General features: G+C 31.9%; 6 protein-coding genes, 1 long non-coding RNA gene and 1 pseudogene across 13 annotated transcripts; 7 read left to right on the plus strand and 1 right to left on the minus strand.

Annotated features, from left to right (window-relative positions):
* The first annotated feature begins 22,763 nt into the window (after nucleotides 1-22,763).
* LOC18096713 (ethylene-responsive transcription factor WIN1) lies at nucleotides 22,764-23,925 on the plus strand. The gene is made up of 2 exons (XM_006385256.3): nucleotides 22,764-23,048; nucleotides 23,294-23,925. The coding sequence occupies exons 1-2, from the start codon at nucleotides 22,969-22,971 to the stop codon at nucleotides 23,751-23,753; spliced, it is 540 nt and encodes a 179-aa protein (XP_006385318.1). The 5' UTR covers nucleotides 22,764-22,968; the 3' UTR covers nucleotides 23,754-23,925.
* A 25,888-nt stretch (nucleotides 23,926-49,813) lies between these two features.
* Nucleotides 49,814-58,048, plus strand: LOC18096714 (uncharacterized). Its single transcript, XM_024597578.2, has 12 exons — nucleotides 49,814-50,291; nucleotides 50,425-50,651; nucleotides 51,398-51,465; nucleotides 51,708-51,779; nucleotides 51,955-52,310; nucleotides 52,528-52,596; nucleotides 52,676-52,764; nucleotides 53,495-55,726; nucleotides 55,859-55,936; nucleotides 56,063-56,174; nucleotides 57,570-57,620; nucleotides 57,712-58,048. Exons 1-12 carry the CDS (start codon nucleotides 49,926-49,928, stop codon nucleotides 57,760-57,762), a joined length of 3,771 nt encoding a protein of 1,256 aa, XP_024453346.2. The 5' UTR covers nucleotides 49,814-49,925; the 3' UTR covers nucleotides 57,763-58,048.
* Nucleotides 58,049-83,821: 25,773 nt separating this feature from the next.
* On the plus strand, nucleotides 83,822-85,709 carry LOC18096715 (threonine synthase, chloroplastic). The gene has a single exon (XM_006385258.3). It carries the CDS (start codon nucleotides 83,923-83,925, stop codon nucleotides 85,480-85,482), a length of 1,560 nt encoding a protein of 519 aa, XP_006385320.1. The 5' UTR covers nucleotides 83,822-83,922; the 3' UTR covers nucleotides 85,483-85,709.
* A 6,435-nt stretch (nucleotides 85,710-92,144) lies between these two features.
* On the plus strand, nucleotides 92,145-97,652 carry LOC18096716 (uncharacterized). Of its 4 annotated transcripts, XM_024596621.2 has the most exons (10): nucleotides 92,146-92,727; nucleotides 92,968-93,106; nucleotides 93,278-93,355; nucleotides 93,623-93,986; nucleotides 94,170-94,282; nucleotides 94,471-94,635; nucleotides 94,809-94,948; nucleotides 96,922-96,984; nucleotides 97,178-97,270; nucleotides 97,356-97,652. In XM_024596621.2, exons 1-10 carry the CDS (start codon nucleotides 92,639-92,641, stop codon nucleotides 97,513-97,515), a joined length of 1,404 nt encoding a protein of 467 aa, XP_024452389.1. In that variant the 5' UTR covers nucleotides 92,146-92,638; the 3' UTR covers nucleotides 97,516-97,652. The 4 variants fall into 4 exon arrangements, with proteins under 4 accessions (XP_052307762.1, XP_024452389.1, XP_024452390.1 ...); XM_052451802.1 differs by lacking the exon at nucleotides 96,922-96,984 and having other exon boundaries at nucleotides 92,145-92,727; nucleotides 94,809-94,904; nucleotides 97,356-97,373; XM_024596622.2 differs by lacking the exon at nucleotides 96,922-96,984 and having other exon boundaries at nucleotides 97,166-97,270.
* A 7,171-nt stretch (nucleotides 97,653-104,823) lies between these two features.
* Nucleotides 104,824-107,221, plus strand: LOC18096718 (uncharacterized). Its single transcript, XR_008058763.1, has 3 exons — nucleotides 104,824-105,643; nucleotides 105,721-105,807; nucleotides 106,936-107,221. It is a non-coding gene; the product is annotated as an uncharacterized LOC18096718 (long non-coding RNA).
* Nucleotides 107,222-108,896: 1,675 nt separating this feature from the next.
* LOC18096720 (protein root UVB sensitive 1, chloroplastic-like) lies at nucleotides 108,897-113,901 on the plus strand (annotated as a pseudogene).
* Nucleotides 113,902-113,913: 12 nt separating this feature from the next.
* Nucleotides 113,914-115,129, minus strand: LOC18096721 (uncharacterized). 2 transcript variants are annotated; one of them, XM_024597701.2, is made up of 2 exons: nucleotides 114,853-115,129; nucleotides 113,914-114,763 (listed from the first exon to the last, which is right to left on the minus strand). In XM_024597701.2, the coding sequence occupies exon 2, from the start codon at nucleotides 114,759-114,761 to the stop codon at nucleotides 114,036-114,038; it is 726 nt and encodes a 241-aa protein (XP_024453469.2). In that variant the 5' UTR covers nucleotides 114,762-114,763; nucleotides 114,853-115,129; the 3' UTR covers nucleotides 113,914-114,035. The 2 variants fall into 2 exon arrangements, with proteins under 2 accessions (XP_024453469.2, XP_024453468.2); XM_024597700.2 differs by having other exon boundaries at nucleotides 113,914-114,766; nucleotides 114,853-115,127.
* Nucleotides 115,130-134,114: 18,985 nt separating this feature from the next.
* Nucleotides 134,115-142,892, plus strand: LOC18096722 (ubiquitin carboxyl-terminal hydrolase 7). Of its 3 annotated transcripts, none has more exons than XM_006385265.3 (18): nucleotides 134,115-134,282; nucleotides 134,968-135,113; nucleotides 135,338-135,373; nucleotides 135,468-135,575; nucleotides 137,073-137,173; nucleotides 137,281-137,404; nucleotides 138,284-138,343; nucleotides 138,431-138,498; nucleotides 138,762-138,812; nucleotides 139,011-139,119; nucleotides 140,606-140,694; nucleotides 140,977-141,046; nucleotides 141,241-141,321; nucleotides 141,421-141,516; nucleotides 141,610-141,658; nucleotides 142,129-142,248; nucleotides 142,340-142,414; nucleotides 142,584-142,892. In XM_006385265.3, exons 1-18 carry the CDS (start codon nucleotides 134,273-134,275, stop codon nucleotides 142,637-142,639), a joined length of 1,449 nt encoding a protein of 482 aa, XP_006385327.1. In that variant the 5' UTR covers nucleotides 134,115-134,272; the 3' UTR covers nucleotides 142,640-142,892. The 3 variants fall into 3 exon arrangements, with proteins under 3 accessions (XP_006385327.1, XP_024453701.1, XP_052307466.1); XM_024597933.2 differs by having other exon boundaries at nucleotides 142,141-142,248; XM_052451506.1 differs by lacking the exon at nucleotides 134,968-135,113 and having other exon boundaries at nucleotides 134,127-134,282.
* The last annotated feature ends 1,287 nt before the right edge of the window (nucleotides 142,893-144,179 follow it).

A 144,179-nucleotide genomic window follows, 5' to 3' on the forward strand; every position in this document is an offset into this window, starting at 1 on the left:
TGCTTTAAAAGCTCATTTTCCCCTTAGTTTTTCAAGAGTTTGCGACTCGTAAATCGCAAGGAGGAGGGATAAAAATTTAGAAATCTGGGGTGCTTTAAAAACCTATTTTTTTTGTCTTAGTGTTTTATACTCTCACGGCTCGTAAACCGTGGAGTAAAAAATTGAAATGTCCTCGATTATAATCAAGGCTTCTTTCAAGGATTTGTGCGGATTTATTACTCCCAATAATATTTTGGATATTCGTCCTTTAAGGATTTCTTTATCCAAACATTAACGGTGAATAATAGATGAATTCCCCCCAAAATAAGATTTTTGTACTTTTTGGAATATTGGCAATACCCTTTGGAGTTTTACAAACATGGTGTAAAATCCAGAAATGCAAGAAAACAATTTTTTGGTGTTTAAGAAATCCATGCGAAAACACATTTTTAAAACTTCCAATATTTTTGTACATAAAAAACGTTCTAAAACATGTAAGGGTATTGGCCGTATGCAACACACAAGAAAACTTGTAAATTTTTTTATCGAAAACACCTAGCATCACAATTAAACACAAAAGAAAATCGCAATAAAAGCTAAAACAGCCGTCAGATATAGATTCTAAGATTTATAATAAGCTTTAAGTAAAAAAATAAAAATCAAAGCCAACTCAATGCGCAGACAGCAAGAACAAAAATAAAACTGGGAGCAATCACTAAAAAAAAAAAAAAGGCCGGCTGATTTCTTCTCCAGCGGGTGTAAGGAAAACAAAAGGAAAATCCCTATATGTAGAAATTTCTAAACATGAAAGACACACCCTTTTTACATGGACAGCAGCTGAACTCAACATCATGAAATCAATAATGGGCAAGCGTTGGCTTTACTAAACAGAAACCAATTATTCAGAGGGAAGAAAACAAATTTACAACCGAATGTCTCGTATAAAAATAACAAAGGAGTAGAGATTGGGACTTATACCTGCAGCTCCTTGTATATTGGTAACTGACGGACGAAAATAGAGATACTGAAGTGGATGAAATAATTCAGCTATGGGCTGCAGGTCTCAACGTTTTTTTTCTGCAGAAGATGAAATGGAAAACCAAGCGCACGTTGCTGTCAAGATTTAACAGCAAATCTCCCTCTCCGTCTTGTCTTTTTGCTCTCCTCTTTCCTCACAATAACACCCGAATGCAATTAAGAAAATCCCTCTATTTACTGTGTGTTTTTTTTTTACTCTGCCTCTCTTGCGTTTTTTTTCTTTGGTCTCTCTTTTCTGTGTTTTCTGCTCTCTTTTGCTATTTTTCTGCTCTCTTTCTGCCGCCCCTTTTAGGTCATTAGAAGGGCTTATATATAGTCTAAATATGCCTCTATTTAGGAAGGATTCAATGCATTAATCCTAGGACGCAAATCCCTACTGATTTGCAGTAAAAAAAACGCAAAAAGGAAACTGCAATATTTTGATTTTGTGTTGGTGCTTTACGTCTGATTTCTTTCCAGTTTTAGAGGAGGGTGTGGCTCTTTTCTTTCCTTCCATAGGGTCAGCTGCTCCCTTTGAAATGAGGCAACAAAAACGTGGTCTTCAGCTCCAAAAATCAGGCGTGATGAGAAAGGAAAACAGCAGAGAAAAAAGGAAAGAAATCAGCTGGAGGGTGCAGCTGCAAGGTCCTATTTTCCTTATTCGGTGTGGTAAAAATCCTGTCATTTATGATGATCCAACCCCCCTCTCCAGCTTTCAATGTCCTTCTTCAATTCAATCCCTCATTTTAGCACTTTTCGATTCAGTCCTTGGTCCAAAAAAAATCCTTCGAATCAGTCCCGCGAACTCGGGCAAAAAACCCTTCTCGCGGCCAGAATCCCTGCTTTCAACACTAGATATTCAAACGGGATATCTTGAGCTTTTGATATCGAAATCAAGTGATTCAAAAGCCCAAATTCATCTACGCGTCTAGGACTAAAACTTTGATGAAGAAGTCGAAGTGAGATAAAATCTTTTTACAGAACAGAATCTAGCAGTAATTTGGTTGGTCGGAAGGGATCCCCGGGTCTAACTCAAAAACTGACGAATGCTGAGAATCCTGATATGACTGAGAGTATGAACTAAGAACAAAAATCACAAAAACTAGGCCAAAAATAGAGTTTTTTTAGTGCAGACTCGGGTCAATATCCTTCTCGCGACAGAATTCTCTGCCTTCACGTTAGATATTCAAACGGGAACATCTTAGGCTTCTGATATCGAAATCAAGTGATTCAAAATTTCAAATTCATCTACGTGTCTAGGACTACAACTTTGATGAAGGAGTCGAAGTAAGATAAAATCTTTTTACAGAACAGAAACTGGTAGTAATCTAGTTGGTCAAAAAGGTTCTCGATCTGACAATACTGAGCATCCAAATCTGACTGAGAATCTGCTCTAAGAACAATGATCCCTAGGACCTAATAAAGGTGTACGTCAGTTTTTCAACGTGTAATGAGTGACAGAATATACCTAGGATGGTCAGATATCGTACGAAACTGGGTCAGAATCAGAGCCTAAGTTGAAACAAAAAATTGCGACAGTAGCAAAACTATTTTTTTTAGTGCAAATTCTGATGGATTTATTCAACCTTAAAGACCAGATAAAAAAGAATGAATTTAGCATTATGAAGACTCCTGATCAACCTAAGAAAAACCTGATGATTTTGGTAGAAAAGGGGAAGGATAAAAAAAAAAAGCAGAAAACAGCTCAAACAAGGTTAAAAAAACAAAATATTTATTTCTGTGCTTTTGTCAATCTTCTGGCGAATATGAGCTAAACTTCTACACTCTGTTCAAAAGATGTATACACCGTCTCCAGCACGTGGGGTCCAAAATTGAGTAACAACAATGTTAACAATTTATAATCTGATTGGAACCTCCTTTGTGTGTGGTTTCCAATTGAATAACAAGAGTTTATACTATACTTGTTTGAAATACCATTAGTGGATCCTCTAACCTTGACATTTGTTGTTATCATTGTTTAATCCTTACGTTAATCTTCCATCTCAAAGTTCTCATCAACTTCTTCTTCTTCTTAATCTTTATTATTATCATTATTAATAGTATTATTGGTATTATTATTATTACTACTACTATTACTATTACTATTACTATTATTAGTATTACTACTACTACTATTACTAGTATTATTATTATTATTATTATTATTATTCTTATTGTTATTGTTATTGTTGTTACTATTGTTGTTGTATTATTGTTGCTTATAATTTATACAATTAATCTCCCTGTGGTTCGATCCCGGTCTTGCCGGGTTATTTATTACTTCGATACTCCTGCACTTGGGAGAAGACATCAATCTTTTGGTCGTGTCAGTTTGTTAGTTGAAATGTGATTTTTGCGCTTAAAGGAAGTCTTCATTTGTTTATCCATTTGAAAGCATCACATAACTTTTCCTTTTTAAATGCAATATGTGAAAGACCTTTAACTAGATCATTTTTAACTAGCTTAGAAAGGATGTCAATGCTAATATAACCTAGTCTTCCATGCCAAAGAAAACTATCATTAATGCTAGCAACAAGACAACTTTTTATTCTCATGTATGCATCAATTTTAATCTATTAAGCATTTATTTTTCTATTTCCTATATAGATTAATTTATCATCTTCAAGAATTAAACAACATGCATAATTGAAAATAATTTTATAGCCTTTATCATATAATTGACTAATGATAAGCAAATTATGCTTTAAGCTATTAACAAGAAATTGTTTTTCATTAGACAGAGAAGATTTACCTCAAATATTACCAAATCCAATTATTTTTCCTTTTGAGTTGTCTCCAAATGTGACATTTCCTCCATTGAGTTTGGTAATGCTTGAGGATAATGAGTCGTCTCTGATCATGTGTCTTGAGCAAACTCTATCCAAAACTATTCCCTATACCCCTTAGTTCCTATATACAAAAATCAAAATGAGGTTTTTGGAACTCATTCCTTCCTGGGTCATTTGTTGTTAGGAGTGGTTCCTTTTAGAACCAATGTCACATTGTTAACTTTATTAATGGGGGGTTGAACATGGGGGGTTGAACATTTTGCAATTATCTCATCCACTCTCCTGCACAAATTTCTTTTCTCTCAAATCAATCTTAACCATCGAATCAAATTGCCAAAATAGATCTCAACCGCTAGATCAAAGTCTGATATAAGCTCACACATAGCGGGTTGGAGCCCATACTAATCCCAGTTGTCTGATCAAACTTCCAAACATCTTAGTTGTTGGATCAAATGACTTCTTCTAAGCTTATCCATACATGGTCATAGACCAAACCAATCACAACCATCGAATCAAACCCGCACACATATAAGTTGTTGGATCAAGGAGGCTTCATCTAAGCTCTTATATATTTGACCATACACCCCTAACAAATCAAAGCCATTAAATCAAGTTCAAATGGGATACATATGGACTATTGAATAGAAAAAATGATAAGTTAAAGATTGAGCAAAAGATTGGAATTTTGAAGGAAGAATTACAGTAATTATTACAGGTTCTGGGAAGGTATAATCCTCCACTAACCAAGTAGGTGATGTCCATGAGACACATATCTAGCTTATTTTACATGTTTAATGATATTTTTTAACTTATTTAAATGTTGTAATGTTTTTAGTTTTGATTTTGATTAATGCATAAAAATATTGTTTTTTTTCTTGTTTAATCTTGCTTTGAGTTGGTTTTTAATGTTGTTTGATGTTTGGATGATTGTTTTTTATGACATAGGATCGATTTGAAATTTGCCAAATATGGTAGTAGGGTTATTAAGTTTTTTCTAAGTTGCTACTGCATGTTCTAGGCTCTTAGGTTTTGGCTAAGTCCTTTCGAGTGTCAAAATATCAATCTTGAACTCTAAAACATTATACATGATTTGGCAGTTTTGAAAATTAAAACATTATGCATGATTTTGATAGTTTGGTGTTGTTTGTTATTTGTTTTAGCTCAAATAAGTGTAACTATGGTAATGTGGTTTGTGTGAATAAAAAAGCATGGTTTTGGGGCTTGGTATGCACATTTTTGGGTTGGTAGCTTATTCTTCATTTTCTAAGTTTTCTAAACAGTGTTCTTGGGAAGAACATTACCCTGACTCTATAATTTGGACATGTTTTGGTCCAATTCTTTGCACCAACAATTTTGCATAACTTGATTAATAAATAATCTAGGGTTAGTTTACATCAATAACTGTTTTATTTTTTAGTTTTAATCATAGTTGTTTTTGCACCAGAACCTATTTTGATCAAATCATGATTATTGGTTGATAATCACTGATGTTTGATTCTTGATCCTTGTTCAGTGATTGATTTCCAACATTCCTATGTCTTTGGTTTGTTCATATCTGGTCTGGATCTTGATTCATGTTGCAGGGCATGTTCTTGATATTCTTCATTTGTTCATCGTGTTCTTAGTTTTTTCTTAGTTTTGATCTAAACTTTTTGGGTTTTTGTGTTTTTTGTAAGCTTGATTTTTGTAAGTTTTAATTTGTTTTTTAGGTCAAACTAGTGTTTTTGGTTCAATTTTATGGTTAAACCAAAGATTTCAGGTCAACCCGATTGGGTTAAATTCAAACCATTTGGGTAAGGTCCTGTTTGGTTTTCAATTTTTTTGATAAAGGATTTTATAGCTTAAAGGTGTGTTTGACAAACATACCCTTAAGCCTATTTTGACAATTTTATTTAAAGAGAAAATGAGTTTTTGAGAAACAAAGCCTTAAAAAAATAATAAAAAATATTTTCAAAAATATATTTTTTTAAGGCCAAGAATCCTAAAAATTACCTGAGCATTGTTTTTAAATTCGAAAATACTTTGACATGTTTTTTTTAAGGTGTTGCATAGATTTTACAACAAGTTTGTAAAATTCCAAAGGATTTTGACCTACATTTCAAAAATATTAAAAACTTATTTTTGGAAACTAATTGGGAACCAAAAAAAGGGGGGACCTTTCTTTCTAAACCAAGTAAAGATGCACAATGTTTTACTTTATAGGAAAAAGCCTTGAAATCGGACTCAGATGCGTCAAAGATTGGCTAAGAAAGAGTTTTAAGCTGTGAAATCAATAAGGGGGAAGTTAACCCTGCAATTAGAAAAGAAACTGGCATTGAAATCAAATTGTTTTAGATTCAGTCAAAACAATTAAGATGCCTTTGCATAGTACTAGTTGAAGGAAATAGTTGAGATATAGGATTTCAAGTCAATTGAGTTGAAAACAAGAATCACTGAGATAACAAAACTTCATTAAACAGTTGCACAAGAGAAGAATTGTGAGAATATGGTTCTCATAGTAACTTAAAACCAAGGTTCTAGTTAAAAAGAATCGTTGAGATGTAGGATTTTAAGTCAATAGAGCTAACAAAAGTCGTTGAGATAACAAGACTCAGTTATAAAAACATTTGCATAAGAAAAGAGCTGTGAGAATAAGGTTCTCCCAATCACTAAAATGCAGGATTTCAAGTCAACTGAGCTGAAAACAAGAGTTGCTAAGATAACAGGACTCTCCAGGAAAAATAGTTGTATAAAGGAAGAGCTGTAAGAATATGGTTTTCCTAGTAACTGCAAAACCAAAGTTCTAGATGAAGGGAATTGCTGAGATGCAAGATTTCATGTCAACTAAATTGGAAATAAGAGTCACTGAGATGTCAGGACTCTACTAGAAAAACAATTGCAAAGAAGAATAACTATAAGAATATGGTTCTCCTGATAGTTGTAAAACCATGGTTCTAGTTAAAAGAAATCACCGAGATTTAGGATTTTAGGTCAACTTATTTATAAACAAGGGTTGCTGAGACAACAAATCTTTTTTTTTTAAATAGGAGTAGTTGAAACTAGGGTTCTAGTTAAAAGGAATTGTTGAGTTTCAGGATTTTAGGTCAACTGAGCTAAAACAAAGTTGTCAATATGACATAATTCATTTCCCAACGAAAATAGTTGAATAGTAGTTCTGGTTGAAGGAGATCGTTACGAAGACATAGTTTCATGTCAATCAAACTAAAGCTTTGAGAGTATCAGATTTGGAGAACAATTTGTTTGTCTTTACAAACTTATTGTGTAGAGCACTTGACAAGTGTTAGCTTCACAAGTATTGTAAAAAAAGAGAATTTATTGTTACCCATTTTAAGGCCCCATATAAATATACAAAAAATCAGAAAAAAGAAAGAAAACCAAAAAAATAAAAATACAAATAAATAAATACAAAACAAATTGAAAAAAATATATTAGTAGAGAGAACATGAAGAACGCCTAGAAAATTGTTAAAGACTAGTTGGGGAGGATCAAAATATATAAGATTCGAAATATTGGTAGTCCAAAATGGACTAGTGAAGGCCTCTTGAATTGGAAAATTGAATTTGGAAAAGAAAATTCAAGATTGGATGTTTAAGGACTCAATTCAAATTCTTTATGGTTTAATTGCATTTATTAAGGGCTTAATTGCAAGAAAAATTGATTTTCAAGTTTAATTTGGGCTTTAATTGGGAGAAATTGAAGTCTGAGGGTTAAATTGTAATTTTTAAAAGCTAATTTGGTCAAAACAGGGGCTTGATTGCATAAATTTTAAAGTTTGGCAGTCAATTGTTGGCTTGATTGAAGAAGTTCAAAACTAAGGACCAAACCGTAAAAGGAGCAAGACTTTAAGGAGTGGCATTGATTTAATCAAGGGTAAAATTAAAGAAAATTGGAAGCTTATTGATTAATTAGGGGTCAAAATGCAAAAATTGATAACAAAGAACCGATTTGGAAAATACGCTGAATTTTGGGGCTAACAATTGAGTTTAATAGGGGTCAAATTGCATGAAATTAAAAGTTGAAAGACAATTACAGATACAATTAAAAGAAATCAATAGATTAGGGGCTAAATTAAATTTTGGCCAAATCCCAAATTAAAAACCTTAATTTCTCGGTGGTTTAAATAGATGATATGTCATCTGGTTCATGTTTAAAACACATCATTTGGAATAGAAGGCAGACGACATGTCATCTTTCCATTATTCATCTTTTTTTGGGGCTTGGTATGCATATTTTTAGGTTAGCAATTTGTTCTTCACATTTTAAGTTTTCAGGGCAGTGTTCTTTGGAAGAACACTGCATTGGCTCAATGATTTGGATCAATTTTGGTCCAATTCTTTGCACCAATAATTTTCCATAACTTGATTAATCAATAATCTAGAGTTAATTTACATTAATAACCTCTGATTTTTAATCATATGGTTTTGTTTTTGCATTAAAACCTATTTTAATCAAATCATGATTATTGATTGATAATTGTTGATGTTTGATGCTTGATTATTATTGAGTGATTGATTTCTAACATTCCTATGTTTTAGGTTTGTTCATATATGGTATGGATCTTGATTCATATTGCTGGGCATATTCTTGATGTTCTTCATTCGTTCTTCATGTTCTTCGTATTTTCTTAGTTTTGATATAATGTTTTGGGTTTTTATGTTTTTGGCAAGCTTGATTTGTTTTGAATTTTGATTTTGGTTTGTTTTTTAAGTAAAACCAGTGTTTTTTGTTCAATTTATGGTTAAATAAGAGATTTTAGGTCAACCCAATCAGGTCAAATTCAAGTTATTTAGGTAAGGTCTTGTTTGGTTTTCAACTTTTTTTATAAAGAACTTTGTATCTTAAAGGTGTGTTTCGCAAACTTGCGTTTTGGCTTTTTTTTTTTAGTTTTATTTAAAAGAAAATGAGTTTTTGCTAAACAAAACCTTAAAAAAATAATAAAAAATATTTTCAAATTTTTTTTATTATGGCCAGGAATCCTAAAAATTATGTGAGCATTTTCTTAAAAATCTAAAATACTTTGGCATGTTTTCTTAAAAAGGTGTTGCATAAATTTTCAACAAGTTTGTTAAATTCCAAAGATTTTGGCCTACATTTCAAAAATTTTAAAAACTTATTTTTTTGCAAGAAAATATATCATTCACTTTTAATATAAGGATAAAAAACCTACAAAAGAGTCAATATCCAAAATATTATTAGCACTTCTAATGTAATGATAAAAACTATAAGGATTTTTATTTGAACTATTATTTGGAATGATGTAGTATCCAAAAATTTCAAGTTTGACCCAAAAGAAGCTTAAACGATAACTATAGATATTTCAACCTATGTCTCATGGTACAAGAGTTATGGACTTTCAAAATACCAAAGAAAAAGGTGAAATTTCAATAACCACCAAATTCCTTTAGATTTCTAGCTTCTGCTCCTTCGCGACACATAAGTTGTGAATGAGTTTGCTTTCTTCTGAAATCTTTTTTACCTGGAACCTTTTAGACTAAGTTCTTGATTTAGCAAACAAAGATTTGTTCATCGTAATGAATCCACCATAGTAGGCTGATAGAATTTAGGAACACTATCAAACCATAACAACCATAAACAAAGAAAAACGATGCAGCTTACCTTAGGTAAGGCATACTAAGGGTATTAATACCTTCCCTTTACGCAACTAGTCCCTTGCCTAGAATCTTTAAAGACCATTTAGGGTTTCTAGTAATCATAATACTACGGTCGACTCCTTATTTGACCTATGATCTCTCAACACACCCAAGAAGGATTACCGCGATGTCGCATTCTTGTGATTGTACAACAACTATCATAAATCACAACGTAATTTTTATTTTATAAAGTTTCTTTCACTATAAGTAAGCATGCATAATTTTGTTTTAAAGAACTATATTTTGAACATAATTTCTTAAATTTATCATAAAGTGATTTAAGTGCATCATGTAACTTATCATAAGTAGGGTCAGATTTATCATCCGAAGATTGTACCTTATTTTCACTTTTGAATGCCTAAAACACATGTTTGCCACATGTTCTTCTTTATTTCTTGATCTTGAATCTAAATCATCACTCTAAGTAGCTTTCATTGCCTTATTGAGATGATGACTCTTCATCTTGTATTGAAGAAGTGGATTATGTACTTTGATATGCCCTATTTTATTGCATTTGAAGCATCTTAAAAGTTCATTTCTTGAATCTTCCATGTTCCATCTTTCTTGATGTTTGAGGATCTTTTCTTATCTTGTTTATTCATTAGGAAACTTTGGAATTACTTTGTAATTAAAGTAATATCTTCTTCAATGTCGTCGTAGTTGTTATCATCATCATCATCTTTAATTTGATTAATGATTTTGAAAGCCAAATTCTTCTTTGGTTTATCTTCTTGTTGTTGTTTCTCTATGGTAATCTCATTGGTCATTCAAGAACCAATGAGCTTCTCCAATGAAAGTTTGGTGAAATCCCTACCTTCTCGAATTTCCATTACCTTTGTTTCCTAAGTTTTTGGTAAAGACCTATAATTTCCACATTAGTATATGTTATATCAAGTGTTTCCAAACTATTAGTTATGGTAGTCATTCTAGTAAACATGTTAACATATATTCACTAAGAAACATTTTAAACAATTCATATTGGTGAACTAACATGGTGATTTTAAACTCTTTGACCTGGTTAGTTCCTTCATGAGCTTTTCATCATGATATAATTATATTGAATTCACTTATACTTAATGCATAATATAATGTGTTTATGGCTTTAGTATCCATATAAAGTAACATTTTATCATTGTTTGTATATTCACTTCTAGTTTTAGGAATCCAAATACCATTTTCAATTTTAATTGGTCTATAAAGTAACTTTACGTGATGATGACTCTTCATCTTGTATTGAAGAAATGGATGATCTACTTTGATATGCCTTATTTTGTTGCATTTAAAGCATCTTAAAAGCTCATTTCTTGAACCATGTTCCATATTTCTTGATGTTCGCGGATCTTTTCTTATCTTGCTTAATCATTAGGAAACTTTGTAATTAAAGTTGTCATAACCCAATTTTGGATAACATAAAATTCGAAATGAATGAAAAATTGAGGTTTGGATCAAAACAACACAAATGGGAAGCTCCGATGGGTTTAATCATGTTTGATTTATGATTTTGGAAGTTAATTTTTAAAGAAATTGAAAGAATTAGCTGGTATGGAGTTTCATTTAAACTTTGATTGGGTTTAATTAATGATATCGGGAGTTTGATTGAAGAATGGATAAGTTTGAGGATTTAATTAAGCTTAGAATTAGTTTAATTAACGAAATCAGGGGCATGATCGAATCAATATTAAATCTCTGAGTTAGTTAAGGACAAAATTACAAGTGATTAAGGTCCATGGACCATTTTGTAAAATGCACCAAAATTCTGTCCAGGGGCTCGATTAAAATGTTGAAACTTGGAGGACCAAATTGAGAAATGGTCATCTCGAGTCCAAAACGCACCGTTTCAAGCATGCGTTGTTTCTCTTCTTCTTCCTTGGACGCTGAAAGCCCGCCTGCAAAGAAGGAATGGAAATGGTGAAACACCGACATCCCAGTCCAACCAGAACTCAATTTGCAAAGCTTATCTTTGTGAAGATTACAACCCCGGGGAGATAGGATAAAATTTTCACGCCCTCATGCTTATAGAAAAGAGTCTAATAGGGGCGGGATTGTCGGTGCCTCAATCCGACTGAAACACAATGTCCCCATGCCTTATCATGATTCTGGGAGGATAAGGAGCATGACAGCCTATAAAAGGCAGGGGATCACAAGAACAAGGGGGGAGGAAGATACTGAGAAAAAAGAGCAAAAAACAGGGGAACAAAAAACCCAAAAAAAAAAGAGAACCCATACAAAAAAAAAAAAAACACAAGAGCAGGGAAAAGAAGATCATTCTCCGGAGAAAACCATCACTTTCATCTTCGTCTCCGCCTTCGCCTTCGTCATTGCCAGGTAAGGCCTTCATTTTCACTTTGTTTCTGCATCTCTTGCTGCAAAATAAGAAAACAGGGCGAAGGTAATTTAATTATCTTCGCCCTATGCGGCGCACACGTGGTTTGAACCATGCGTGCCTGCTGCCCAGCCGGGTCACTGGCTTGGGCCAGTGACCTGGCTGGGCCGGCTGAGTCTAACCCAGCCCATGCAGGTTGGGCTGGACTCAACCCCCCCAAAAAAAAGGAGTAGGCTGGGTATGGGCTTTAGGCCCAACTGGCCCAAAAGTGTGTTTGCTAAGGGTGAGTTTGGCAAAACACACCCTTATGCCTTGGCCATAATTTTTATGTCCATTCTAGTTTGATATTTGGCTAAACGAGCCCCTTTTCGATATCAGAAAATTCCAAAAAATTTGAAGGTCTTCGTTGATTTATTTGTGGGCCCCTCGCACATTATTTTATTTTCTTTCTTTATGCTTGTATTTTTTTAGCTATGTGCTCAATCTGTGGATTTATTATTGTTGAATGCAAATATGTCGTGCAAGGTTATGTTTTTTTATTTCCATCTAAAAATGGCAAATAATAATAAACGATAAACAAGAAAAAATGACATAGAAAATTTCTTCTTCAAATTCATTTTTTTTGTTAAAATATTCACTGACGCCAGAGTCAGGAGTATCGTATTTTTTGGATTTGTGCGATATTTACCAACGCCAGAGTTGGAAATATTCGTAAGAATTGTTCACTGACGCCAGAGTCAGGAAAATGAAGGAAAAATAAAAAAAGGGAAAAAGAAGAACAAATTCTTAGCAATTTTAGACAAAACTAGTAATACAGCCTGCCTCAGGTAGGATGCTTAGGGGGTGATATCATCTTCCCTTTTGTGTAACCAATCCCGTATCATAGAATCTCTGTTGACCAGTTAGGGTTCCTAGTGACCATAATACTAGGTGGCGACTCCTTGAACAAGACCGTTTCCCTTAAAAGAACAAGATGTTAGATATCTGTTCTTTTTGCAATCGAGTGATAATTTTTTAACGAGTCGCCGCAATGTCCAGGTGTGACAAAAGTAATATCTTCATCAATGTTCGTTGTAGTCGTTATCATTATCATCATCATCATCTTTAATGTGATGAACGATTTTGAAAGCCAAATTCTTCTTAGGTTTTTCATCTTCTTGTTGTTTCTCTATGGTAATCTCATGGGTCATTCAAGAACCAATTAGTTTCTCTAATGAAAGTTGGTGAGATCCCTAGCTTCTCGAATTTCCATTACCTTTGTTTCCTAAGTTTTTGGTAGAGACCCATAATTTCCACATTAGTATATGTTCTACCAAGTGCATCCAAACTATTATTTATGGTAGTCATTCTAGTAAACATGCTAATTATAGATTCACTATGAAACATTTTAAATAATTTATATTGGTGAACTGACATGTCGATTTTAAACTTTTTAACTTGGTTAGTTCCTTCATGAGTTACTTCTAAAGCATGTTATATATCTTTAGCTTTTCAACATGATATAATTCTATTGACTTCACTTCTACTTAATACATAATATAATGTGTTTATGGCTTTAGCATCCATATAAAGGAACTTTTTATCATTGTCTGTATATTCACTTCTAGTTTTAGGAATCTCAATACCTTTTTCAATTTTAATTGGTCTATGAGATCTATTTTCTACAGATAACCATAAATCAAAATCAATAGATTGAAGATAGATTATCATTCTAACTTTTTAATATGCATAATCATTACCATCAATAATAGATAGCTTAGATGTGGATGATCCTTCATTTTGAAGATTATAACTAGTGGTTTTTATTTTACTCAAAATTTAAGCAAACTTTTTATAAATAAGCTCTGATATCAATTGTTGTTCAAGGATTAAGGCAACTTTACACCTAAGAAGGGGGCGAATCATGTGTATCACTAAATTCAATAATTAATATAAATTACTTAAAGCAAATACAATAACCAATAATATAATTAAAGTACTTAAAGTAAAGAGATAAGGGAGAGAATTTGCAAACTCATTCTTAACATGGTTTAGCAAGCTTACATCCACACCTCAAGTATCAAACTGTATTTGAGTATTGTATTTCTTCACTGGTCCAAGTTTGAGAGTACAATAACCATCTTAATGAATTCACACCAAAATTTTTACATCATTTGAAGAAATTTTTTCTTCAAGATTTTGCCCTTGGTGACATTACCTCACTAATACCAAGAGTTTTTACCTAACTTTCAAAGGTTTACAATGGTTTTTTTTTTCATAACAAATTCTCTCGATATAGTGGATGTTACAATTAAAGTTCTAATATCTTTATAACTCATTAGATAATACTTATAGGATTTGAAGGTGTTTAAGTATAATGAGAATGAGATTGAATACTCTTTGTGCTTGAATATGAAGATTTATAGAACAAACTAGAGTATGACCAAGTATTTATGATTTTGTAGTTGTTTTTTTCTTACAATAGCTTGTATATGATATATATTTTGATTCTATATCTAATTTTACAATATATATATATATATATATATATATATATATATATATATATATATATATATATATATATATATATATATATAAGAAAAGCTAGCTTTTATAGTCATTAATGTTCCTTTGACAGATAAAACAGTTGACCGATTTAGATTGGTCAAGCCAATCGGTTGACCGGTTCCTATAGAATTCCCAGATGTTTATCACTAATGAATAAGTGATGGACTGGTTCATATAGAATTCCAGATTTAACAGTTTAACCTAGGTGAATTCTTAGAACCATTTATCTTAGATTTTATTTGATTATTATCAATAATTTAATGCATAAAGAGTGAAGTGTATGAGTTCATTTTAATTGTCCTATTAAGTAATATATAAAAATATACAATGAGACACTAAAATGAACACTTATTTTAAGTCTTCACTTTACTTCCTTCTTGGACTTCTAGATTGATTTCTTCACGAAATCCATTATGCTTGTTGATGTATTTTTGTATAAAACTTATTTAAAACTTCTTCTCAACAAAGCATATTAGTAATCCATTTTTCATTTTATTGTTATCATCAAAATATATAAAAATATGAATGTGTGACACCAAAAGGTCACCAAAATTTGGGTCTTGTAGTTTTTTTTTGGCAAAACAATATATGAATACATTGTTAGTTATTAAACTTGTTTACCAAGATTAAATGTATTGAAGTTAGTACAATGAATAACCATCCACATCAAAAATACTATGAATCTAGAAATACTATAAATTTAAGTAAGTATTGAAGAGTCTAATATTAATTAAGTACCTTGAAGATTGTAAAAGATATTTTATAATGTCTATATATATTATATGGATTTGATAATGAAAGGTGTGAGAGTACTATTATTTAGTGTATTGTATTCCACCAAAATTGTGTAAGTAGTAACCCCTACTCTGTTCTATTATTGTTTTTCCAACAAATTTGGTATCAGAGCTTGAGAGTAGATATGGCTTCCAACAATAACAATTCTCAGTTTTATATTCCCTGTCTTACCAAACAAAACTATGATCTATGGTGTATTCAATACAAGGCACTACTAAGATCACAAAAGTTATGGGAGTTAGTTGAAGATGGTTACACTGAACCAGAATCAACAAGAGAAGAGACAACAATGAGTAATGCAAAAAGACAAATGTTGAGACAATCAAGGAAGAAGGATAATAAGGCTTTATTCATGATTTATCAAGGACTTGATGAAGCAACTCTTGAGATGGTAGCACCAAAAAAAATGTCAAATGAGGCATGGAAAATGCTTAACAAGACTTATATTGGAGTTAAAAAGACAAAAAAGGTATGGTTGCAAGCATTGAGAGGAGACTTTGAGAAGTTGAATAAAGTAATAAGATAGTTTCAGATTACTTCACAAAAGTAATCTATTTGGTTCACTAGATGAAAAGGAATGGTGAGAATATTGATGATGTTCGAGTGATGGAGAAAATTATGAGGTCTCTGGATTCAAAGTTTGATCATGTGGTTGTAGCAATTGAAGAATAAAAAAATTTGGAAGATTTGACAATAGAAGAATTAATGGGATCTCTACAAGCTCATGAGCAGAAAATTGATAGAAGAGGAGAAGGAAGATCTTTTGAACAAGCATTGCAAATAAAGTTAACCGTGAAGAATGTTAGTGAATCTGGCAGAGGAGCATTTCAAATAGGAATGTTCTTTCATATATGAGGAAGATCATTCAGAAATCAAGAATCTCATGGAGCACGAAATCAAAATTTTAATTTCAGAGGCCATAACAGAAGCAGAGGAAGAAGTCATAGAGGATATTCAAATTGGAGGAATAATAATATAAACGTACAATGTTTTAATTGTAAAGAGTATGGTCATTTTGCCTCAGATTGTTCACAGTACAAATTTGAAGACAAAAATGTCAACTTTGTTAAGAAAGAAATTGATTCTAAAGAACCTACATTATTGTTGGCCTGTAGAAAATTTGATGGCAGCAACTCTAGCACTTAGTATCTAGATACATGAGCATCAAATTATAGGTGTGGTATGAAGGAAACACTTGTTGATATCGATGAAAGTTATACAGGTAACATTACATTTGGAGATCTTTCTCAAAGACTAGTTGAAGGAAGAGGCAAAATTCTTATTAAACTTAAGAATGGTGAGCAAAAGTTCATATCATAAGTTTTTTATGTTCCAGACATGAAGAACAACATTCTGATTTTGGTATAGTTTTTGGAGAAAGGCTTTGAAGTGCAGATGAAAGATAAGAATTTGAAGATTTTTGATGAGTCTGGAGCTACAATTACTTCAGTTAAAATGACTAGAAATAAAATGTTCCCTATGGATCTGAGTATATATTTGTCAAAATGTTTGAAGGCAAAAATCTCTAACATGATGAATTTATGGCATCTGCGATAAGGGCATTTGAACCATGGATCATTGATGTTGATGGAGAAAAACAAAATGGTTATTGGAATACCAAAGTTAGAGCACATAAGCAGAATATGTGAAGTGTGTGTAATGGGAAAACAACACAAAAAATCATTCCCAAAGAAGAGTTCAAGAGCATCTTAACCTCTTGACCTGGTGTATTTAGTTGTGTCTGACCCTATGTAGCCTACTTCAATAGGAGAAAGTGGGTTTTTTCTCACTTTTACTGATGATTTCAATGGTAAGACATGGGTATGTGTGTTAAAAGAAAAGAAAGAAGTGCTGAACAAATTTAAGGAGTTTAAAAATTCAGTGGAAAAACAAAGTGAGTGTAAGCTAAAATGCCTAAGAACAGATAGGGGAGGAGAGTATATTTCTCATGATTATGATGATTATTGTAAGGAAAATGGTATTGTTCATCAGCTCACAATGTCATAGACTCCACAACATAATGGAGTATCAGAGAGAAAAAACAGAACTATTATAAACATGGTTAGATGTATGCTAAAAGAAAAAATTTATCTAAAAGAGTTTAAGGGAGATGCAGTTGTATGTGCTGTGTATTTGTTGAACATATTTACAATAAAAAGACTTTAGAAGATCACGCTAGAAGAAGCATAGAGCCTGAAGAAATTGAGAGTTGATCACTTGAGAATTTTTGGCAGTGTTGCTTATGCCAAAATTCAAGAGGAAAAAAGAACTAAACTTGAACATAAAAGTTAGAAATGCATGCTGTTGGGATATGGAGAAAACTCGTATGGTTACAAATTGTACAATCTGATGACAAAGAAGGTGATCATGTCAAAAGATGTGAAGCTTGATGAAGAGCAAGAATGGAACTGGAATTCTGAAGATCAGCCACAGAAACTAATTGTAGATGAAGAACAGATTCAGAAAGATGAAGGAGAAATCATGTTAGCTCCATCTCTATCATCTAACAGTCATGCTGGTCCTATAAGCATAACAACAAGAAAGACAAAGAGCATACAAGAGATTTATGATGTAACAGAAATAATCAATTTTAATGATGTTAATATATTTTGATTGTTTTTAGGAAATGATCCTATTACATTTGAAGAAGCATATCAAAAAGACAAATGGAAGAAAGCAATGAAAGAGGAGATCAATTCCATCATAAAAAATAATACATGGGAATTGACAACACTTTTCGAAGGACACAATACAATAAATAGGAGTAAAATGGATTTTCAAGACAAAGAGGAATGAAGAAGGAGAAATTGAAAAAAAATAAAGCCAAATTAGTAGCGAAGGGGTACAAGCAACAATATGGAGTTGATTATGAAGATGTTTTTGCTCCAGTAGTAAGAATGGAAACAATAAGACTGATGATTTCCCTAGCAGCTCAGAAAATATGTAAGATATTTCAGTTGGATGTAAAGTCAGCATTCTTGAACGACAACCTTGAAGAGGAAATGTATATAGAACAATTAGATGGCTTTGTGGTAAAAGGAGAAGAAAAGAAGGTTTGCAGATTGAAAAAAGCTCTTTATGGGCTCAAACAAGCATCAAGAGCATGGAACTCCAGAATTGATGGCTATCTTTCACAGAAAGGATTCACAAGATGTCCTTAAGAACATGCATTGTATGTGAAAAAAAGTTTACAAGGTAGAGTAATGTTTGTTTGTTTATATGTTGACGATATACTTTTCACAGGGGATGATCCAACTATGATTCAAGACTTCAAGCAATCCATGGTGAAGGAATTTGAAATGATAGACTTAAGTCTCATGGCCTATTTTCTGGGATTAGAGGTGAAGCAGTGTAGTTATGGAATCTTCATTTCACAAGCTAAGCATGCAACATAAGTTTTGAAGAAATTTGCTATGGAAGATTGTTTTCCAGCAGACAATCTAGTTGAATATGAAACCAAGTTAACTAAAGAAGGATAATGAGATTTAGTTAATCCTACATACTACAAAAGTATTGTGGGTTGCTTGCGTTATCTAACATGTACCAGACCAGACATTTTGTTTAAAGTTGCCTTGATTAGTAGATATATGGAGAAGCCAAGAAGTTTACATTTGAAGAAAACAAAGAGGATCCTTTGTTTTGTTAAAGGAATTGCAAGCTATAGATTGTTTTATTCATCCTCGCAGAATCTTGAAATTATAGGTTATAGTGATAGTGACTGGGCAGAAAATTTAAAAGACAGAAAAAGCACAACTGGATTTATATTTTTTTATGGGAGAAACAACTTTCATGTGGACATCAAAGAAACAATCTATTTTTGCATTATCCACATGTGAAGCAGAATACATTGCTGCTGCATCGTGTATGTGTCATGCAATATGGCTAAGGAAAATAATGGAAGATTTGTAGCAGAAACAAAGTAAAGCTACATGAATCTTTGTTGATAACAAGTCTGCTATAGCACTTGCAAAGAATCCAGTTCATCATGAACGTTCAAAACATATTAATACTCGATTTCACTTCATCGAAGAGCACATAAAAGAAGGCGATGTGGAGTTAGTTCATGTCAAAACTCATGAACAAATTGCTGACATTTTTATAAAGCCATTGAAAATTGATGTTTTCTGTTATTTGCAAAAGAAGCTTGGAATCATGAAGATGGATGGAACTAGTTTAAGAGGGGAGAATGTTAGTTATTAAACTTGTTTATCAAGATTTAGTGTATTGAAGTTAGTACAATGAATAACCATCCATATCAGAAATACTATGAATCTAGAAATATTATGAATCTAAAGTAAATATTAAAGAGTCTAATATTAATTAAGTACTTTGAAGATTGTAAAAGACATTTTATAATGTCTATATATATTGTATGAATTTGATAGTGAAAGGTGTGAGAGTATCATGATTTAGTGTATTATATTCCACCAAAATTGTAGGAGTAGTAACCCTGCCTCTATTCTGTTAATGTTTTATTGTTTTCTAACATATATAGGCTTTTCCATCACTTTCTTTGATAAAAAAAAATATTTTTTTTGTAAAAATTAGAAAGGGGCAACACTTGGTACTAAGGTGATAGGTAGTAGTTGTTTTGTATTTTACTCAAAATAAACAAGAAAATCCTTGATTAAAAAAATTCATATTAGTACAAACACGTTGAGGGTGTGTTTAATAACATAAAATATTTTTTTCTTTTTAATTTATCAATAAAAATTAAAAAATGTGTTCATTTATTGAAAACAAAGATGAATTGTTTCATTGAAAAATAAAAAATACATAAAATTCTTCTTAGTATTTTTTTAAATAAAAACCATAATTTACAATAGTTATCTTAATATTTTATATTTGCAATAATCTAATTATAGAATATTAGTTTTATCTCATTAAATTAAAAATTACCATAAAAAAGTTAATATTGTTAAGTAAAAAAAATCTTTATATTAGATTTATAATAAAAATTAAATTTATGACACTAACTAAATATAAAAATATAATTTTAATCTTTTAAATTACTAAGAAGTGCTTATATATAAATGTAAAATAATTGTAATGTTCATGTTTTTTCTTTATTTGAAAAACATTGAAAACCTTGCATTGAAAAACTATAAAAAAATTTTAAAATATGTTTTCTAATCTGTGTACAAATTTGAAAAAGTAGAAAACTAGTTTTTTAGTTTATTGGATGGAGAAATATTGCATTTGATGTAAAAAGGAGGTTTAGAGTATAAAATTAATTTTCATATCTATAAAGTTTTGGTTAGTTTTCCAAGATATAAGAGATAAATATATAAAGAATAAACATGTTTTTGGTTGAAATGGAATGATAGAAATATATATATATAAAATAAATTGGTTTTTAAAATTATTTTGAAATAATTTTTTGTATTTTTAAAATATAATATATAATGAGACGTTTTTCATTATCGTGAAAATATCTTTTAATTGCAAATAAACGTTTTTTATTATCGTGAAAATATCTTTTAATTGCAAATAAACGTTTTTTATTATCGTGAAAATATCTTCTAATTGCAAATAATCTTTCCATGTTACTTGTAAAAAAACACAGACCTTTTATTTTTACATTTCCATTCATTTTATAGCATCATAATTCTTTTCCTTCTCAATATTATATATAAAAAATTCTGATTATAATGGATTTTTTTGATTTTGAAGAGTTTCTCTATGCAAGAAAACAAATAAATTAATTATTTTCTCTTAGTCCTCCAGAAGTCATCAATCCATCTGCGAACAAATCATTCTTGCTTGGAAAAAGTATGAGAATAAAAGATTGAGAAACAACATGCACGATCAATTCTATTGTTTATTCAACTATCACAAAGTAGCCAGCACAAGCGTGGTTTTACCTATCTGGTGCCCAAGATCTGTACCTCTCTTTAAGGAAAAAAAAAAAAAAAAACCTGAGTTTCCCTTAAAAGTGGAATTTGATGAACCATCTTTCTCTTCTATCATAATTTTTGTCTCTTTGAAAAGATTTGGAAAGAAATAGGAAAATGAATCATACAAATGTGAAAAAAAATACAAAAATGGATGATCCAATCAATACTTTTCAAATTAAACTATCTTGATTGCCTCATCGAAACAAGAAATTTGTACTATTTTTTTTTTTTAGTTTAACGTGGGTGTTCGGGTTAGTTTGCGCGCACCTCGACTAATCCCACGAGCCCTGAAGTTAACGACCATGTAAGCCTCCAGTGGCCATCATATGAGCAACCACATGACTCGAACCTGAGACCACAGATGAAGCAAACCTCTTGATCCTAAATTTTTACCACTGGACCACCACTTAGATAGTTGAAATTTGTACTATCTTGGTATATAGAAACCTAGATGGCATCTTGCATGTACATGAACTAGTAGAAAATTAGGTTATGACCCTCCACAGCCTTATAATCTAAGAACATTTCATGTCAATATGCATAAAATTTATATATGAAAGAAAACCAAGTTCTTTAACCATTCACCCAAATGAAATCTTGGTATAGTTGTCTAATGGGATCATAAATAATATTTTAATGATGAAACAAAAATATTTAGGAGAGTTTTCTAGGTATTTAAAGTTATAATTGAGGTTTCGTAACAGTTATCTACTCCTATCTATCTACTTGGGAAGTTATTGATAATAGTTTTTTTTTTTTTTAACAAAAATAATGAGATATTTCCTTTTATTTTAGCTCTGGTTTAAGAATGTGTATCAAAATATGTGTATTATTAGATATATACAAGGGAATTATGAATGCAATAGCAAAGATACGACTTCAGTTGGTTAGATATATGTTACTGATATTATTTATTTTATTTTTTTAGCAACTTCAACACTAGGTTTAAAAATCCAACTTTGAAAAACATTACAGAAAATATGTGTTATGAAACATTAAAATTGATTATAATTTTTAGATTTATTAAATTAATCAGATATAAAATTATATTGAATTAATTTTTACATGATTAAAAATATTATTAATAATATTTAAATATTTTTTTATATGATAAAAAAATTAATCAGACTCGCAATGTTAATAGGGTTTAACACTTAAATTTGTTTGTACAACATTACATAAATGTATATTTTTTTTTTAGTTTAATGTGGGTGTCCGGGCCATCTTGCGCGCACCTCGACTAATCCCACGAGTCCTGAAGTTAACGACCATGTAAGCCTCCAGTGGTCATCATATGAGTAATTACAGGGTTTGAACCTGAGATCACAGAGGAAGCAAACTTTTTGATCCCAAACTTTTACTACTGGCACCACCTATATGCTTACATAAATGTATATTTATACACGCATGTGCTTGCAGTTGTAGCTTCGGACGCAGTAACATGGCAATTGATAATTGAAGCGTTGCCTATTCTTGCTTTAGCATATAGTATATAACACGGAAAATCAGCTGTCAACTCCCTTTCCAATCACCGAGACATCGGAAAGCTGACAATTTGGGGCCACAACACAACTGATATTTAATCATAGCTGTGTAGAATTAAATTCTTGGATGATTATTGTATACGCCTACGCTCCATTTACATGAAAATTGTCGTTTCTGTTCCTCCAGTTTTCCAAGTGCCTAGAGGTAGAGTGGGGGGTTGCAAATTATGGCCAGCACATGCAGCAGCTGCTAATGGAAAATAGAGGGTGACCCTTTAATTCTAGGGTAGATTGTTGACGCTACCAATGGCCTATACAGCTATACTTGATCCAAAAACCAAGCAATGAATAATTGCTCATTCAATTTACTAGCTCGCTCACAGCATAACGTTCTCTTGTACTGTATATATACTTGATCCGTAAGATTTGAACTGGCAAGGGAAAAACGCAGAAAGACATAAAAGTCTGTCAGTTCTTCACATCATGGTACAATCAAAGAAGTTCAGAGGTGTCAGGCAACGCCACTGGGGCTCATGGGTGTCTGAGATTCGTCATCCTTTACTGTACTGGTTTTGTTCTTATGTTTCTCAATTTCCTATATTTATTTATCTATCTATTCATTCATACCTGTTTGAAAATGATTTCTAAAATTCAAAGTGTTTTGGGGTAAAAAAAATAAAAATCGTCCCCAGTACTTTGCTATCATGTTCTAGCCTTTTTGCTCCAAAGTCTTAGTTTTCTTTTGTCCTTTTGTTTTCTCTTTATTGGTAGCCTTAAACTTTCATGGGTTCTTGATTATTGCGCACAGAAAAAGAAGGGTGTGGCTTGGAACATTTGATACGGCTGAAGAGGCAGCAAGAGCCTACGATGAAGCAGCGATTTTGATGAGTGGCCGTAACGCCAAAACAAACTTCCCTGTGGTTGCAAATCAAACAAGAAATGGTCAGAACTCTCCCTCCTCCTCGTCAGCTCTTAGTGCAAAACTACGCAAATATTGCAGATCTCCATATCCTTCCCTAACTTGTCTAAGGCTTGACGCCGAGAATTGCCACATTGGAGTCTGGCAAAAGCGTGCCGGTCCACGTTCGGTTTCAAATTGGATTATGACTGTAGAGCTTGGAAAGAAGGATGGACGGCAAGCCCCGGAACAAAAGATTCTCATCTCAGATACATCAGATATGGCAGGCCAAGAAGGTGGTAGTGATGATGGTCCAGATGACGAGGAAAGGGTTGCATTGCAGATGATAGAGGAGCTACTTAACAGGTAGAAGGGAGTTGCATCTATGGACGACAATAGGTTTCTAATATATTTATATCTTTCTTATTGTTATCAATATATGTACTTTATTAATATTGAAATACATATATATTATATTAAATTAAAAAAATTACTTTCAGCATGCGCACACATATATATGAGATATTTTTGAATTGGGTGTAGATTGACTTTTGAGTATAATCATCGAAGCATTCAAATTTATTATTATGAAAATATCAATATTTAGCTTCTTTTAATTTTAAATTCCTATAGTATATTCTCATTAAAATAAATTATAAAGGGAATATTTTTTTTTTCTATTTCTTCTATCACTATAGTATATTTTATGGTTCACACACACATGTAATATAATTGTAACATCTACAGGATATTAAATAAGTTCTGAAAATAGATTACTTTTGAATGAATAATATTCATCAAATAATAATGTTCAAATTTCCAAAGCTCATAAAAAGTAAAAACATATACTAAAGGTTTGAAACAAAAATCCAACATAACATTTTTTTTATATTAAAAACAAGTATTCATACCCAAATTGCACATGCAAAGGAAAAACACCCAAACATGAACAAATTTAGCTAAACTAGGTAAAACAAGCATCATCACACAAAAAAACAAAAAAGAAAATAAAGGTAAAAGAGGAAATAAAAGATGAAAGCAAATCTATTTTTTTTAATTGTTTTTGTATATTGAGTTGCCTCCTAATATACACATTCATTTATTGTCTGTGACTTGACTTTATGTCCATGTCTAAGGTTCAATCAAATTAATCCTCGTTACGATACCATCATTAAAACAAAGAAAGAGCTTTAAACATGAATGAAAGAGAACAACTTTTTTCCTAAACTAAACATGAAATTTTCATCCTTTGCCAATAATTTACACAAGGACAATGCTATTTTCAAAAAGTCATTGATAAATCTTCGATAGAAACCTACATGTTCTAGAAAAGAATGAACTTCTTGCACATTTGAGGGATAAGACAAGGATACAATAATATATATCTTAGCTTTATCAACTTTCAAACCTCTAGTAGAAACTACATGCTCTAAAACTATCCATTGTTCAACCATAAAATGATACTTTTTATAATTCAAGGTTAGTTTCCATTCATCTTTTAAAAATAAAAGTTAAATTTTCATGGTGTGCATCAAAAGTACCATAAACAATAAAATCATTCATAAAAACCTTTGTGATTCCTCCTACATAGTCTGAAAATATACTCGTCAAGCATCTTTAAAAAGTACTAGGTACATTGCATAAACCAAAAGGCATTCTTATATATGCTAAAGTATCGAGCAAGCTAAACTAAACAAAAGCACAAGCTTGATTCAAATAAATAAGGATTAGTATCCCTGACAACGATGCTAAAAGTTTGACGAGTGTTAAAGTTATGCAAATTTAAATCCTTAAATAAATGATTTGTAATATAAAAAATAAAGGTATTGTCCTATAAAGATACAAGTATTATAACTTAATTACTTAATCAAGACAAGCTATTAAGTTTAGATTAAAATAAACCAACTAAAGATGCAAATTTTAAATTCAAGCACACATGAATGAAAGTAAATAAAATTAGGGTTTTGTTTACTATCAAAATTAACTAAAAAAACTTGGAAAGCTAAGAAAACAAAATAAATCAATTTTGAAAAATAAGAGGTAAATCGGCAGAATGTAAAAAAAATATAAAGAATTTTTTTTTTTGTATAAGAAGTATTCCTCAAGAACAATTAAATATCAATTATTGAATTTAAATATGTTTTCTATTTTGATTTGTGATAATAAATAAATCAGCCATGAAAAACAACAAGTTTTTCTACCAATCCTTACTTTTTATTTAATCTAGCATCTATGCATTAATTAATCATAATAACATAATAACCTTCATTAAGCATTTAAGCATATCAAGATAGATGCAATTGAATTATGATAATTAAACATGTATAAGGAGTTAATTTAATCAAGACTTATGTTTCTTAGTAAAAAATAATCAAACATGGGTTTGAAAATTAGATATTCCTGCTACTTAATTTAAATAGTCATGCATATGCAATAAACTAATCAATTAGTAATAAATTTAAAACAAAAATATATGTTGCGTATCATATAGAATTTAAATTATCAATCATCAAATTTAATCATAGAAAAACACAAGACATTCATGTATCACAATCAAATATAGAATAATTTTAAGAACAAATCCTCATGATAATTTAAAATCCATGAGTACTAACCTCTTAAATTGAAAACTAAGCATGTCATAAATTCAAAAAAAGAAAACGATAAAAAAATTATAATCATAGAATTCCTCTCCTTCTCTTCTCCTATGTTCTAAACATGATCCCTTTGTTAGAGGTTAAGATTGGTAAAATATAAAATTAAGGTAGTGATGAAGTTTCATAGTTAATAATTAATTTCTAATCTGACTACCTTAAAGTTTCTTTACAGTAATATGATTCTAATGACTTGTGTATCAACTTTGACCTTGCAGAGAGGTTTCTTGATCATATAAGACCCTTTCTGATGTGAATCAGCTCACAAACACCAAAGACCCATTACACGTTCCAAATGAGCCGATCACAAAGTCCAAATGTGTATTGAATGGACTAATTGTGCAAGTTTTGGCCGAGGCTGGACTTTGGGATCCTTTATAGCATAAAGACGAGGCCTTAATACATTTAATCCATATGCAAGTGGGACCCAATCCACCCTTATTTGGACCATAAAGTTTCGACAACAAGGCTGCTAATATTGTATCAATTCCGACTAGCCTTGTTTTGTGATGTTTCCATGTGTTTTATGGATTCCTAACTAGTTTTGAATTTCCTATTATGTGTGGGAACATTAATTATTTCCTTTAAATATTAGGGTTTATTTTTTTTCCTTGTCTAGTGAGGAGAAAACATAGTAAAGGAAACAAAAGAATCCAAGCTGACTTAGGAAACACATATGGCAGTAAATAAGAGCATTAAAAGCAACATCCTTTTCCTTTCAAAAAAAGGATAAATACAAGGCTGAGATCAGAATCCTATTCTAACTTGAAAATCAAAGGGGCAACAACTTCTCCTTTAGTTCCTAGGATTATTGGGCAACAATGTTTTATTTTCTTCTTAACTTCTCATAGCAAAAAAAGACTTAGACTTATGAGCTTTATTTTTATTTTGTTAGCTACACCCAAGACTTGTTTGGGTTTAATTAATACTTTATTTTCAACTAAGATCTAAAGCTTGTTTGGATTAGAGTTTGGGCTTACTAGTAAAGGTTTTTGATCAGTTTTTTATAAGTGAGTCAATTTAGTCCACAAAGGTAGATCCATTAGGGTTAATTTCTCAGAACTATTTAAACACAAGTAAAGCCTAAATTTTGGTACCTTTGAAGAATAATACTTCCAAACTTTTCAGTTTAATATGTGAGAGAGATTCTTATATTTTTTAGTTCTTGAATGAACTGAATCTGACTTATCAAAGATTAACTGGCTTCATGACATCATTCGACTTCATTCCAATAGTAATCATGCCTTGGGGTAGGTTTTCATTATGTCACTCCTATCAGACCTCTTTCAGCTTTTCAGGAGTAGATCTGAATCTTGATTGGGGGTTGCATGACCACATGATCACGAGGTTCGCATCACTTTTCATATCATTAATGAGCTGCCATGTCATCATCCTAACATGAAAAGATTGGGCTAGACTCGTGCTAGTTTGCTGACAAATTTTAAGCCTGGTTTCCAAGATGTCATTCTCTCTTGTCTAGATGAGTTAGCACTCTTACCATATATGAATGGAAAGCTTGAGATGTCTAATTTTCAACCCAACTTCAATTATAACAAAATTCCATTTATAGCTCTAGATATAGTTTAAATGGTAAAAAGATGTTTAATATGATATATATGGTTTAACCAATCATAATCCCACTAGGATTTCTTATTCAAGTTGGATTCTTAATGAAATTAGTATTTTCACTTCTTAGCTCCAATGATTTTTCCCAATGTGTTCTTTCTAGTCCTTTACTTGAAATTGTGCTAAAAAAAGCTTTATTGAACTCTTGTTTATACTTTGTGTCTCCATAACATTATTAAGCAGAAAATAAGTTAAGTAAACTATTATAAGATATAAAACATGAATAAAAGACTAAGAATAAGGTCATAAACATATAGAATAATATGATTTTACCAAGAAACTACTATAGCTATGTTTTTAATGGTTTGAATAGTGAGATAGCGAATGTGGTAGAGTTGCACCACTATATAAAGTTAAAAAACATGGTGTATATAGCTATAAAGATGGAACAACAACTTAAGAGGACGAGTAGTACATGACAATTTCAGAATTGGGGTTCCTTTTTAACATGGAGACTGAATTATAGGAAAGAGAGGGCTGCCCAAAACAAGCCGATTGTGGGAGCTAAAACTAGACCACCTAAGTGAAAGAAAGAAGTCTCCATAAATATAAGAGGTAAATATGATACTCGAAACACCTTGTAACAATAATATTAGCTATTGCTTATGTGTGAGAATAGATCACATAGCTTTTTAATAGTAAAATAAGAGAGTTATGATTTTACATGATCATGGGGAGATTTAATCCGAAAGTGACAACAATGATGATAGGATATTGTGAATGATGGTGATGTAGAGTATCTAGTTAAGGGTGAATATTTTATGATTAGGTGAGCATTGAATATTCAGATAAAAAGGGATGATTTAAAGTAATAAATGAGTAATATCCTTAATATGAGATGCCACATCAGTAATAAGTTGTGTAATATGATTATAGATAGTGGGGGTTGTGTTAATGTAGCATGTACTATACTTGTTAGAAGTTGAATTTGAATACTACAAAGTATCATAAACCTTATAGACTTTAGTGTTTGAATTAATGTTGGGGAAGTGAAGGTTAATAAATAATTTTTTATCTCATTTTTACTGGAAGATATAGTGATAAAGTTTTGTGTGATATTGTTTCCATACATGCATGTCATTTATTATTGGTGAGGTCATGTCAGTTTGATAGTAAGGTTGTATATGATGGGTTTAGAAATAGGTGTTCTTTTGTAAAATATGGAAAATTCATCACTATTGTATCATTATCACTTAAATAAGTTTACAAGGACCAGTTGAAATTGAAAAGGAAAAGTGAGGCTAAAATGAGTTAAAATCAAGATTTGATCGTGAGCAATGAGTTGAGAGAAAAGTCAGATTCAGCCGAGAGAGAAAAATTAGAGAGTTGGTCGAGAATAAAGAGAAAAATTAAGGAAAAAAAAAGAGAGAGAAGAGAAATGAGAGTATTGAGGAAGAAACAAAGAAACAAATGAGTTTTTATGCAAAAAAAAAATGAGATTAATAATGTTTTTTTATACTAATCAATCTATATTTGTACTTTTATATTTATAGGCATATTTTAATACTAACAAACTTGATCCTTTTATTCCTAGTATTGATGTTTCTCTATTACAAGAATTAAAAAATGTGTTTTCTAAAAATGTGCTTAATGGTTTGCCACCAATAAAAGAAATCAAACATCAAATTGATCTCATGCTCAAATATGTGATTCCTAATCATCGAGTCTATAGAAGTAATCACAATGAGACAAAGGAGCTTCAAATGCAAGTTAAAAAGCTAATGTCCAAGAGGCACATAAAAGAAAGCATGAGTTCATGTGTTATTCTGGTGTTATTAGTGCTAAACAAAATGGATTTTAGAGGATGTGTGTTGATTACTAAGCTATCAAGAACATTATGGTAAATTATAAACATCTCATTTCCAGGTTAGATTATATGCTATATAAATTGCATGGTTCTTGTGTTTTTACTAAGATTGATTTGAAAAGTGGATATCATCAAATTAAAATGAAAGAAGGTGATGAATGAAAAACTACTTTGAATACTAAATATGAATTGTATGAATGGTTAGTTACGTCGTTTGATCTTACTAATGCACCTAGCACTTTTATAAGATTGTTAAATCATGTTTTGCATACATATATAGGCATGTTTATTGTTGTTTATTTTGATGATATCTTAGTTTATAGCAAAAGTTTAGGCCCATGTTGAGTATTTATGATGTGTGCTTAATGTTTTGAGAAAAGAAACATTATATGCTAATATGAAAAAATATACTTTTTACTTTGGAAAAGTTACTTTTTCTTGGTTATGTTATTAGTGTAAAAGGTATATAGATGGATGATGAAAAGGTAAAAGCTATCCAAGAATAACCCACATCTAAATCAATTATTCAGGTAAGAAGTTTTCATGGTTTGACTATTTTATATAGGATATTTGTTAAGGAATTAAGTTTACTAGTTGCACCACTCATTGAGATTGTTGAAAAGTTTGTTAGGTTTTAATGGGGTAGTGACCAAGAGCATGCATTTAATCTTCTTAAAGAAAGGTTATATTTAGCACATTTATTAGTATTACCTGACTTTACTGAAACTTTTGAGATTGAGTGTGATGCCTCATGAATATGTATTGGAGCTATTTTGAGAAGAAACCAATTACTTATTTTAGTGTGCGAGTGTTGACTTTGTGCAAATTTAAACTCTTAAAATAAATGATTTATAGAATAGAAAGTTAGGGTATCGTACCATAAAGATACAAATACTATAACTTAGTTACTCAATCAAGACAAGTTATTTAAGTTTAGATTAAAACAAATCAAGTGAAAAATACATGAAATATGTTAATCTAACAAAATCAACTAATATGAAATTTAAACGATAAATAATTAAAAGAGGGATTTTTTATGATCTAAACTAACTAAAAGCGATTTAAAACACTGAGAAAATCAATTCTAAAATAAAAAGACAAATTCGATAGAATATAAACTGTAAAGAGAAAAACGTTTTAACGTTAACTTTAAGAAAATGTTCCTCAAGAATAATTAAACACCAATAATTGAATTGGATATATTTTCTAATTTGATTTGTGATCATAAATAAATCAATCGTGAAAAACATTTTTCTACCCATCCTTACTTTTTAGTTAACTTAGTATTCGTGCATTTATTAACTCTAATCACACAATAACCTTCATTAGACATGGAAGATTTAATTACATTACGATATTAAGATCTAGATAGGTGCAATTGATTCATGATAACTAAATACACATGAGGAGTTAATTTAATCAAGACTTATTCTTTCCAAGTAACAAATAATAAAAAATGAGTTTGAAAATTAGATACCTTTACTATTTAAGTTAATTAGTTATGAATCCACCATAAACTGATCATTAACAATAGATTTAAAATAAAAATAAAAACATATTTTGCCTATCATACCAAATTTAGGTCATCAATCATTAAATTTAATCATAGAAAAACACAAAATATTTATGTATTACAATCAGATATGGAATAGTTTTAAGCCCAAATCCTTATGATAATTTAAGACCCAAGAGTACTAACCCTTTAAAATTGAAAACTAAGTTTGCATGAAATTCATGATTAACATAACTTTGAACAAGAAAAAAGAAATATAATTTTTTATAACCATAAAATCCCTCTCCCTCTTTTCTGTTATATTATGAATGTCCTCTTCCTTTTCTTTTAGGGTTAAGGTATGTTATGTGTGTGTGAGGAGATGAGGAAGTTTCCTAGTTAACGACTAATTCCTAGTTAAACTACTTTTAGATTTCCTTTTATTAATATGATTTTAATGGCTTGTACATTGACTTTGACCTTCTATAAAGATTTCTTGGTCATGTAGGACCATTCCCACATTATTAATTAGCTTCCATGTCATCATCCCAACATGAAAAGATTAGGTTAGACTTGTGCTAATGTGCTGACAAATTTTAAGCCTAACTTCAAGATGTCATTCTCTCTCATCTAAATGATTTACTAGGCCTACATATATGTATAAAAAGTTTGAGATGTTCAGTTTTCAGCTCAACTTGAAGGGAAATAAAATTACATTTATAACTTTAGATATGGTCCAAATAGTATACAAAGATCTGGTCTGGAAAATTTGCTCTGACCAATCCATATCCCACTAGGATTCTTTATTCAAGTTGGATTTCTAATGCAATTATGATTTTATAATTTGTACTTATTAGCTCTAATGACTTGTCCTGATATGCTCTTTCTAGTCCTTTATTTAAGATTGTGCTAAAAATGCTTCATTTAGTTTATTTTTACACTTTATGTTTCCATAACACTTAAGCATAAAACAAGTTAAATAGGTTATTATAAGCTATAAAACATAATAAAAGACTAAGAATAAGGTACAAAACATGAATGAAGAAAAATTGAATTACTCAACTTATGACAAGGAGCTTTATGTATTAGTGAAGACTTTAGAGACTTGTCATCATTATTTATGGTCAAAAGAGTTCGTTTTCCATACGAATCATAAATTGTTGAAACATTTGAAAGGACAAGGTAAGTTGAATAGGAGGCATGCCAAGTGAGTATAATTTATTAAGACCTTTCCATGTGTGATTAAGTAAAAATAAGGTAAGGATAATATAGTGGTTGATGCACTATTTAAAAGGTATGATCTTCTTTCTTCTTTAAATGCGAAATTATTAGGATTTAGGATTTAAGTATGTGAAAAACTTGTATATCAATTATAATGATTTTGCTAATATATATATATATATAATGCTTATGAAAAGTTAGCCTATTGTAGACTCTATAGACTTAATAGTTATTTGTTTAAAGAGAATACACTTTATGTGATTGATAGTTCTATACGTGAATTGCTTGTGTGTGAAGGTTCATTCAAAAACTTTATTCTAAAGAAGATTTTGATTACTTGTCATCCATAAATGAATGGTCAAATAAAAATAGTAAATAGAACTTTAACTACTCTATTACATACTTTCATTCTAAAGAATTTGAAAATTCAAAGGATTGTTTGTCGTTTATTGAATTTGTATATAATAAGAGTACACATTCTACTACTGATCCTTCATCATTTAAGATTGTTTTTTATTTAAATCATCTAACCCCTTTTTATTTGATTCCTTTACATATTGATAAAAGAGTTAGTCTTGATGGAAGTAGGAAAGCACAAGTGGTAAAGTCACTACATGAGAGTGTTTGACAACATATACAGAAAAATAATGAACAATTCATATCTAAAGCTAAGGTTGTAGGCATTTTATTTTTAAACTAGGTGATTGTATTTTGATACATATAAGAAAGGAAAGATTTCTAGCCCATAGGAGATCTAAGTTGCAGAATAGAGGAGACGGTCCATTCCAAGTTCTTGAATGAATCAATGATAATGCATAAAAAGTGGATCTTCAAGGTGAGTATGGTTTTAGTGCTATTTTTTAATGTTTATGATCTTTGTCTATTTGATATAGGTGATGATTTAAGGTTGAATCCTTTTAAGGAGAAGGAATGATCAGAACTAACAAGAATTACTAAAGGATCCATTTGGTAGTGTTTGGTTACTATCCTGGAACAAAAGAGACATAGATTGTGGGGATAAAAGAGACATGATTAAAAAGGAGACGAAGACAGAATTGTGTTTGATAGTGGTGTACAAAAAATAGTGATTGTCTTTATATTTTGTCTGGTTATGGTGGACAAGAAAAAATAAAATATTAAAAGTTTATTTTACCCATAATATGTATTACTGTCAAACTTACACATTTAAAAAAAATATAGATTTTTTTACTTTAGTTTATATTGAGTTTTGAAATTAATAATTTTATAATAATCCTAGTTATAAAACCAAAATTGGACCAACGGATTGACCTAGGGCCTAGACCGATCCGAGTTTAAGAAAAATCTAGAGGAAAGATTGATCCGATCTAACTTAGTCAAAAACCAGGTTGACTTGTGACCCATTCAACTTGGGATAAAACATGGGTCAAAAACACGTTGACTTTAAAAAAAAATGGTCAAAACAAGTCCGCCTTGAATTCTTTTTCTTTTTTTTTTTGTAAATCGGGGTAGATCCTCCTAACCCGTGACCTGAGCCTTACCTTAGGTTCACTCTCGAGTTGAGTTTTAAAAGTATGATAATAATTATTTTTATCCATACATTGACTTAGATCAACCTGGGTTGACCCTCCCGACCTTAATCTAGGCATTACCCCTAATTGACCCCTGAGAAGAGTTATGATAATAACCATTTTTTATCCTTACATTGACCTGGTCAACTTGGGTTAACCCTCCTAGCCTGTAACCTAAGTCTTGCCTTGAATCAACCCCTGAGTTGGGTTTTTAAACTATGATAATAACCACTTTTATCATTATATTGACCTAGGTCTAACCTCGGGTCGACCCACAAGTCAGGCTTTAAAACTATGATAATAATGACTTTTATTCTTATATTGACTAAGATCAAATCGAGTTGATCCTCCCGACCCGTGACCCAGGCCTTGCTCTAAATCAACCCCTGAGTTGGGTTTTGAAACTATAATAATAATCATTTTTTATCCTTATACATCTCAGTTTGAAAATTTTGAAATTGAGAGTTTTTACAAAGATATTTTAGAAATAAAAATAATAAATATTGTGATATGGACTAGCCTGCTAGCACAAAGGATGGTGAGAATTAACAAACATTACAACATGATCCTCTGAAATTAACAATTGGGCCAATAACAAGGTCAAGGGCCAAGAAGATTAAAGAGGGATTGATCGGGCTAATTCAAGATATTTGGGCGAAGGTAAGTGTTTAGATTTCAAAGAAGGATGAACGTACTTTAATTAATGTAATCATAGAAGGATATGGTAATGGGATTTAAATAAAATTTAGAATAAAAAAGATGGATGCAACAAACACTAGATTTTCTTGAGTTTTGGAGTCTTTATTAAGCCAAACACAAAGTTGATAGCCTTCTTTTTCAAGGATACTCTTGGCCACATGCTTGCATTGAGTTTTGGGATTTGTTATTTTAATTGTTATAAAACTTAATTTATTGTATTTATGGTTTTATATTCAGACCATTAAGTTTTAGGTCTTTGACACTATAAATACCCTTCTGAAAGGGAGTGTAAGGGTTCCAGACTTTGATGAATGAAATATGTGTGTGTTTGAGAGTATTCTCCTAATATGTTTCTCTAACAAACTAAATCAACTTATCAAAAAGCAATTGTTTTTATGGCGTCATCTTATACTTTTCGTTTGCTAAGTGTTATTCGTTTGGTGGGGGTTTCATATTCCAATATTGTTGGTGCATAGGTTCAAGGTAATCTTTGTGTCACGCTTCCAAACCTAAATTTTTGGCTTTCTAGGAGTTGTATTGTTTGGGTTTGGGTTACATAACTGCATGATCATGGGGTTTGTATCATTTGGTATCAGAGTTTGGCTCCATTAATTAGGTTATATCCTTCTATTAATTTTGTTTTTTCTTTTGTTCCGCGTCAAACTATTTGTTCCAATCTTTTTCTCTTTAATTCAGTAGTGGCATCTTCTTGGTATAAAAAAAAAGTATTATTTTAATTTTTTACTGTCTCTCTACATATTAGTAGCATAAAAGTTTAAAAAAAAAAGTCGTTCAAAAGATCAGTTTCAGATTTAGCTGCAAAAAACAAAACAAGGGGAAATTGGATCAAATCAACTTGTAATTAGCTTAAACTTGATATTCTAGTTATTGGAGTCTCATCGCACTATATATTAAATTTGGACTCATTTAGACATCGTTTGCTTTAGGTTCTGAATTTGGGTATTAAAGGGGCTATTTCTTGTTAGTTTTGCATCTATATATTAAAATGACTTGGAATTAAAGTAAACTTGATATTCTATTTACCGGGTTCTTAATTGCACTATATACTAATTTTGAGGTCATTTGGACATCGTTTGTTTTGAGGTCCAGATTCGAGTTCATGCTTGTCATAACGGGTCTATTTTGTGTCAGCTTTTAAACTTTGTTTTGTTTCTATTGATTTCATATCTATTAGTGCTATTTACATCATGTTTTGCACTATCATCATATTTGGGTGCTATTTACATTATTTTCATATATTTCGTGTATATTTTTTTTGTTCATGTCTTTAAGTTGTCTATATTTCATATAGATTCGATTTCTACTTGCGAAACTGTAATCATAGTTTTATTTTTTCTTTTTTTCATAATTTGCTTGCTTTTGGAGTCATATTTATTCATTTGAATTACGTTGCTAAGTGGTTCTGTTTGGTGTTATGTAAGAGCCATAAGAAGGTGAAACGAGAGAGAAAAGGTGTGGCAAACGTATTAGAGTGAACAACTGATATTTGAGCGAAACACGAGAGGTGTGGGGATATTTTATCACCATTAACCAATTTTTACAGGTACAAACATATCAAATTAGAACACCCACTAACCCCTCATAAGGGTGATGTAAATCATTAGATTAAAGGCATATAACACAGATGTTGGCAAATGTGCAAATGGTGTTAGGATACATGAGTGACAAGCTTGGGAAGATTGAAAAACATAAGGATGGCTCTAATTCTAATAATCATGATGTACATGGAGTAGGGAAAGGAGAATGCAGCATGATAGTAAGACTAAAAAGAGAGTGAACCATGATAGTAAAGCTGAAAGGCATGTAGAGGCTAACTATGGTGATTTTTGGGTAGATGATGATGACTTTAGTGATAGAGTTTTTTAGGCTGATACTTTAGGACAGAGGGGAAGTCCTCATTAGCTTAGAAACCGAAGGGATTTTAGGTTTAGACAAAGAGGCCAATTTGACCAGAGGGGAAAGTTTCATAATGTGGGGAACCATGACAATATGGATGGGGATTTGGACTCTATTAAACTAAAAATTCCTAATTTACAATGTAAAAATGATCTCAAGGTTTATTTAAAGCGGGAGAAAAAGGTTGATTAGATTTTTTATTGCCATAGTTATCCTGAACAAAAAAGGTGAAATTGGTGGTCATTGAATTTATAGATTATGCATTAATTTGGTGGGATTAGATTGTGATTAGTAGAAGAAGGAATAGGAAGCGACCTGTAAAGACATGAGACGAGATGAAAGTCATGATGAATAAGTGTTTTGTTCCTCATCACTATTATAGTGATTTATTTTTGAAGCTACAAGGTCTGACTCAAGGTTTTAAGATAGTAGATGAATATCACAAGGAGACAGAAATAAAAATGATTTAGACCAATATTGTTGAGGATAGAGAAGCCACCATGGCTAGATTTTTTAATGTGCTGAATATGGACATTGCTAATGTTGTGGAGTTGCAACATTATATGGAGTTGGAGGACATGGTACCTATGGTAAGAAAGGTGGAGAGACAAATCAAAATAAGGGGTAGCGTAAGACCACAAATTAGTTTGGCATCTTCTTCATCAGTTTGGACGCCAAATCCAAAAAGAAAGGAGGATGCCCAACCAAAGTGTTTTATGCATGTTGAGGCCAACCACCCAAGGCCAAGAAGGAGACGCCTACTAATAGGAAAGGTAAAATTGATTTATAACCTATATGTAATCGTGATATAAAATGTTCAGGTGTTTGGAAAGTGGATACATTACTTCTTAGTGCCCAAATAAGAGAACAATGATCATTAATCATGGTAAGATTGAATCTAAAATGACAAATCTGATGTTGATGAGATGCCATATTTGGAGGATTATAGTGATGTAGAGATTGCATATCCAATTGAGGGGGAGGCCTTGGTTGTAAGGCGTGTTCTGAATGCACAAGTCAAAGAGGATGATGTAGATCAACAAAGGAAGAACATCTTTCACACTAGATGTCATATCCAAAACATAAGTATGTAGTATGATACTTAATTAAAGTAGTTGTACCAATGTAGCTAGTATTAATCTTTCTAGAAAATTGAATTTGAATACCGTGAAGCATCCTGAACCTTATAAATTACAGTGGTTGAATGAATATGGTAAGGTCAAAGTCACTAAATAGATGATGATATCATTTGCTATTGGTAGATATTCTAATGATGTTATGTGTGATGTGGTTCTAATGCATGTTAGTCACTTACTTTTGGGGCGTCCATGGTAGTTTGATAGAAGGGCTATTCATGATAGATTTAGAAATAGATATATGATGGTAAAAAATGGTAAAGTCATCACTCTTGTACCTCTATCTTCAAAACAAGTGTATAATGATTAATTAAAGTTGAAAAGGGAATGTGAGGTTGAGGAGAGAAAATTCATGTACGCACAATGGTAAGAGAATATCATTAGATTCAACTAATTCAAAATCAATAATTAAACCAGTTGAGAGTAGAGGTAAAACCCGAGAAGTGAAAAAAGTAAGTGTGAGTGATGATCATTGTGTGGAAAAATTAAAGAAACAACTAAATTTCTATGCAAGAAAGGGTGAGATCAAATCATATTGTTCCTAGTGTGACTGTTTCTTTATTGCATGAGTTTGATGATATATTTCTTAAAGACATTTTTTGCATATTACTACCATTAAAAGGAATAGAACATCAGATTGATCTTGTACCCGGAGTTGTGATTCCTAACTTACCAGCCTATATAATTAATCTCAAGAAGATGAAGGAGCTTCAAATGCAAGTTGATGAGCTGATAATGAAGGGGTACATTTATGAGAGGATAAGTCCTTGTGTTGTGCTAGTATTACTTATGCCTAAAAAGGATGGAACATGAAAGATGTGTGTTGATTTTCAAGCCATCAACAACATAACAGTAAAGTATATACATCATATCCCTATGCTTGATGACATGCTAGATGAGTTACATGGATTATGTACTTTCTATGAAATTGATTTGAAAGTGGGTACCATTAGATTAGGATAAAAAAAGAAGATGAATGGAAAATTGCATTTAAGAATAAGCATGGTTTGTATGAATGGTTAGTTATGTCATTTGGACTTACAAATTCACCTCGTACATTTATAAGGCTAATGAATCATGTGTTACATGCATTTATAGATAAATTTATGGTTGTGTATTTTGATAATACCCTAATCTATAACAAAAACTTGAATGAGCATCTTGATCATTTGTGTAGCGTATTTAGTGTATTGCGTGATGAGAAATTGTATGTTAATCTTAAGAAGTGTACCATTTACATGGAGAAAATTATGTTTATTGGATATGTTGTAACTGCACATAGTATTAAGATGGATGAAAACAAGGTTAAGGTCATCCAAGATTGGCCTACACCTAAATTTATGATTGAGGTAAGAAGTTTCCATGGTTTGGCTAATTTCTATAAGAGGTTTGTTAAGGATTTTAGCACACTAGCTGCACCACCACTCATTGAGATCTTCAAAAAGTCAATTGGTTTTAAATGGGGTATTGAACAAGATAATGCATTTAACTTGTTGAAAGAAAAACTTTGTTTAACACCTTTATTAGCTTTACTTGACTTTACGAAAGCTTTTAAGATTGAATGTGATGCCTTAGAAATAGGTATTGGAGTTGGTTTAATACAATATAAATGACTTATTGCTTATTTCAGCAAAAAGCTCAATAGTGTAGTGTTGAACTACCCTACTTATGACAAGAAACTTTATGCTTTGGTGAGAACTTTGGAGACATGACAACATTACTTGTGGCAAAAAAAATCATATTCATTCGGATCATGAATCATTAAAGCATTTGAAAGCACAAGGTAGTTGAATCAGCAGCATGCAAAATGGATGGAATTCATTGAAACATTCTCATATGTGATCATATACAAGCAAGGTAAGGAATATATAGTGGATGATGCGCTATCGTGAAGGTATGCTCTTTTACCTACCTTGGATGCTAAGTTGTTAGGATTTGAGCATGTGAATGATAGTGATTTTACTAATGTATTTCGTGCATGTGAAAATTCAGCTTCTAGAAAGGTTTATAGACTTGATGGATACTTGTTTTTAAAAAATAGACTTCGTGTGTCTAATAGTTTTATGCGTCAATTTCTTGTTCGTGAAGCTCATTGGGGCAATTTAATGGGTCATTTTGGTGTCGCTAAGACTTTAGATATATTGTATGAACACTTTTACTAGCCTAAAACGAAACCCGATGTGCAAAAAGTGTGTGATGGATGCATTACATGTAGAAAAGCTAAGTCTAAGGTTTTACCACATGATTTATATATGCCTTTACCTCTACCTAAAAAACCTTGGGTGAATATTTCTATGGATTTGTTTTTAGGTTTACCTAGGTCGAAAAGAGGAAGGGACTCTATCTTTGTAGTTGTTGATAGGTTTTTTAAGATGTCACGTCTCATAGCATGTCATAAAATTTATGATGTAAACAACATTATTGATTTATTCCTTATAGAGATAGTAGGACTTCATAGGATTCCTAGGAGCATAATTTCAGATCGTGATGTAAATTTTCTTAGCTATGTTTGGAAGGTTTTGTGAAAAAAGTTAGGAACTAAGTTATTGTTTTTTACTACTTATCATCCATAAAACTGATGGTCAAATAAAAGTAGTTAATAGGATTTTAACTACACTTTTATGTACTGTCATTCAAAAGAACCTTGAGAGTTGGGAAGATTGCTTACCATTCATTTAGTTTGCTTATAATCATAGTGTGTATTCTATTACTGATTTTTCACAATTTAAGGTTATTTATGGATTTAACCCATTAACTCCATTAGATTTGATTCATTTACCTGTTGATAAAAGGGTTAGTCTTGATGGTAATAAAAATACACAAATGGTGAAGGCACTCTATGAAAATGTAAGAAAGCATATTGAAAAAAAAAAAAAAAAAGAATGACCAATATGCATCCAAGATAAATAAGGGGCATAAACACGTTTTTTTTCCAACTAGGTGATTGAGTTTTGGTGCATATGTGTAAAGAGAGGTTTCCGACCTATAGGAAATCAAAATTGCAACCATAAAAAGATAGGCATTTCCAAATACTTGAGAAGATTAATGACAATATGTACAAAGTAGATCTAACAGGTGGGTATGGTGTTAGCGCTACTTTCAATATTTCTAATATCTCTTATAAGTGACAATTCAAGGTTGAATCCTTTTGAGGATAAAAGAGATGATACAGACCAGCTCACTAATACAAAAGATGGTGAAAATTAACAAGCATTACCACATAATCCTTTAGAGTTACCAATTAGGCCAATTACAGGGTCACTAGCCAAGAAGATTAAAGAGGCATTGATTGGGCTGATTCGAGATATTTAGGCCAAGGCAAGTGTTAAGATTTCAAAAAAGGATGAACATACTTTAATTAATGTAAGCAATGAAGGAGATGGTAATGAGATTTAAATAATATTTGGAATAAAAAAAGGAAGGCAATAAATGCTAGATTTTCTTGAGTTATGGAGTCTTTATAGAGCAAAACACAAGGCTGATAGCCTTTTTTTTTTTCAAGGATGCTTTTGGTTGCATGCTTGCATTGAGTTTGAGCTTTATTATTTTAATTGTTATAAAACTTAATTTATTGTATTTATGGACTTATGTTCAGACCATTAAGTTTTAGGTCTTTTGACACTATAAATACTCTTTTGAAAGGGAGTGTAAGGGTTCCAGACTTTGATAAATGAAATTATATATATATATATATATATATATATATATATATATGTGTGTGTGTGTGTGTGTGTGTGTGTGTGTGTGTGTGTGTGAGAGAGAGAGAGAGAGAGAGAGAGAGTATTCTCCTACTTTGGTTCTCTAATGAATTATATATATATGTGTGTGTGTGTGTGTGTGTGTGAGAGAGAGAGAGAGAGAGAGTATTCTCCTACTTTGGTTCTCTAATGAATATATATATATATATATATATATGTGTGTGTGTGTGTGTGTGTGTGTGTGTGTGTGTGTGAGAGAGAGAGAGAGAGAGAGAGAGAGAGAGAGAGTATTCTCCTAATTTGGTTCTCTAATGAATTATATATATATATATATATATATATATATATATATATATATATATGTGTGTGTGTGTGTGTGTGTGTGTGTGTGTGTGTGTGTGTGTGTGAGAGAGAGAGAGAGAGTATTCTCCTACTTTGGTTCTCTAATGAATTGAATCAACTTATCAAAAAACAACTGTCTTCGTGGAGTCATCCTATACTTCTCATTTGCAAATTTCTATTCATTGGGTGGGGATTTTAGATTATAATAGTATTGGTGCTTAGGTTTAAGATAATATCTGTGTCACACTACGAAACCTGATTTCTTAGTGTTCCGAGAGTTGTATCGTTTGTGTGTGGGTTATATAACCGTGTGATTATGAGATTCACATCATATTATCTCTGGAAACATGTCTCCTCTATACCTCCTATTTTATTAATATAGAAATTTACTCCAAAACTATCATAGCAATATATTTATTTTTATGTCTTTGTCTCTATCTCTTCAACCAACCAGATTTTTGTCTTCATTGTCTTCGTCCCTTCTATCCTAAGATAATAACTAAACACTACATTAGAGGTGCCAATGAGACCAATTATAAGGTCAAGGGCTAAAAAGATTAAAGAGACATTCAATTGGCTTTTTCAATATATTTGGGCCAATGAAAGTTGCAAGACTTTCAACAAAGAATGGATAAAGCTTTAATTAATGTGATCTATGTAAAGAAAAGGAGATCCTTATTGGGCTTAAAGTATTCATTAGTCTTGGCAGCATAGGGAGAAGCAACAATAACTTATGTTTCCTTTTATTTTGAGGATTTTCTTTTTGGCAAGGTTTTCTTATTATTCAATGACATTAAAGACTGTTTTGAGCTTATTTTTATAATGTACAATCGTATGCTAATAAGTAAAAAAAATTATCTGACCATTGAATCAAGCTAAAATTATCCACAAATTCTAAAGGCTTTTTTTAGAATTTCAAAGCAATTAGAAACCGAAAATGTCTTAAGGTAAAGCTTAGAAGCTACTATACAAGAGTTGCATTATTTTCCTAGTTGGTCTATGATTATTTTTCTTATTCTATTTAGAACTCTTTTGTTATTTTTCCAGTCTTATTTAGGATCTTTTACCTAGTAGAGTTCTTATATTTTTTTTAGACTTTGTTTTATTTTAGAATAATATTGTGTGTGTAAGAGGTTACCCATACTTTTGATTCTTCAATGAACTTTTTAGGACTTATAAAAAATTAATTGTCTTTATATTGTTATTCCTTATACCTTCAGTTCTTGATTCTTTATAATCCAATGGTAAAGGTCTTTCATCCAATAACTCTAGTTTCTTGGTTCAAGTAATCATTAGATCGAGTTTTTATCAATCTAATTTTAGTTTTATTAGGTTGTTTCTATCTTGTTTGCGGGTTATAAAGTTCTTACCCTTTAGGTTCGTATCATTTTGACTCACTAGTTGTTTAGTGTAACTATTATCCTTTCATCAAGAATGTTTTGAGTTGGATATTTAAGCATGTAGTATGTTTACTATGTCAAATTATATTTGTTTTCAACATCATAATCATTGATTTTTTTAATGAGATTTAAAACTATTTTCAAATCTCTTTACACCTTGTGCAAGAATTTCACAATCAATACTATTTGAGAATAGATGAAACACTTTTTTCTAATTTATCTAGGATGGTGAATCATCTTTTGATCATTTAAAAACTTTCATATAGTTCATGTTATACTCAATATCTGTCTGTTTGTTACCTTTGATTAAAGCAAATTATAGTTAGGATCAAAACATAACATTCCTTATATAAGATAACTTAGTGATCTCAAGTTTGGATTAGTTAAACAACTGTCACATGAGTCTTTCTATAGACACAAATAATCTCTTCATATGACATCCTCATGCGGGTCAGTTCATTGTACATGTCATACGACAATCACTGTTGCGATGTCGTGGTCGCACAAATTAATTACCCTAGCTCCAAACACAACACACAAGATAGTATAAAGCAAGCAAGGGGTCGATCCCACGAGGAAGGTTCAAGTCAGATTTTTATGCTTGATGATATGCAATTTGGGGGGGGGGTTGGACGTTATCTAGGCTAAAGCAATAGAAAATAAAAAACTATCAAACAAAATTTAATAAAATCAGAAAATTATCAAGAGAACAAACTTTGGTCGCAAACACACATCCACTTACAGAAATCAGAATTGATCATGGAAATGAAACATCAATTTATATTATAAATATTTATCTCTTCTTAACATTGGTTAGTTAACGAATCCACCGTATAACTAACCCTAGCTATCAAACAACCATAGTGTCCGCACTAGTAATTTAATTCAATGGCAGCCTTAAGAACTAAATAAATTGATTAATCAAGAAAACATAATTGTCCGCAGTCTATGTTTGATTTGATTGAATGTTCTCCCTAAGATTAATAACGTAGATCCGCAAAATTATTAAACTCAGTTGCTTCACAAGTTCATATACCATAACTCTAGTTTTGATATCAAACTTAGTAATAGATTGTCTACAATAATAACTTAGAGTCCGCTCTAGCAATTAAAATAAACAATCATAGGAAAAATAAGCATATGAGAAAAAACATATTCATCATATAAACTGAAAAGAAAAGGTAAAATAAATCTCATAGTTCTTGAAATCCAAAGGTTTCCATGTCCTTGCAACCAAGAAAAAAGTTTAGCCTTGCATGTTTGTTGAACAACTAATCAAGAAGAAGGAGGAATGCATAATTTCGGGTTTCTTAAAGGAAGGGGGCGTTTTTCTCTTCTTGGCTGGCTACCCCCCTTCTCTTCTCTCATTCTTTTTACATCCTAGGAAACCCTAGTCTCTATTTTACCAAATAGTCCTCCCTTAAGTAGACAGTTTACATTTAAGTAGTTCAATAACTATTTTCCTAAAAAAGGAGAAATAGCCTTGCATGAAATCTTCAAGCTTTGACTTAGAGGAGCTAAATTGCTGAAATAAAAACTTGGATGTCGATTTAGATGCTTCGGAACTTAATTTAGACTCGTTTCTTCACGAAACGTGTTTACTGGTAGAATTCAGTTGTCATCTTTGAAAAATCATATCTCCCGTATATGACATCGTTTTGGGCTGAAATTTGGAGCGTTGATAGGCCTTTGAGTCAGGAATCCAAAACAATTGAGTTTGCATCAATTTGACTTCTGTAGCTCCATATATTCAAGTCGGAATGGACGAAGGTCAATATTTACAGATTGCGAGATTTGACTTTGAAGGCTGCGATTTTCATGCTCTTCCTTATTTTATTTTCTTGCCTTAGATGTCCAGAAAGGTATGGATGTTAGCTTTTTAATGCCACTAAAATCACTTCATTTTCGACCTCTAGAACTCATGCTCTGCACAAAACATCGACTGAAAGTCAAATCTGTCAATTACCTCCAATTTACTCATTTTTGCATCTTTCATCCAAAAGTGCCTTCAAAACATAAAACAGAGAATGTCAAGGCATTTTATATATGAAACATAGAAAAAACACTAGTTAAATGTGGGTGAAACTATTGAATAATATTGTTGCATCAATCACTTATATATTAGTTCTAGATATCTTTCATACATTAGTTTATAAGAACAATGACTTCTTTTAATAATAGAAAGGGCATATACCGATCTCAACAATTCTAATTAATATATAGTCTTAATAAAGTATCCACCCAATATTTTTAAAAATAATGCTTTGATGCAATAGAAATCTCATAATTATAACTACTTTATAATTTTCTTTACAAAACATTTTTATAAGAATGACTTTATCTTTAGTTTATGCTAATTAATTAAAAATAAATGATTAATAAAGATAAATAAATGTTTATTAATAATAAATATAATTTTATATAAACAAAATTATTATCACTTATAACTAATTGATTGACTACAATTAAAAAGTAAATAATTCTTCAAAACGATAAATGTTCAAAGCACTTTATTTTATAGGATGATGATAAGTGTGTAAGACTTATTAACAAAAAACAAAAAAAGTGGTGTTTTTACTCTGCACTACCTCATAAAATATTATTCATTACAATGATGATTATTTTTTGGTTTTTTTTCTTAAATCTATGTTTTTTTTCTAATTTCATCCTTTAATATTTGTTTTTTTGGAGATTGTGCTTCATGATTTGTTGCGGTTTACCTTCTCTATAGTTATCTCAATCTCTAACCTACGTTTTTGGTATGGCAGGTTAACCCGATTAACTCGAGTTTTTTTTTTTTAATTGAAAGTTTTTTCAATTTCATCTTTCAACATTAGTTGATTAGGAATTATGCTTCATGATTTGTTTTAGCTTACTTTCTAAGAGGTTATCCTGATCTCATGACTTAGGTCACTAGTTTCGCCAGTTAACCCGGGTAAACTCGGATAGTTTTATTATGTCCTTTTTTAGATTTAATTTTTTTTTCAATTTGATCATTTAGTATTGGGTTCATTGAGATTAAGCTTTATAATTTATTTCTATTTGTTTTTTATAGAGTTATCATAATCTAATGACTCGAGTCACGGTTTAACAAGTTAACCTAGGTTGAATTTAATTATTTTTTAGTTTACTTTCTATGAGATTATTCTAGTCCTATGACCTAAGTCATGAGTTTGGTGAATTAACCTGAGTTGACTCGGGTTATTTTTTGTCCTTATTTAATTGATTTTTTAATTTTATTATTTAACATTGGGTTCAATGGAAATTAGGCTTCATAATTTGTTTCAATTTATTTTTTGTGTGGTTATCTTGATCTCACGACCTGAATCATGGGTTTGGCAGATTAACTTGGTTGTTTTTTCAAAAAAAAATCCCAATTTCATTTCTTTAATATTGTGTTGTTTGAAAATTGAGCTTCACAATTTGTTTTGATTTACTTTCAATAAGTTATCCAAGTCTAATGACCCAGGTTGTCAATTCAGCAGATTAACCCGAGTTGACTCGGGTCTTTTTTCCAGTTTACTTTCTATGAGATTATCTAAGCCTCGTGGGTTTGGCGAGTTAACCCGAGTTGACTGCGTTTTTTGGTGTTTATTTTGCATTGAATTTTTTTTTGAATTTTATCATTTAACATTAAGTTGATAGGAAAATAGGCTTCATAATTTTTTATTTATTTTTTATAGGGTTATCCTGGTCTTATAACACGAGTCATTTGTTTAGTAAATTAACTCAGGTTGACTTAGGTCATTTTTTAAATTAGTTTTTCTTCTTCAATTTAATCTTTCAATATTGGGTTATTTAGGAATTGAGTTTCAAAATTAGTTTTGATTTACTTTATATAGGGTTATCATGATTTCATAACTAGGATTGCGAATTTGGTAGGTTAATCTAGGTCGATCAAATTTGTTTCCCTCTCAATATCTATAAGAAGATGTTGTCTTGAGTTTTTATAATCAAACTATGTTTTTACCGATCGTTTGAGTTGCCTTCAGAACCACCAGGTCACATTAGGTAAATCTTCGCATAGTTTTTTTTTCTACTAGAAAACATTAGCAATGCTTATATATTTTTTTTACGTTAAAAAAATTAATCTTATCCGTTGCGAAGCCCAACCCAAAGATCTAGTCCATAACTATATATAAGCATCAACTAGTTAAAAACTTAGGATTAACAATTGTACCATCAATACAATACTTAATAATAATATTATAACATATGTTAATATTAATATATAATTCCTAGTTTATATTTAATTAAAACATAACGACTAACATTAATTAAATTGTGAAAAAATATTAATTTTTATAAATCATGATGCGAAACTCGTGATCACATGGTTACGTAACTCACAACGAAGATGATAATTTCCCTAAGAAAGCTGAATAATCAGGTTTGGTTGAACCTTGACTCAAAATTAACATGTAACTAAGAATCAGAGGTATTGGATTATTGCGATTGACACCACAAGAACAATTATACCTTGATAAGTCGAATTTACTCTGTCCCAACAAAGAAAAAGAAGTTTGCTCAAGTAAAACTAAATTTCATTAATGTCTAAAGGCTACCCCAAATTTGCAGCAAAACAAAACATAATATAGTTCTAAGATAATAACCCTAATGGTCCCATATTGGGTTGCAAACCAATGGACCTTAATTAAAATTCAGCTAAGCACAAGCCTAATGCCTAAAACAAATCTAAACAATGATTTTGGGCCAAAACAAACCCAACATAAATAAAAGTCTAAAAATTAAAATCACAAATATTAATTAAAACAATAAATAAACCTTAATAAATATTCAAATTAATACAAGTTATCAAAACAACCTTAAAATCATACCTCCTTGTATCAGATCCTTTGTAGCTGAATCTGAAACTTGTAGATGAAATAATGTTTCTTTGTGTCTTTGTGTCGTTCATTAATCCTCTTTCCTTGCTTGAAAGAAATTGTCTTGAATACTAAAGTTTTTTTTTCTTTGTCTAGTTGAAAGTATATCCTAAAAAAAATCTTAAATTGTGTAAGGATACCATGTAAAATAAGGAAAAGAATAACAAAAGAATCCCAAGCTTTCTTGCCATCACGTACATTCTGTAATGGATATGGAATTCTTGCAAACTATGGATATAATTGCTTTCATAAATATCTCATTGTTTGACATGAAATCCTTGTAGAATAGTTAAATCAATAGCTGCCACACATGCTTTCAAAAACATTAAACAATCCTTGTATTGACTGGAATCCATAATACACAAGGAAACAATGTTTCTTCAATTTTCGTATATTTTTGGCAGATTTCAGTCCTTACTTCAAACACATTGTTCTCCCCCTATCTATATGAATTTGCATACCTACCATATATTGCCAGAGAAGATATGAATGTCTGCTTTCTAACCCAATTGGAATCCTAGCAGAATTCTATTTTTAGCTCTAGATATATTCCGAACAATAGATAAAGGTCCAAATAGAAAGATTTGACACGATTCGTCTAGTAACTTCGACAATCTAAAATATCCCCTTCCCAAACTCCGATTAACTTGAAATATTAACCCAATGTAGAAACAATATGTCTATAAAATCCTGTAAGAATCTCATCTCAGTTCAATAGTTGAGTCGAAAGTTATGCTCGATAGCGTAAAACTAGATAGTAGAAAATTTTACGCCAAAATCTAAATTTGACCTTGCTTGGATTGTACCAAATCAAATTAATGTTTTTTCTTCCATTAGTTTCCTATTTATGCATAACATGAAGGGTGTGTATAGTAATGCATTTCAATTCGCTTTTTAAAGTACTTTGCAAACTGCTTCTCATCTGGAAAAACATCAAATTAATTTTCTTAAGTGTTTTCTAATTGTTTTGATGTGCTGATATTAAAAAATATAAAATAATCATTTTAATATATTTTTGAAAATCCACATCTCATTACCAAACACACATGAAAAATTAAATAATATAAAATAAGTTTTTTAAATAGTTCTTAACCCATCATACTTACAAACTAAAAAGATTTAGAGTCATACACATCAATTTTTCTCAATTTCATTCTTAGATTTTTTTTATCAATTGTCTAGATTGTTTTTAAACCAGCCAGGTTGACAGGGTCATGTCAGAGCAAATCCCACAAATTTAATTTTAATCTAGGGTTAGGCAAGAAGTTAGGTTAATAGATTTTTTTCCCTTTCAATTTCTTCATTTTTTCTCACTTTCATCCTTAAAATTTTGTTATTGATCATTTAGGTTTTCTTTGGACTAACCAAGTTGACTGTGTCATATTAGGATAAATCCTACACGTTTAATTTTAAATCTGGGATAGATGAGGGGTTAAGTCAAGAGATTTTAAAGTTGATTTTCGAGACCAAGTTTAATAACAATATAAAATAATTCTATACGGCCTGAATTTTGTTTTTTATTTGACTTGTTAACAAGGGCATGTAAACTAGTACAATACTACATTGACATTTTAGTTTGATTAAAACTTAAAAAATGTTTTAAACAAATCAATAAAATTAAAATAAAAGATACTATAGTTACATAATAATTGATGAAACGATTAACTTTGGCTTCCTTGTTTTTTTAAGAAATATTATCATTGCTTTAGGTTTTTTTTTTTTTTACTTCTATAAATGAAAAGATTCAAAAAATCTGACAAACTTTTTTAATTATTTAACAAAATGAATTTTGAAATTTTAATTCATCCTTCTTGATACTTTCATTATCGTCACACAAAACTAAAAACAACTCTACAAAATAAAGAAAATCCAAAAGAATATAATGTTTTTGCTGCTAAAATTTTATAAAGTTCATATGAATTAAAAATAAAAATAAAAATAAAATAATTTTATTCTCCATCACTGGCTGCGTCTCTCTCGCGACCGAATCACCCCCTCGAGGAAACCCCCACCCCCCGCCCTCCCGCTTAACAGATTACTGTACTGTATTTATTGATCTATTTATTTAATTTTAATGCTAATTATCATTAGCAACCTCCTCTAATTTACAAATAATGTACGGAGGATCCTCCAAGCGCGGCGGCCGAGGAGGCGGCGGCTCTGGTCCTAGGCGCTCCTCCTTACCACCTCCTCCGCCTGTCCACCGCCCTACACCAGCCTCCCGCCTCTCCCTTGGTTCCTCCAATAACAACCCCCGCAACAACCGTCCGGGTCCGGGTCCGATCAATGCCAAGTCATCTTCGTCTTCAAACCCGGGTGTCGAAGAGACCTTCTCTTTAATTCCGGGAAATAACCCACTTGCTTTTGCCATGATTATAAGGTTGGCACCTGACTTGGTGGATGAGATCAGAAGAATTGAAGCTCAGGGTGGCACTGCTAGAATTAAGTTTGGTTCCATGGCTAATAACCCTGATGGGAATGTGAGTCACTTACATAAATTTCTCTTCTTTTTCCTTTAGACAATTATTTTTAGTGTTTAATTTAATTTTCTTTGCTACTATTATTATTTGTCTAAAATTGATAGCTTTATTTGGGTTTATATAATTGCATTAGGTTATTGATGTGGGTGGTAAAGAATTCAGATTTACATGGTCGAGGGAATTGGGTGACCTCTGTGACATATATGAAGAACGACAGGGTGGCGTAGATGGAAATGGTTTGCTTGTAGAATCTGGATGTGCCTGGCGGAAGGTCAATGTCCAACGTATCTTGGATGAGTCAACTAAGAACCATGTTAAGATGCTGTCAGAGGAAGCTGAACGCAAATTTAAATCTCGCAAGTATGTCATATGATGCTTTTACGCCCCCTTTATTTCTTGAAATTATTTAATTGCTAGAGCCTAGGTATCTTTAACATGTTTTTTTTTCTTAATCATTGTCACTTGTGTCTGAATATCTCTTTGGATTATATTACTTAGTATTCTTAGCATTATTCACTTGAATGTTAAGCAAATGGATGTGTCCTTGCAGATTGACTATTGTTGATATTACTTGAATCCTGATCTTTTATTGCAGATTAACTCTTGTTGATATTGCTAGAAATGTTGATCTTACATATGTTCCTAAATCTGACTGTTTGTTGTTTGCTGTATTAGGCACGTTGTGTAAAGATTCTTTCGCTAGTTCTTCCAGCATATGCTTTATTTTATAGTCTGTATAGATGATTCAATAATGTGTACTGTGGGTTTTCAATAAAAGGCTCAGCTTAGATGTTTTCAGATCTCAATTAAGTAGGTTATTTTATCCTGACTAGTTGGGCTTTATTATATGTAAATGTGGATGGTCTTTGTAGTTCAACTTCGTATGAAAAGGAAAAAAAATGGATCAGCAAGCCCTCGGTTCAGATTCTTAGCAACATCTTTGTAAAAGACTTTGGCGGATTGTTCTCTGTAGTGATGCTTGATTGGTTTTTATTGACAGTTATTAAATAGTTTTGAGCAGAAGGCATAACATTGAAAGTGATGCCACCACCCATAATGCTAGTTTAACTAATGTTGTAATTTTAATTTTTTTTCCCTGATGATAGAGCTATCGTGTTAGACCATGGAAACCCAGCCGCAAAGAGTCAAATAAAGCAATTAGCAGCTGTTGAGTGTAAGTTGACTTAGATTCTGATCTTTTTTGTTTTGTGCAGTGTGTGGTTTTTCTCCATTCACATGACTTTCACTTAGAGAAGAGAATCCAACAAACGTTTTAGGCATGTGATTGAAATGTTAGGATGAAGTTGATTCTGTTGTCCATTGAGGCTATGTTTCTATATTCAAATTATTTTCTGATGGAAATACATTCCGTCAAACAAATAGAGCTTTATTTGTTAATGTTTCTCTTGTTTCCAGCTAATCCATGGAGAACCTTTAAGCAAAAGAAAGAACCTCCATTTAAAAAGCGGAAAGTTGAGCCTCCCCAAGGTATACTAGTGATTTTCATGTGATTAAAAAATGCACCTTTTCTATATGGTCTCTGCACAGAAGTGTAAGAAGCTTAAAATCCTTATAACATGGTATTTTTCTTTCCTACTGTTGCTGCTCTGCTCATTTTCAATTTCTACTATTCAAATTTGTTTAAACTATGCACCAACTGCAGGTGGAGGCGGCTTCCCTAAATCCACCTATAAACCTGCACTGCCTTCAACTGCTATTGTGAAAGGTAGACTCTCTTCTTCACCTCTACCATCCCCACCAGAACAATCTGGCGCTCCAGCATCTCCATTTGGAACTGGAAGCATCACTAAGCATCATGTGAGCACAGAAGAGTACATTCCTACCCAGATGAAAAATAAAGAGAATGCTGCTAGCTCAGAGAATGAAATCCCAGCCAGGGCTACTAGTTCTTTATGGGAGACAACCGGGCGCAAAGGGAACATGGGGGCCAAACCAATGGATTTGCAGAGTATGCTGGTTAATTTACTGATCCAGAACCCTAAAGGGATGAGCTTGAAGGTAAGGGGCAGATACTTCTATCTGAAATACTTTTCACTAAATATTTGGTTCTATATTTGCTACATGCTGCTTCTTCGGTTTGTTCCATGCTTCCTTGTGCTTAGATGCTTTTCTGCAATGAGATCTTTGTTGGTTTCTCTGGTCCTTGTAAATTTTCTGTGACTAGCTCTTTACTGGTTTCTTGGTCTTTGTAAACTCTACCTCCCATGTTTTGTAGGCTTTGGAGAAAGCTGTTTCGGGTACAATTCCAAACTCTGCTAAGAAGATTGAGCCCATTATAAAAAAGGTAATCAGTTAAAACCTTTGTTTATTGGTTTTAGAATAGCTAGTGATCTTATGTCTTCTCATTCAATCTTGAGTATCAGATAGCAAATTTTCAAGCTCCAGGAAGATATATCTTGAAACCAGGAATGGAGTCAGAAAAATTCAAGAAACCTTCATCCGAAAGTGGAAGGTACATACTAATTTATGTGATAGAAGTTTCTTTCATTTGGCTGATTCTGTGGCCAGGTTGTTACAACTTACAATATCCTGTTTTGTTCTCCTTTCAATTGCTACTAGATCTTAACAATATTTCCTGGAAGAATGAATTAAAATGAGGATATTTGGCAGAATTACCTAATACTAATTGAATCATAATTAATTGGCTGAGGCATGATATCCTGCTCTGTTCTCCTTTCATTGTTACATGGCTGAGAAATTGATCTTGCTAGGGCACAAAGAATTCCTTTATGCCAAACCTCTCAATTCATGAGTGTTGATTTTTTAGTATGCTTTGTTTTCTTTTTTGTGCTTGTCTTTAGCTTGTGGGTTTTGAACCTTTTAATTTCTCCTCTTGCTCTAAACATTTGGGAATTTACAAGTCAGTCTTGGAGGTTTTTTTTACAACGCTTCAATTTTTTTTTTATCTCTGTATTTTGTTGGTTAATCATTCTTATGGGGTATGTGAAATTGAAATGAATCCATAGGATTCCATTGGGTTGGTACTTCTGCTACCTTCTTATAATTGGGCTCTAGTCATATTTTTGCCTTAATCTGCTCTAGTGAATTGTCCCTTGGTGAGAACTGATGAAAATTGAATAAAAACTTTCTTTATGAACACTCTTTGAAGTACATTGCCTTGTGTCTATTTGTGTGTGTATATGCATCACATGGGTTATTAGATGTGTTTTTTTCACTTCCAGTTCTCCTGAAGACAACCATCAGCAAGCACATGCTCCTGAAGATAATTGTGGCCAGAGACCTGATCCAGAACCAAGATTTGCGGGGAAAAATCCTGCTGTTGCATCCAAGGAACTAGTTCAGTCAAACTCTAAACTTGGAGAAGAATCAAATGCATTAGAAAAACGTGACATTGATCAGTCTTCGCCTGATTTGTTTGGTGAGAAGAAGGTTTCTGACAATAGTGAAGGGCAGGCAGGTAGCTCTAGTGATAGTGGAAGTGACAGCGACAGTGAGAGTGATAGCAGTGATAGTGGGAGTGACAGTGGAAGCCGCAGCAGGAGCAGGAGCCCAGTAGGAAGTGGAACTGGGAGTAGCAGTGACAGTGAAAGTGATGCTTCTTCCAACAGTAAGCAGGGTTCTGATGAGGATGTTGATATCATGACAAGTGATGATGACAAAGAACCCGGACATAAGTTGCAGACCGCTGAACCAGGATTATTGGCATCTCCTGATCCTTGGAGGTCTGTGCCGAATGGGATTGATGAGAAGCTAGATGGTAATAAATCTGCTGCAGTTGACATTGAGGGCCACGGATCTGCTGCAGTTGACATCGAGGGCCATGAATCTGATGCTGTTGAAATCGAGGGCCATGAATCTGATGCTGTTGAAATCGATAAAGACTTGGCTGGTGATGAAAAGGACATTAAAATAACTAAAAATGATAGTTTGGTTTCCAGCAGAGAAGGTGAAAAACCTGTGCAAGGAGCAGAATCCACTTTTCATGATCATGATATGATTCAAGAGCGCCAAATGTTCATCGGAAACTTATTTGATGATGATGACAATATGGCTAGGGACAGCTCTAGGCATGAGCAGTCAGACAGCTCAGAGAGAACATCAAAAAGTAAATCAAAAAGGGGCCTTGATGTGAAGCCCTTTGACAGTAAATCTGAGCGTGTCAAAAGATTGAAAGCTGAAAGCTTGTCTCGAGTGCCCACTTCTAAGGGTAGGGACGCCCAGTTCTCAGGGAGTCCTCATGATAAACACAATGAAGACATGTACAAGGGCCCTGCCATTCAAGTGATGGATAGAGCTGATAAACAAGCAAGTGATTTTGGCTCAGAAAAGCTGTATAACCAGGCAATTTCTGGAAAATCTAATCCAGATTTTCAACAATCAGGTCGGAGGTCTTCTGATCAAAATGCAAGGTTGAAAGCTCAGGAAGCTGCAAGCAGATCCAAACATGCTGAGGGCTCAGGAATTAGTTGTAAGTTCCCAGAAAAGGGTTCTTATGTGCATGAAGCGTTTTCTATTCATAGAGAAAAGGCTTCGAGAGATACTCAAAACGAGGATACTTTTTCGAAGGAGAAAAAGGTGCCAAGAAATTCCAAGGAAGGTGGTGCTGGAGGCAGACATTCAGCTCCCTTTGATGCCCATTACAGGAAACAAGGGGAAGCATTTGGAAGACCAAAGGATGCTGGACAAATTTCAAACTCAAATTTTGGGTTTTCACCAAAGGACTCCAACAGAGTTGACATGGAAAAGTACCCAGTTGTTAGTGGAAGAGGTCTCCATAGAGAGCTTTCAGACTTGGAGTTAGGAGAACTCCGTGAGCCATTACTTGAGGAAACACCAGTTAAAAAACGGTTTGAAAGGAAAGGTTCTTTTAAACACTCAGAGAACAAATCAAGCACTTCAGATAACTGTAATTCAGATATAAACAAGGGCAAATCTATTGGAAAGGTATCATTGGACTCAGGAAAGCCCTCACCTAACCTGAGTGCTGGAGTTAAGAGGTCCCCAGAACATCGTGTCGATGATTTAACAAGACCTAACCATAAAGCTATGCAGTCTCAGCCGCAACATGTTTCAAGTGTAGATAATCTTGATGTTGGATCTGGGTTCAGTAAGTTGGCTGACTCAAGTAGTAGATTAACACAGAATGAAACTAGTGCAAAGCTAGGAAATAGTATGGAAGGCTATGGAGAAAGCCACAAGAAAGCCCCTCTCAGTGCACAGAAGCTTCATGAATCTAAATGTGGAACACTTCCCCACTCGATAAAGGAAAGTAAAACACAACCATCTAATTTGATGGCTGACTTGATAAATGGACGGAAAGATACACTTATGACAGAGGATAGCAATAATGTTTCCAAGAAGAGGGAATCTTCTTCAGAGGATGACAGCTCTTCATATTCCAAGTATGAAAAGGATGAACCAGAGCTCAGAGGACCAATTAAGGATTTTTCTCAGTGAGTAATCTTATTTGTTTTGGATTGAGGCTTTGTTGTTGCATAGCTTGCATTGTTCTTTTCATTGTAAGATTAAAATTACTCAATTCCATGACATGAAATTTAAATCATGCGCCATCTGTTATTATGCAGGTACCAAGAATATGTGCAGGAATATCGTGATAAATATGATAGTTACTGCTCCTTGAACAGGATCCTAGAGAGCTACAGGTATCATAAAAATTCTTCTTCATCTTCTTTTTATAAGGAGCCATTTGTTTTGCTGTTTGCTAGGTTTGGTCTAGTGCTGTTAGGTTTGTTGTCTAATTATATTTGTACACTTGATGTTGTATGCAGGAATGAGTTCCATAAACTGGGAAAGGACCTTGAATCTGCAAAAGGCAGGGATATGGATAGATATCATAACATCTTGGTGCAGTTGAAGGATTCTTATAGTCAATGTGGAATGGTATGCTATAAAGTCTTTTTATGATACCTTTTCTGTGGCAGTTTGCATTTATTCATACAAATTAAATTCACTAAAGTGTCTTAGTTATTACTAATTTGTTTTCTGGGTCAATTAAATTCTACTTGTAAACATTATTAGGGGTTAGTGGATGGCTGCACCTGCATATGCTTTAGGAAAAAGAACAGGCACCACCGACTCTATTGATGGAATGAAATATGATATCTTGATGATTCCAGGGTTTTTTAATGGCTGAAAATTGTAGAAATAGTTTACAATAATACACGGACAAGGTAGAAATGATTGGGTGAAGTTGTTATTAGTGGTGTGGGAATTAGGATTCTGTTGTTGAATGGAAGACACCAGTTGCTGGAACTTGCATCCATTTAGACAAACTTTTAGAGTCTAGACACTTGAATTCGGTAGTGATTAGGTAAAAAGATGTGACCAATTAATTCTTTACACATCTATCCGTCTCAAGTGGTACAAACAATAACTGAGGTTGGCGTTTCCTTGTCATCTGCTCCGTTAGTTTCTCAGTATTTAAAGAGCATAGACATAGGACTCCTCCCTTTAATGAGGAATAAGAACTATTGCTTCTGTGGGTATTTTAGGAAAGAAAGTGAATTAGGTAGCCTTGTTATGTTATTTTCATCCATCTGCTAGACTAGAATGTTAGCAACCAAAATTTGTTGACTACATAAGTTGTATCTAATAGTAATGAAGATGGTGAAATGCATTGAGTGATATAAGTAGATGTTTTATTATTTTGAGGAAGGAGAGATGAGTGACAGACAAGGAGGATAAGTTCAATGACTGATTTGACGAATTCAAGTGAGGGAGTTTGAAGTAACTACATAACCTTTCTCATTTTGAGGAAGGTGAGATGAATGAGTTGTGACCACACCCAGAAAACTAGACTCAACTGAAGTGAGAAAATCTGTCAGTGTTAATGGTAGGATCATTGAATAATAAGATAAACCAATTAATGAATACATGCAGTTTGAAACAATGCAACACGTGGTTCTCTTGAAGCAACTTTGAGCGAGATGATTATCTAGACAGCAAGTAGAAGATCGTTATGATAAGGCCAAAGTTATTTATTTTGATGCATGTTTTTTTTGGTCCTTGTCTACCATGCTTGGTTCCTTGGGTCTATGGTACAGTTTGAGGTCGTAATTTTTATATCTTTGATAATAGAGGGAACAGTATTTGTTAGTTTGGTAGCTGCAAATGTGCTGAAAACATTCAGTTTTGCTGTTATCCTTTGAACTTAATCACTAGGCTGGGATTGATAACTCTTCTTTTTTCAGGAAGCACATTGATATAGCTTTCGTTTTAGATTCTTTTTTCCTTCCTAGACTCTTCTATTTTGACCTGTGATGATATGGCTTGCAGAAACACAGACGACTGAAAAAAATATTCATAGTGCTCCATAAAGAACTAGAGGTGACTCGTAAAACATGCGTTCAACTTTTTGTTCCATTTTTTTTATTTTATTTTTGAGCTTTATTGAATGGGATATCTTTTCTCAATGCAGCAACTTAAGCAGAGGATCAAGGACTTCGTGCCCTCGAATACAAAAGATTGAACATTAATTCAATGCTTTGAGGCAGAATTATCCAATCTTACCTCCATAAACGCAACGTATGCTATTCCCTTGACTGGTACATAGTGAAATACATTCTTTTGTAGAGAAGTAGAATGTTTCTGCGGAGGTATCTTAAACTTCAGCTTCGACATAGGTGTGCTAAGGCCCCTCCTCGTATGTATGGGTGTGAAAGGTACACTTTTCCTGCCAGTCGACCTTTTTATGTATAACCTCTCCATCCATGTGAGTTGCGTTATTTGATATATAATTTTGCTTCATTTTATCATACTTCATATTATGTGAGAGAAGCGACGTCCGTGATAAAATTTTCAAGCTTGCACAACTTGATTGCTTAATCCGGGGATGTCTTTTACCTTGTCTCCTTTAGGAGAACTTTTTCGTTGACTCAATGGATCAAAAGACTAAAGGGTTTGGTACATGTCAATAACACTTTAACTTTAGGGAGAATTTCAAAATATTTTATTTTTATTCATCACGGTTCTTACTTGTCAAAAGGTTTTTACAATCATTTAAATAGAAAAAATCTAAAAAAACTTTAATAATACTGAATATGAAAAATAAACTAGAAAAAATATATTTTTTTTTTGAAATAGAAAAAAAAAACTAGAAAAACATCATAGAATAGAAAAAATAAAATTAACCAAAAAAATATTTATTTAAAAAAAAAAACTCTAGCCTTAGTCCTTGTGAGATGAAAGGAACTCGTATTTAAGTTTAGTTTTTAGTTGGAAATTGGCCTCTATGACTTTTGTGTGTGTTTTTTATTATGAGTTTCTAATATCTTAATGTGAGTATGGGTATTTAACAACGTGCATGTGTGTAGGGGTGAGTAAAAAAATTGATTAAACTAAGAAAACTGAAAAAAAAAAAAACTGAAAAAATTGAATTATGAAAAAAAACTGATTAAAATATTTTAAAAAATATTCGGTTTAGTTTTGATTTTATAAACTTGAAATTAAAAAACTTCAATTGAACTAGTTTAGTTAAAAAATATAAAATAACCGAACTGAACTGAAACTAAGTTCATTATAAAACCCATTAGAAAGTAAAAAAAAAAAAAACCTAAAAAATAATTTAGTTTTTTGTTTTTAATGTAAAATAACAAAAACTGAAATGAACTAAAATTTGTGGGTTGGGTTTTGGTTTTTAATATAAAATAACCGAACCAAATTGAACTGAAACCTGTTGGTTTGAACCGGTTTTGGTTCGGTTTCGATTTTATTTTTTGTATTTTATGAAATTTCAGTTTGGTTATTTTTATAGATAAAACTTGAATCGAACTGAAACTGATTATCTCTACATTTGTGTAGGTCATCTCATTATGGATCCCTAATATAAAATCTTTATGCATGTAATTCTATCGTAGATCCTACCACTAGGATTTCAAATGACAAAACCTAACACAAACAGAAACAACATGTTAGTTCCGAACATTTTTTTCTGAGGAGAATCTCTGTTTTGCAATTTCTTTTAATCATGGTTGTTTTGCGGTACATAGCAAAGTAAAATAACTCATTAAGGATGACACTCTTCTAATTATGATTGTTCGACAACTCAATAACCATCAATAATTGTTGGATTCTGATACTAATTAACGCAAATAAAAATGGAGAATAAGAGGTTGTTACAAGTCAAAACCCAAATAGATCAAGAACGACATAACTATGGGGAGACTTTCAATGTACTTAGTTTTTATTCATTGTAGTCTCCACTTGCCAAAAAGTTATTATAATCTTTTATATAAAAAAAATAAAAAATCTAATATTATTGAATATAAAAGTTACACTAGAAAAAAAATATTTTTTCCAAATAAATAGTAAAACTTGAAATGCATTATAATAACAAATAAATAAATTAATTAAAAAATTATCAATTTTTTTTTAAAATTAGCCTCATTATTAATTAAAGAACTGTTGCCTTCCTTTCCATGTTAAGAGGGCTCATTCTTTCTCCTTACTGTCCTTTGAGGGCTAAAACGTGTTGTTTTGATTGGCATCTCATATAAAAAAATTATTTTGAGGTTACTTTGGTAATAATAGAACTAAAGATACTAGAGGCTCATGTGATATCTATTATTTTATTTTGTAATTTTGATAATTGAATGCTTTTTTTAGTTTGTTGGTTTCAATTTCAAAAAGTGAAATTTATTAAAAAAAATTGAAATAATAAAAATAAATATTATGGTAGTATTGCTAATTTTGTTTTCCTCTAGAATTTTTTTATTTACTTCAAAAAAGGTTTTCACTTTACTTTTATTTTGAAAGGTAAAAAAAATATAAAAATGATTAAAGAATTGTTACCTTTTTATTTATTTACGTTGGCCTTTTTTTTATAAAAAATTCTACCTAATTTTTATTTAATTACAAGTAAAGAATTAAAAATATTGCTTGTGATAACAAAACTAAGTAAATAATTAAAAATATTAATTATTTTTACTTTTAAAACAAAATATTTTTTTTTCTTTGTGATTAAAATGTTCAACAACTATATAAAAAATTGGGAAACTTCTTAATATTTTTTTTGTTCATATTGAATTTTTTTATTATTTCTTTTGGAAATCTTAACCTCTTTTTTGTTTCTAAAATTGGAACCAATAGAAATCTAAACGTTCTCTTTCTTTTATTAAAAGTAAAGACTAATTGAAAATTGACCTAACCATAGACAAAAAGTATTTGCTACCGCTGTCCAACAAATTAAACCACAAACATTCAATCATCAGAATTCAAACCATACAAGTGTTTTGTTAAAAATCAATGCCACGTAATCTATATGTAATCGAAGTGGTGATAATAAAATCCGAAGTTGGCATGAATAAACTCACGGTGAATTTGGTGATTCATACCCAATTTGGACACCAGTTTTAGGATTTTTAATGTAAAGCTTTTGAATAAAATTTTTAAGTTTCAAACTTTTAGAGCATCATTGTATCATTCAGGTTTGAATATAAACGACGATCCAGAGATAACCATGTGCTTAAAAATTAAAAATATTTGAACCTATTGTTTATAACAAAACAAAAACTTGAAGTATGCGAAAACGATACAAGGTCAGTTATGCTTTAATAAGTGAATTTTGTTCATTGTTCCAACAAAAAAAAAAGTGATAAGTCAAACTTATTTTTTGTCCCAACAAAGAGCAAAATGTTACAACATGCAAAACACAAGTTTATTAAAAAAAATCATGACTGTTGAGTTTTGCAGTAGAGAAAACAATATATAATTATCCTAAATAACTCTAATAGACAATTATTGAGTTGCAAACTAATGGATCCAAGATAATAATGATGTCGATCAACTCATAAATACCATCAAGGATTACATGTTCCAATTACACCAATTACAGGGTCCAAATTAAAAACATTAAAGGAAGCATTCAAATGGACTTGCTTTACAGGTTTCAGTTAAGACTAATATAGGAGATCCATTGGAGCATCAAGAGGAGGCTTTAGTCCATTTTATTCAAGTGCATGAAGGGTCCAATCCAACCTTATTTGGGCTTTAAGTTTCAACAACCAGGCTGCCAATTTTCCCTAAGTTTCGGCTAGCCTTGTCTTTTATGATTCCATGTGTTTTATGGATTCTATAATTAATTGTGTATTTCCTATAATTTGTGGAAACATCAATTATTTCCTTTATGTATTAGGATTTTATTTTTAAATTAGTTTCCATGTCAGATTGGGAGAGTATACAACAAATGAAAAAAGGAGTGCATGCTTGAAGAGGAAACAGAGTGGCGACAACTTCTCCTCTAAAATAAAGAAGTAAGAGGAGGCAAGTTTTCCTTGTTTTCATAAAGAATAGTGGCGGCAATAAGGCTCTATATAAAGCCTTGTTTCAGATTTATTTTGTTTTCTTTTCTTCTTCTTTCACGACAACAAATATATTTTATTCTCATGAGTTCTACTTTTGTTATAACTTCTATTTGGGCTATCTGATGGGGGAATCCACAAAACACCTAGTTAACCTCTATAAATACCCCTGGAAATTAGAGGAGAAAACAAAAGAAAAAAGAGAGAGGAAAAACATGGAGAAATACTCTATTAATAGACCCTATTGTGAAGGTTCAAGAGTTTAACATAGAAGGTCTAACAAGTTTTTTTTAAAAAAAAGAGTAAAAGGGAAAGAAGAAAGGAAAAGAGAAGAAAAAACAACAACCTATATAGTCAGCAAGCTTGGAGAAGGTACAACGATGTAACAACTCAAGGGTGGAGTCCATGTGGCCTGCTTATTCATGCTTTCTTAATGTTTAAACCTCTTTTGATATTTTTTGAACTTGATTTAGTGTTATGATGTTTTCTAGTTTTATTTTGATTAATACGTAAAAATATTATTTTTATTGTTTAAATCTTGTTTAGAGTTATTGTTGATGTTACTGAGTATCAAGACAATATGTTTGTGACTGATTTTGATAAAATAGGGGAGTTTTGGATTCTTCCAAAAATTGGTGGTGGGTGTTTGATGCCTATATTTTTGTTGTTATGTATGTTCTTGGTTCTTAAGCATAGTTTGGGTTCCAAGTATTCAAAGAGTTAGTTTTTAATCAAAATTTGATGTTTTGTTGGTTGTCTTAGGCTGCAGTTATGAAGATGAAATTTAATGCATGTTTGTGATGATTTAATTTTTTTTGTTAGTTCTTTGGATTCAACTATGCTTGATATTGGTAATGTGGTTTGTGAGGATAAAAAACAGTGTGTTTAGAGGCCTAGAAGGCCAAATCTGAGTTTTGACATTAGTTCTTCAATTTCTGGAAATTTTTCATATTCTAGGTTCATGTTCTTCTCATGAACTTTGCCTTATCTGCTTGTTTTTTTAGCTATTTTGGGTTAATTCTTGGCACATACATGTTAACTTTTCATCTTTAGCAAATAATTTAGGGTTAAAATACATTAATAACATGTATTCATGCATTTAAATTCTAAGGTTCTTTTGACTGTCCAAACATATTTTGATCAAATCATGGTTTTTGAGTGTTAATCGAAGAAAATGGATGCTTGATTCTTGATCTACGCATGATTACGGACAAAACCTTGCCCTTAATTGCATGAAAACTTATCTGGTTTGTGATTTGTGTTTGTTGGGTTTCAATTTGAATATTTATCGCGTTCTTAATGTTATTGGTGTTTGATCTGTTTTTGTTAGAAAATTTTATGTTTTTGTGTTTTTTTTAGTTTTGATATTGTTTGTTTTGCTTTAGTTTTGAGTCAAACCATGGTTTTCGATTCGGTTTAGGGTAGAACCAGTGTTTTCGAGTCAATTTGATTGGTTTTGTTTTGGGTTAGGTACTAAAGCTTTATTTGATTTGTTACTTTTTTTGTTGAGGAATTTTTGGCCTAAGGGATTGTTTGACAAACACATCCTTAGACCTATTTTGATAGTTTTGCTTTGAATAAAAAAATAGTTTTTTACCAAACAGGCACTAAATAAATTCTGGAAAAATTCTATAAAAAACAAAATCAAGGATCAATTAAAAATTATTTATGGGTCCTTCACATGTTTTTTAAGCAATTTTATTTAATATCGATGCTGTAGACTTCTACTGTAAAATGTTGACCTGGAATTAAAATACTTAATTTTAGTCGAAATCTCAAAAATATCTAGAAAAATTTCTCATTTTCAAAAAATACAAAAAATATGTTTTATTTGATATGCATACGACCAAGTTTCTCAAAAAATAAAAATTATATTTTTGTTTAAAAAAATATAAAAAATACACGGTATGATTTAGTATTTTTTTTATATACACAAAAAATCAAAAAAATATCTTTATATGCATTTTTTGAATTTAATATATAATTTAATGAATTCACGAAAATTTGACTAATATTTTAAAAACTCTAAATTTTTTTTCTTAGAATTCAGATATGAATATTATAACTAATGTGAGAGGAAGAAACAGTCGGTGGCACCCGGAATTGGAGGGGCAATTCTCCATGTTTTCTGGTTTAATTATTGAGTTTCCATGTGTTTTTTTCTCCATGTTTCCAGTCGGTGTCACTGCATGGGACGGGAGGACATGAGTATTAATATTGGCTTGGGATGTCTGACTTTTGTGTGCTAACGGACAAATTTACTGGACAGAGACCCCTGAACGTTTGTTAAAGTGGCTCCACCGTTATTATTATGTGGTGTGCATACGATAAAATCTCTTAAACAATAAAAATTATATTTTAATTTTAAAAAATATAAAAAATACATAATATAATTTAGCATTTTTTTATATACACAAAAAATATATTTGTATGCATTTTTTAAATTTAATAAATAATTTATTGAATCTATGAGAACTTGACCAATATTTCAAAAATCCTAAATTTCTTTTTTCTTAGAATTAATAGTCAACATTCTGATATGAATATTAAACCTACAAGTAGGATGATATTTAAATACCTGGAATTGATTAGAAAATTTTCAGAATTTTTTTGGATATTCACTAATTTTAATTGGAAGTATTTTTCACCATGATATATGAATTGTGAAAAATCCTTTTGCCTTCGAGGATAGGTGAACATTGTCATGGCACCTACATGAATTTTTTTCACAAGAATTTATTTGGGTATATGAGCCCATAATAAATTCAAAATACTATATTTATTCATGAGCATAAATCTTTGTTACGAATCATAGACAGACCACCGGTTAGGAACCCATCAACACCTTTAAACTACATCCAAACCACACAATGCAGCTTACCTCAGGAAGATGCACTAGGCGTGTTAATATCTTCCCTAGCGACAATCAGTTTCTTACCCTGGAACTTCATACAAGACCGGTCCACCCGGTCTTCTAGTGATCCTGAACCAAACAACTATATGGCAACTACTAAAATTTTTAATTCATGAAAATTAAAGGTTGATACTCTTGTATAAATGATGGACTTATAGGTAGACTGGTATTTAGATATCAGTAGTTGACTAGAAAATTTTCAGAATTAATTTTAGATATTCATCAATTTTAATTGGAAGTATTTTTCACCACATTATATGAATTATAGAAAACCCTTTAATTTTCCAGGATAGGTGAACCCTATCAAAATACCTATATAGACTTTTTTCATAAAACTTTATCTAGGCATACGAGCCTATAATAAATTTAAAATATCATATTTATTCGTAAGAGTAAATCTTTATCCAAATCCATAGATTGATCACCGGTTAAAAACCCATCAAAATCTTTAAACCATATGAAGACCACACAATGCAGTTTACCTCAAGTAAGGTGCACTAAGGGTGTTAATACATTCTCTATCCACAACTAGTCCTTTACCCTATAATTTCTGATAAGAATAGTACACTTGGGTCTTCTAGTGACCCTAAACCAAATAACTAAATGGCGACTCTTTGACCCTCGACGTCGCTCGCCAATGTGCGACAAAATGATGACTCTATTAGGGAGTTCTGTTTTTTTATAGTATTGGACTAGGCTTTGTGTGTTTTTGCATTTGGCTTATTTTATTTTATTTTATTTATACTTTAGCATGTTTTATCATACTCATGCATGTATGTTAGATATGGATGAATGTCTTCATGCATCACTAGTTTATTTGTGATATATCACTTCAGAATGCGCACACACAGAAACTTTAGGTTACGTGGGGGAGTAACAGCTTACCCTATGAGTTTTAGTCAGGGTTTACGTTTGTGAAATCGTCCAACTCTTTGCTGAGTGTTTGGACTGGCAGTGATTGATATACGTACCATCTTACTACCTATTGAGCCCCTATATTACCTTTAAGAGGGTAATCACTGGGACAACAAGAGACTCTTTTGAGACTAGATAGTGTCTACCTCATTATCTCACATAAAAAAAAAAACATAGAACCTGCATGTAGGATGTATGTTCCACAAATAAACATTGTTACATTAAGATATGCTTAACCCTAAAAAGCATCTTGAATTGCAAGACTTAGGGTTGATAACATGGCCACCGTTAAAAAGATGATCTTTGTTGAATATGAGTTGGATTATAAATCCCTACAATTGTTAGAATGGGATTGCTTAAGACTAGATGATAGTAAATTATCGCCCATCAGAAATGTGAATTGCTATAGGAATGACATGAAGAAGCTCATCTCACACATGAAAAGCATCCGCGAGGATAAGTTTTTAAATAAATATAAGAGGATAGTGAAAATCATGAAGGTGTCCATGCAGAATTCAGCAATTAAGGCCTTGATGCATTTTTGCGACCCCGAGTATCGGTGCTTCACTTTTAGGAATGTAGACGTGTGTCCTACTTTGAAAGAATATGGTTTATCGACTAAATTTCCTTGAAACCTACACAAAGTCTACTTCTACGAAAGGTGAGAAAAAGTGCTAACTAGATATTTAAGGCTCTGTTTGGTTTGCCACTTTTTTATGAGAGGATTTTTGGCATAAAGAGGTGTTTGACAAATACACCCTTATGCCTGTTTTAATAGTTTTTTAAGGAAGAAAAAATAGTTTTTTTTCCAAATATAGCCTTACAAAAAAAATCAAAAAATCAAAAAATATAAATAGTAATAAAAAATGATTTTTGTATGTTGCATATGGCTCAAAAATACCTATGTTGATTTTTCTTTGTATTTTTTTTTTTGGGAATTTATAACAAGTTTGTAAATTTTTTGAAGGATTTGGCCAATATTTCAATAACCCTAAAAATTTTAATTCATAAAAATTAATGGTCAACACCCTTGTATAAATGTTGGACTATAGGTAAGTTGGTATTTAAATACTAGGAGTTGACTAGAAACATTTTAGCATTATTTTTAGATATTCACCAATTTTAATTAAAAGTATTTTTCACCATAATATACAAATTGTGGAAAACACTTTCGTTTTCTAGGAAAGGTGAACCCTATAAGGACACCTATATGGGAGATTTCCTTTAACATGTTTTGTTCTTGCTTTGACAATTCTTCTCGGATGGACACACACTATTTTCCAATTTTTCCATGATGGCCTCGCTAGATGAATTGGACTAGTTTTTAGTTAAACTTGCAGCAGGGGCTCAACATATCGATAGTAGAGCATGCACTCCTTAAACCTAATGTCCATTATAGATGTGCAACTCTGTGTTCGACTTCATAAAATCTTCAGTATGCCCGTAACAAAACTAGAGTGATATCAATGTAAACCCCTAGCCTAAAACTAGAAAATTAGTGCTAGAAATGGTTAATTTCAATTCAGAAATGATAATTAAGAAGAAAAATTATGATAATTAAGAAGAAAATTGTTATAGATAGAGATAACTTTTTTTTAGTGATTTAACTTTAATTTCAGATGAAATAAAGTAATAAAATCAGTACGTGAAATATTAATTAGTGATAAATCACGTAAACTTCTCGATTGAGTAAAATTATTATTTTAAAGGAAGAATTTTTATAAATTTAAATTGAAAATATTTAGAGAAAGTATATAATAGAATTTCAAATAAATTAATGTATGAATTTACATGCAAATAACGATAATCGTTGGTTCTAAGCCCCGCGTACTATCATGCAGTCTTTAACCGAAAAGGGAGAAAAACTGAGGGAAACATTTTATTATGAATAGGGATGAAAGTCCTTGATTAATTAGTTCGAAAATCTTGATGATTTGAAAATCCAGTTTTACGATATTAAGTATAACTCTCAATCCAACTATTAGACCGGGCTAAAATTTTACGAGGAGTCTTCAAACATGTTATTTTATATTGAATTGAAATTTTCGGACAATCAGAGATTGGAAAGGCCTTACATGAGTACCAATGGCTAGGTAAAATACATTAAAGAACATTGGGGCAATTAGTAATGGCATATTCATAAATAAGTCAAAAAAACCCCTCTCCTTATTAATGTTCATGTAGACATCTTTAAAGGAGAGAAGAGCTCCGTTTTCAGATTTTTCTTCCAAATAACTTGACAAATACTTCCAAAAGAGTGAGCTTACAGTGCATGTGAGTGATTTTTAGTGGGGATAAACAAGTTAAGGTTGAAAATTAGAAGAAATAATGTCTTGGAGGAGAGAAACTTGAGAGACAAAGTGTGAAGTTTTGAAAAGGAGAAACAAAAATATAAAGGAAATTGACAAGAACATTCCAACTTGAGTCTAGATTGGTTGGTAAGGTGTTTTTTCTAACCCATTTCTTGGTTTTAGTAGTTTGTTTTGAGAAATTTCAAAACCCTCAAATTTTTATTTTTGGGGTTCATAAAGAAAGTTGAGGAAAAGAGTATCTTGTTAAAAATTGATTTAACAATCATGGAATGAGTTTTATTTATGGTGAAATCATGGAATAAATTGAAATAAATCAATCAGATTTTAGCGCACCCATGGTTGGCCATTGTAGAGGAATTTTAAAGGATTGAAAAAATAGTTATATTATGTTGTTTTGATGTATTAATGATAATGAAAATACTTGAAAATTGTTTGTGTTGTGTTTGATTTATGATTGGTATGTTGGGAATGTTTGGGTATAGTTAAAGTCTATGTAAAAAGATAGTTGTTTTGGAATACGTACTAAGTGTTTGATAAAAATTAGTGCAAGTGTTTGAAAATAAGTGTATAAGTGTGTTGTTGGACCTAAGATGTTGGAAAAACCAAGGACCAAAGAATCATGGGTTTTGGTTAGACTTGTAGGAGTATGTTGTAGGAATTAAAGAACATATGGAGATTGTTATGATAGCCATGTACAAGTGGAAAAAGGGTTGTTACGGCAGCCCCAATTGGAAGAAATTAAGGATTGTTATAGCAATGTGTAAGCGTGCAAAATTGGGCAGCATTATTTATGCAAATTGGACTATTTTGACCATCCTATATATGTGAATATATATATATATATATATATATATATATATATATATATATAGAGAGAGAGAGAGAGAGAGATAGGTTGTTATGACAGCCTAAAAGTGTGGAAATATGGGCTATATGACAGTCCATGTGCGTATAAATGTGGGATGTTATGACAACCCACTTATATGAGAAGAGGGAGCTATTTTGACAACCTAAAAGTGTGTGAAACTGGATTCTTGTAGCAGCCATGAAGGCATGTAAGATAGCACAGTTAGAACAATACTTATGTGCATGATTGTGGGCTACTATGGCATCCATTAATATATATATATATTAAAAAAATCGTTAAGAAAATTGTGAGTATGTGTGAGTGTGGGTTATTATGGCCGAAAGAATGCATGTATGTATTGTAGGTTATAAGAGAGAATGATTGTCAAACATGAAAGTTAAAAAGTATACTATGGTATAGAAGAAATGGTTAAATTAAATTGTGTATTGTGTTTTTTATATTGAAAGTAATATATTTGAAAAATGAATTGAGGGAGTTATGACAAATTGTGAATTTTGTTAGAAATGGTAAATTGTTAGTTGAATAAAGTTTGGGGAAATTTAGGAAAGTTGATCTTGATTGTTTTATTTAATTGTGTTAAGAATTATATTCAAATGTCAAAGTATAAGATAGTTAAATTCAATTCCCACCATGTGGTTGATAAAATGTTAAGTATGAAAAATCATCAATGAAAAATTGAATCATTTAGACATTGAAAATCATCGATGAAAAATTGAGTCATTTGGACATTAAATATCAGTGTAAAATGATACTAATATAAATGAATTGAAATGATAAACAAAAATAGTATATCCATGAACATGTTTACGAAAATATTTGATTATATGAATTAATAAATATGATAAATGGACTAGAAAGATTTGACTACTAATTCAAGATATTCTATTGAAATGTAAGAAAAACATTTGTAGTGGGACCCAACTTCTAAGAAGCATATATAGCAAGTGTTTAAGGTAAAGTTCATCCCCTTACTTCTTTAATTGTTTAAATTTTTGTAATACTAGAATGCAATAGATTATATGTATTATATACTATTGTATGTCATGAGAAATCTTGTTATATGAATTTTTCCTATGGGCAAGATAATTATTGTTATGTAAATATTGTTCACGGGTAGTAAAAATATTATTACTATGTGAGCGTTGCCTACGGGTTGGAAAAATATTGTTATATAAATATGCCTATAGGTTAGAAACTGGTGTATGTGTGCACGTGCGCGTGTGTATCGACCACAACGATGGGTCCTAAAGGTAATAAATAAACCTATCGGCTGCAATATTAGAGGCTGATAAGCTAATTGATACTTAGTCATTCGTGTTGACAGGAATAAGCTTATGGAATTAATACTTAGTCAACCGTGTTGACGAGACTAAGGTTATGAAATTGATACTTAGTTAACTTAATAAAAGGAGACTAAGGTAGTTGATATGATACTCAATCAACCGAGTAGACGATGACCTAGGTGAATGATATGTTACTTAGGTGGTCGTTTGGACAAAGACAAATTGATAACATGAATATCTAAGTTAGTTGTTAGTTGAGAATAGATTTAATGGTTGAGGTGTATTAACTTGCAATTTTGGAAGTAGATATAAAAATATTATGTTTTTATGTGAGATCATCTAAGCTAGAAGTTGTTAATATAGATAAGAAAAGACATGTGTCAACTTATTATTCATGGTAAGTGTATGTGAAAGTTGGGTAATTCCATGATTGTTATGTGTATTGCAAGTTTATTTCGATCTTATAGACAACATTATTATTCTGTTGTAGTTGCTAGAGTTGAATTGATATAAACCTTGACTATGAGATGTTTTTGAGATTTCATTTGGGTACGTGTATAAATTTTTTTATCTTTGTCTTTACTTCAAATTAATATTTTTTTGGTGTTTTCAGATTATTTTGACGTGTTGATGTCAAAATGATTTTTAAAAAATTAAAAAACAAACATTATTTTAAAGTATTTCCAAGCAAAAAACACTTTGAAAAGCAACCGCTATTATACTCCCAAACACCTCTGAAATCAATACGAGGACTAAAATATAAGGACTTAATTTATTTAATTAGTCCCTCTAGTTTAATTAAATGAATTAATCGATCCTTCTATTATGTAAAATTATTTAATAATCTATATAGTTTCATATCCAGATAATCAATTAGTCCTTCTTGTCACTTATTCATTAATGAGGTACTCACAATCCTCAATTCAATAATTTTTATTTTAAAAAATACCTTTTGTTTTAATCAAAATTTCCATCTAATCTAATTTTATTTTCTTTTTTAGGAAAAAAAATAAAGTGAATTTTGAAGCTCAAATTATTGAGAGAAAAAAAGACAAAAAAAAAAAAAACAGCCCACTGACGACAAACCGAATCACCACCATGAGCACGCGCCACACCACCAGGAAAAGAATGTAGCAGCGCTTCTAACAACATGATAAAAGAGCATTTTTGGATGCCTATAAGCATTGTACACGCCTCCCATGCACTTGAGAGCGCGCCAGTAATGCAAACCCCAAGGATAACAATCTTGAAACCCACAACGAAGTAGATAAACAATCCAAGGAAGCTAAAATTCAGGTTTAGATAGAAACCTTGACTCAAGGATAACTATGTACTCAAGAACCAAAGATATTTGAAAAGAACTTGGACCTGTTGTTTATAGTAAAACAAGAACCCAAAGTATGTTGTTGATCTTTGTCCCACCAAATCGTGATTTGCTCCAAGCAAAAATTTAAATTATTCAATAATAAAGGCTGCCAAAATTTGACAACCATGAAAAACATATAAAGTCCTCCTAAATAACCATAATGGATCATATACCCAAGGTAAAAAAACAAAGCCCAACAAAAACTAAAGTCCAAAACACTTAATAAACTTTAAACAATGACTAATAGGATGTAATAAACCTAAATTAAGGTAAAAGTACAAACTAAAACTAAAACAAGTCCAAAATAATGAAAATAAGACAAAACCCAAATAATAAATATTGTTCTTCATGAAACAAGCTTAAATAGCCTAAAACAAACAAATTAATATGTCATTAAATACTACAACCCTCTTTTTTGTGTGCAGTTAGGATAAATAAGAAATCCTTATAAGAAAAGGATTTTTGGAATATTAAGGAATCTTTGCCATGCTTGAAAACTATTTTGTTACCCATTAAAGATCTTTATAGAATTAGGAGACTCTAAAAAATAAGGTGTTGAATTTCCTTGTATCACTAGGAAAAGAATCCTTTCAAAAAAAAAAAGTCTATAAGTCAAAAGGCAACACATAGCAAAATTCGTACAACACCTTTCGACTTGTATCGTGATGACTTTCCAAACTCTGATTGACTTGAAATTTTAATCCACTATATAACAACACCTTTTGAAACTTTTGTTAAAACATTAGCCCGATCCAATGATCAGATTGAGAGTTATGCTTGTTAGGAAAAAATTGGACATTATGAAACATTATGCTAAAATCCAGATTTGATTGTTCAACCCTTGCATGGATCATATCATTTCCTCACTTTACAAAAAGGTTTGTCCTCGAATCTATAACATAAAAAACATCCTTTAAAGGCAACAAACCACCATAAACCCGAAACAAAGGATCGCTATTAAAACCCTGCATAGTCTTTTCACTAGGAAACCTATTGGTTTGCAAGAGTTCGGTTAAGAGGACTAGTTGTGCAGGAGAAGACGCATCATTCCCAGTGCACCTTACCTATGATAAGCTGCATTATTGAGACGTTGGTGGAGTCCACTACTGCTCATGGTGGATAACCTTGCTACTCGTCCATGGTTGAAATGGAAGAGAGGAAGTGCAGTCAATATTGCTCAAGGTTGTTGCTTGCTCACGATGGTTATGGCTGACGGGGCTAGTGTGGAGGAGTTGAGGCTGAGTTGACGAAGTTGTTGTTGGAAGTTTGAAGCTCCTATTACTAGTTTGAAGAGGAAGCTGGCGTTGCTGGAAGAAGGAGAAGTCGAAGTTGGTGGAGGGAGGTTGGTTCTCACAGTAGAGAGAAGGAAAATGTTGTTGTAGTGGTTGGAATGGGTGTTCACAGTGGAGGAGGAAGATGGCTGGTTTGGCAGCTGAAAATGATGTTTAAAGGCTAATTGTTTTACTCATTTTCCACCCCAATTATTCCTCCTCTTTTGCACGAAATCAATATTAGCCATATTAGTGCAACTTCCACTATCAATAATCACATTACATACCTTATCTTGAACATGGCACGTCATATGGAATACATTCTCTTATTGCTCCTCTAAATCTCCCACCTTAACTTCCAATTCATGCTTGTTTCACTGCAAATGCCTCTCTCCACAACTGGATACTTAACATAATCATCACTACCACCCTCACGTGATGGCATCTCTTTCTCATTAGTAACCTCCTCATCTGTCACAACCTCACTGTGAGCCTTCATAACCATATCTCATTTGTTTGGACACTACAAAGCAACATTACCAACTCCTAAACAATAAAAAGCATTTTATATCATGATTATAAGATATATGAGTTTCATATTTACATCTACTATCAGCGGAGATGTCCTTTTTTTCTTTTAAAGTATCAATTCTCTCCCCTACATTAGGTTAAGATTGAGCAACCCTCGTATTAGCCTTCTAATTAGGTTTTCAAGATGATGAAGAGCCTAATAGTTGGCTTAGCCATGAACTACCCTTACGTTTAAGCTATCTATCCACTTTTGTTACCATATGCATCATATCTTCTCACTCCATATAGTGATGTGACTCCATAATATTTACGATCTCATTATTTAGCCCATTTAAGAACCTAGTCATAGTGGCCTCCCTATCCTCCATTATATAAGTTAAAATCATCGTGATCTCCATCTCTTTATGGTACTCATCAACATTCTTTGTACTTTGATTCAAACATTGTAACTTTTGGTACAATTCCATATAATAATGACTAGGGATAAATAGTCTTTTTGCAATAGCCTTAATCTCCTCCTAAGTCTCAACAGGCCTCTCATGATTTCTTTTGCGACTTAACACAAGTTGATCTCACAACATAATGGCATAGTCTAGGAACACAATTAAGGCAAACTTAACCTTTTTACCCTGTAAATAATTATGACAGTCAAATATAAGCTTCATCTTTTTCTCCCACTCCAAATACACCTTCGGATTGTTTTTCTCTTGAAATGAAGGAATTTTCATTTTAATGCTACCTAAACTCCTATTTAGCTTATCACAGTACCTAAAATTACCCAAATCATCTCCTTGGATGAATTATCTATCTCACATAACTCCCTCATACCTATGGTTTCTAGGCTTCCCAAACTGATCTCCATGGCTTAAAGATGCACTATCATAATTCTCATCACCCATCTCATCAAAATCATCGCCAACAACGAGATTAACATGCCTTTCATGTTTCCTAATATTGTTTCTACCCTGATTAGCCCTATTTCGCAATCCATCAATCTCAGCATCACATCTCTACCTTCTTTCCATCATATCCTCTAAATTTCCTATTACTTTATTCATCATTTCCATCTGTTATGCTAAGACTTGAATTTGAAAAGCTTGGTTTTTAATTGGTGGTGTCGTCTTGGTGTTGTCCAACATCTTTAAATTTACAAAATATGTTAGTGATAAATAAAAATTCATTTCCTCACTTTCTCCCTTACGTGTTTACACTCCTCTTGTGTTTCACTCAATTAGGTCATTCACTCTAAAATTCAACACAATCAAATAGAACAACTTAGTAGCGCAATCCAAATATGTGAAATAACTCAAGAAATAAGAAATATACAAAAATAAACAAAGACAAAAGTACAATTATGATTTCGTGAGTAACAAATGAATTCGTATGAAATATGGATGTTTTTTAAGATGCGAAACATGTCATATACAAAACTAATAAAAACAACTTTATCATTGCCTAAATAACCCAAATATAACTTTAGTATACTGATTAGGTCACTTTCAACTGTAGCAAAACATGTTTTATAAGTTAACACAAATCAGACCTGTTTGTGCAATCTAATACCCGAATTTGAAATGCAAACCAAAAAAAGTCCAAATGACCCCATATTTAATATTTGATGTTATTTTACCTAAAAACCTAGAATATCAATTTTAAAGTGATTCCTACGAGGTTAGGTTCAATCTCCTTTGTAATAGTATTTTCGAGGCAAAATTAAATCTTTCAAACCCAAAACAAGACACAAAGAAAAAAACAAGAAGAAGATATATGCAGAAACAAATTCTAACATTGAAAACAAAGAGGATATAATTTGATTTTTAAAGCCTAGTTGTGATACTAACTTATGCAAACCCCAAAGATAGTGATCACAAAACCCACATTAAAGTAGATGAACAATCCAAGAAACTAAAATTCAGGTTTGGATAGAAAGTTTGACTTAAAGATAACCTTATACCTAAGAACCAATGGTATTGGTAAAGAACTTGGACTCATTGTTTATAGAAAAACAAGAACCTAAAGTATGCAAAGACACCACAAGGTCAGTTATATCTTGATAAGTTAGTTGTTGATCTTTGTCCCATCAAATAACGTGATTTGCACTAAGCAAAAATATGAATTATCCAATAATAAAAGGCTGCCAAAATTTGACAACCATGAAAAACATATATAGTCCTCCTAAATAACCCTAATGGATCTTAAACCCAAGGTTGAAAACAAGTACCAATAAAAACTATAGCCCAAAACACTCAATAAAACCTGAAAAATGACTAATGGGCTTTGACAAACACTTAATTTAGGTTCATGACATCCCATTAAGGTCTTGGCGTTTATAAAAATTTTGGTCCCTAACGTTTGTTTTTTCATTTTTGATTTATGTTCATTGAGGTCTTGACGTTTTAGCCCTACACTTTATTTGTTTTGCATTTCAATCCCTAAATCTTGTGAGAAAGAGAGAGTTGCCCTACACTTAACAAGAAAGGGGAGAGCGTTATTGATTGTACACATTCTAACAACCAAAAAAACCAATCTCAGTGTCAATAGGTTTCATTTGATGAGAGAAGTTTTATTTAAATGTTTTTAACCACTCATCTTGTAGGAAAAAGTAAATCAAAGCTAGGATTTTTTTTATTAGGGGTTATTTTTAGTTTTTTTACTGATTAAAGGATTTTTTAGGTTTATGAGGGCATTTCTTAGGTGTTTTTAGGTGAAAAGGGATTGAAAATGAGTTTTTTTGGTCCAAAAGGGTGGAGCCTAATTTTTTTATATATATCAAAATGTAAGTATATATAAAAGATCAAAATAAAACAAGCTGGTGGACCAGCAGGTTTATATATAGAGATATACAAAAGGGAACAGGCTCCCTGACAAAATAACACCTAAGAAATACCCTCATAAACCTAAAAAAACCTTTAATCAGTCAAAAAACTAAAAATAAACCCTAATAAAAAAAATCCTAACTCTGATTTACTTTTTCCTACAAAAGGGTGGAGCCTAATTTTCCAGCCACATGAGGTGGTCAAAATAAAACCAATGGATGACACATCATCTACTCTCTTTTATAAAAATAAAAAAGGTGGACAATGCATAATCCGCTCATTTTAAGAAAAAATAGTATGGTCAGGTGCATGTAGTTGGCCTTATAGGCCCATGCACATGACTTTCTTTTTAAAGAGCCAAACACACTGGCTTGCCTATGCCTAAATGCCTCACCTTTTTATGACCTTTATATATGATGCGAACTTGGGGTGTAATAATCTTAGAACCCACAACTAAGATTGAACACAACCCAAAAAAGCTAAACTTGCGTTGAAAAGAACCCAACTCGATGATTATCTAAACTAAAGAACCGTAGTTATTGGATGAAAAACCTCAACCCATTGATTATAACGAACCAATGAATCAAATGTATAAGAATGAATGTCATAAAGAAGAAATCTTTGATAAGTTCTGAAAGTTCTATGAAGAACCAAGTCTAAAAACAAACTCTTACACACAAGTTTCATTTATGAAAAATCAATCAATCTAAAAAAAACTTAATACAAGTTAAGTAACCCTATTTATATTCGGTAAAATATACTAAATAAGGCTGGAAAAATAACAAAAGAGTTCTACATAAAATATAAAAAATAATCCTAAACTAATTAGAAATATAATGCAATTCTTGCAAAGCAAATTCTGGGTTTTATCACAAAGCCTTCCTGATGTTCGATTGCTATAAAATTTTAACCCTATAGAAAACAAGGCTTTTATAATATTTTGGAAAACTTTCATCCCAACCTAATGGTCAGATCAAAACTTATTCTTGTTAGCATAAACTATACATTAGGAAAAATAAGCTCAAAACCGACTATCCTTGCCCAATCAATAAGCTTTTAAGATGCCTTGCCCGGTCCGTAAGTTGCTAGGCTTTCCAAAATCCTTCTCTTATATGAACTATATTAATTAAAACCTAATCATCTCTTGAACTCATCTCAATGCTTGGCTTGGCCCAAATATTTTGAATTAGCCCATTAAAAACCTATTTGATCTTCTTGGCTCTTGACCTTGTAAAAGTCCTAATTAGAACCTGTAATTGATCATTTAGTGATTCTTGTTAATTATCATCATTCCCTCTCTCCTCAAAAGTATACGATCTTGAATTGTCACTTACACCAAACAAACAAAGATTAGAAATATTAAAAGTAACTATAACACTATACTCATCAAGAAGATCCATTTTATATGCATCATTGTTGATTCGCTTAAGAACTTGGAATGGATTCGTTTAAGAACTTGCAATGGATTCACTTAAGAACTTGGAATGGACCATCTTCTTAAGGTTGCAACTTAGATCTTCTATGGGCTATAAATCTTTCCATTTTCATATGCACCCAAACCAAATCACTTGGTTCAAAGTTAACACTCCTATAACCTTTGTTAGCTTTAGAAATATATTGTTCATTTTTTTCTCAATATATTGCCGAAAACTCTCATGGAGAGCCTGTATAACCCCATGTTTGTCTCAAAAGACTAATCCTTTCATTAACAAGCAAATAAATCAAATTCCAAAGGGTTAGTAGATTAAAACCATAAGCAATCCTAAACAATGAATAATCAATAATAGAATGCATACTTTTATTATATGCAAATTCAATGAACAACAAACAATCCTCTTAATTTTTTAGATTCTTTTGAATGACAATATACTATATTGTAGTTAAAGTCTTATTTACTACTTCTATTTGATCATCCATTTATGGATGACAAGTAGTAAAAAACTATAACTTAGTTCATAATTTTCCTCACAAAACCTTCCGAAAGTAGCTAAGAAGTTTATCATAATGATAAAAAAAAAAAAAAAACTATGCTCCTAGGAACACCATGAACTCATACTATCTCACTAAAAGATAAATCAATATTGGTGGTTGCATCATCAATTTTATGACATAATATGAAATATGTCATCTTAAAAAACTTATCTACAACCATAAAAATTGAATCCCTATCCTTTTTTACCTAGGCAAACCTAAGTTAAAGTCTATGGAGATATCCCAAGGTTCCTTAAGTATGGGTAAAGAAGTATATAACCCACAAGGTAAGATCTTAGATTTGGCTTGCCTACACGTGATACATGTATTATATACCCTTTGTACATCACGTTGCATTTTATACCAATAAAAGTGTTAATGTAAAATTTCTAAAGGCTTCCTAACACTAAAGTGTCCAGTTAAACTGATACACTCATATTATTCTATCTTTTTAGTTCCTTACTCTTAGTATTTTATGCATGTTTTATGTCTTACGATAACTTGTTTTACTTGTTTTATACTTAACAATGCTATGGAGACACAAAATATAAAAAGAGCTAAATTAAATATTTTTCAGCTCAATTTCAAGCAAAGAACTATAAAGAGCATATTAGGATGAGTCATTAGAGCTAATAAGTGCAAATACTAATTGCATTAGGAATCCAACTTGAACAAAGAATTTTAATGGGATTAGAATTGGTTAGAGAAAACTTGATAGATTGGACCTCTATTTTTTATTTCTCATTACCGTACTAATTACTCCTGATAATTTTCTCATTCTCAAAATATATTTATTTTAAATTTTCATTGTTCTTTCTTTATCAAGACTCGTTACCGGTTTCATCTATGTTATGAATTTTGAACCGAAAATTCATAATTCTAATATGAATCCCATTAACACCTTTAAACTTACTCATGGAAATCATCATCTCCATCTCACATCATATTATTCATATCATTTATTCATTTCTCTTCATCTTGAGTTTCCATTACTCGACGTGGTCTTACTATCTTTGGTCTAATGTTTACAATGGAAGTCTTTTATGGTTTGTTTAGCAAGATAAGTGACAACAATAACTTTAAGTTTCATATGAGATGCCAAAAGAATAAGATTTCTCACCTTTTTTTTTTCGATGACTAGATGATCTTCATGAAATGGGAAGTCAAGTATGTTTGTATGGTTCACAATGTGCTTATGGAATTTTATGACCTTTCTGGACTATCTTTGAACCCAGACAAGAGTGACATTTACCTTAATGGAATATTAGATGGTATTAGAGAGTAGATTGTTCAAATTCTAGGCTTCAAGTAGGGGGAGTTGCAAGTTAAGTATTTGGGGTCCCTCTTATCTCCTATAAACTTCAGGTTATTCATAGTAAAATATTTGTTAACCGAATCATTGCTAAAATTCAACATTGGACATGTAGATCACTCTCATATAAAGGACGAGTGCAACTAATAAACTCAATTTTGTTCTCTATTTAGGTTTATTGGGCTCTTTTTTTTACTGGGAAAATGGTTAGAAAAGTTAACTAAATTTTAAGATCCTTTCTGTGGTCTGGCACGAACATGAAAACTAGTGAGGCTAAAGTGGCATGAGAGATACGTGTCTTCCGAAGAAGAAGGGGGTCTAAGGATCAAAAGGATAACATAATGGAACAAGTTGCATTGTTGAAGCACATTTAGCATATGTGCACTAATTCAAATCACTTCAATAGGTCTACTTGGAATAGATCCAACTTATTAAGAGGAAAGATCTTTTAGCAACTCAAAGTGCGGGGAAAATGCTCATGTGTATGGAGAAAGATTTTTAAGCTAAGATATTTTGTAATATCCCTAATATTTACATCCAATCGCTACATGATTTCTTCATGGTAATTTCATTTATTAGGTTTTTTTTTTGTTATATATATATATGTGTGTGCATTCAATTGAGAAATCTACAATGGAGAAATCTACCGAAATGTTGATAGATTCTCCTTTATACTAGAAGATTCTAAGTATTGACTAAAACCTTTATCATTTCAATACTCAAACAATTTCACATTTTAGCCATTGTCCAATCATCTTGGACTCATCATGTCACCGAACTAGAGAACCTCTAATCTTAATTTTTCAATATCTCATTCATCGCATTCCATTGTATTTCACCAAATGTATAAATGCACAAATAATCAATTTATATAGAATTAACATAACACAATCACATGAATTCATAATTTTAATACAACAAAAAGAAACTAATAAAGTATCAAAAATTTACATAAACGATCTAAATAAGTAACATAATCTTCTATATGATTAATGTTAGTTATATACCTAATTTACAATATAAAAGGATTTATATTATATGTTCATTCAAAATTAACAAAAGTCATCCTAAATATCTATCAATTGACTCGTGGTTGCGAGGTATCTGTAATTAATTTGTCACAAATAAAAGTAATGTTACTCATGAAAACTAACAAATAAGGACAACTATAATAATGCATTTCAATTTATAATCTTGTTAATATCAACAATCTCTTATTATTAATCAATGGAATTCATTTATCACATTCTAATTTTTGGTCATCTTCGACTTAATGTTACCAATTCATTTCCAGAAATAGCCCCTTACCGAGTATTTAAGCTTTCAAGCCCATTTTTCAGGCACTAGTCTCATCATCGAAAAACTTGTTCATCTACCCATTTTCGAGTATTAGTCTCATTACCATGAAACTAATTTATTCTCCTATTATTGGGCATTAGTCCCATTACTGGGAAGCTAATTCTTTCATCCATCCGGACATTAGTCCCATTACCGGGAAACTAACTCCTTCGCCCATTACCAAACATTAGTCCCATTACCGGGAAAACTAATTCTTTCTATCTTAAATTACAAATGTAATCATGACATATCCTCTCATTTACAAATAACTAATACAATAAAATGGGTAAAGAAAGAAATGAAAAGGTGCACGACACCTACATGTTGTAGAAGCTTTAATGGTACCTCCATGTTGTTGCACAACTCTTATGGCTTCTCCTGTATCAACAAGTATCTCACATTACTTTTCATCACATGCATATTCCACATTAATATATTCTAAATTAACTTCTTTCAACTTAACCTTCATTTGCAATTCAATCCTTATTGAATTTTGTTTTTCTACGATTAGACAAGCAACTAAGCATATTTATTTTCTTCCAATAAGACATAAGGAATTCATTCATTACTTAACACATTCATCAAATCAAATTACACAAACATATAAAATTTTACTAACTTCTGACCATTTTAAATCCAAGAATCCCTAAATTCATCTTTCTCTCATTTTGCAGAAATATGCAAAACAAGAGAAGATATGAATTCTTTCTTCAAACTTTTCCATACGGAACATATTGTCTACTCATTTTCCTTGCACATACAAGAAATCTTAACAAAACTCAATAATAATTTCATCAACACCTTTAATTTCTTATTTACATAATCATATTCACATATGCATTATATTGCACAAACATCATCACAATTGCATCAACTTTTAATTTATTCTTTCTTTGGTCGGCACCATAACTTCTTATACCATGATTTATTCAAAATTATTTTCATTAGCTCTTCCCTTACATAAGAAATCAAACACATTCACAATAACCTTTATCCTAACGTTCAATAACCTCCCTCAAATTCCAATTCACAACAACATAAACATTTTAATCAATCTATGTAACGTAACTAAACTCCTTTAAAATCATTTTCTTTACAAAATTTTGCATTAATCTATCACAATTTCATTTAAATAAACACAATTTCCTTACATGCATATTGGTTCCCTTTCAACCAACCCTATATGCTTTTAAGGACACCATGTTTTTCTTCACTATATCTTCCAAATTTAACACCCATCACAAGCTATTCTAACCCAATTAGTTTAATTCACAACCAATTTGTATTTCCCCTAAATTTCTACTATAAACCCTAACATAAAATTCATAAATTTAAAATCAATTGCCCTCCTTTTCATCTAAGCTCGCTAAGTTAGGTTTAAAACCCCTTACCAGGTAATAATCTAAGCTTTGAATACCAACCAGTCAGAAATTTTTCGAGTCCCTCCCTTTTCTCCTTGCTACCGTGAACAATATCCCTTGATCCCTCTCTTTTTCCATCACATCTTTCTCTTATTTAGGTGTTTTGGGTGTGGTGATTAACAATTCGCACAATCTCCCTTCAATTTCTTGATTTTCAAATGGTTTTTTTCCTAAGAAGTTTTGGTGGAAGATGAAGTTTTTCTGTTCTTCTTTCTCTTCTTTGTTATCAGTTCCACGAGAGAGAGAATGAGTGGTTTTTATATCAACTTTCTTGGTCATTTACATTTTAACCCCACTTTCTCATATAATCTCAAATTTTCCCCACAATTTCTAATTGATTTTTCTCTTTTCTTATTTATAGCCACAACACTTTTTATTTCATTTCAATTTCACCCTTGATTTAATTTTAATTTTTTTAAATATTAATTTAATCCATTTTATTTCCAAGTTAAAATCTTTAACTTTAAAAAAAAATAGCCATAAGTTTACATATTTAGCCTAGTACAATATAAAGTTGTTAATAGGAGATGGAGGGAGACCACTTTATGACTTGACAATTGAGACACTTATAATCCTTTAGTAGATTCTTTTAAAGAGATTTATCAATGACTTGGGTATGGGAAAAAGTGCAATGGTAAACTTGTCGGCCAATTAGAGTCTGTTTGGGAGTGTGGTTGTGGTTTCTTTTCAAAATGCTTTTCATTTAGAAATATATTAAAATAATATTTTTTTTATTTTAAAAAAATTATTTTTTATATCAACGCATTAAAATGATCTGAAAACACTAAAAAATATTAATTTAAAGTAAAGAAAAAAATAAAAAAAAATCAAGTTTTTCCAAAAGCGTTTTTGAAACACAAAAACAAATAGGGCCTTAGTTGAGTGGATGATATCCTATTATACATGCAATCCAATCTAATAATAGACCAAATAAAGGTAAGCGAGATTAGATTATTCAGATGAACTCTCCCAACAAGAAGTTCTTAATTGAAATGGCTTGGGGGCAACTCAAAACCAGGAACATTTCTCCTTGAGTGGAGTGGCATGATATTGTTTGTTTAAAGAATGATATTTCAAGGCAATCATTTCTCCTTTGGTTAGCCATTAAGCAAATACTTACTACACATGAAAAATTACAATGATTTGGGATTTTTAGCCCAAACTATTCCTCTTTATGTTTTATAAACAATAAAGACCATAGCCATATATTCTTTGATTGCCCTTATTTTAAGGAGATAAGGTGGATAGTTTGTAATAGATGCAATGTTCCTCAGTTTAATAAAGACCATAGACATTTATTCTTTGATCACATGGAAAGATAAAGCTTTTAGTAAAGTTATTTGTAAACTAAATCTTGCGACCTCAGTTTACTACTTATAGTAATAGTAAGAAAGGAATGTAATGAACCATCTAGGTGGTGGCCCAGTGGTAAGAACTTGAGATCAAGAGGTTTGCTCTCTCTGTAGTCTCAGGTTCGAACCCTGTGGTTGCTCATATGATGGCCACTGGAGGCTTACATGGTCGTTAACTTCAAGGCCCGTGGGATTAGTCGAGGTACACGCAAGTTGGCCCGGACACCCACGTTAAACTTAAAAAAAAAGAAAGGAATGTAATGATCTTTGCTAGAAAATAGAGAGCCCGAATCTTGTTTTTAATCAAGTCAAATGGTTTATTTAGGACAAACTCGATTTGGTAAGGAATGTCCCCTTAACCCTAGCATCCTAGCATGTTGATTTATAAAAACAAGTGTGGTAGCTATTGTTTTTTATAGTATTTTTTATTTAAAAATATATAAAAAAATATTTTAATTTTTAAAAAAATATATTTTTAATATGTATAGTTAAAAAAAAAAATCACCTATTTTTTTGTTTTTATGATTTTTTGAGCTTTTTGTAAATGTCAGCCTTCAGAGAAAAAAAAGAAAAGAAAGAAAGGCCAAAAACCAAGTGAGCATCATCTTCCAAGTTCCCCCCTCTCACCACTCCCTCCTCGACCCACCCCCTCTATCTCAAAATGGCTTCCTCGCATCTCCTCCAATGTCCCAACTTCTCCACCAACCTCAAGCTCCCTTCCAAGCCCACCACCCTCAAAACCACCCCATCTTTCCTCCTCATCAAAGCCGCGTCCTCCTCAAACAACAACACCTCCACCTCCACCGCCACAAGCAATAACATTCGCGACGAAGCCCGCCACCAGAACCTCACTAACCCGCCACAAAGCCATAACTTTTCCGCCAAGTACGTCCCTTTTGGCGCCGACCCAGCCACCAGCACCGAATCCTACTCACTCGACGACATCGTCTACCGCTCCCAATCCGGCGGCCTCCTTGATGTCCATCACGACTTCTCCGCCCTCAAAGCCTTCCCTGGCTCCTACTGGCGTGCCCTCTTCGACTCTCGCGTTGGCAAGACGACTTGGCCTTATGGATCCGGTGTCTGGTCCAAGAAAGAATGGGTCTTGCCTGAAATTTCGAGTGATGATATTGTCAGTGCTTTTGAAGGCAACTCTAATCTCTTCTGGGCTGAAAGGTTTGGCAAGCAATTTCTTGAAATGAATGATTTGTGGGTTAAACATTGTGGGATTAGTCATACAGGGAGTTTTAAGGATCTGGGCATGACTGTTCTTGTTAGTCAGGTTAATAGGTTGAGAAAAATGAACAAACCTCTTTTTGGTGTTGGCTGTGCTTCAACAGGCGATACTTCTGCTGCCTTGTCTGCTTATTGTGCTTCTGCTGGTATTCCTTCTATTGTCTTTTTGCCTGCTAATAAGATATCTATGGCGCAGCTTGTGCAGCCCATTGCCAATGGGGCTTTTGTTTTGAGTATTGATACTGATTTTGATGGTTGTATGCAGTTGATAAGAGAGGTTACTTCCGAGTTACCTATTTATTTAGCCAATTCGCTTAATAGTTTGAGGTTAGAAGGGCAGAAAACTGCTGCCATTGAGATTTTGCAGCAGTTTGATTGGGAAGTGCCCGAGTGGGTTATTGTTCCTGGTGGGAATTTGGGGAATATTTATGCTTTTTATAAAGGGTTTCATATGTGCAAAGAGTTGGGGCTTGTGGATAAGATTCCAAGGCTTGTTTGTGCACAGGCTGCGAATGCCAATCCTCTTTACTTGTATTATAAGTCGGCATGGAAAGAATTTAAAGCTGTGAAAGCTAATAGTACATTTGCGTCTGCTATTCAGATTGGTGATCCTGTTTCAATTGATAGAGCTGTTTATGCACTGAAAAAATCAAATGGGATTGTTGAGGAGGCTACTGAGGAGGAGTTAATGGATGCAATGGCACAGGCAGATTCAACAGGGATGTTTATTTGTCCACATACAGGAGTGGCGTTGACGGCTTTGATGAAGCTTAGGAAGAGTGGTGTTATACGTTCGAGTGATCGGACGGTGGTGGTTAGTACTGCCCACGGGCTGAAGTTTACTCAAAGTAAGATTGATTATCACTCGAATAATATTAAGGAAATGGCTTGTAGGTATGCGAATCCGCCTGTTAGTGTTGCGGCTGATTTTGGTTCTGTTATGGATGTTTTGAAGAAATATTTGAGTAAAACACCCAAGTATTAGGGAGATTATGAACATTTTAAGTTTTGCTTATGTAACTCTAGCATATTGTTGTCTCAGCTTAGGGGTTGATAGTGCTGCTTTTATAATTTTGTCATTGGATGTTTGATGTTAGGATTTTGGATTTTCCAATTTTGTAGCCTTTCATAGAGATAAATCATATGTAAGGCTGCATTGCCCTTTTTGGATAAAGACATTATCATTCGAATTGGTGCAAGTTTTATAGGTCATTTTGGTTTCCGGTGTTTACTTTCTGTATATTTGCTTCTGGCTTCCTTGTTCTTCACAATATTGTTAGTAGGAAACTTTGTTCGGTGTAAACATTTAAAAGGACAGTTGATTTTCAGTTTGTATTGTTAAATTGCTGCATATCAAAGCAGCCTTGAAGCATGACTTAAATATTCTGATATCTTCTGTTCAGATTTTCTGTCTGCTCTGGAATCAAGTTAGTGACCTTATCTGCCATGTCTTTGGCGTTATTATTATTCTGAGTAGCCGCTGCATTTACCACTTATCTCCTGAGAGCATTGCCAGGAAATTGCTTTCCGTGCGTTGTTTTATGAGGAAGATTGCCAACTAGTTATCTAAGTAGCTTAATAAAGCCGTTATAATGTTTTTTGGCCGTAGGTTTATTTTACTTGAAGGTGGTGCCTAGGTCTTGAAGAACCCACATGTGTAGCGACTAGTGAGCCATCTAAAGTAGGAAGGTCTGAAACTTTCTATATCAAGGGATAGACTTTCAGGGTATTAGGGTATTAACCTCTCGGTCATAAACTGTATGGCAGAGATGCAAACCAGATATACGCAGTTGCTTACAGGTTGCTTCAGTTACAGAAAAGCAACTACTGAAGACTGCAGCTTTATTGTGTAAGTTTTTAACGCAAGTTCTTATCATTCTTATTGTAGTAAACAGAAAGGGTGAACGCAAAAATGTTAGTAAATAGGGCTTACGTTCCAGCTGCAGAGGCTTCTTGCTTCAAGCACAGGGATGAACCTCTACAAAAGTAATGTAATGTTGATTATTTTGGTCATCTGGTTTGTTATGTCATGATTTTCGGCATTTGAGACCTGTAATCTATACAAAAGTAGACCACGTTGCAATTACTTGGCTAAATCAGGGCAGGCTACATAAAAATTTCCAGGCCTGTTCTACTTCACTGTCAATAATTATATGCTCAGTTTTTTATGCATTGATCATCAATCATAAACCTGAAAGGCAAGAAGCAAAGTAGAAAACAAAACAAAAAAGCTAACCAAGATTATTTTTGAGGATTTGGCTATCAAGTTATCTTTAAATGGATATGGAGAGTAACATTCTGAAATTTTGTACAATTTTCATCTTTCTAATTACCTTGAACGTGAAAATTTAAGGGTAAATTTTTTTTAATACAATCATAAGAACTATTTTAAACTCAATATCTAATAATTTCATTATAAATATATTGAAACACAATCTTTATTTACTAATTGGACAATCCTAGAACCTATTCAATATATATATAAAAAAACCAAGTAGCTCGATAACACTTCATGAGTTGTGGTCTCCTAAAGAAAATATTTGTAAAATATACAAAATCACGAAACTCATAATAAATATTTGCATCATCAGGGTTACTAATTATTATCAATTATACAAGTAAACCAATTTCACTAAATTTTTTGTAATTACATCAATTCATGTCAAATTTCAATTTAATACATTTTCATTAGCCTTTGATGAACTCTTATTTCATTATTATACTCATTTAACTATCACAGTACATCATAGCAACTCTTATTCACAACATATTTGATGCATAATATGATTCATTTCCTTAAACACATTTGATTCATACAATTGTATATATCTCACAACTATATCTCGTACACACCATTGTTTCAATTCACAATACATTTTATTTATGTCACTTTTTGTTTCACAAACATGTTTATTCCCTTTCAACTTCGCAAATATTCAATATATTCTAACTAGAGTCATATTATTCTAAATCATTATGTACCATTCTGGCTTTCCACTATTATTTATTTCAGATACACATTCATGTTTTCTCAACATATATTTTGTCATTTTAGCTTTTTGTGTGATTATTTGCTTAGTTAAGTCTGTCGTTGTCCGAGCTTAATCATTATAATGTTTTATCGTTTCATTTTCTTTCACACGAACCATGCTATTATCTTTCACACACACACTACTCTTTTTAAAAAGATTTAAGGCATGTATTTTACCTTGACTTATTCTCAATATAACAAAATTTCAGTGGAGTTTCTCTTATACAAAACTTTATCCAAATTCCATCTTGTCATTTCTTATATAAAACACGTCACAAAATTCCAACATCATCATCACACTTTTAGTTTTAATTTTTTTTTAAAACGCTTTTAAAATATAAAAACAAACATGTCTTTTCTGTGATTGCTGAGCTATCACGAATTATATGATTTTGATTGATTAATATGATAAAAATTTTACTTGTTTATTTTTCAAAGCAAAAGGATTGAATTAATTTTAAAAAAATAGAATTAAGGTACAATATAGTATTTATTATATAATGTATCGCTCAATTGATTATGATGCACATACATTATTATTATTATTATTATTATTATTATTATTATTATTAACATAACCTAAGCCTTGTGGAAAAACTACATTAGTTATTTTTTTAATTAGTGTGGATTATAATAATGAATTGGTGGTTTTTTCTTCCAAAATAAATTCACACAAAGCTATTTTTAAGAGTCTAATATTTTTTATCCATGTTTATTTGTTATTTTTTAATTGTACGGGATTTCTTAGTCTTTTCATAATTTTTTGCACAATATAATTACTCAATTATCTTTAAAAGCAAAAACAAATAACTTTGTTCCAAAGGCTTTTTCAATATTTCATTTTGGCATACATAGCGTGACTATTCTATTGTCATTGGACTAAAAAAAAATCTTAGGCTTGGCTTTAGGGGCATATTAGTCATTTTTAAATTGGGTTTTTTTTTTTTGCAATTATCATATGGTCTTATGGGTGATGTGGTAATTTGATTAATAAATAAATAATTAAAAAAAAGATAAAGTTGTTGACACGTTCATAGAATACACCAACGAGTGAGCCACCCCGTCATCTTTGGATGGTGCATGTGGTGGCTCACGATAAAAAATAAACCAGCTTTCTTGGTGTTTTTTGATTCGTAACAGCAAGGGCTACCTTACAAGGTGCGCGTGCTGCTTAATTTTTAGCAGTTCAGTGGCAATTGGCTTTTTTCTTTTCTTTTCTTTTCTTTTTCTTCCTTGAAATTTGGTTCTCATTCTTTTAATTGTTATTTATTTTATTTGGGATGGTTTTTATAATTGATTGTTTTTTTTTTTACAATATCATCCTCCTTAATTATATCCACATATCATATTTTATCTTTATTCTTTTGATTGATATTTTTTAACCTTGGCAAGTTTTTAAAATTAATTTTTTATTTCATCCTTCAACAATAAATTGAGTTTCTTAATTGAACCCAAGTTTAGGATTTAACGAGTTAGGAATTTAAGAGATTAACTCAGGTTTAGGATATTCTCTGAGTTCTTTTGTTGTTTTATTTTCTTTTATTACACTCATGTTTTTTAATTTTATCATTTAGTATTTAATTTAATTGAATATTAGGCTTCAAAATTTTATTTTTTTCTTTATGTAGGATTTTTCATTGATTTTAAAAATATCTCATATCATTTTATATTTTGTTCTTTGTTAGATTTAACTTTTTAAAAAATATATTTTTTTAATTAAATTAAATTAATTTCTCAATTTTTGTTTTAAAATATATATCATACAATGTGTCATCATCTCCATTTATTATAATATTTTTTTTAGGTTAGAAAAAATATATATCTAACCTACAACATAATGTTAAGCAAAAAATTATTTTTTTTAACTCATATTTTTTTTCAGTTATATATATCCTTCATCATTTGATTTATTAAGAGATTATAATCCTTTTTTTTTTTGTTTCTATATGGTTTATTGACTAATTTTAAAAATAACATGGTTTATCTTGGTGTTTTTATTTATCGTTTATTGTTAATTTTTTTAATCATATTATTAAATTAACTTGGCTTAAGCTCATATTTTTTTCCAGTTATATCCTTCATCATTTGATTTATTAAGATATTAGAATCCTCTCTTTTTTTTCTTTGTTTCTATATGGTTTATTGACTAATTTAAAAAAATGACATAGTTTATCTTGGTCTTTTTATTTATCGTTCATTGTTAATTTTTTTAATTGTATTATTAAATTAACCTGGTTTAATGGATTTAATCAAGTCAATGACCAAAGTCTCAAAGTTTTCTTTCTTCTTTAAAAACATTAGTATGAGTCGCGTCATAGCGAATAAGTTTGCTTGAGTCACTTTTTTTAGACTTTTTTTTAAGTGAAATTTTTATTTATTTTGGGCCTTCAATATTTGGTTAATTAGAATTAGAGTTCCTAATTTATTTTAATTTGGATTTCATGGTATTATCACGGACTTATGCCCTTGATCAAGAGTATTGCGGGTTAAGCATGATTGGCCTTGGTCAATCTAGTATGTCGACATCTCAATATTTATTGAAAAAAATATGTCATCCAATATATCACCAGCTCAATGTTTTCAAAATTCTTTGTCCATTATACATCGAACTTTTTACTTCCTAACATTTAAACTTTTTTTAAAAAAAACAAGTCATAATAAAATGATTTGACCCATATTGTAGTGCGAGCAAAAAAACTAGTAAAGAAACTAAAAAGGAAATGCCATTTCCACGTAGAAAAGATGATTTTATAAAATTTTCTAATTTGTTTAATGTAACTATGGCTAATATGTAATTTTTTATTTTTATTTTTTTCACAATAAATTTTTTGTTTAGATTTTTTTTCCTTTTATTCTTTGAATTTGACATATTTATCATTTTATACTTGGTCTATTTATCAATATTTTTTTATTATCTTTATTCGTTTGTAAGTTTTCTTTTTTTTCTTCACACTTTTTGTTGGAAAACAAAGTTTTATTTTTTGTTCTTTACACTTGGCATATTTATCATTTTATATTTTTCCTATTTACACTATTATTATTTTTTTTATCTTTATTATTTTGTAATTTTTTCTTTTTTTCCTTGCACTTTTTTGGAAAAAAATATTATTTTTTATTCTTTATACTTGTCATATTTATCAATATACACTTGGTCTGTTTATCACATCTTGATAACTCATCAATGGACTTAAAAAACCATACAAAACCCTGAAATCAATCCAAAAAAAAATCTTACTAGGCTCAAATATATTGTTTTAGGCAATTTAAAGGTAAAAAAACATATGAGTGGAACTCCCCTTAACAAATAAAATCCGATAACACCAAAATTGATCATTTAAACAGTTGTAATAAATGTCAATAATAATTTTTTCTCTTTACCATTAAAATCCAACTATTTTCTCTTTCCTCTCTCAAAACATGAACTAACAAATGAAAACAAGTTTTGGAATAAATTTTTTTATATATATATTTTGAAAACCAAAGGATCCAATATTTATAATTTAAAAAGTATAACTTCTAAAATAAACCAGAGGATCCAATATTTATAATATTTTTTTTCTTATCTTTCTTATCTTTATTCTTTTGTAATTTTTCTTTTTTTTCTTCACACTTTTTGTTGGAAAACAAATTTTTATTTTTTATTCTTTACACTTGGCATATTTATCACTTTATATTTTTCCTATTTACACTATTATTTTATTTATCTTTATTATTTTGTAATTTTTCCTTTTTTTCCTTACACTTTTTTGGAAAAAAATATTATTTTTTATCCTTTATACTTATTATATTTATCAATATACACTTGGTCTGTTTATCACATCTTGATAACTCATCAATGGACTTAAAAAACCATACAAAACCCTGAAATCAATCTAAAAAACAAATCTTCTTGGCTAAAATATATATTTTTAGGCAATTTAAAGGTAAAAAAACATGTGAGTGGAACTTCTCTTAACAAATAAAATCCGTTAACACCAAAATTGATCATTTTAGCGGTTGTAATCAGTGTCAACAATAATTTTTTTTCTTTATCATTAGAATTCAATTATTTTCTCTTTCCTTTCTCGAAACATGAACTAACAAATGAAAACAAGTTTTGGAATAAAATTAATTTTTTTCTTGAAATTTTAAAAACCAAAGGATCCAATATTTATAACTTTTAAAATAAACATTTTGCTCAAAGTTAGAAAAAACCATCCATTTTCTCCTCCTCTGTAATGTTACTTTTTCCTAACAAATTAACTTAAATTCACTATCAATTTTGTTTTATAAAAACGAAATAAAAAATTGTGCTGGGATAGGAAAAAAAAGTAAATAATGAATAAATCTAAGTGATGAATCCTTATTTCTTGTGTAGTTTAGTGCCTGTTTATTTTTTTATGTCAAAAATATTTTTAAAAATATTTAAAAATTTTGTATTTTTTAATTTTAAATTAATTATTTTTTTATATTTTCAAATCATTTTGATATATTGATATTACAATAATTTTTTTAAATAAAAAATATTATTTTAAATATATTTTCAAACTAAAACAATTTTAGAAACAACTTTTATCATTCTTTCAAATACTGTTTGAAATATTGTTAAAATAATGATGAGGCGCCCATGACCCACCCACCCCAGGGTTACCAAATTAGGGAGGGAGCAGCAAGCTCAGACTCACTGCCTTTCACTTCCTGCCTTCTTCCTTTTCTTTTCTTCTCTGGATAGATAGATAGATAGATCACACCATCATCATCATCAATTAGATCATGGATTTTTGCATTCAAACCCACTCATCTTCTTCTTCTGCCTCCTTTTCTTCTTCACCTCTCTGTAATTCCCACCTGTTGTCTTCTGGAAGTAAATTGATCACAATCACAGACACCACGGCCATGGCGTCGGCGTCGTTGTCATCATCATCACCCTTCTGCGTTTCTTTTCTGTTCTGTGCCATAACAATCACTGCTACCCATAATGCTCTGATATTTTAATAATTAATATTACATTTCTTCTTCTTCTGCTTCTTGTGTATACTTTCTTGGGTTTTCTTTCTTCTTACACATTTGTTTCTTGGAACCAATTTCTCTCTCCAATCCAGTAGTAGTATAGGAGGAAGCAGGCAACAAAATGCTGCGTGATTCACTCATCACTGTTGCTACTGCAACAACCATGCCGCCGCCACCACCAGCACCTTCATCTCATGTTTTGCCCATCAGGTAATGATTAACATTGACAATGGTTTCTTTAATTTGTCACTTAAGCCTATTCTTGGCTGCTTGATTTATAATTTTATGCTTAAATTTGTGCCCCATCTTCATAAATATGAATAAATATTTAGTTTTCATGTATGTATCTATGTACTTGAATTATTAGAGAGGTGAGGAAGAAGGAATTTTTGTGGTATGCAAAACCTCAAATGTCCCTTTATTCTTTACACAATGATCATATCATATCAGGTATGATCATGATCAACACCGGCGTTGGAGGAGAAGAAATGGGAATGTTATTGTTTCAGTTTCAGCTTCAGCTACCCCTCTTTCAATCAATCAGACGACTATGGACTCATCTTCCCGTCGTCTCAAAACTTATCAGGAGGTTGATTTGTATACCATTTTAACATCCTATCTTGCCTTCGTCGTCGTCGTCATCATCCTACTAATTTGTTGTGAAGATATGTTACGCTATGTTTTTTTGGTTGCATTAATGTCTTTCTTCACTTTTTCTAATCTTGCTACTTATTTTTCATCTTGAAACAAATGCTAACAGGTTGTCAAGTCCGCAAGGGAAAAGTTCACCCAGGAATTCTCCTTCCAATCCAAGGACAAAGACATTTCTCTTGCTAAGGTATATATGAATTTTGATGATGATCTTTCCTTCTTCATTATTTTTATGATCATAACTTGATATCTGGTGATCCGTTCCCTTTTCTTTCCTAATTTTCTCTCTTTTGTGTAACTTAACCAAGCTACTTGTTGCAAATTGCGTGCAAGTTGTTGTGTTATTATATATCTTTACGTATCAAAATCTTGTTATTTCTTGGGATTAAATTGATTGAAAGTTTCTTTGTTGGGAGATTCTGAATTCCAGTGTGTTTTCTGCTGGCTGGTCTAGGCTTTGCTGTACATTGCATCAGAAGATGAGGCATTTATCGCTCTCAATCAAGAGATGGATGCTTGCTCACTCCTGAATGAGAAGAGAGATGTTTCAGTTGCATCGAATGCCCAGGAGTGGGATTGTGTGGAGCAGATGCCTTTGGCTGGAAAGACAATAAGCGAGTGGGTCAGTGAATTGGACAACATCACCAAGGAGGTCGAAGCAGAGCTAGTTTCAAGAGACATAGGTTGCCATTTGGTTGAACTTTTGGATTCAGTGAATCTAGTCCTTTTTGAGTTGAGAGGCTTCAAAAGATCACCTGTTGTTGTAGATTCAAAGTATTCATACTTGCACACAGTATTAAGCACCAGATGTGGCAGTGGTAAAACTTCATCCTTTTTATTTAATGCATTTGTAGCTAGTTGTTTTATTGCATTGTTCTGGTTCACTTCGTACATTGGGGCTCTTGAATAACTTTCCTATCTGTGATATATGCTTTATTGCTGTGTTCTTTCATTCTGTGGGTATTCGCCACAATCTGATCATATATTTTCCTTCTTGACAGCAATTTTGCTTAGTATAATTTACATTGAAGTCTGTAGACGACTTGATCTGACCATTGTGGGATCTCGAGTTGGGGAAGATTTTTTGATATGGCCCCAAATGGGGAACCCAGAGGTGCTTAAATTGTTCATGCTCATCTTCAAAATTTAGCTTGGCAGCTCATTGTTCTTACTAAATTTATTCCGTTCTAATGTGTCATTGAAGCATTTCTTTACAATCTGTGGATGACATCCTATTGTAAAACCTTATTTTTGGACAAACTTCAAACCAGATTTTTCTCATTTTGCTTCTCCTTTCTGTAGGAGCTCTTCAAGGTAACTTCAGGGCACAGCTTGTTTGCAATTGTCAACGGAAGGTGTGTTGAGGACCCTAGATCAAAGGCATCGGATTTAACTGGAAACTCTCTTTTGGGACTTGAGATAGCTACAAAACGAGACATTATAGGGATTGCTCTGGCCAATTTGATTGTGAGTTCTGATTTCTGGAATTTCATCAAATACTTTCCTGTCTTTTACATTTACAAGATAACCAATGCACTCATTTAGTCCCTTTTTAATTCTTCCATCATTAAGAGTTATTTATTCTCTAAATATGCTTCCTTATGCCCACTTGGGATAAACTAAATCTTAAATTGTGGCAGAGGCTTCACTGGAAACGTGCTTCAAGATCAAATCCTGGATTGATGCTGGCTTCACCACTTAGGCATGCTCATAATACTGATGAAAAACTTATCAAGGTCCATAGTTCAAGTATTCCTTTGCTTCGGCCTCAAGATCTTAGGTAGTTTTCTTATGTATCTATATGGATGTGTCTGTTATCTTCATTTTCTTCAATGTTTCTGTGGGCCACGTAGCCCTTATCTTCAAGCTATTTATTTTCAGATTATCATAAAACAGTTAAGCATGTGACATGGGAACAATAACAGGACAACAGGTTGAATTGTTGATTCTTATAATCTTGATACATGCATCAGTTATGCTGCAAATGTAAAAATAATAATAGAAGAAAGCAGCATACTGTGTGTCTGGATCGTACCTAATTAACTTGTGGGCTACATCTTCTTAGTGCCAAATTGTAATTGCTTTCTTTTCCCATGGACCATTCCCAGGGCTTTTGCAAGTGTTGTGACATAAACAGTATCTTGGTCGAAGCATTTTATGCCATCAAGATGGATGGGGTTTTAGCTGATTTTTTGGTGCTATTGTTTCTGCCCATATAGTCTCTGAGATTATTGAGCCAGTGTCAGTGTTTCCTTTTTTCCTTCTGGTGAGGAATCTTTGTCACTCGAGCAGAAGAAAGGGCTTTGGAAAGTTTTTTTGAAGTCTTGATGCTTTTTAGTTTTTGTCTCCACGTATCTATTTGGCACTGCTGGTTCTGCTTCTGCTCTTTTCCCCCTCTCTTAAAAGATGTGATGCTGCATTGTTCTTATCCGTAACCTTGTTTTGGATCTTGTGTCAGTTTGCCATTTTCATGTCCATTTTTTCTTTCGAGGATGCCTTATTATTGTGTGGTTGTGTAAATCGGATGACTTTCTTCTGTGAATTTTGATTTGTTAGTTCCAGGTGTTGTTTTAGAGTCTCTGCTGCCCATTTCCCTGTAAGTCCTCTTGAGGTGGCTTTTCAAGTGGCCTTGATTGCCCTGTTTGGTATCGTGTTATCTTCTCCAGTGTTGGTTCCTCCTGGCATGCTTTGCTGTGCTGTGCTCGTTCTCTATCCTGTCTTCTTTAGGACATCTGCTGGTTTTGTTTTTGTGTCAGATGTGGGTCTTGGTGACTGGTCTAGTTGTTGTCTTGGTCTTGGCAGTTTTCTTTGTATTCTTTGGGGTTTCTTCTGCTTCCTTTTGGTAGTCTTTCCAGTTGGCTTTGTGGCTGCAGGTGACAGGAGTCTTTTTCGCTTTTGCATGGTTGTTAGGCTAGTTGTTTTTTGTTTTTTTTTTTTGTGTGGCTGATTTCTTGCTTTATTGTTTGCCGGGTCTCATTTAGTCATTTACTTATTTGCTAAATTGCCTTTTTACTGCTCAGACTGTCTTTTCTAATCCCTTAATCGTCAATTAATAAATTTGATCTCATTCACCCAAAAAATAAAAACATAGATGGCATGATGACGTGGTCTTTAAACATGTTACCTTTTTGTATTATTCGAAGCCTCTTGCTTATAACCTGCAGATGCCCTTGTACTATGAAGAAATACTTGATTTCATGAATAGCACTTTCAAGGTCTGTCCATTTGACTTGTTCATGGAACTAAAGAAGCAAGATTAGAAACTGTGTTTCAAGTTTCAACCTTTGGTTCAGGCTAATTCTTTCTAGAATAGGAAATGCATTCTACTTGAGCACAAATTTTACTTGGCTTCTTTAACATATTCCTGCCTTTCATTTTCTGGGGAATTGCTCTCTTTTGGGATAGTGATATTTTATTTCTGTAGGATCATGAGATGACATCTAAATTAAATCTGCTTGCATGCCATCTACTCATTCTCAGAGGATTAGAGGGTATATTTTAAGGATGTGACAAGCATCTGCTTGTTTTGATTTGTTTTATTACATTAAGAGTCTGGAAAATAGTTTGTTGTTTGAGATCCATGGTTATTGTAACCCATAAACTGAACTGTGATTGGTAAGGGTGGTTTATGCATTTAAACTTTATGATATTTACTACATTATATTCTGAGGTTGCATGGCTGCAACAGTCACTCTTCTTTCGGAAGTTGCTTTTGTACTGTTTTTTCATGTCAATCTAATTGGCAAATGGCAGTGGCAATGACTACAAGTTCATGTCTATCAGCTATGGTCAGGCTGTAAAATGTTTCCATACAAGGTGAAATTGGCCCTCTCTTTTCTTTTCATAATGAAAAGTGTGCATGTAAATTTGGAGTTCAACTTAGAGCTGCGCTTGCATCTGAACATTCTAAATTGGAAGATAAACTATCTAGCATTGCAATTGTTATATTAGCTCTGGAAGATAAACTTCCTTTCATGCATACCAAACTGAATTACAGAATTCTTCACAGGCTGGCTGTCATGGCTTCGGAAAGATTGTTGATTCTGCAACCGCATAATTGGGCTTTGAGGAGAGACCATGGCATGATGCTGTACTATAACAGGTATAAATTTGGGATCTTCATGCCTTGACAAAAATTGCAACGCATTTCACTATGGTGTGGTTGAATTAATTGGTTGCAATTGCAGGAAATATGGTCAGGCAGTGCAAGAGCTTAGCATTTGCATGGCATTTGCTCCAGAAGAAGAGGCGAAAGTCCTAGAAGCATTTGTTGAGAAATTGCACTTGTTGCGGCTTGAATCATCATGGAAGTCTTTGGGACACACTGGTCAGCTAACAGTTCCTTGAGGTGTTTGTACATAAGTCTCCCTCCCTCCTCCCCTTCTCTTTGTAATTAAAATGATGTTCCGTTGTTTGTTGCAAGTGTGTGTATGCGCATGCGCTCGTGTATGTGAGATTCATATTATAAACCTGTCTGAGTCAAATATGGTGGTTTTAATTTAATTAGATAGAAAAAAAATGATAGTAGATGAATCAAATTTTTATAAAAAAATGATTATAATAACATGAGGAAAAATTATTTTTTACAAAAATGAACAAAAGATGTATCTCATTAATTTACAACCCATTCAATATAAAAGAACAAAGTGGGGTAAAAAAAGACAAAAAAAACTGGTTGTAGTTAAATTGAGTTAACATGATAAACTTGTAACTTCAGTAATCAAGGCTGAGTCAACCTGTGATATTTTGTTAAACTCATGATCTAGATTATGAGATTGAAATAACCAGGTAAGAAAAATAAAGAGAATTATAAAGCCTTCTTTTCTTTAAAAAAAATCATGTTAATTTTTCAAATCTATGACTCTGGTTATTAGACTTAAAATACTTTATTTGAAAAAAAAATTGAAGTTTAATTCTCAATCAATCAAATATTGAAAGATGAAATTAAAAAATAAAATTTAGATATACAAAAGGGTTCAAAAAATAGCAATTAAAAGAATAAGGATCAAGATTCAAATATCAAATAAATTTTATATTTAATTGAAGGGTGAAATTGAAAAGAGAAATCAATTTAGCAAAAGAACCCAAAACAATTAAAAGAACGAAAATCAAAATTGATATAAAAAATAAATTGTTGATTGAAAGGTGAAATTGAAAAAATAAATAAATTTTACATAAAGGTCAAGAAAAAAATTAAAAACCAAAACTTTGATTGAAGGGTAAAAATAAAAAGAATAATAACTTTTCCAAAAGAGTTAAGAAAAAATTAGAAGCCAAAACTTTAATTGAATGGTGAAAATAAAAAGAATAATAACTTTTTTAAAAGGGTTAAGAAAAAAAAATTAAAAACCAAAATAATGAGGATCAAACTAGAAAACATAATAACATCAATTTGGATTGAAGGATAAAATTAAAAACAAATAAAATTTTACAAAAGGACTACGAAAAAAAATAAAAATCAAAAGAATATAGACCAAGTTGAAAAATATAATATTTGTAAATTGAGATTGAATGATAAAATTAAAAACAAATAAAATTTATACAAAATGACTAAGAAAAAAATTAAATTAAAAGAATAAGGACTAAAGTTAAAATACGAACAACAAAGAGGGCAAAACTTAGTTTAATTTTTTAAAAAAAATATTTTAAAAAACACATAAAAAAGCATGATTTTTTTAAAAGGAAAAATCACACAAAAAAGAGTTAGAAAGAGCCCGCGCATAGGTCATTTTTTTAAACAACAACTTGTCATCCGCTCAATATTTTTTTGAAAAAAATATCTAGACGACGTGTCACCTAGTATTCTATAGATTTTAGCTATTATGGTGGCTGATAAAACAGGATCTATGTTTGTTTGACTCAAACACTTATTTTTTAATAAATTTTAATCCAAAACACCTAGAAAAAAAAATGCCTAAACTCTTTGACAAACCCACAGATAGCCTTAATAAGCAAAAAAAAAAAAAAACAAAAATTAGAAACAAAAATTCTTTCCAAGCTTAGATTTGTTTTTTAGGCAATTTCAAGGTGAAAAAACATTTAAGTAGAACTCCTCTCATCAAATAAAACCCTTTGACATATAAAACAACCATTTTGGTGGTCGTAATTGGTGTTATCGTTGATTTTCTCTTTCTATTGTTGGAATCATATGTTCTCTCTCCTCTTACAAATTAGGGAATAAAATATAAAAAATGAATTTCTACATCAAAATTAATTTTGCAAAACTATCAAGGGACCGAATAGGTGTTGTAACAACCTCGATTTCCTAATCCTTTTTTTCGCAATATAGTGGGAATTTTCAGGTAATATATATATATATATATATAGGTTCCACCAAAATTCAGTCTCCCCGGAGGTCCCAAATTATCGACAAAATCATATTACACTTCTAATTTTAATTTACATCTCGATCCAATCATCTTAAATCTCAACCTAACTTATGATCATCAACACCACATCTTATTCAATATCATATAATGTAATTCAAATAAAAGATTCAATTTCAACTATAAACATACACGGTTAAATAGGTACTAGAGTTACAAACATTAGATTAAGGTCGTACATTCAAATTTATGGATTAATATTACATTTCAAGTTTTAGAAGGTAAGCTTCTTAATTTATAAGTAATTTACATGGTCAAAAGCAAAAAATAACTAAATCAATATCACTCCTAACATGACCCTGATGGACCTGAAAATAAAAATTAACATGTACACATAAATAGAAAAAGGTAGTAACAACCAATAACAATAACAGGTAATAATCTCCATGGAATTTCTTTTGATATATAAAATTAGGTATAAACCTCTTTTACAACATATACTTTCCATCTATTATCAATATCCATCTAGTATCCTATCTCATTTGCTCAACGGTTTGCGAACACTATCTTTTTATAAATCAATTATCACTTGATACCAAGATATTCCTCTCTTGGTATCATTAATTTATCTCATTCTTTTGGAATAACTAATCAATATTTTCTCTTTTATTTTTTTTAGAAGGTAATTGCCGACACTAATAAATCTCATTAGTATCATCAATATTCAAATATTGGGTTAGACTAATCAATTACATTCACGTGTCGATATCAATACAACCAATTAACATCATTATCTATTCCTTTCCCAGAATAGTTAATCAAATCTTATTCATATTTGGTTTACCATCAAAGTCGTCAATATCAAAAACCCTTAACATCATTAGTCTCCTTACCTGGAGTAGCTAATCACACCAGAAATGGTTGTCGATACCAATGTGACATATTGATATCATTAACTATTCTTGACCCGAAATAGTTAATCAACTTATTTTTTTTACTGAACTAGGAGTAGCCATGCCGATGTTAGTAATCTTTACTAACATCATTAGTCACCCAATTGCTCGGGATCGACTAATCAATTTAAGAAATGTCGGCACCGATGAAATCTCATCGATACTATTAGCAATCCAAACCTGAATAATTAATCAATATCGTCTGAAATGCCGGCACCGATGAAACCTCATCGATATCATTAGCTATCTAAACTCGGATAGGTAATCAATGTCACTTGTATTGCCGGTACCAATGAAACCTTATTGATACCATTAGCAATCCAAACTCGGATAGCTAATTAATGTCACCAGTAATGCCGGTACTAATGAAACCTCATTGATACCATTATTAATTCAAACCCGGATAGCTAATCAATGTCACCAGTAATGCGGTACCAATGAAACCTTATTGATACCATTAGCAATCCAAACTTGGATAGCTAATTAATGTCATCTGAATTTTCCATTCGTATCGATCCTCTTTCTTTTTTTTTTTTTTTTTTTTTTTTACATCATATGCATTGTAACCATTATTGCTAAGTATTATTCACACACAAACTTAGTTATCAACACTACAACCATAATAACATAATTAATTCGATACATAACAATGCACACAAGGCACTCGTATTCGTTCAAACATGATCCTAACTAATAGATGTATATCGTTGCACATAATGTACTCTTATTCATTCCAATACCATCGAAGCAATAAAACAATAAATTCTGAAATTTATCAATAAGTTTACACGAATTAAAAAGACAAGGTGCGATGCACCTATTCCTCACATAAATGATTTAAACACATACACATCATTAATATACATATATAAATCGAGCATCAATAATTTAATCATAATATACCATTAATTTATCACTCTAAAATCAGTACACTTTATTTTTGGTATTATACATCTAACTCGACAGTCAGTACACTGCCGCTATTAACTCTATTTAAGCCAACTAGTCCACTATAGTTTCCTTGAACTAAACATTCACAATTACACAAGCACAAGTATATTTGTAGGAAATACCATTTATTTAACTCTAACAAGTATTGTAAAAACAAAAGTTTGAGGTGTAAGACACCTACCTAATGATTGAACTTGCGCAAAAGTCTCATACTACTAAACAGATCTTGCAACCTCTCCTGTATCATTAAAGATACATATCAAATGTGGCTCCACCATAATTGAAAATTACATTCTAAAACTCATTTAAATTTAACATCACATGACACATGCATTCGTATATTTATTTATCTATTTAATTTCCTTTCATTTCTTGTCCTTCCAGGTTGAATATCTTTAAACATGGCCTAGCAATTTTTTTTTTTAATTTTGTCTACTCAACCCATAATATACAAACTTAGTAACTTCACATCCTTACATTTATTGATACCATTGAAATGAATTCATTTTCCTTATCAAACCAATTCTTGGTTGAATGACCTTATTTTTATTTATTTATTTTCATGATGAGTTTTTCAATTCTTTTTTCATAAGTCCACTTTACTTCATCTTAAGTAAATTTAACAACATATTTTTTTTTATCATAATTTCATGCACGTCTTAATTTAACCCTTTTCTCCCTTTTTATTATCCATATGGACAACCTTAAAATTCCACACAAAAAATAAAATTTTCCTCACATTAATCTATTATTTCGAACAAAACACAATTCATTTGGCATTCAACAAACCACAATCCCATAAAATCCTCATAACATTAAATCAAATAAACTCAAGTTCAAGATTTCCATTTTTGGTTGAATTCCATATTATGATGAGAATTTGAATCCTTTTAAAATTCTTTCAATTGACACTCTACCTAATTTTCTTTATACACTTAAAAATACATCCATACATAATTTACATAGCAAATGAATCAAAATCTTATCTCTTTATTTCTTCTTTATTTGGTCGAATGCCTTCATTTATGGTGAGGGATGATTCTCTTTTTAATTATTCATGATAAACCTTTACCCATTCATTTCATATAACCTTAATCAACTTAAATTCCATAGCAATTAAAACAATTAAGCTCATCCTCTCATTTATATGTCTAGGCCGAATCTTTGCATTAAATGAAGGATATAATTTTCTTCAACTTTTCTTTCAATTACCATTAGACCCAATCCTTTTTCATGCCTAAAAACATATATCTAACATTAAATCAACAAACTCAATGTCCCTTCATACAAATTTCAAAACTTCCCTAACACACTTTATAACACAATTAATCTATAACAATACTAATAACAAGAGCATATTTTACCATTACATCTTACCTAAACCCTACACCCATATAATTTTAATTTCATCAAAACATGTATTTAATCAAGCTTCCTAAATTTTGCTAAAACTAGCAACAGATTCAAAAAGCAATACGTCATCCACCTCTGATTATTTGTTTTAACCCAACGGTTATAATATAGATCATAGAGTTATGCACAATATATCTCAAAATCAGAATGAACCAACAATTGAATTTCCCTAGATCTGAATAAAACAGAGCTAACCTTAAAATTGACAAGTTACTGTTCAACACAAACTACACCTTGTCGAAGTATGCATTTCCGATCTCCACTGTCGAGAATGAAGATAACATCTAGGCGCACCACATATCCAAAACTAGGATGATCCAATAGTGGAAGAGAGAGAAATCGGTTAGCTACCAAAACTACCTTGCAGGTGTATTTCCTTTTGTTTTCCAGGGAATTGCCGATAATGATTTTCATCAAACGGATGTGTGCCTTCAAATCCCTCCGGTCAGTTAGTAGAGGCGTGTGAGAAGAACAATATATCCGAAAATCAGCATGATCCAACGGTGGATTTCAGAGATATAGCCACCAAGTATTATTGGCTCCTTCAAATTCTACATTTCTCTCTCTAGCTGAATTTTCTCTATTGTCTCTTTACTTTTTATTTTGAACTGGTGGCCTCTTTGTTGTTTTAAAGCCATATTTTCCTCTAATTACAAATTTGTCCCTCATTTATGACTTTATGTATTTTATTGTATTTTTCATGTAAACTATCTGGTTTGTTTCTGCTTAAATTGCTAGTTTTTACCGAACTCCGATTGTGATGAGATCTTTAACCAAGATAGGAAAATATATTAATAGATTTCATGCAAAATTGCATCCCAATCCAATGATTGGATTGAGAGCTCTGCTTTTTAATGTAAAATTGGTCAGTTCATGGCTTTTCATCAACAATTCAGATTTTATTGTTCAATCTTCACATAAAATCATATCAATTATCTTTCTAAACCTTTAAGGTCATTTTATTATTTTGGAATATATTCATTTTAAAATTTTCACCTTTATTTATTTATCGGGCTTATTACCATTTCAAAGTAACGTCACTGATTTTTAATCGGTGCTTGCACCTTCAGTCCTACCCTTTTCATTGCACTATCCTTTATTATAATGTATTCTTTATTACCTCACTTATTTCTTAGAAATATTTTATCATTTTTCTTATTATTTTATCCATCAAACATGGTACCAGTCTCTCTATCCTTATGAATTAGAAATCAAAATTCATTATATGGAGGTCATCCTTTCCATTATATATCATTATTTATCTATTATTTCTTATCTTGATTTTTATCACTCATTGAATCATTCCACTTTTAATTTTATGTTTACATGAGAGTTTACACATCCGCATATTTAAATTATAAATTTTCAGGGCTTCACAGATGTAATTTATAAAGTTTGAGGACCACAACAAACCTTTGTGATAACTTTAAAAGTATCATGTATTTATGGCATATTTTTTACTTTGGTTTTTTATTTTTTTATTTTATTCTTAGTTAATAAATTGAATTTTAATGTCCTTTAATATGGCTCTAAAAGAATGTGATTGTGCATAAAAAAATTAAAAAATAAAATAAAAAACAAAAAATTTAAACAATAAACCCATATTAAAATATGAGAGAATGCAATATTTCGGTTATAGCTTTTAGTGTTTTCTTTAATAATCTATAATAATTAAAAAAAAAAGAAGCCAAATAACCCTATATTACAAAAGAGAGTGTTAAATTCACTTCATTGATCACATTTCCCCCCTTTCTTTTGCTTTTTACTCCTAAAACACTAATTCTAAATTATTTTTCCCGACCAACCTAAAGAAAAAGATGGGTGATGAAAGGGAGTTTTGCAATTTAGTAATTTTTATTTTTTAAAAATATTAAAATAATATTTTTTTTATTTTTAAAAATTTATTTTGTAATATTAATATATTAAAATAATTTAATAACATTAAAAAAAAATTATTGTTTTTAAAAAATCTGAATTACAAAAAAGAAAAATTAAAAACTCAGTACAAGGTTCAGATATAACACCTTGTTTTAGTGAACAAAGGTATAAGATGGAAGAGAAGAGAGAAGAACATGACAGTCAAGAGAAGAAAGAGAGAAATGAGACACATCGGAGGCGGAGAGGATGCCTTTCTGTTGTGTCACTGGTTGGAGAAGTGATGGTGTTGGCGGTGTTCGACCCACATCCTCTTTCTAAGCCAAACTGACAAAAAAGAGATGAGATGGAGGCGTCGAGCAGACAGATAGAAAATAGGACAAGGGAGTCGCGTCTAACATCAATGATGGTGGTGCCGGCGATGCTTGTATACCGGAGACGAGGATGTCGAGTATAAAAAAAGTATTAATTGTTATAGGGTTGATAATGAAAATAACATTGGAGCCAAAGACATTAAATAGTTAAATTAATGAAATTTATAGCCCTTGCTAGCTAAAGAACTGGAGAGTTAGAATAAAATGGAATCAATAGCCCATGTCAACGGGGTAAGCCTCTCTCTTTCAAAATTATTCGTTCATATTCAATTTTTGTCTATGTTACACGGACGATTCAAATCTGACACCCTCTCCTAACCAAATTAGTGTTTTTTTCCATGTTCCTCTCGTTTTATTTGGATTTTTCCAGTTATTGCTTCTCTTAATGCTTGCACATTTTGTATTTTACGTGTGTTATCCCAGTAAATGTTTGTGGATCTGGAGATTTGTTCTTCCATGTTCCAAAAAGTCTATGCTTTTGTTGGATGCTTCAGCCTTGCTTTTTAGATTCATTTGTTTTTTGTGCTGCATTTCTCTGGACTTTTATTTTGGCGTTTCGGGAATCCAGTTCGAGCTCAAACAGGTTTGTGTCGATCTTCTTTCTGTTTGGTTTGGTTCTTATATTTTCTGGAGCCTTACGACAAGGGGATTTCTTAACAGGTGGTCAGCCCACAACTTGTAGACTCCTTGAATTAGCCGGTGCTCCTGCTTTTATATGCGTTGTTCTTGCTGCGTCGTTTAATCCAGGTTGGTTTCTGTTTTTTAATTTCTTTACCATTTCTTTGATTGAGGGAAGGAGGGGGTCATTCAATGTTTGCTGCCATTAGTTTAAGAACCCCCAAAGTTATATAGGGAACTGGAGGAACAAGCTTAATTGCTGATAACCAAACACAAACGATTAGATAGCATGGTATGGCATGAACTGTTTTGTTGATGAGAAAAATTAACACGCAGAAGACATCTTATTCACTTAGAAGTTCAAAGGTGTAAGGAAAGGAATGGATAGCAACAAAAGCATTGCATCATATTTCATATTCTTACCGTCTCTTCCTTACTCTCTTTGCATTTTAACTTTCAAAGCATGTGCTAACAATTGAATTCGTTTAGGATAGTGAGTGGTGAGTCAATCATGTTTGTCTTCAAATACATTTGTTTTTTTATCCAATACATACCAAGGAACGTCCATAATTGGCATGGTTTATACATGCTAACACATCTTTCTTTTTTTAATTCTTTCATATCAAAAGTCTTTGTTGTTTTGTTGAAATGGGCAAACTATTCAAGAAAGTAGGCCATTGATTTATGAATCCTTGCCAATAACTAAAAACAGCTCAGGATATTCAAGCTAACAACTTTTTGTTTATAGGAGTTTAAGACTATACAGTTATTCATAGTTAAAAAAATCATCCTTCATTCTTATTTTAATCAAATCTATTAACCAAATTATAAATCTATGTATAGCTCAGCAAGTTTTCTTGACAACGTGTGAAAAGCACCATTTAATTTAATGTACATGGCTTCATAAGTTTGGATTAATATATATGTACTAAGACTCTTTTAAAATGGGATTGTAATGATCTATGAATGATGAGGGTTCTTTTGTTTAACATTAAATGAGCATGCGAAGGTTATCAAAACATAGATGTTTGATCATGGCAGCTAGGTTGAACTACAGTTCAATTTTAATTAGTTTATTCATTAGAATCAAATTTATTTTTCATCAAGTCACATTTATGCGATGTGGAATAGAAGTTTGGAATGAACAATTATATTTAATCATCTCTGTGCAAGTCAGTTTAATTATGGTAATTCAAGAGAAAAAAAATTGACGGTGGTGATTGCTTTTTATTTATTATTAATTTTTTTTTTTTATAGAACATCATCTTACATAAACCATCCAGATCGTTTGGACCCTTAGCAGCTACAACAAACTCAGCCCCTAAACTGATGTTGCCATCAACCTCCAAACATCCTGACACCAACATTCTTTACAGCTGTGTCGTCTACCACATAGACTCATATACCTAGAACTAAGAGGAAGCTAGACTTTGAATGCACTGTTTCAAGCAGATGTCCAGGTCTGACCTTCACACATAAATGTCTTTTCGTTCCTATATAATGCTTTGAGTGTTCTTTCCTTTGTATGGTGTGTTAATAATTCTTTTTAGATTGTCGGTTTGCAATCTCACAACTGAGGTCCAGACCACGATTTCTGAGGAAGGTGATCAGCGCGAGGAGGATCTCAGCCTGACACAGCTTCCCAGTGAATTTACTAGTCAAAATTCATCTAGCTCTTTTGGGTTAAAATTCTGTTCTACAATGGGTTAAAATTTCAGGCCAATCGGAGTTTGGAAAGAGATTATTTCAGAGGGTCGAAGTTACTAGACGAATCTTGTCAAATATGTCTTTCGTGACCTTTGTCTACTGTTTGGACTATATCTAAAGCTACATAAGGAATTCTGCTAAGATTCCAATTAGGTTGGAAATAGACATTCATACTTTTTTGGCGATATATGGTGGGCCTGCTAATTCATCCAAACAAGAAAGAACGACTTGTTTGAAATTTGAATTTTGAAGTTAGAATTGAAATCTGTCAGGAATATGTGAAAATTGAAGAAACATTGTTTCCTTGTGTATTATGGATCTAGTCAATACAAGGATTCTTTAATGTTCTTGGATGCATATGTGATAGTTATTGGCTTACCTATTCTACAAAGATTCCATGTCAAACAAGGAGACATTTATGGCAACAACTATTATCCATAGTTTGTAAGGATTCCGTATCCATTATTGAATGTATGTTATGGCAAGAGGTTTGAGATTTTTTTGTTGTTCTTTTTCTTATTTTACAAGATTTTCTTATTCAAAGGGAGATTACAGGGGGTTATTTAAAAGAGTCCATGCTTGAAGAGAAAACAAAGTGGCAACAACCTCTCCAAAATAAGAAAGTAGGAGGCAACAAGTTTTTCTTGTTTTCAAGGACAAATATGGCGGCAACAAGGCTTTATATAAAGCCTTGTTTCATATTTGTTTTGTTTTCTTCTCCTCTCACGGCAACAAAAATAATTTATTCTCATGGATTTTATTTTTGTTCGAGCTTTTATTTGGACTATTTAATGGGGTTAGGAGCCTTGTCATTGTTTCTAATGGGCTTAGTTCGTATTGGGCTTGAGTTTGATTAATTAGCTGAGGCCCAAGGCTTGTTTAGGTTTAATTAATCATTAGTTCTCGACTATGACCCAAAGCTTGTTTGGGTCCATACATTCGGGTTTATTAGTATAGGTTTTGAGTAAGTTTTGTAAGTGAGTCAATTTAGCCCACAAGGGTAGATCCATTAGAGTTTTTATTTTCAAGAGTATAAATACTCTTTGTAAGAACAAAATATTGAGATTGATAATACTATTACTGCCAAATTTATTCAACTTGTGTGAGAAAGATTCTCGTGTTCTTTGATTCTCTAACTAACTAAATTGACTTTTTGAAGATTAACTAGCTTTGTGGTATCTTAGACTTCTCGTTTGCGAATTGTTATTCGTAGGGTGGGGGTTGATATTCCAATAATATTGGTGTCTTGGGATAAGTTTTCATTGTGTCACTCCTATCAGACCTGTTTCAGCTTTTCAAGATTCGTTGTCAATCTTGTTATGGGTTGCATGACCACGTGATCACGAGGTTCTCATCAACTTCCTTAACCGCTACACCAAAATTATTGTCTGAGATTATAGGGAAGACTATTGAAGCAAAGAGTGGAATGTTAAGCTGCAAGCATAGTGGGAAATTTTAATCTGTATATCTTGTTACTAACTATTTTACACTCATTAGCAAGCATAAAGAAGATGAACAGTATGTATGGGAATCAAAGGCCGATAGAGCATTTGCAATCTCTAAGGATACTTGGAATAAGCCTTTGGGACTGCAATCTCTAAGGATACTTGGAATAAGCCTCTGGGGCGTGGAACTGAGATTAGATTGCATCTCAAGGTAATCTCAAGGAAGAAGCTGGAGAGTACTTGGAGGAGAGTAAATTGAAAGATTTGGTGAAGAAATATTCTGAATTCATCAACTTCCCAATCTATTTGTGGGCAAGTAAAGAGGTTGACGTGGAGGTTCCTGTAGATGAAGATGAGTCTAGTGATGAAGATGAAACAACTGAAAGCAGCTCTTCTGATGATGAAGGAGAATCTGAGAAAAGTGAAGATAAGGATTTAGAGGTAAACCAAAAAAATTGAGACTTCTTATGAGTGGGGGAATTTGAATGATGTTAAGGCTTTATGGTTGAGAAATCCAAAGGAGGTGACAAAAGAGAAGTACACAAAATTCTACCACTATAGCAAAGGATTTTGGTGAAGAGAAGCCATTGACATGGAGTCACTTCACTGCAGAAAGAGATGTTGAATTCGAGGCTGTTTTGTTTGTTCCACCAAAGGCTCCTCATGATCTATATGAGAGTTATTATAACTCTAATAAAGCCAACCTGAAGTTGTATGTTAGTCGGTTGAGTCTTCATCTCAAATGAATCTGATGAGCTTTTGCCAAAATATTTGAACTTTTTGATGGGTCTTGTTGATTCTGACATTTTACCGCTCAATGTTTCACGAGAAATGCCTTAACAACACAACAATTTAAAAACAAGCAAGAAGAAACTTATCAGAAAGGCACTTGATATGATTTGTTAAATATATGGATGAACTCCTTTTTCGATTTCCTCAATTTACCCTTGAGGACAAGGGTGTTTTTAAGAAAGGGGAATTGTTGCAGGTTGATTTAGGAGATGGGATGAATGAGAAGATAAAAGAAGAAGAAGAACAGATTTAAAAAATGACCCGCATCATTTTATCTTTTCTTTTAGTTACAAGAATTGCCACTTGTGGCTATCTTAGCAATATTAGGGGACTCCTGGAAAATAAGAAAGTGCTACTGTTATTTTGCAGCTAAAAGTTTGTAACAGAACACAGAGTGAGTATGGAAAAATCACAATGAATGAATGTTGAGCTGAATTCATGGAATTCTGCTTCTATCTCCCTTTTCTTCTATTTTCTCAATAACCTGCAAACACCATGATGGGAACTTGGCTGCTAGCCATTTCCATCACCAAGGCACCTCCGGATGTTATCCACGTTGGTTCCCACTTAATCAGATATGCAACATCAACGGAAGCAACTGGGCTAGGCTTGTTCCTCATTTCTCTAAGGATGAGTTTGTCATGTCTCCAACATCACCTTCTTCGTCACTGTTTTTTTGTTAAGGAGTTATGGTATGCACAACTCTGTTTGTACGTCTCATGCTTCCTCAAGGGTTTCCTCATAGTGTTACCTTTGATTACTTGGATTATTCTCTTTGGCGAGCTGTCCAAGGCATTGCAAGCCAAGTTAGTGGCGTCCTTACCACCCAGGTATCTATCTATTATCCTTGTCATTCTTCTGCTGCTTCTGCTTGTAGTAATGTGCAGTTTTTTTAGACGGTAAGAGGTATTTTTAAACTAATTTACGTGTCGATTTAAGTCTTATCTTCTAGCGATCTTGCACCCCTTCATAGGCTTGCTGCATTAAGAGGAATTTAATAAATTCCTTTGGTGTTGACTCCAAGGTTTGAACCTTAAAAGTCCATAAAAGGAACATGCCTTCTTTAACTACCAAGACAATCCCTTTAGGTTTTTTTGGTACCATGTAGTTTGCTTTTGTTGTTTTGATTAATGTTTATTTGTTAGGTTTGATAGGCGTTGCTCTACGCCGATGGTTTGAGGAAAGGAGTGATTCCAATGGCTGCGGCCATCAAATGGGTGCGAAAGGATGGGATTGGGTATATCTCAATAAAATCATTTTGTCCAAATATGGATGACATTTTGATGTTCATCCTAAAGGTTGGAGGCTTGGTGGGGACACCAACACCAAACCCACGCCGCAAATTACACGGGTATATGGATGTAGACAACGTAGGATGACCCGACCTGTCACTCTTTGGTTGGGAGACTGAGCTCATTTGAGCCCATCTCATTGTTTATTTTATTTATTTGGAATTATTTATGTTAAACAGTTTAATTTGATGGGTTGAGCCCAATAGTGAGATGTTTTAGGGTTTTTCTATTTATATGTTTCTCTGTCATTTTGTAAGGTAGTTTTGATGATTAATTAAAAATATTTCAGATTTTGCATATCTTCAATCCCCATTCTTCTCTTCCTTTGCTTTCAATTCTTAGCTTTTTTCTTTTATGCTTTAAGTCTTTTTGTTCGTTGTTCCCTTTGCTTTCAATTCTTAGCCTTTTCTTTTATGCTTTAAGTCTTTTTGTTCATTGTTCCGCATCAAGGCTGTTTGCTGACCTTTTGGAAAATGCTTCCTTTGGTTTGGAAATGTTAACTCCTGCTTTTCCTCATCCTTTTGTTTTCATTGGTGCCACTGCTGGAGCTGGATGCTTTGCTACTGCTCTTATCCAGGCAATTTCCTACTTCTATCTACTGTTGCATTGCCATATCTATTTCCTAATAACATTTTCTTTGTTTTTTGTTTGGGTGCCAAACTGCTTTTATTATGCTAATACAATTTAGAGTTGCTTAAAGTTGATGCTCGTAATTTGCAGGCTGCTTCAAGGAGCTGTTTTTATGCCGGTTTTGCTGCTCAGAAACTTTGCTGAGGTAAAATTAAGACTGTCTTTTGGTTTTTTCTTATTCTCAAATAGCAAGTTGCTTTATGGAAGCTTGGAAATGTCTCTTTTCTATCAGCTGGTAAATAGCTGTGTTTGTGCAAGATGTCTTTTCTTTCTGACCTTAGTAATTCCAAAGTCACTTTGATTTGTTCCTGAAAGCAATTATTAACTGTAGGTAATTGCCAAGGGTGAAGCTCAGGGAATGGTGAGCAAGTTTATTGGTATAATGCTTGGTATAGCGTTGGCTTGCACAATCTCCTCAACACCCCTTGCCCTTGCTTCTTTTAGTTTGGTGACATCGATCCACATGTTTTGCAATCTGAAATCATGTCAATCCATTCAACTAAGGACTATAAATCCCTATCGTGTAAGTAATCAATCTCTTCTCCTTTTCTTTTGTCCCCTAATGGGAGTGCCTGATAATGTCTTTGTAACTTCATCGATTGAAATGAGTTGATACAAAGAGAAGAAATCTTGAAGCCACTTTGAATGCAATATTTTTAGAATTTCCGTTACTATTTATAATCGTAATTTAATTATGATGCCGAGGAAATCGATTTGTTTCAGTTCAGTTTGTCAGAGGATATAGAACATTGTAAACTGTAGACAGGTATTAGTTGGGTATGTTTTCACTTGCTTTCTCTTTGTTCTTCTCCACAGAACAAGTTGATGAAATAGAACCTTTACTTGCTCACACAACTATCTGCTGCCACTTTCAGTTAGCCTCCATGCAAATCTTCAAAATGGCTGTCTAATCCCATGAACTCACTCTTGATTCTTAAGATTGTTGTCATAATCATCTTCATTGTATTCCAAAGCTATATGACAGAAACCCCTTTTTTTCATTGCTTTAACGGGTTTAGTTTTTAGCCAATATCTCCTCAGTGGCCAAGCACCTCCAGTCAAAGAGGTCAATGATGAAGAACCATTTTTTCCAGCTGTACCATTTCTTAATATAAACTCTAAGGGCAATGCGAGTTGCTCTATATTTTTCTCCTCTGTAGTTCATGATTTTCCTGTCCAGGAAAAAGCAAAGTTAGAACATCTTCAGGAGCGAGGTATGCAGCTGCTGATAGTGAGCAGAGGTATGCAGCTGCTGATAGTGAGCAGAGGCTGCACCTGGGATCAAAGCTCAGTGATGTTGTAAACAACAAGACCGATGTGCTTGCATTGTTCAATTTGTATAGAGATGAAGGCTACATTTTAACTGAGCACGGGGGATGATTCTGTGTAAGTATACTAGCAGCTTTATTATTAATCTGAAATCCCCTCATCTTGTTCTCTGTTTATCTGTGCGTGTTTGATTTCTTTTCGCCAGCTCTATAATTCAGATTGTATCTACTCATTTCCATGCCTATTGATTTTCTATTATATATGTGCATGCATGCATGTATGACCATTCTTGATTGATATCTATTTTCAAAACAACAATCATCATGAAATTACTGGTAGGTTGGTAGCTTTATTTTAAAGGGCTGCTGTTTATACTTCCTCATTGTTTTCTTGTGTAAAATGAGATGTCATCCTGCAATTCAAAATCATTTTCTTGTTGCAAAATTCTGTGTTGGGAGGTATCAATTACTTGTATCGGAAGAGTTCTTTTGGTCATTTTAATTCATGCCATCTCTGATGATTGAAGTAGCTAAATTGTAACAAAATATGTAAATAAAGGAATCCAGCAAACAGCCTATGTTTTTTTATTTGTATGGAGTTTTTTTCCTAAATAATGACCAATAGTAATAATCCAGATCCTGAAAAACTCTTTTCATTGTGGAAGAAAAAGAAAGAACAAGTTTTTCTTTTGACATTTTTTTTGGCTTTAGTTGAGAAGCAAGTTACTTATGGGAGGAATTGAGCTTACTAATAGTTATTCTGTGTTGTATTTGAATTACTTGCAGCAATCAGGTATTGCTTAAAGAAGTTCTTCACAACATGACATGCTCAGTCACTGTTCCAAGTTAATTATTTATACTGGTTGGAGAGAAATGCTGGAATTGAAGCACGAAGTTGCTCGAGCAATCACTGCATGGTCTGAAGTTTCTTAGAGATGATCAAAATCGAGAGGCAAAACATCCGTCTCTAGGTGCACAAAGTTGTTCTTTTTAAGAAATAGTGGTTAGATCTCTTCTTGTTGATATAAATCCGTACTTCTTCCTATATAAAGGATAAATTATTTTAAAGTTCTTGAGATTTTGAAGAAATTGGACTCTGTAAGACCCAGTGAATTTGGTAATATATACACATATTAATAGTGTACATTAGAATGTGAAGTTGAGGATAATCTAAAATGCAAGGCCAAGAGAGAAATATGTCCAGCAAAAACACCATCATATGATTAAAAATCCAGCCACTTGGTGTAGTAGACACAAGTCCTTGGAGAGATAACACCATCAGGTGTGCAAAGACTTATCCTTGGACATACTCCGCAAGGAATGGAAGCCATTGCCCCAATTATTGCTTTAACGCCTCCGCCGTGGCCCTTGCCGGCGCATTTATAGCAAACATTCCCAACCGGAACAGAACCGAACTCCCCCATCCCATTACTCTGCACTTCCATAACCTCATCATCCAAAACCAAAGCCCTAACAATCTCTTCAACCTGCTGTTTTGTGACCTCAACAGCGAAGGCTCCATTCCCTCTGATCAGCTCCGTCACCTTCTCCACCGTAGCAACCTTCTCCTCAGCTATGTATTTCACACAAAACATCCTCAACGACCTAATGAAGTCCGTATCAAGGCTCCCTGCAACATACCAGGACCCTCCAGTGAGTTCTTTGGAGGGCTGGAACTCTGTAGCCATGTAATGCTTCCTCCCTTTGTTCTGGATGTTGACCACCTCCTTGATCAAGTTCTTGGCGTGCAGGGCCTTGAGAGATTTGTTGACGACGTTGTCAGGGAGGTTGGTTTCTTTCTTCATGTCTCTAGTCCAGATTCCCATATCCTTTTTGCTTCGGATCACGTCATAGAGTTTGCGCTCGTGATCGGTGAGTGACTGAGACGGAGAACTCAACCCTGGCCGCTTCCTCTTGAGGGATGAAGAGGACCCTTGAGAACGGCTCATGCCTGCTGCTTAAACAACACAGAAAAAAAATGATTACTTTCTTTATATAGTAGATAAAAAGGAGATATTGAAGCAAAAAAACTGTCTTTACCTTGCTCCTTGATGCGTGTTTGAATCTAATCTACTAATCGAATCAGTAAGCAGCCAAGAAAACTCTCTCTCCCCCTCTCTGCCTGCCTGCCTGAAGCAAGCAAGCAAGCTGTCAAGACAGTGATTTTGTTTTCCCAGAAAGAAAGAAAAACGGAAGGAATAAAGGCAGCCCCCCGGAGAGGAGTTGAGACAGACCCACCAGGGGTTTCAGTTCATTTCTTTTTTTCGGTAAGAGAAACGACGTCGACGTCGTTTCTTCCCATCACAATGCCCAGCAAAAATATTTTGTAATTTTTAAACACTATCGTATCGGTGACGATTTACCGACTGTGATATATGCCAGCCTACCAACACAAAATATCTACTAGAGATACCAATTGGATAAATCATAAGCAAAAGGGCAAGAAGTCAAGTAAGACATTTAATAAATTTGTTTAAGATAGGGAAGCTATGACACATATGAATCAGCTTATAATTAACTTAATCCAAGAGTAAGAATAGCCTCATCCTTTTATAATATGGGCTTAGAGTTGATATCGTAACGATAATCTTATTTGAACAACTAATCATAATATTATAAGGATATTTGAGCATAATATTTTAGAAGTTTTCATATTTTACAAGGAGACTAAAGAGTATGAACTATTATAAAGATTTTCATATTTATTTAGAAAGTTGAAGTCAGTTTTAGACTAAGTTTTTTTTTTCTATTCTATATTTTTATGTTAACAAATAGAATTTTTAATATGACAATTAGATTGGGCTGATATTTTACCAAAAGTATTTTGGATATCCTGTTTTATATACGTTTAAGATTTTAGGTCAATCAGACATTAAAAAGTCTTGAAATAAGGTCTGGAAGTTACTGTGTGAGAATTGTATTATTTTCCTAATTGATTCAGGATTTTTTTCTATTTAGATTAATACTTTTTTATTATTTTTCCATATTTATTTAGGATATTTTTTATCTATTGGAAAATAGATATCCATATCTTTCTATTGATATATGGTAGACCTTCTAATTCATTAAGAAGAAAGGGAACCATTCATTCGAAGTTGAGCTTCAATTTTGCTAGCACATTATAAAATTCAACTTTAGGATTGTTTTAATTAGTTGGGTTATTATTTATTTATCTTTTAGTTTATCATAGTGTTGCAACATTTAAGGATTATTTGGGTTATGTTTTATTTAATTATTTTGGTTGTTTTGGACTTTTAATGTGTTAAGGCCTATTTATCAAGTTTGGATCCATTAAGTCAAATTAAGATTAACTTTTGATGTGAAACCTTGTGATCACGTGGTCATGCAATCCATATGCAAGAAAGGTAAATCTTGAAAAGCCAAAGAATCAGGTTTGATAAGAGTGTGACACAATAAAAGTCTGTTCCAAGACACCAGCATTATTGAAATAAGAATCCCTCACCCTACGAATATCAATTCGCAAACGGGAAGTATAAAGAAGAACGCCACAAAGACAGTTATACTAAGATAAGTTTGATTATTCTTTGTTTACTTGTATCATACAAAACAAAAGTTTATTCAAAATATCATGGATGGAAGCTAAAAAACTAAATACAATATAAATAACCCTATTTATAATAGGTGAACACGTAAACAATTTTGAAAAAAAATATAAAAGAGTTATAAATAAAATTGAAGAAAAAAAATCCTAAATTAACTAGGAAACTAATATAAACCCCGCACAATATCTTCTATTGCAAGGCCTTCTCGATGTTGGATTAATCTGAAATTTTACAACGATATAAAATAAGACATTTGGAAACGTCTTGTAAAATTTCAGTTTGATCTAATGATTGAATAAAAATTTATGCTTGTTAGCATAAAACTATACAATAAAAAAAATTAGCTCAAAAATCCTTGTAAGGAAAGGATTTTAGAACATTGAAAGAATCCTTGCCACACTTAGAAAAGATCTTTGATAACCAAATTGATATTAACAACTGCAATTCACTATATTTGAAGGGAGAGAAACGCATGGCTCTATGGTGTGGCTCCTCACAACAATTTGATTGTTTATAGAGATATTGTTCATTGTATTGTTTCTAAAGTTAATCTTCTTTGTAATATGGCCTCTTCGGATACTAATACATGACTTCATATTTCATGGGGATGTTCTGATGATATTTTCATTTCTTGTTGATTTGTTTCTTGTTTATGTTTTGAGGGCATATCCTCTTAGCCTCTCTCCGGGGTATTTTTCTGTTTTCTTGTTTATTGCTTTAGGTTAGGTGGGTTTTATCCACCTTTCCGAGCTGTGTGGGGTTTGCTCCTTTGTTATTGTTTTGTTTCTTTTTGGTTAATATACTTACCCTATCCAAAACAAAAATCAGCAAAAGTTCTAAAATTAACTAGTGAATATCCTATCATTAAGAAAAGAATCCTTTACAAATTGGAAGTTTATAAATTGAAAGGCAACAAATAACAAAATCCATATTGCATTTTCTTACTTGTATCTTGATGCCTTGGGATTGACTTGAAATTTTAATTCCGTGAGAAAAAAAATATGTCTAAAAACTCATGGTTAAAAAGTTCGGTCTGATGTCGGGTTGAGAGTTATGCTCGATAGTGTAAAACTAGATAATATGCACAATTTCATTAGAATCCAAATTTTCTTATTCAACTCTTTTTTGGATCGTATCATTCTTTCTTTTTTCAAGATAATTCGTCATTGAATCACCAATAGGTACAATGAATGTTTTATAAGCCTCCTACTTAAGACTTTAAAGCTTTTTTTCTTTCGCTTCCAACAACTTTATATGAAAGTAACAACCTTTCTCTTTTGCCATTCATGTTGTGTGCTTATTTCTTTTTATATGGTTGAATGATTCCCGTACAAAATTCTTGATTGAACTTGCAAACTCTTCAAAGGATTGATCAACTTCAAATGGACTTGTACTTCTTATTCGCGTCTCGATATAGGCATAGGGTAAAGGTGATCAAATATATATAATTTTAGTTCTTTAAGGCAAGGTTCTTGTTGGGATAAGTTACAAACCTTCTTGGAACCTCAAATTAGAAATATAAGGGACAATTCTGCATTATCGGCATATCGTTCAAAACACAAAGTTACCACAATACCCATTTCAACACAAGTTATGGTTTTATCATGCGGGCATGAAAAAACATACCATTAGGCCCCAAAACATGGCTCGGGTTGGCCTGTAGAGCATTAAAATAACAAAATTACCAAAATATATGTTCTGACAAAGTTATGATTTTCACACGCGCATGCAAAAACATATCGCAAGGCATCTAAAATGTGCTTTAGGTTGGCCGGTAGGGTATTAAAAAAACAAAATTACCAAAATAAATGTGTTTGAAAAAAGTTATGGTTTTCGCTCAAGCATGTAAAAACATATTGTAAGTCCTTAAAATGTTTCTAAGGTTGGTTGAGAGGGCGTCAAATGCACAAAATTACCAAAATAACCCTTTTGAAAAAAGTTATAGTTTTTTTTTGCTCGGTTATGTACTAACATACCAAAAGGCTCTAAAAGTTACTTTAGGTTGGCCTATAAGGCGTCAAATAGGCAAAATTACCAAAATATTAATTTCAATAAAAGTTATGGTTTTCACATGGGCATGCAAAAACATAACAGAAGGCCCAAAAGGTACTTTAGGTTTGCCCTTAGGGCGTCAAAGGTGTAAAAGTACCATTATACCCATTTCAACAAAAGACATGACTTTTGCAATGGTATGGAAAAACATACCTTGAGTCCCAAAAATGTCTTTGGTTGGCCAATAAGGCGTCACAAGTGTAAAATTACCAAAATACCCATGTTGACAAAAGTTATGGTTTTTTTATGGACATGCAAAAATATATCAAGAGTTCCTAAAAGGTACCATAGGTTAGCCATTAGGGCGTCAAAAGCATAAAATTACCAAAATACCCATCTCGACAAAGTGATGGTTTTCGAATGGGCATGTAAAAACATACTAGAAGGCCATAAAAGGTATTTTATATTTGTCAGTAGAATGTTGAAATGAAAAATTATCAAAATAACCTTTTCCATAAAAATTATGGTTTTCACACAGGTGTGCAAAAACATGCAAGAAGGTCCCAAAAGTTATCGTAGGGTAGCCAGTAAGGCGTTGAAAATACAAAATTATCAAAATACTCATCTCGACAAAATTTATGGTTTTCATACAAGCATGTGGTGAGGCCCTAAGATGTGCCTTAGATAGGCCATTAGGACATCAAAAATGTAAAATTACCATAATACCCATTTCAGTAAAAATTATGATTTTTACATGTGCATACAAAAACATACCATGAGGATCCAAAATGTGCCTTAGGTAGGTCGGAAGGGCATCAATATTGTAAAATTATCAAAATACCTATGTAAAAAAAAGTTATGGTTTTTGTGTGGGCATGGAAAAATATACCATGAGGCCCTAAAATGTGCGTTAGGTGGCTAGTATGAGGTTGAAAGCGTAAAATTACCAAGTACCAATTTCGAAAAAAGTTTGTTTTTGGCTTAGGCTTGTAAGAACATATCGTGAGGCCCTAAAATATGCCTTATATTACCAGGTAAGGCGTTTACAGGGCAATATTACCAAAATACCTATTTCGACAAAAAGTTATGGTTTCCGTATTGGGATGGAAAATCATATCGTGAGGCCTTGAAAGGGTACCATATGATTATCGATAAGTCTTCGAGCAAAAACTTTCTAAAATATCCTAATCAATAAAAGTTATGGTTTTCATACAGGCATATAGATGCTTATCGTGAGGCCCTAAAAGGTTATTTAAGTTGGATGATAATGCATCGAAAGCGCAAAATGCCCATCTCAACAAAAATTATAGTTTTCACACGAGCATGCAAAACATACTGAGAGACCCTAAAATGACCCTCTTTTTCTATCCTTTTTTCTTAAAACATAAACATTGTTAGTTAAATGAGTATCCTATATTAGTCTCTATTTTGGAGTTTCATAATAGTTAAAAGAAGTATATATACTTTTTTAAAACTTTATATAATTCAAATTTTAGAGTAGTATTTAGAAGAATTTTTTTAATATACAAGGTTAATATGAGAATGATCTTAATGATTTATTGATATCGCAAAAAAAAAAAGTTCGAAACATTCTAATTCAACTCACCTGATTAACTGCATGCCTATTGCATATTACTAACTTTATCTAAATGAAAAAAATACCCACATCTTTTTGTTTCTCATTGGACTAGTATCGATTTCTTCTAGATTTATTTTGGTAGATTAATTTCTGGTTTTTTTTTTTTCTATGGTTATTAAAAACAACCTCAAATAACGATAAATGAAATTATTAGTTTAATTAGGGGATTATTGATTATACCATTGAGTCTTTTGGTACTATCATATAAAATAATTTGTTAAATATTCATTCTATACAAGGTCTAAAGAAAAAAAAATATGAAATGGTAAGGGTCTAATTCTAAAATTTAAAGATAAAGGTTCTAGCCTCATGATCTATAAACTTTATTTTTTAAAATTTTAAAACCAAGTCCATGTTTGACTCGCTCTTTTTTCTTTGACATCGATTTCCTTGACAGGTTGGGTAATAGGGTTTCAGAGTAAACCAACTAGTTAGTAGAATAATTAAAGTATAAATTTTATCATCAATAGTTCAATAATATCCTTGGGTCTAAACACTAATTCAAACAGTACTGGATATGCAGTCTTTCAGGCAAATATATGTTATGGAGTATAATATGAAAGATAAATGATTGGTGAACACCACAAGTAGCCATCGATGATGTATGCATCTATAACAACAAATTTGTTTAAAACATGAGAATAGTTATTATTCCAATTGGTAGACCTATAATATTTTGGTTAAGGTTTTTATTCATGTCTTAGGTTGTGCAAATAAGACCTATCATTTAAGCCTCCTGATTGTTTGATCCTTGTGGACCATATTATAGCTAAGGCTAAGAGTTGGATGAATCACACTTTTTTATATGCGAGTAGACTTCAGCTTATCAAATTCATTTTCTTCTCTATTCTAGAGTATTAGTCTTCTCTATTCATTCTTTCAAAGGCTGTTATAGTGAAAATCATTACTTTATTGAAATCTTTTTTGTGGAACGGTAGTCATCTTGCTTCAGGTGGTGCTAAAGTTACTTGGGATAAGATTTGCTTACTGAAGGAGGAAAGGGGCTTCAATGTTAAAAATTTGAAGACTTGGAATCAGTCTACCATGGTTAAACACTTATGGATTATATGTACTAGACCAATTCATTCAATTTGGTCATCTAGGATTCATTTTTACTTGTTGCGAGGCAGGAGTATTTAGGAGGTGATTTTTCCTGGAACTATTTATGAAGTTAAAGGAAAAGTTTTGGTCTTCGCGGTTTTGTTCACAGGCTTATATGCTACCGTGTAGGTAATGGCAGTTCTACTTCTCCATGGTTTGATAATTAGAATCTTAGGGTTCTTTGGTGGAGTTTTTTTGGGGACAAAATTATTATTGATTTTAGCTTGGGTAGATGATGCGATCTTGACTACAACATCAAATGATCCATTAGAGGTGTCTATTAGGTCTATTCTAAGGCCTAAAATGAAATAGATCAAAGAGGAGTTCAATTGGCTAAGTCAAGAGACTTGAGTTTAAAAGGTTCAAATCTATTAGTCTAGACCTTTATCTATATTTCAGATCATATCTAAAGCTATATGAGGATTTAAGATAAGATTCTTATTGGATTGAAAACTAGACATTTTTATCCTTTGAACAGTTTATGGTAGGCTCACTAATTCATCCAAATTAGAGAGAACAACGTGTTTAAATTTAGGCACAGAATCTCCCAACAAAGTGCAAAAATAAAAAAAGATGCTATTGTGATGCCTTTCCTTGAGAGTTATGGATTCCATTTATTACAAAGAGTCCTTAAAGTTATTTGGAACTTATGTGGCAGCCTTTGTGTTACTTATTTTACAAGGATTTCATATTAAACAAAAAGAATTAATTGGTCATAAAATAATTCTTATTTTACAAGGCATCAAGGTTTTGTTCAACAAGGATTCTTCAACAATTATATTTCTTAGGTATTTTTCACTATCATATGCAGCAAATAGTGAAAACTATTTTTAGACTATTGTTTTATTTATTTTTATTATTTTTAAACTTTATTCTAATTAGTTTGGGCTTTGTTTAAATTGGGTAATGTTTGGTCCATTAGTGTCAAGGTTTTATTTTCAAGAGTATAAATACTATTGCTGTCGAATTTATTTTGCTTGTGTGAGAGAGATTATTGTATTTTTGGTTCTCTAATAAACTAAATTGATTTATTGAAGATTGACTGGCTTCATGACATCTTTCTTATACTTCTCTTTAGTGAAATGGTATTTGTATGTTGTGGGTTCTTAATCCAATAATGTTGGTGCCTTATGATAGGTTTTTATTGTGTCATATTCCTATCAAACCTGTTTCAACTTTCCAGAATTCATTGTCAATCTTGTTGTGGGTTGCATGACCACGTGATCATGAGGTTCATATAAGTAGAGATGCGAGGTTGATTTGTATTATTGCTGGTCAGGAGTGGACTTAGCCTCTTGATATGATCCAAGCAAGGTTAGATTTGAGTTTTAACATAAAATCTCATATTATCCAGTTTTACACTCTCAAGCATAACTTTCAACTCGACCTTTGGATTGAGCTGATATTGTTAAAGGAGTTTCTAAACATGTTTTTCACTTTGTTAAAATTTCAGATCAATCGAAGTTTGGGAAGATATTATTTTAGAGGGTCGAAGTTATTGGTGAATTTTGTTAAATCTATTTATTTGGACCTTAATCTACTGTTTGAACTATATCTAGAGCTATAGAAGGAATTATATTAAGATTTTAATTGGGTTGGAAAGTAGATATTTATACCTTTTTATAGATATATGGTAGGCCTGCTAATTCATACAAATAAGAGAGAACGACATATTTGAAGTCAAGACTGAAATCTACCAGGAATGTGTGAAAATTGAAGAAACATTGTTTCTTTATATATTATAGATTCCAGTCAATACGAGAATTCCTTAATGCTATTGAAAATACAATGATTGTCTAATTCTCAGCACTTTAGTTCATATTACTTATAAAGAGGACATGTTTATGGAGAAGTAATTTATGTTAAAAACAAATTGATTTGACATATGGTATCACATGATACCAGACAATGATCTAGTTCCATACTAAATGATATGTGAGGTTATGAATAATAAAATATGGATATCATTTAAATGATTGGCATTCAATAATAATAATTGATATATGCATTTTTATAGCATTAACTTTAAGAAAAATCACATTTATTTTAAAGATTTTAGAAAATTATGAGTAATTTAGAAAAATTTAAACCCTAAAATTTCATCAAAACAAAAAAACTTTAATAATGGTTGCATAGAGTTTTTTTTAAAAAATACCATGAATACAATTTTATTATATAGGATAAGATTTAAGATTTTCAAATAGAAAATACCAAGCGATAGAAATTTAGAAATTGGGAGGACTATCATATTGTATAATTAGAAAAAAAAACAATTATTGTGCCTTCGATGAATTAAAAAGAAAAAGAACAGAGAATAGTATAATTAATAATGCCACTTTTAAAAACCATTTAATATATTATATCACAAGCGTCTTAGTATAATTAAATATTTGTTGAAAATTTATTTTAATTAACATGATTTAAACGAATTATGGATGAATTAGAAATTAATCCAAAAAAACCTTTTGTTTTCCTACTCAAGAACTCTTGGTTTTTTTAATTTAATTATTAATTTATGGTAACTAATCAAAAGTTAGTAATAGTGAGAATTAATTCTTCAATCTTTTAGCTTTTAAAATTCACTATAAGAGGAGAGAGGTGAAGGAAGAGTTTTCAACTTGAATATTTTAGATTTTTACATACTATTCATAATCTCATATTTTAGTATTTTATTCTCATTTTAAGTTTTGATTTTCCTTTCAAATCTAGAGATTAGGTTCATCTTGTTGAGAGATATTTGAGTTTCATATTCTTTGGTTAAATACATTTAAATCAAGGTAGTGTTATTGGAATCTTGTGATAAATATTGCAAACATCTTAGTTGCATAAGTCAGGAGCAATAAAGCTTTAAGAATAAATGATTCATCTTTGAAAACAACAAAATTATCATTATTTTAAAGTGCTTTAATAAGTAAATACTCTCATTTGTTTTAATATAAGTATAGATATTTTTATTATTAATATGTATGCTAGGACTTTCAATTAATAACATTTATAAGTTTGGATACATGCTTGGTATGCATGCTAATGTTCTAATATTATGTTTGTGTTAAGAACATGTTAGTCATGAGTTATTATTTTGCATGCTTTTAAATTTAAACTTGTATATAATCTGAAAGCTTTCCTTGAAAACATTCTAATGTTTAACATAACTTGTTATGATACAATAAACATCATTATTCACTAATTTAACATATTTTTACAAACTTTGAATCTACAATAGCATCACTAATTATTTATTTTTATAATGATTATTCATGTAATTATGAAATTATTGATGTTATTGTAATTTTGTGGATTACCAATGTAAAATAAGTTGGATCATTTTTCATGTGTCTTCATAAAAACAAAACCCTTCGAGAAGAGTCGGCGGCTCATGGAATGGAAATTTATGGATGTGGTGGGTAGATGATGGATATATGAAAAGGGATGTTAACTAAAGCACAATCAATATTTATGGTTGATAGATGCTATTCATGGATGTTTATAGCGGGAAATTTTGTTTTCTGAAAGCTGAAGATTTTTTAGGGTGGGTAATTGCTCATCTAACCTCTCTTAATTTACTACATGTTAATAACAAAATCTATTTGGTTATTATTTGTAAGAAACAGGATTACAAGTTGATCGCTATGCTAGAGAGAAAGGTTAGAGATCTAGTGGACTCATCAACTTATTCTAACACTTCTGTGTGTGTTTGGTGTTGTGTTTTTGCATGCCTTTGTAAAGATCAAACCTTTTGTCAAAATAGGTATATTGATAATTTAGTGCTTTTGATGCCCTATTAGCCAAACTAAAGCATGTTTTGGGGACGCCTAATATGATTTTACATACCTGAGCAAAAACCATCACTTTTTTCAATATAGGGTATTATAGTAATTTTATGTTTTTGATGCCTTTGTGACTTAACCAAGACATGTTTTTAGGCCTCATGGTATGTTTTTGCATGCATATGCGAAAACCATAACTTTTATCGAAGCAAATATTTTAGTAATTTTGCGCATTCAATGCATTATAGGTGTAAGGCACCTTTTGGAGCCTTCATGTATGTTTTTGCATGCCCGTGCGAAAATCATAACTTTTTTTTCAAAACTAGTATTTTGGTAATTTTGCACTTTCAACTCCCTATCAGCCAACCTAAGTCATGTTTTAGGGCCTCCCGATGTGTTTTTGCATGCCCACGTAAAAATCATAACTTTTATCGAATGAGTATTTTGATAATTTTATGTTTTGGACGCCTTACTGACCAACCCAGTGCACCTTTTAAGGCCTCACAATATGTTTTTCCATGCCTGGGCGAAACCCATAACCTTTGTAGAAATGAGTATTTTGGTAATTTTACATTTTGGACACCTTGTCGGCTAACCAAAAGCACGTTTTGGGGACTCACAATATGTTCTTCCATGCCTATATAAAAACCATAACTTTTGTTAAAATAAGTATTTTAGTAATCTTACGCTTTCAACGTCCTCCCGATACCTAAGGTACATGTTTTAGGGCTTCTCGATATGTTTTTGCATGCCAGTATGAAAACCATAACTTTTGTAAAAACATGTATTTTGGTAATTTTGCGCTATCAACCAACCTAAGGCATCATTTGGAGCCTCACGACATACTTTTTCATGCTTAGGTGAAAAGTATATTTTTTTTTTATCAAAATGGATATTTTTGTAATTTTGCGCTTTCGATGCCTTACCACCAACCTAAGGCGTCTTTTAGGGCCTTCGATATGTTTTTGCATGCCCGTGTGAAAACCATAACTTTTGTCGAAATGGGTATTTTGGTAATTTTGCACTATTGACACCTTATCGGCCAATTTTAGGCACATTTTAGGTCCTCACAGTTTGTCTTTGCATGCACTTGTAAACACCATAACTTTTATTGAAATGAATATTTTGGTAATGTTACGTTTTTGACGCCCAACCTAATGATCATTTTGTGGCCTTACAATAAGTTTTTGCATGCCCGTATGAAAACCATAATTTTTGTCAAAATGGGTGTTTTGATAATTTTGCACTTTCAACACCCTCCCAACCTACCTAAGGCCTGTTTTGGAGCCTCACGACATGTGTTTTCATACACGTGTAAAAACCATAACTTTTATCGAGATAGGTATTTTGGTAATTTTGTGAATTGAACACCTTCCAGACCAACCTAAGACTCTTTTTGGAGCCTCTTAGTATGTTTTTACATCCCGAGCAAAAACCATAACTTTTATCAAAATAGGTATTTTGGTAATTTAGCAATTTGAATGCCCTGGCGGCTAACCTACAATACATTTTGGGGCCTCAAAATATGTTTTATCATGTCCACGTGAAAACCATAACTTTTGTTAAAATGGGTATTTTTTTGATTTTGCATTTTGGACACCCTACTAGCTAATCTAAGGCACAATTTAAGGCCACCCGTTATGTTTTTACATGATCGTGTGATAACTTTTGTTGAAATGAGTATTTTGGTTATTTTGTGCTTTTATCGCCCTCCCGCCAATCTAAGGCCCTTTTTGGAGCCTCTCGATATGTTTTTGTATGCCTGTGCGAAAACCATAACTTTTGTCAAAATGAGTATTTTGATAATTTTATGTTTTCGACGCCATACTGGCCAACCTCATGCATGCTTTATAGGCCTCACAGTATGTTTTTGCATATCCGTGCGAAAGCCATAACTTTTTTTCAAAATAGGTTTTTTTGGTAATTTTGCACTTATGACACCTTAACGGCCAAACTATAACACCTTTTGCAGCCTCACAATATGTTTTTTGCATGCCCGAGTGAAAAGCATAACTTTTATTGAAATGGATATTTTGATAATTTTGTGCTTTCGACGCCTTGCTAGCCAACTTAAGGCACTGTTTAAGGCCTTCAAGTACATTTTTGCATGTATGTGAGAAAACTATAACTTTTATTGAATGGGGTATTTTGGTAATTTCACACTTTTGACTCCTTCCTGGCCCATCTAAGGCATATTTTAGGGGTTCACGGTATGGTTTTGCATGCGTGCAAAAACCATAAATTTTAACAAAATGGGTTGATACGATCCAAAAAAGGGTTCAACAAGAAAATTTGGATTCTAGCGTAATTGAGCTTATTGTCCAGTTTTATGCTATCAAGCATAACTCTCAATTCGATCGTTAGATCGGACTGAAATTTAACTAGTAGGAGTTTTCATACATATTTTTCTACGATTACAATTTTTTTTGTAACTTAACTAGCTGGAAATTTTTGTGAATCAAATCAAGAAGATATGAAAACAAGCAAAACAAAACTATGATTATGATTTCGTGAGAAGCAAAGCAAATTCGTATGAAATATGGACGATACGAAGACTCGAAATAAAATAGAAGCAAAAATTATTGAAAACACTTATTTGACTCCTAAATAACCCAAATATAACATAAATAAACTGAATAGGTTGAAATAAATAGTAGTAAACACATTTTTGTTACTTGATGCAAATCTGACACGTTATGTAATTTTAAGCACTAAAATTGAAACCCAAACCAAACCATATTAGAACAACATCAAACTTGATATGTAGTACCCTTGTACACAATAAACAATAGATATCAGTTTATAGATTATTATCTTATGCTTAGGTATCGAAAAACAGTGAACGATCAGATTAAGGCAAAATTTAACTAAGAATTGAAACACCAATCAAATGATATAAAAAAGAGCTTAAATTTAATATATTATGCTATTTAACCTCAAATAAACAATATATCAATTTCAAAGTGATCTTAATATGGTATGATTTGGTTTCTCTATTTTTTATGTTTTCGCGGCAGAATTGAAACAAACTTCAACGTTTATTCTTCCTCTCTTTTTGACTTTTTATACTACTGATATGTTTATGGATAGTAACAAAATGAAACAACCTTTTTTTGGGTACTTAGATGCTAAAAACACAAAGAAAAGAATACTGACTAAACTTATGAAACACAAAGAAAAAAAATCAGAAAGATATGATCATGATTTTGGAGCCTAAATTTGATACCAAGTGATGCAAACCTCGTGTTTATGTGATCACGCAACCCATAACAAGATTAACAATGAATTTTGGAAAGCCAAAATAGGTCTAAAAAAGTGTGACACAATGAAAATTTGTTCGAAGGTACCAACACTATTGAATAAGACCCTTACCCAATGAATACAAATTCGCGAATAAAAAGTATAAAAAAGATGTCATAACTCTAGTTAATCTTCGATAAGTCAAGTTTGTTCTTTGTCCTAACAAAGAAAATCTATTGTATCATATAAAGCACAAGTTTATTTTATAAATCCACGGCTGTTGAAAATTTCAGCTTACAAAACCTTATATAATAGTTCAACTAATAACCCTAATGACCTTAAAACTTGTGGGCTAATATTAGCCAACTTACAATAAATCCAAAGTAAGTTAATTAAGCATAAACATAAAGAAAATAATAAAAATAATAAATTTGACACATAAACTAAAGTTGTTGCATATAATCAAATAAAATATCCTAAGATAGATAAATTTCATAATTTAAATAATGTCACAAACAAAATTTTCATTCTAGAAACTCTAGAATCTTTGTTGCCACCTTTAAATATCCAAAATAAGATAAGAAATTAATTGCTAAAGTTGCCTCCCATTTAGTTTTCTTGTTTGTGTAGGATAATTAATTATATGATACATATCAAAACAAACACTCGTGGAAGTATCATTTTCTCAAACTGTATTGAACTAACATTTTGAAGATAATGCAGATATTTAGCTCTTGTAATACAATTTGCATGACTATTAAGTAAATGAATTTTTTTTTTCCAATACATAGATAAGGAGCATTAACTACCCTTTATAGTTTTTCAAGTTTGCTTTTGGCAATCAACAAAGATATTGAAAACAAAACCCATACACTTGAAGGAAAATTAGCACCAAGATATGGGAAATGAAGATCAATCATTTAGATATTATACAACATATGTAATTATTATTCAATGCATAAGTAACACATGTATATATATATATATTAAATCCATAACTCCATTTAAGCAAGGTTTAAAAATAATTTCTAGACATAAAAATGCAATATACTTATTTATAATGGATACTTTTTTAAAAAGAGAAACGTTAAATATTCTTGTGAGACGTAAAAAAACAGCTCCTCATTTCTTATACCTTTAAGGTTATCTGGCCCTAACTTAACCAAGAAAAATCTTCAATATAGTCGTTCCTCATCTAGAACTCCACTAAATCTGCATTAATATTAAAGTTCAACACTTGGCATTTAAATTAACAAAGTTCAATACTTAAACTCTTACTTAACATAATTAACTAAATTATCTTATGAAGAGAAGCTAAATGCAAGTCTATATAACTAGACATAACCTTTTTGTCAATTAAAACATGAAATCCATATGAACAGATGAAAACACTTTCTTTTCTTTCTTAAGATTTAAAATCTTAAGAGATCTTGGTGTGAATCTCATGAATATAAAGATCTAGAAACCCATAAGTAAGATTGACACAATCCCAAACAGTTAAAAATTAGATTTGAGATAGAACTTTGACCCATAGATAACATTGTATGAGAGAACTAAAAATATTTGAATTGACTTGATCTTATTGATCATAAAGAATCAGGAACCTAAAGTATAAAAAGAATGTCATAAAGTAAGTTATACTTTAATAAATTCGATTATTCTTTATTTAAATAAAGAAAAAAACATGCTGATCCAAGCAAAATGCCAATTTTATTCAATGATTCATAGCTGCCAAAATCTAATAGCAATAAACAACTTAAATAAACTTAACGAACAACCCATTAATAACCTTAATGGATCATAGACAATGGCCCAAAACAAAACCCAACTAAAACTAAAGCCCAAAATACATAATAAACCTTAAACAATGACTGATAGACCTAAAACTTATGGGCTGATATGGATCAACTTACAATTAAATCCAAAATAAATAAAATAAGCCTAAAAACTGTTAAAATAATAAAAATATACAAGTTCGACCCATATACCAAAGTTACCACATATATAAGAATAAAATAACCTAAAATAATAGAAATTCCCTAGCTTAAATAGTTTTATAACTGAAATCAAATCCTAGAAAGGCTAGGATAACAATTGTTTCCCCTTAGAAATCCTATATAAGCTAGGAGAATCAAATCTAAAATTGTTGCTCTTTTGTTTCCTTCCTTAGCTAAGAAAATTTAATTGTTGTTTTAAATAATCCTCTTAATGTAAGGAAGGTTGCTGCCCCTACTAATCCTCTTTGTAAGATTAGAAAACTCCTCAAAATAAGTTGTTGAATATCCTTGTATTATTAGAAAAATAACCATTTCCAAATAAGAAATCCACAAGTCAAAAGGCAACAAATAACAAAACATGTATAACACCTTCTAACCTATACTATAATGTCTTTCTGAACTTTGATTGACATGAAATTTTAACCTAACATAGAAACATATCTCTAGAAACTTATGGTCAGATTCCAGCCCTATCTAGTCGACAGATTGAGAGTTATGTTTGTTAAAGTAAAACTAGACAATAGAAAACATTACACCAAAATCTGAATTTGATTGTTGAACCCTTACATGGATCGTATCAGACCCACACTTAGTTTAGTTTTATAAGGTTACTATCTACATCCTCTTAAGATTAAGTTCCTAACTATAATTTCTCCTTATTTGAAAGGAAGAAACAAATAACATATATCATAATTGATTAGGGAATTAATGATTAGTCAACTAATTAGTCAACGATGGGTTACACAAATATTTGTTTGAATAACAACCTCATACATGACTTATATCTTCGAATTCACAAGACAATACCCTCGAACAAGCTTATACCCCCCGAATCCACAAGTCAACACCCTCAGACATGGTTTTATAGATTTGAATCCATGATGACCGAACCTTAGACATGGTTGATATATATGAATCCAATTGTTACAATCAAATGCACCTAAATCCAATTGTTACCCCAAATGCAAATGCACTACCCCTAGTCAAACTTGGTCTACTCATTATCAACTATGAAGAAAAAAAATACACTCATTTAATAAAAAAGCATGTCTTTTGGCAATGTGTCTCTAAAGAGTTGATCTTATTATTTTCATAAATAGCACACAACTCATAAAAACCAAAACTAAGATAGATTTTATAATGACCCTCTGAATATGCTATTATTTAATGGGATCAAATTGGTTTAGGTGGGAGAAGAAATGAAGAAAGACCCAAAGAGACTTGGGATGAAATGAAAGCAATAATGAGAAAGAGGTTTATTCCTAGATATTATTATAGAAAATTATTTTAGAGATTGTAGAGTTTAACTCAAGGGTTGAAGAGTGTAAAGGATTACCATAAGGAGATGAAAATTACCATGATTAGAGATAATGTTATAGATGATAGAGAGGCTACAATGGCAACGTTTTTGAAAAGTTTAAATAGAGAGATAACTAATGTGGTTGAATTACAATATTATATTGAGTTAGAAGATATGGTTCACATGGCTATTTAGGTAGAGAGATAGTTAAAAAGAAAAAGACAATACATACCAAGGAGGTAATTTGGGTCTTTTTTCAACTTGAAGGTTGAATTATAAGAGAAAAGGGATACCCTTATCAAGGCTGAATACAACGGGGAACAAAGTCAAATCACCTAAAACTATAAAGAAGGATTTGACCACTACTGTCCAGGGTAAACTCAAAACTCAAACTAATTATAACCATGATATTAAGTGTTTCAGGTGTTTGAGTAATGGACATATAATTTCATAATGTACAAATAAAAGGATTATAATTATTAAAGAATATGAGGAGATTGAATCATAAAATGACACATCAAAGGAGAACAAGATGCCACTACTTGAGGATTGTAGTATTATTGACTGTTGAGTATCCAATTGATGGTGGGGATTTGATGATTAGGAGATCACTTAATGTTTAGATCAAGGATGATGATATGGAGCAACATAGAAAGAACATTTTCCATATTATATGCCATATAAGTAATAAGGTAAGTAATATGATTATTGATAGTAGGAGTTGTGCTAATGTTGTTAGTGCTACACTTGTTAAAAAATCAAATATGAACATTAAGCATGAAAGACCTTATAAACTTTAATGGGTGAATGAATGTGGTGAATAGTGAAAATAATAATGGGAAGGAATAAATTATATATGACTCAAAATAGTGAAAATAATAAGAGCACTAAAAGAAAAGATTTGGACAAAATGGAGAAAAATAGGATTTCAACCGAGAGAGAATCCATAAATAGATGGTGATATTAAATTTCATATTTATGGGGGTTTTTATAAGTATTGTTTCTAATTGTGATGTTAAATTTCTTAATGATTTTTGGAAGATTTTATAAGGTAAATTGATAATAAAATTATAATTTTCTATTATTTATCATCCACAAACAGATGATTAAACTAAAATAGTTAGTAGGACTTTAACTATAATGTTAAGAACTATTATTCAAAAGAATTTGAAGAATTGGAAAGATTGCTTATCATTTGTTGAATTTACATATAATAGGAATATGCATTCTACTACTAATTATTCAACTTTAAAAATTGTTTATGACTTTAATCCTTTAAATATTTTGGATTTGATTCATTTACTTATTGATGAAAATGTTAGTTTTGATAGAAATAGAAAAACGCAGGCAATGAAAGCTCTTTATGAGAATGTAGGGTGGAAAATACAAAAAAGAAAAGAAAAGAAAGAATGAGCAATATTAATTCAAAGAAAGGGCGGAAAAATGGTTATCTTTGAACCAGATAATTGAGTTTAGGTACATATACACAAGGAAATATTTCCTAAACGTAGGAGATCTAAGTTGATACTAAGAGGAGATGATCCGTTCTAAATCCTTAAAAGAATTAATGACAATGCCTATAAATTATATAAACCATGCAAGTATAATGTTAATTCTCATTTTAATGTCTTTGATCTCCTTTTTTTTTTTTTGATATAGGTGATGATTCAAGATCAAGTTCTTTTGAGAAGAGAGGGGATGATGCGATCCAAACTACACTAAATGATCTCTTAGAAGTTTTGGATGGACTAATTACAAAATCAAGAACAAAGAAACTTAAAGATACATTCAATGAGCTTATTTAGAGTATTTGAGTTAAGGTGAATTTCAAAAAAACTATATCTTTAACAAGTGATGATAAAACCTTATTCAATTTAATTTATATACTAGAGGGTCTGATCTATCTACTCTATAGACTAATTAATGTCGACAATTAAAGACTTATTTTTTCTAATATATAATTTTATGCTAATAAGCATATTTTTTATCTGACTGTTGGATCAAGCTGAAATTGTACCAGAAGATTCCAAAGATCTTGCTTTGTATTGGGTTAAAATATCAAGTCAATAGAATATTTAGAAGGCTATACGATAAGATTTAGAAGCTATTAGGTGAGAATTAAATTAGTTTCTTAAGTGATTTAAGATTTTTTTTAATATTTTTTTTATTTTTCTAGCATTGTTTAGGATATTTTTTCTATTATAAATAAGATTATTTAACTTGTATTTATTGCTTTTTAAGGACATTTTTTGTCCAACAATTATTATTGTATGCATGAGATTTTGCTCATTTGTTTTGGTTTTTTATTGAATTACTCTCATTTATTAAAGAATTAATCTCATTTCTCGAAGAATTAATCAAGTTTCATAGGTATTTTATACTATTTATTCACATCTTTTTAAATAGGTATCGAGTGATAATGTTTTTGGTTACTTATAGTTTTTATGTCTCGGTATAAGTTATTATTATGTCAAAGTTAAAAGTGTAAATTTAACTTTTTTGAGAAGTAATTAATTGTTAATTTTTGAATATTTATATTTATGACATTCATATTAAATATTATCCAATATATATTATATTATATTTTAATTTAATAATTATATTTTATTGAAAAAATTAATTTGACTCGTAATGCAGGACTGATTAATGATCTAGTTTGGACCTAAAGTGGACGTGGATCGAAATGAAACCCGGATTTGAATCCAGACCCGAAATCTCCTTCCTAAAAGCAAAACAAGCAAGTAAATCCAAGAAATGAAACCCTTAAAATTCACGAAGCTGAGAGTTTTCCTTCTGCTCAAGCAAACTCGAAAATAGAAGAAAAATTTGAAAAAGTAAACGCCATCAAAAACCCATCAACCATGTTGACAGGTATTTTGTTCAAAAAACCCATCATTGCAAAGCTTCGATTTTTTATTTTTTTAAATTTTTCGGGGTTTATTTTTGAATTTTATGAAGTGGGTTATCGCTGAATATCGGGTTTTGTTGATGAAAGATTTGTAAAACTTAGTGTCATTTATTATCTGGGTCCTTTTGTTATTGTGTTCTAATCATGACTGTATTAGTCTTATGATATTTGTGTAGAGAGAAACAAAGAATATCTAAGATAGCTATAAATTGATTAAAGCAATCAAGTAATTTTTTTTTCTAAGTTATGAGAATCTTGAAACTCTTTTTAATAATTGATTATTTTCTGGGTTACATTGGTAATAAGTGATTAGGGTTTGTAGTGGAAAGGTGCCAGAAAACTGGCTGTAGGATTGTTGAAAAATTTGAGGTTCAAACTAGAAGAAGCTTATAGAAATTTTGGATTTTTAAACAAAAGAAAATGCAAGAGAGGGACCCACTTAGCAAACTTCAAGTAGCTTGAGATCGAGACTTAGCAAACATTCAATTCATTTGGGGTTCCAGGTTTTGAATGTTATTATGGTTACAATGTGCACTCTGTTTTCCTGTGTCTTTTAATTCATCTGTAGAATGTCTCAAGTTCAGTGCAAAATCTGAGCTGTACCTTTTCTGCTATCATTTTCATTTGTTTTTCAATGCATTGGCTCAGTGAGTGTAAAATGGCTAAAGGAGGTGTTTCCAAAAGTGGAAATTGACACAAGCCAGCCCCCTTATGTTTTCAAATGCCAGCTGTATGATTTGACTGGAGTGCCCCCCGAGAGGCAGAAGATCATGGTTAAGGGTGGTTTGTTGAAGGTAAATAGATGTTCTTCTAAATGTACCAGAATATGTTAATTAATTGCTTGCTGTGGTCTATGTGGTTCATGACATTTTAATGGTCACTTTGTGGTCTAAGTGGTTCTTGACATTTTAATGGTCACTTTGTGGTTCTAAATGTACCAGAATATGTTATTAGGAATCTGTTGTCTTTTGATAAAATTGAACAGTGCCTGCTTTAACTTCATTGATTAACAATGCAGGATGATGCTGATTGGGCAACGGTAGGAGTGAAGGAGGTAAGGGTCTTTATGACTATTTTGCAACTACACAACTCTTATTCTTGTGTAACATGATGTAAATAATGGTGTATCCACTTAAACATTTTTCTAGGGACAAAAAATGATGATGATGGGCACTGCTGATGAGATTGTGAAGGCCCCAGAGAAAGGCCCTATTTTTATGGAAGATCTTCCAGAAGAAGAACAAGTGGTTGCTCTGGTATTTTTCTTCAACCCTCTTCTTCTCCACATGACTTGTGAATTCATGGCATGCCACTTCACATACAACCTGCTAATCGATGTAGAAAATTGACATATCAGAATTTATATACTGCTGACAAATGAAATTTATTAACTTTCACCTTTTAAGGCATTAATAATTTTTCTTTTTTGTTTCTTTCTTTTATTTTTTTTGGATAACTTAATGGAGGTTGATGAAACAGCTTCCAAATGATTAGGTTCTGAAGTCAATATGAGCCTTTCATACAAGTGGTTGAGTATAGAGATACTTACTGCACATACTAATTAAGCACAGATGTTCATTCTTTTCTCCAATTGTTTCTACGTTCTCCTTTGTGAGATCCTTTATTCTGTGGTATCAAACAAGCTCCTGGATTGTAGGATCCACTGAAATGTGACATGGACCTCTGCATTTCCTTTTAAAGCTCTTCTTAATAGTAATTATTTATTGGACATGAAGAACTTGCTTATTCTAATATTCTTACCAGGCCTGTTCATCCTAAAATTCAATCTGTTGTTGTTTCTTTCTATGAGACTTGTGATAATTCCAAGCAAGCAGATAATTGCTGCACGAGCTGAGCCTTGACTGGTAAATGACTAATTAAGCCATGCTTTCATGGTCCAAGAAAAGCAATGGTTTACCGTTTGCACCTTTGGCTAGGCTTGGCCTAGTTGAATGCTTCATCTCCATTCCTAAGCCAGTATTTATCAGTGTGGCTTTATACTAATCATATGTTGTGCTTTTGATTTGCTACCAAACTGTGTAAGTTGCAGTGTTGCTCACCAAAGAACAGTGAAAAGTGAAAGTGGAGAGGATGGCAATGCAGAAAAGATCTTCTAGCTGCTCTGAAATAATATCAACAAAAAGAATAGAAAAAAAGAGAGGAGAGATTAATGACCAGAATAGGGCTCATATCTTATTTGGAATAGGGCTCATATCTTACAGGCTCATATGCCTGTAAATTCATTCATCAATGGCACACGCACACAGATAATCCTTATAGGAAGGCTATGGCTCTTATTGTGATTAGCATGTCCATTTTCATTGCCTCTGTGTTTGCAAGGTCCATTTTCATCCAATGGATAAAGCATAGAATTTATGACCCTTGTTTATGCATCCTGTACAAACCCTTGATTGACTTTCAGTTTGAATGCCATTGTCCTGGTTGAAAGGAAAAGTGAAACACTGGATCATGCAATGTCCAGTGAATATCTAGTACTGTATATTTTTTTTCTTTCTTCCCTCATTTTTATGTCACCAGATATTTCTCATTGATGCTTTTTTGCTGTGCATGTTTTTTCTATTTGTGATCTTATATCTTTGAAGTTGTGCAGTTTAAAAGTAGTGCTTTCCATTTCATGGACTTCACAAGTTTATTGTGAAAAACTTTTGTTTTTATTTTAATGATATTTTCTCACGTAATATTCTTGTTTCACTCTAATGCTAGTATTTTGCTAAATTTGTTTCTGCTGATAGGGCCACACTGCTGGCCTCTTTAATCTAGGGAACACTTGCTACATGAACTCGACAGTACAATGCTTGCATTCTGTTCCAGACTTGAAGTCTGCTTTATCCAAGTGAATTCTCTTACTTTTTGAATGTCTCAGAAACTAGTTTCAAGTTGCAGATCAAAAGTGCATGTTTTTTTTACTGAAATACTGTTATCAATGTGAAATTTGGTCAGCTATCCATCTCAAAAAAGCAGTGATCTGGATCAGACATCTCATATGCTGACAGCTGCAACTCGAGAACTATTTAATGAACTCGATAAAAGTGTCAAGCCTGTGGCACCTATGCAGTTCTGGATGGTTTGTGCTCCGCTCCTGCCTTATTTGCGGCATTTTTTGATGTGTGCTATTTGGGAATATTTTAGCAATATAAATGGGATGAACTCCTACTAATAAATGTTGGATGCTCCTTTTTAAACATATTATCATGTAACAAGCTCTCACATATGTGAAGTCTTACTTATTTGAGCTGAAGAAATGTATTCTAGATACTAGCATGTTGTAGCAGCAAAGAACACTGATTTATGGATGTTAATGTTGATCTTATTGATTAGGACTTTCACATTAGCCATTCCATGCTTAATGTTGTGCAAAAATCTTCCTCTTTGGTGAATTCTGTAAAATGCTTTTACACAGTATTGGCATGCTTAAGTTTAGTTCCTAATGGCATACAAAACTATTTATCTGTAATGTCGCAAACTCTTACACATTTAGTTCTTAACAAGTTGTCATGTATGTGAAGTTTTACTAATTTGTGCTGAAGAAATGTATTCCAGATACTAGCATGTTGTAGAGGCAAAGAACACTGATTTATGGATGTTAATGTTGATCTTATTGATCAATTAGGACTTTCACATTAGCCATTCCATGCTTAATGTCGTGCAAAAATCTTCCTCTTTGGTGAATTCTATAAAATTCTTTTACACAGTATTGGCATGCCTAGGTTTAGTTCCTAATGGCATACAAAACTATTTGCCTGTGATGTTGCAAATTCTTACACATTATTGTCATAATTAGGTTTTCAGTTTTGCAGTCTGTCAATTGATGTTTACCACAATAAGCCTATATTTGAATTTTGGCATACCTTGAATTTACAGTAGTTGCTGTATTGCACTTTGATTGTTTGGAAATAGGGGGAAATGGAATACCACATTTTACTCTTCCCATTTACTTTTGCAGGTATTGCGCAAAAAGTATCCACAATTTGGCCAGTTGCATAATGGAGTCTACATGCAGCAGGTTTTTCAAAAAATCAATATGCCTGTCATAGCAGTTGTATTAATATAATTTGTTGTAATATTGGTCTCTACATTTTGAGATATACAGGATGCTGAAGAATGTTGGACACAGCTTTTATACACCCTCTCACAGTCACTTAGATCACCGAGTCCCAGGTAGTTTGGTTTGTGTTTATGCACATGTATTGGTTGATTTAGCTTCATAGACCATAGAAGCATGCATTGCTATATAATTGATGTCCTCAAAACTTTTACTCCGTTGCAGTTTGGAGTATGGCTAAAACTTTCATTGGAGATTGTTTTTGTTCGAGTATAATGTCCTATGTAGAACTTATTGGTTTAGATATTGTTGCTTATTCAGAATGCTAGCTTCCTGCCACTGATATTCAACTTATTGATTTAATCTTCTAACTTTGCAGTCAAAATCCAGATACAATTAAGGAACTTTTTGGCATTGAACTTGTAAGCAGGTGGATATCTTCAACTTTTTTTCCTTAGCAGTTGGATTATAGCTAATGTTACATGAAGCAAAAGAATTAGTATTAGAATTTCTAATCTTCTATTTACTGTTGGATTGCTGTTGATGTTTTTTAAATGATTATGAGTGTTTCCATTTTGCCAAGGACAACAACCTTTGACAAATTCTGTATATAATATTGGGTTGCTAGGGTACATTGCCAAGAAAGTGGTGAAGAAAGCTCAGAGACAGAATCAGTTTACTCACTGAAGTGCCACATATCTCAAGAGGTGAACCATTTGCATGAAGGACTGAAGCATGTAAGATTTGCTAATTATTCTTTTATCTGGATTCCATTCTTTTCCTTTTCCTTGATTTTAGTGTGTTGAATGATTTATGCATTCCTTTGCAGTAGTCTGGTTTGTGCTTGCACTTGACTGGATCTTGATAATCATTTGTCTCTTATGGATGCTTTTGCACAATGAATTTGATTCCACATCTCTGTATCTCAATTGAACAGACCCAAATGCAAGTGTAGAGCCATCCCCCAAAACTTTAAGCAACTCGTTTTACCCCTGATCATATGTACCCAGAAAAAGAAAAAAAGAAATTCAACAATTGAAAGATCCGAGTTAAATACAATATTTCATCCTATTTAAATTGAATCAACCGTAGAAGCCAATTGCATCTGCTCATAATGGCATGGAAACTTATAATTGAATATTACTGTTCTTCAAAAATATTTTTCAAAGATAAAATAATCCATGTCTTTGGAAGAAGAACACTTATATATAGTTTCACAAAATGAGCAGCAAAAACACGCTTGAAATGTTAAATTATTGATATCTTAATCCTGTAATTCAAGCAAAATTTCTTGCTTCATCCTTGCTACTTGTCTTTACAAACTATAATGTTACTTTGTTGGGAACTGTTATAACATTAAATGGTAATTGTCCATGTGTTGGAGGGTATGACTATAGAATATTCTACTTATTGATAAATAACAACAGTACCTTCTCAAGTTTAGGCCATTGCCTTTTCAGTTCTCTCTTGCATAATTTCTGCATGCCAATCTTCTGGTCCCTAACTAAGGTTTGTCTTCCATAGATGATTTATAACATTTTAGTTCCAGTCTCCCACCATGGCAAATATAACACAACAACGACCAAGCCTCAATCCCAAATTAGTTGGGTTGGCTATCTGGTTTTTCTTGTGCCATTCTGCATGATCATACACCAAATTGGCCACAAAAGCTTCATAGCCATTGTTTGTGCTTGCATTTGTAGCTGTATAACCTTATTGTTGAGGAATTTTTCGTGATTATGATGGCTGGCTTATCATCTGAAAGTCAAAATAACTGGATTTTAGTAGATGATGCAACCATTTGGAAGCACCAGGTTCTTGATAATTGAGATCTTTGTAAATTCTAAAATAATTGGTAGAACTCTTATAATGGCCGTCTAACAGTTCTTACAATGGACTATTATTTAGAAGCTTAAATAAAAATAAATGGAAATGCTTTTTATCAACCAGTGGCTAATGATTCCAAAGTTAGTAGCGAACCTGTAAATGCAGCTAATATAGCTGATTTCTCTGGTTCTTTTCATAAAACTCGCTTTCTGTTCTGAGCCAATTTCACCACTTGGTCCATTGTATTATATGGCATAACTAGATTCACCACCTATCACTTTCTACTCTGCAATGTATAAATAATTTGTGTTTCATTGTACATGCATTTTTTTGTGCATGTGTGCATGGTTCGAAATTACATGAAAATTACGTTATCATTAATCTTACTGTTTATAGGGTTTGAAGTCTGAATTGGAGAAGGCTTCTCCTTCCTTGGGCCGTAGTGCAATTTACCTGAAAGAGTCCTGTATTAATGCCTTGCCAAGGTAACAACATTCCTGGCTTTCTCTACATTCTGATTTCCCTTTTTATTACTTTTGAATTTATAAGTTACAACCATTTGAATCTCAATCACAGGATCCAAGTAATATGGGGATCTTCCTACTCATTGCTTGACTTTTGTGAGGCTTTGAGATGTTAATTTACTATTTTTCTTCTTCAGTGTGGATCTCTCTTTTTTTTTTTTTTCCTGCTAACACTTTATTTTTCAGTTGTAAAAATTTCCTCTTAAAATAATGAATTTCTGACTGCACATATTTGATTTCTAGGTACCTAACTGTTCAATTTGTTCGTTTTTTCTGGAAGAGGGAATCAAATCAAAAGGCTAAGATTTTACGGGTAATAGTGGTTTCTTTTCTTCTTTCTGTTACCCATGAGAACTGACTTCAAAAGTTCTGTTCTGTTTCTGTGGTTGTGAAAAAGCTTGTTTAATTTAAGGGATTGAATGCTCTGCTTGCCCAAAAAAATAGTAAAATCTGTAGTTTTTAATATTTGTGTTGATATATCCTTTTTAAAATAACTGTCTTTCTTAGAAAGTGGATTACCCATTGCAATTGGATGTATACGATTTTTGCTCAGATGATCTTCGCAAAAATTTAGAAGCACCTCGCCAGGTATATTTTAGCCTTTTGTTTTGGTGGAGTTCCGCAAGTATCTAAGGGTGCATAAGTTTAGGTGATGGTTATGATTGTTCTTAACATCTCATAATACAGATTTTAAGAGATGAGGAGGGTAAAAAGGCTGGTTTGAAAGCCAAGGTGAAGAGCTCTAGCTCAAAGGACAATGATGCCAAGATGACTGATGTGGAGGTTAGTAGATGCTTGAGATTCGAATGCATGTATGAATAGATAAGCCCAATGAAAGTGCTTGGTATATCTTACCCTTTTTTCTTTCCTGTTTAGGGACCATCAAATGAGAGTGTAAAATCATCAAATTCTACCTCTGGAGAAGGTCAAAACTTCTAAATTTCTCCTGCTCATGATTGAAGCTTCTCTTTTTGGTATTTTAATTTTTTATATCGAGGGTCTCCTGTAGATGCTTTGTGTTTGACTTCCAACAATGAATTGATAATGTGTGTTACTGTTGTCTCTGGGTGTGCTTCCTGGATTTTGTGAAAGACTTTGGGCCAAGTGATGGCTTATTGTGCATATAAGAGGATATAGCAGCCTTCATTGTATTTGATTTTTCAAAGTTAATTCTACCAATACTGCATGTTTTTTTTGGAGATGCTAAATATACAGGAAACTGATTATATTCATTAAATTAAGGTGTAAATGACTGATTTTTATTTTGCTACTTTCCTCTCCCAAAGTTGTCTTCCCTGGGGAATGCACACAGTTTCATGTTCTAATACTTGAGGTTGCACTGCTGGTGCCTCCATGAAAGTTCATGCTCTTTAATGTTCTTGCTTTATGCCCCAGGTGGTTCTTCAGACAAAGAATCACATTTAACTGGAATATATGATTTGGTTGCTGTGCTTACCCATAAGGGAAGGAGTGCTGATTCAGGGCATTATGTTGCATGGGTCAAGCAAGAAAGTGGTAAGTTCTCTGTCAAGTTTGTCATTGTTTTGTCAGTGTATTTGGATCAACCCCAATTTTTCAACTGATGCGTACTCAATGTTCATCCCAGGGAAATGGATTGAGTATGATGATGATAATCCTATTCCACAACGAGAGGAAGATATAACTAAGCTCTCTGGAGGAGGTAAGCTAGCCTGAATGAAATGATGATCTTATGTGGTGGAAAAATTTGCCATACCTTTACTTGCTTATTTTCCTTATGACATTCCTGTTAGCAACTGCCATTCTATTCATAAAGAAAAAAACTGTTTTTATTATTCCTTTTCTAAGTATTTCTATCCTTTGATCTTTAGGTGATTGGCATATGGCATACATTTGTATGTACAAGGCACGAGCTTTCCCAGTGTAATTTTTGTAATCCCATCATCTTTAGATTCAAGTCACCACAGGATTTCTTTGTAGATCCAGATTGTGAATTGGACAACAGAGTTTTACAGAATTGGATTTGTTGTACTTTAGAAGTTGTCTTAAGCATGTGTTATGACCACCTGCAATAATTAATTGGCTTTGAATTTTCTTACAATGAGTTTCTTTTCATTTGAATCTCATGTAAGTTCCTGGTGACTTATGGAATGAAAATAGAATTTTTATTGTTTGGCAAAGGCGCGATGTCTATGATTTCAAACTTGTAGTTGTCGAGAACCCCATTTCTCTGGTTAGCACGACTATGTCAAACTTTGAAAGGCTTCATGTATTGAAAAGTGGCTGGCTAGGCTTGGGACTGGCAATCTTGTTGAAGGATGTTGGTGATGAGTGTTTTTAATGGAGTCTCTGGTTTTGACATTGTATGAAACAAATTGTATTTCATTCTAGATTGCATCGCCTTGGATTTTTGCCCAAATTTTTGTTGGGATATTCCGGGTTTATTTCATTCGTTTCGTCCCGAAACTGACTTTAAAGCAGGAAGAGTCACTCTTCTCAGACTCAGTTGCTCAGCAAAGCAACCCTACTGCATCACTCCTGCACATCACCGAATCAGTCTATGCCAAGGGTGCCATAGGAGGGTACTGGGCGTGCACCATTCAAGCATGAATAACATCTGAATTTCAATGACAAAAATAATTAAAGCCACACAAAAAGATCAATTTCCAGGTAAAATTAAGCCAAACACGTAATTACTCAATGGCAACAGAAGATTTTAGTAACTCAGCTTCCAAATACAAAATTAACTAAATTGAAACAATTGTGCATCATTTTCCCTAGTTATATCAAGAAACAATCCCGGACAATATCTGCTGTATCTTGCGAATGGTTTCCCAGTTCCGTTGCTCAACCACCAAAACAAAAAAAAAAAGCCAAAAGATGTTTGTCTGCACAGGATCGATCCACAATTTCTGTGTAAGAACCAAGTATAATAGAGTTCCACCATTATAAGAAGTTTCCCACGAGCATGAGAAAGCAAGAATCCTGATAACGCTGGTTGCACCGTTATATTTGAAATCTCAGAGCAATTTCCATCAAGCAGATTGCCTTGCAGAAGACCGAAATATTCCACAAGTCTACAAACCATATCAGCATGTGTAGATTTGTCAACTACATTCACAAAAGTGACCCACATAAAACAACCATGGAGTTCACACAAGCAATGGAAGGGATTGCTACTCAATCACACGATTGTTAGTCCCTCCATACCACCACAAAATCTACATCCTTATTTCTATGTTAATGATGAAAATGGTGTTTAATCTTTTTTTTTTTGTATTAAAACCTTTTACTTTCTCAATATTTCAGTATTTTATTTATGTTGAATTACTTCTTAATCTTGACTCTTGACTATTTAGGACTGTTTTAAATTTTAAAATTATGTTTAAATACTTGATATTGTGTTTTTATTGCATGATTTGAAGTTAATTTATCTTTATATTTAAATTGAAATCATGTATGTATTA

This window comes from Populus trichocarpa, chromosome 3 (genome assembly GCF_000002775.5).
Source record: "Populus trichocarpa isolate Nisqually-1 chromosome 3, P.trichocarpa_v4.1, whole genome shotgun sequence".
In the NCBI taxonomy this organism is placed as follows: Eukaryota; Viridiplantae; Streptophyta; class Magnoliopsida; order Malpighiales; family Salicaceae; genus Populus; species Populus trichocarpa.

What these genes read in the sequence shown, in the direction of transcription:
- LOC18096713 (XM_006385256.3), top strand. Translation starts at nt 22,969, where the DNA reads ATGGTACAATCAAAGAAGTTCAGAGGTGTCAGGCAACGCCACTGGGGC. An exon ending in GAGATTCGTCATCCTTTACT is followed by an intron (nt 23,049 to 23,293) that starts GTACTGGTTTTG and finishes TATTGCGCACAG; the next exon opens with AAAAAGAAGGGTGTGGCTTG.
- LOC18096714 (XM_024597578.2), top strand. Translation starts at nt 49,926, where the DNA reads ATGTACGGAGGATCCTCCAAGCGCGGCGGCCGAGGAGGCGGCGGCTCT. An exon ending in AGGATCCTAGAGAGCTACAG is followed by an intron (nt 55,937 to 56,062) that starts GTATCATAAAAA and finishes TGTTGTATGCAG; the next exon opens with GAATGAGTTCCATAAACTGG. An exon ending in CTTATAGTCAATGTGGAATG is followed by an intron (nt 56,175 to 57,569) that starts GTATGCTATAAA and finishes TATGGCTTGCAG; the next exon opens with AAACACAGACGACTGAAAAA.
- LOC18096715 (XM_006385258.3), top strand. Translation starts at nt 83,923, where the DNA reads ATGGCTTCCTCGCATCTCCTCCAATGTCCCAACTTCTCCACCAACCTC.
- LOC18096716 (XM_024596621.2), top strand. Translation starts at nt 92,639, where the DNA reads ATGCTGCGTGATTCACTCATCACTGTTGCTACTGCAACAACCATGCCG. An exon ending in AAGACATTTCTCTTGCTAAG is followed by an intron (nt 93,356 to 93,622) that starts GTATATATGAAT and finishes TGGCTGGTCTAG; the next exon opens with GCTTTGCTGTACATTGCATC. An exon ending in TTGCTCTGGCCAATTTGATT is followed by an intron (nt 94,636 to 94,808) that starts GTGAGTTCTGAT and finishes AAATTGTGGCAG; the next exon opens with AGGCTTCACTGGAAACGTGC.
- LOC18096721 (XM_024597701.2), bottom strand. Translation starts at nt 114,761, where the DNA reads ATGAGCCGTTCTCAAGGGTCCTCTTCATCCCTCAAGAGGAAGCGGCCA.
- LOC18096722 (XM_006385265.3), top strand. An exon ending in CTTAGATCACCGAGTCCCAG is followed by an intron (nt 138,499 to 138,761) that starts GTAGTTTGGTTT and finishes CTAACTTTGCAG; the next exon opens with TCAAAATCCAGATACAATTA. An exon ending in AACTAAGCTCTCTGGAGGAG is followed by an intron (nt 142,415 to 142,583) that starts GTAAGCTAGCCT and finishes TTTGATCTTTAG; the next exon opens with GTGATTGGCATATGGCATAC.